Source organism: Danio aesculapii, chromosome 11, assembly GCF_903798145.1.
Source record: "Danio aesculapii chromosome 11, fDanAes4.1, whole genome shotgun sequence".
Taxonomy (NCBI): domain Eukaryota; kingdom Metazoa; phylum Chordata; class Actinopteri; order Cypriniformes; family Danionidae; genus Danio; species Danio aesculapii.
Genome location: NC_079445.1, coordinates 26,104,172 through 26,248,350, shown reverse-complemented (window position 1 = coordinate 26,248,350; position 144,179 = coordinate 26,104,172). Strand labels below are relative to the sequence as shown.

Here is a 144,179-nt window from a genome sequence, read left to right as displayed (position 1 = left end):
AATACTAGTATCTAAACAATATTTCTAGTAAAATATTATGTACTGTCATCATGGAAAAGACAAAAAAGAAATCAGTTATTAGAAATTAGTTATTAAAACTATCATGTTTGGAATTGTGTTGAAAAAATATTAGGGGAAAAATATACAGGAGGGCTAATATTTCTGACTTCAACTGTATATTATATAATGGATATTTTAGTTTTCCATCCACATTCTGTGGTAATGTTAGAAATGTATTTATGACCCTGAAGTGCAATTTTGAAATAGATTTTTTTTTTTTGGGATATTTTTAGAGTCTCATAGTTGCAAAATACCATGTGGAAGTCATATTATCTTTCCTTAAAAACGTGTCACTAGCAATCTTTCTGCATAGCTTGAGACTTGTAATGCATTTTCAGAGCATGCTTGTTGGCGCTGGTTTTATCGTAGTATAGCAGCCTTCACCGCCTACCTTTTAATAATGCCTCTATCACAGCTCTGATTTGGAAATGTCATTTGACATGGGTGCTATTTTTGATATAAGCTCTTGTGTAGGTCTTAAAGGAAACGCTGAGGGTTGATTTTCTTCGCTATATGGGCCGGCATATTTGGGTCATGCTGGGGTTTTATGTGGAGTACGCAAATATTTCATCCGGATTAATAAAACTGTCTTGGAAATCTGCATTTGACTTGATGTATTAGTAACTGGCTCATTTAGCATTTTTGGCAGTGGTTGGAGCTGATATTTAGTGTTTCTGACAAGCTTCTTGTGTGAGACAGTGCTCTGCAGTTATGGCCTGCCTCACTGTTTACAATTTATTCATTTAGCAGATGTTCTTTTTCAAAACAACTTACAAGTAAGCTGGACTTGACTGAATTTTCAAAGTGAAACAGCAGAAAGATAATAGTTAATATCATCTGAAGTAGATGTGTGTTTAGGTTTTAGTTGGAAATATGTAAATTGTGAAGTTTATCGTTGTTACTTTGTTACAGTGTGTTGCTGACATGCTATTTTCCAGGAAAAGATAGTTGTTGGTGTAAGCAGGATGAAGAGATCGATGGATAAAGCTGCTGTTTTTGTGTTGTTTTATGGGCATCATAGATTATTTTAATGCTGAAATGTCTAGTAAAGAAGATAAAGACTCTATTATTATTATAATTAGGTATCATTATACCACATTATACCATGTCACATTATACAACATGATCTATTAATTTAATAATCATTTACATTTGTTTTAATTTATAATAAACCATTTTAAAGCATAAATTATTTTTAGATAATATGTTAAATAAATAAATAAAGTGATGTCAGGAAAAAATTGTAGAATTTTTATCTTGCATTAGCGCTAAAATTGTATTTTATTTATGTATTCTTTTTTTTTTTTTTTTTTTATTGTATATTTATTATTGAAATGTTCTTGCCATAAAATAGCCTTGGTTGCTGACATGGCAATAAATTGAAATAAAAAACATGCATATTTTAAATAAATAATGCATAAATCATTATCTCTATCTCTATGATCCCAAAACCTAAATATGAGTTATATGGACATGTTTTAAATAATAATATGAATAATTAAACTAATATTAATAATAAATATATAAGAACATTTAAAATGAAAACAGAAAGGTAAAAATCAAACAAATTTAAGCTGTTAATGAAAACTTTAATGGTTACTTACTATCTAACTACGAAAAGGAGATTTTAAAACATTGTTAATTTATGATATCTTGTGTAAAATTATAATTACTATTAACTTATTTATTATTTTTAAACTATTGATGCTTGATTTTTCTTTCAATGTATATTCAAAAATGATGAAAACGCATACATTGTAAAACTCAAAAGTTAAGGTAACTCAAATTATTTGAGGAAACCGATTGCAACAAACCATTTGAGTTAAAAAAAAAATTTATGAGTACTGTGAATTTACTCCATTTAAGCTGAAGTAATGAGGTATTTAATTAAAGGTGCAGTATGTAAATTTGAAACCCAGTGGTTATACTAAGTATTGAATTCCTGGATCAAAACAAAAGTTTCCAGATTGAGAACCAACAGTAGTGAGTCTGACTATCGAGCCTAAATGCTGATTTAAATCATGTTCTATATAAAAGCTATGGCACGCGATAGAAGGAATATTTTCCATATTAAAAGGAGTTTTTGTTTCTAACCAACACCTCAAACTATTATAAACAGCATCTATTTTTAACAGCTAAACAACAGAAAACTGACAGTGATCACCTCAGCTACACCTTATGTGCTTCATTCAGTGTTAAATGCTAATAATGTGAGTTTTAATGCCATTTCACATGACATTTATTGCCATACTACTGAAAGCAGCAGCAGATACTTGATCTTGAAAATAAAATAAACCATTCATAATTAAACTTTAGACCTGTGACTAACACATATCAGTGAGTCAGCATGTACATTTAATAATGTTAAAGAGGTTTAATATGTATTAATTAGATTATAACCTTTCCATTTCATGAGTGAGTGCATATTCTGTGCTTCTGAATGGCTGTATTTAAATTTCTCTCATATTTCATATTTCGTCTAGTACAAACAGCCAAATTGCTTATCGCTGCAAATTTCAGCATAGAGCACCTTTAAGCTAGTTTGTGAATGTCAACATCTAAAATACAGCACATACATGTCTTATCCCCCAGCCTGTTGGGTAGTAGAAAGTGTCATATTAATTGAATCAGTGTTTTCAGTGTACCACAGGTGTGTTTTGTCATGCATAGTGATTGACAGGAGTTCAGTGATCCTGAATGGCTGAATTCACTGCTATCAGAGTCTGCCTCTCTCGACCTCTGCTCTCCTCTCAAGCCTCAAACGAGAGCCGTGATTTGTGCTTTTGTAATTTGCTTCTCAGCCTAAGAGGCATTAGCAGCGTGATCCATCAGATGAAGAGTGGCCCTTATCATCAAGGCACCAACCTCTGTGCTCTCCCGCTGCAGCCCACAGAAACGCAGCCTTGGCCTGTGTGTGAATTATATCTATAATCAGAGTCCAACGGCTCACAAGAAGCCAGTTATGGGTCTGCGGGGATGCATATATGCACCAGCAGCTGTCCTGCTTACGCCATCTATGCGTGTCTTGCTGTGAAGACCCTGATTATTTGAGTTCTCAATGGCTAGGATTTTTTATTACTCTGTGTTAACATGCATTTTTAAGTATGGCATTAAAAAAGAGTGATGGAAATGACAAATTCTAAATAAAAATCCTTTAAATCGCAAAAAAAAATGTTATGCTTACTTGAGGTGGTTTTGGGCTTCTGCAAAAAAAAGGGTTAAGGGTTCAGAGTTCAGTAAGAGTTTAGCCATTCAGTCCATCTTTGGTTCTGAAGCATATTTAGCTTAGCTTAGCATAGTTCATTGAATTGAATTAGACCATTTGCATTTCACCGTTTTGACACTTTTCCTATTCAAAGCTTGATTGTTCTGTAGTTACAGAACTCTGACTGCACAATCAATCAGAGGTGATTTTCATGTGCATTTTGTCAGTAAAGCTGACTCTGTAATCGTCAGTATATCTTCAGCAGCTGCTTTCAGATGGAGTAACATTTACTCCATAGAGTCATAGTTCATTGACAAGACACATACGATTTAATCTGTGCAATTCTGAAATTGATAGCTGCAATTTGACAGCTATTTATTGTAGGGCTGTGTGATTTATCAAAATCGAATCGCAATTGCAATTTAAAACCTTGCAATTAGCTAATCGCAAGAGGCTGCAATGCAAAATAAGTATTATTTAATTTCCTCCGCCCCGAGCAATGCGCGCATGATGTCTGTGTGTGACAGTCTTACTAGCCAATTAAGTGAGCAGACTTTCGTTTTGCCCAATCAGAATTGCGTAACCGAACTATCCTGAACACCTACAGAAAAAAGAAAAAACGTAAACAAAGCGTGGACGAGTGAGATGATGTAATCCGCTTTAGAAGCATTAATAGATGAATTAATAGAAAAAAAAATCAGGACATCGGTAATATGGGAATATTTTGATTTCAAAGTCGCAAAAAATTCAAGTTTAATGTTTTGATAACTTCATGTGTATTTCGAGTGCATTCACGGCTCGTGATGCAGGTACATGCGTCATCTGTAGTGATTGACTGTAATGAAATGTACTGTAAAAATATCATTTGTCATTTCATTTTCATAGGACATAAATAGATAGTTGCAGAATTATAAAGCAGTTTAACGATTTAATGCTTCCTATTGGATATTACATCATTCAATGTGACTATACACATGACTTTACTATAATGCGACTATACACATGAAAAAAATGGCTAACTTTGAAAAGATTTGCTTCACGTTTGAATGGAATAAATGAGACTATAAATGAAGTCTACATTCCAAAAATGATGGCTTGATTTAGCCCAAATTTGGGTAAAATAAAGATTTACCCAATGCTTGGATTGAAAATTTAAGTAACTGAACTGTTAGGTTGGTCAATATTTTTCTATTTTGACTAAAGCAATCTTGCATGCACTGTGTACCTTTTCTGGACTTGTTTTTCAGCGTGTTCATGTGTTTAAAAAAAATAAGCTAGCAACATTTAAAGAAAAACACTAAAGATATCTTAGCAATTCTAATTTATGCCAGCACATAGTTTAGTTATCTTCAACAGTCTTGTTTAGAAAACACATGCCTGAAAAAAGATCCCGGTTCAGCAAAGGTTCAATTGACAATAATTGTGGTGTAATGTTGATAAACCGTTTCTCATTTTCTCAATTAAGAGCAATGGAGCCATTTTTGGAGGATAACCTAAAAGCAGAAACATGAAGCTTCTAATTCTGTTAAGGAGCTTGCATTAATTGGACACACTTTATTTGAAGGTGTCCTCATGTAATTACAGATTTAAGTATCTAGTCATATTAATTAACATCATGTACCATATATAGAGTCAGGAATAGGATTTATTTAGCTTTAGCCGGATGTAATTATGCATAATTGACTGCTATAACTACAGCAAGTAAATGTAATGTGTAAAAAGGACACTGTAAAACAAAGCATGATCAATTGTTCTATTAAACCCAGAGTACCATTTGAGCTATAAAGCTTAATTATTTATACATTCAGTTTATGGATTATGTCAATTCATAAAAAGCCCTACTGACTGACCTGCAACATCGAAGGCATGTTTTAAAGCATGTAATAACATCCTGGAATAAAGGTTTACACTAACTGTAACACAACCCTCCTCAAGGACTGCTGCTCTCATACATTATACTGCATGTGTGGGACTGCTTGTGCGCCCCAAAAAATGTGAAATATAATGGATGAAAAAGAAGTATGTGATAAAACATTCCTTTGCATTGATCAAAATGTCTCAAAGGAAAAAGACGAAATCAAAGCAAGCCTTAAGAGCGAGATTGAATAGGGCAGAATCGGAATAATCCGCTTTAATGATATTCTCTTTTGTGTTATCGGTTCACCTTCTGTGACTCACACAGGCTGCAAGCGAGAGTTTTTTTCTGAACTCTCCACAGCATGCGGCTCACTCATGTTAATCAATGATTAAAACCACTGCAGCAACTGAAAGAAGAAAGAAACTCCCAGAATGTAACCTCCGGGTTTTTAGAGCTCCTTAGACGGTCATTTCGGAGTCAGCATCAAAGCTAGTGTGGAAAGGCATTGTGGGAAAATGCCACAGACTCTGCGCCTGTGTCTGGAGGAAATGTTGTGCATTTTTTTTATTAATGGATTATTTGGATCTGCAGTCACAGTAAATCCTCAGCTGATTCATGTTTAATCCATGGTATTAAGCGTTTCTGTAGTACATTGTTTAATTAGTTAAACCTTTGTTATTCACACAGAGGGACTAAAACACTTGGCCACCCTTCCAATGTTTAAGATATGAAATGTTGCTGTTGTTGTTGTTGTTATTAACAATTTTATTACACTGGGTTCCACACAATCAATTTGTGATAGGACAACATGAAGGAATTAGGTTAGCTTATTAGTTTTTTTTTTCAAATATAAGTGGATTGAACATAGTTGAAGTCAGAATTATTAGCCCCCCTGTATGATTAGCACCCCCCTCCCAAATTTCTGTTTAATGGAGAGCAATTTTTTTTCAACACAGTTCGAAACATAATAGTTTTAATAACTCATTTCTAATAACTGATTTATTTTATCTTTGCCATGATGACAGTGAATAATATTTTACTAGCTATTTTTCAAGACACTTCTATACAGCTTAAAGTGACATTTAAAGGCTTAAGTTAATTAGGTTAACTAGGCAGTTCAGGTTAATAAGGCAAGTTATTGTATAACGATAGTTTGTTCTGTAGACTATGGAAAGTATCTAGCTTAAAGGTGCTACTAATTTTGACCTTAAATTGTTTTTTTTTATTAAAATCTGCTTTTATTCTAGCTGAAATAAAACAAATAAGACTTTCTCCAGAGGAAAAAATCAGGAAAATATCCGACATACTGTTAAAATTTCCTTGCTCTGTTAAACATCATTTGGGAAATATTTAAAAAAGAAAAAAATCAAAAGGGGGTTAAATAATTTCAACTGTAAAACAATTAAGTTGTCCCAAAATAACTCAAGAATTGTGTTGTTGAAGCTTATTTTAAATTAAGTACTTTGAACAAACAGCAAACATCTTTTTTTGAGTGTAGTATCAATGTGTTAAAACATATTAGTAATGTGTTGATATATTCTAGCAGCCTGTTTAACGCACTATAGCTGCTAGATTGACGGCTTATTACTCTAATTAAAAATATTTTATCTATTTTTATAATAATTAAAATATGACTAATTATTTTAGGCTTCAAAGGGTTTCATATTTCATTTATTGACCTTATTCTTCAATGCAGAAATGTGCTCATTTTTGCTATTGTTTTAGAACTTCCGATTTAGTTGCCTATGGGAGAAATGACTAGGAATAATTAATGTCAGAAAACAGTCACACTACTTGCTCTACAAACAAGTGTTTGCATGACTATACAGACAAAATAGAATAATCTAATAGGAAAATAAACATTTGCAACATCAAGCAGCATAACAAGCTGTTTTAAATGTCTAACAATGAATGGAAGTGCAGGAGACCGGAAGTCTCGAGCCAAAAAGATTCAAATGGCTGTTATATTATAACAATGGTATAACTTCAGTTTAAGCTATACTTTCAGTTATTATAGGCATATTTATAGAACATTTATATATTAAAGGTGTCATATATTGGATTCATTTAATCAATTAAATTGTTCTCTGATTTCTACATAGTAGATTTATGGCTTCGGTTAGTTAAAAAAATCTCCAGAAATGGTTTTATGTGCTCATTTATTACTCTATAAAATTCCCCTAGAATCAAAAGGTCCATGATTGACCATATTGGGATTGTGTCATGAATATTAATGAGCACTGCATAATATACACTGAACACGGACAAATATAAACCCAATCAGAGTAATGTTAACCTATTTTGCTCACGAGATGTGGATAAAGGCTTAATTATAATTAAACTTTACAAAAGATACAGAAGCTATAATGTCAAAGAAAACGCAGCCAGGACCTAATATAAGCACAGTGATTTGACACGATTCAGCTGTCTACATGTGTGAAACATCCTGACCCGAGTTTTGAAACATGTCTTGTGCAGTTGTTGCCAAGTAACGTAGTAAACAATCTGCGGTTGTATTTTCAAAATAAAAGTCTCACATACTTCATAAATTAAATAAAAGCTTTAAAATAACTAACGGAGAGAAACTATCATTGTTTTCTCACTAGAAAACGTTGCTTATCAAACGCAGCCTGAGACGTGCATATTAATGATCTCAGAGCAACATATGAGTGTGGTCGCTTGATGACGTCAGGTCTGGAAGAACGACTTAAAGTAGTCATACATGCAAATGTGGAGGGCGTGGCCCGTGAGTCTCGTCACAGTTTGTTTTGTTCTCTGATTGGCCCGTTGTCCACTGAGATTTTACACTCGTAAAATTTACATGATAACGAGGACGATAATGTCTGTGGCTCACAATATGTTTATATCCATATGCTGATCTGTTATTTATTCTACTATGCCTTAGTATACCCAGATTTTCATTACAGGGCACCTTTAAAATATTCTTTGTGATTTGATAATTGTTCTAAACCATATCACATTCTCAAGCATTGTTACAAAGGCACTATCCAGCTGGTAACACTGCTTTATATTCTCGCCAACACAGATTTTTAATTGCATTTGGCTGTTGGCAAGTCCTAATCGTAGGCTCTGTCTGCGCATTATTTGATTCTTTTTTTTGTTCATTGTACAAAATGTGTGGCATGAATATCTGGACCATTCCATAAATCCAGCCATCCCTTGAGACCTGAAAAGTGTGCCACAGACGAAAGCACCTTATACACCTGCAGGCTCTCCATCACTGACCTTAAATGACCCACTCTGGGTTTAAGTCGAATCGGGGCCACTGGGGCCCACAGAACTTCATTAAACTCTAACATGCAAAGATGCACTTTGTTTTTTTGCACGACCGACCCAAGAATTGATTTCCCTTCCGCAAGTAAATCTCAGTTTTTCCTCTCCCACTACATTTTCTGTGATGAATTTCCTTTGAGTTTTTTTTCACAGTTGCCTAAGGACCCGGTTGCGTGTACAGGTTGTTTAGCAGTCTCTAGGAGGCGGTTATACATCAGAACGAGTCTAGAGATCCGTCGAAACATGTGTTCTGGAGTTCAGCATTTTACAAAATGGTTTATCACAGAACTGCAGAACCGCAGGCCAAAAACTGTCAGATAAAGACTATCTGCGCAGTAGAAAATATCACTGCTGCTGCTGCAAGTTTATATTGTCATGGTTTTATGTGGCTCCAGACAACGGTGCCAATGTGATTTCCATTTTATTACTCTATTAAATTAAATCATTTTCCCATTTTATGAATGATGTTAAAGCATTTGTTGCTTGAAGCTGGAATAACAGACTTGATGAAAAGGACCAAACATGAAGAATAGGCACTTATGGTCCATCTAAAATAAAAAAAAATTTTTAGATGTTCTATCTGTGTGTTAGTCTTAATGATGTTTCGTGTGCTCCAAAACATTTAGATTTAAACTATCGCATTTAGAAGATATAATGTTTGTCACTTCCGCCTAAATGGATCAGTGATTGTTTTTGACGTCAGCTCATAGTTTAGTTTCTTATTAAATCCTCTCTAGTGTCTGACAGGTCCCATCCCCTTCAAGACATTTCCCAATTGCTTTTCATTTGATGTGCAGCCATTCTTATAGCCTCTCTCAGAGCTATGAAAAAAAAAATAAATGCTACTCTGTCCTGCCCTGTATTCATGTTTCAGTGGAAATTATGCCAGACATCAAACAAAACTGCTCATTCCAAAGCACTTCAAGTGCTATAAAGCAGTGGTCCTTAACCACTGGGCCGTGGAACAGTACAGAAATCATTAATTATTTCTTTTTTATTTATTATCTGAGTCTGAATGATCTGAGTTTCTTTTTTTGAAAAATCATTTTTTATTTTGAAAAAGCACTGTATTTTCTCGCTTACGTCTCGTTCACTTGAGCAAACAGACATTTTTGGAAAGTTTCTTTGCTAAGGGGAAAAGGCATAGTGAAGGACCCGCGAACTACCAAGGAATGGATTCATTTGTGGAGCCATTTGTCAACAAATCAGGTGAATTTACCATGTCTGTGCAAGAAGATTACTGCTGGAGATCACAAATGACGGCCGGCTTTTTGGGGCCGTTCGCATATCGTGTTATTTCTAAAGTTTGTACATGTTATTTTCAATGGAGGTGTGCGCTCGCGCACTCCAGATACATCCAGTTGAATGAATGCTGCAAACGCACAATGACTCACATGACAAGAACTGACAATCAGCTTCTGCTGGTATGGAACATACACATTTCGGTCAACTAGTCATCTCAGACAAACACAGAACACCCAAACACTGCAGTGCTTTATACTTTTCTCCATAAATAAAAGCAGCAACTGCAATGTTCTGACAGCTTGTTATCCTCTGAGAAAACGGTTGATGGTTGCCTAGCAACCTACAAACCTCTGCCTCCGACCAACACAACCCCCCAGTCCATGGGAAAATTGTCATGCTTTGACCGGTCCGGTGTGATAAAAAGGTTGGGGACCACTGCTTTTAAAGGCAATGTTCAACCAAAAATTAAAAATTTTCTCACCATTTACTGCACCTCAAGTTGCTCTTCAATTACTTTTTTCTTTGTTGAACACAAACTAAAGAATGAAAAATGTTGTAAACAATTCCATACCCATCCATAGTACTATAAAAATCAATGGCTACTGGGTTTTTTTTCTTCAAAATATCTGCTTTTGTGTTCAACAGAAGAAAGAAACTTAGTGAAGGGTAAAAACAATCAATGTTGACATGTATTTTTTGGATGAAACACCCTTTAAAAGAACACACAAATCTCAATATGCAGACTCATCTATATACTCCTATGTTTCATTTGTGCTTGATTTATCCACAAATTGAAGCTGTGGAGTGAAAAAGTTCATGGTTAGTTTGGCTTCTGAGATGATAAGTGAGAAAAAGAAATGACTCCAGTGTAAATCGATTGAACAGTCCATTTTGGGTGAGGCCTGTTTAAAGGACTGATTGCTTTTGTGTATTTCAACCTGAGTTCTCTCAGTTAAAAAAAAAAATCCTACTACTTTGTTTACTTTTATAAAGTTCTGATGAGTTTCTTTACTCATTCTGTGTGTGAAGACTTAACAGGCTCTTCAAACACAGACTTGAACTTTTATTTCAACCTGGTCTTGACTAAAGCAGTGTAATTTAATGTTGGCATTTGGATGCTGGATAACACGTCGAATCAAAGGTGTGCAATATTTTACATCTACAGTAATGTTGTAATTGTCGTTTTAATGATGTGAGAGCTGACATTATCAAGTGTGTCAGTCAATTAGCAAAAAATCAAACTAAAAAGATGTCTAGTGAGTCTAAAAGTATTGACTGTTTGATGACACTTATTGGACTTCAGTTAGAATGACAGTGATGTAAAATGAAGAGAAAGCAAAGTTAAGTGAAAACAAATAAGTCCCTGTGTGGATTTTTGTAATTTTTGACAATGTGAAGAAAAAAATGTCTTTGTCAACATCACACACCCCTACTTGGATTTATTTTTAAGCACATAAATATGCTCTGCAATTTGACTGGTTAATTCAGTGGTCAGATATTTTATATCATCCACAGACATCAGTCTGCCCATCTGGCGAACTCAGATTTGTGCCATGGATTTACGTTCTCTCATTTCTTAAAAATCAGCAGGCACCATCTGAACAGTTATCAATATAATAAAAATCACCTCAGAAAACTTCACTATTAATATTACTTTAATGTTGCAGCCTTGTTGGAAGGTTGATTATTTTGTATGTTTATAATAGACTTTTAAATCATTTTTATATCTGTATTATATCTACGAATAAATAATAATTATCTTATTTTCAGCTTTTATTTTAATACTGTCAATATTTGGACATCCTATGCAGAATTACCAGGTAAATTAAATGTTGCATTGATTGATTGAAATGTGACTGTATATCCCTGTGGGGGAATATAGGTGTCCTTGGCTATTACGATAGTCATTGGCCAGGTTACCATCCTAACGTAAAGCAAATCTTTTAACATGGCGGACCAGACCCTCTTGTGTAAATTGATGATTCACTCTCTGTATTCTCAGCCCTAGAGTTTACCAGAGATCCTCCAAACTGATGTTTGAGCACAGACGCTCCGAGTTCTCCTACCGAAACTGGTAGGAATCCAGAACTCTCAATCAGAGCAGGACAACAGCTGGACCCACTGCCCTAAATAACTTCAACAAATGAAGAAGCGGCTCTGGGCTCCAACACCACAGCCTGAAAGATGAAGTTTGCAGAAAAGTACAAAAATCCCAAATGTGATATAGGTGCCCACCAGACACACTAGGGGGCCCTCTACACATCACATCTGCCACTAAAGTGGACTACAAATCCCATCATGGCCTGCAGTCACACACCAAACCCTTGTTTGTTTCACTATTTATGTTTGTTTCGCCACCTACCTTGACCATTCGCCTGTTATATATCGAACACTCTCTGGATTATCTACATGATACCGTCTGTCTCTGTTTGAACCTTGCCTGCCTGACGATTGTAATGAAAGCTGCATTTGTTGTCAACCCCTCTCAGTACAATAGTATTGGTAACCTAGTAACCAACAGTAAACATAATATAGTCATGTGAGTGTAATGTTCGCTACATCAGAGTTTCAGCTCACCTCCTGATTGCATACACACAGCTGTAGATTATCCTCACTGATTACATGGACTGTATACAGACATTCACACACATCCATTGCTGAGTCTTGTTACTGTAGTGTTCAGTATGTAAGTGTTCCTTGTATAGTCTAGCCGTGTTTCTGACCCTTGTTTGTTTCACTAATTATGTTTGCTTCGCCGCCTACCTTGACCATTCGCCTGTTATATCGAACACTCTCTGGATTATATACATGTTACCGTCTGTCCCTGTTTGAACCTTGCCTGCCTGACGATTGCATTTGGATCTGACCCTTGTTGCCAACCCCCCTCATTACGATAAATAGTTCAAAACCATCAATCATTTCTCATGCAGTACCTCAAAATGCACATAAACACAGGATAATGGAAACCCAGCTGAAACTATAATTTGGACATTCAACATTTGATTTCTGACATTTGTTCAATGTGTCTACAACATCGATTTCTTTTCTTCTACCTCTTTTATCTCTTCAAGAAGTGTTTTGATCTGCTCATTTGTTTGCTTCTTGGAGACACTGTGCAAACACACTAAAGCTAAACCGAAAAGTGTCTTGTTTGTGTATTTCAGCACGTCAGAGATCCCTGTTGATTCAATCAATGACTAGTATGTTGTTCTTCTGCAGAGCGAGCCTTTGTTTATCCCACAAACCTACAAACACTGACGCCAATGTGTTTGCAGCAGAAATCTGTGGTTTAACATAGCGGATCAGACCCTCTTGTGTAAATTGATGATTCACTCTCTCTGCGTTCTCAGCCCTAGAGTTTGGCAGAGATCATCCAAACTGCTATTTGAGCACAGACGCTCTGAGTTCTCCTACAGAAATTGGTAGGAATCCAGAACTCTCAATCAGAGCAGGACAACAGCTGGACCCACTGGCCTAAATAACTTCAACAAATGACGAAGCGGCTCTGGGCTCCAACATCACAGCCTGAAAGATGACACTTTCCAGGAAAACCAAGCTTCCTGTGCCATGTTGAAACCTGGTATATAGTGGGCGCAGACGATGACCAATGGTCTGTCCCGGTTTCGGTCTTATCAGTGGAGCTGCAGATTTTCACCTCTTCAGTAGCATCAGAAGAAATGCCCAGAGCACCTGGTAATATCTGCAATCCTCTCTGTCTCGCGTGTTCAGGATCGCTTTCAAACGTCCGCTATCAGGCTGTGGCATTAGCTGGCTGAAGTGATTTAATTGTCAGTTTTATCTGTAAGTGTTCTCATCGAGTGATGTCATGTCACATTAAATTGGAGGTGATGCACCAGCAGTGACTGTGTTCATCAGCTTCGGTGGGCACACACAAACGCACACTTACACACACACCCTCAGCTTGATGCAGTATACAAATTATGATTAAGCTTTGAGTATTGATTTTTTAAATTAAACATTGTTTTTCAAAATGTATGTAGTGTTCTTAGTATATGGTATGTATTTGTGAAAATATTGTGAAATTTTTATTATATATTTTTTTTCAGACTGTACTTAATACATGCATACTATAGAAATATTTGGTATACTAAATTATATAGTACAAGTTTGCTAAAGGTAGAGCTGTCGTGCAGTGAGGGTTTTGCGTCTTTATTAATCTACAACAGTTTGCGGTCATTGAAGAGTATGAATGATTAATAAACACATATGAAACAGTCCCTTAAAAGTCACGTCTCGTCTTCAGTTTCGGGCTCAGGTGTGCTTTGCACTCACACTACAAGCGTACCGTGCCTGAGCCCAAGTGAACCGCTCTCTGGCACACCTATTCCAACCGGGCCAGGGCTGGCCAAGTGAACCGTGCCTGAACCCGATTCAGAACAATCACACTTCTCAAACGATCTGGGAAACAGGCCTGGGCACGGTTCGGATAGCAATAGTGTGAGTACGCCCTTATTTTAGTACCATTGGATTGAATAGAGTTGAATGCCGCAATCAAGTTATATACTTGAGTATACATTCATTCATTTTTTTTCTTTCAGCTTACTCCCTGATTTATCAGGGGTCACCACAGCGGAATGAACCGCCAACTGTTCTGGTATATGTTTTACACAGTGGATGCTTTTCCAGGCACAACCCACAGCTTACCACAAACTTAAATATACAAAATTGTATATATAAATACACTCATCGGCCACTTTATTAGGTACACCTTACTAGTACCGGGTTGGACCCCATTTTGCCTTCAGAACTGCCTTAATCCTTCGTGGCATAAATTCAACAAGGTACTGGAAATATTCCTCAAAGATTTTTGTCCATATTGATATGATTTGATGCAGATTTGTCGGCTGCACATCCATGATGCGAATCTCCCGTTTCCACACATCTTAAAGGTGCTCAATTGGGTCCAGTGAACTCATTGTCATGTTCAAGAAACCAGTCTGAGATGATTCGCACTTTATGACATGGTGCATTATCCTGTTAGAAGTAGCCATCAGAAGATGGGTACACTGTGGTCATAAAGGGATGGACATGGTGATCAACAATATTCAGGTAGGCTGTGGCGTTGACACAATGGTCAATTGGCACTAATGAGCCCAAAGTGTTCCAAGAAAATATCCCCCACACCACTAGACCACCACCATCAGCCTAACCTGTTGAGAAAGACAGGATGGATCCATGCTTTCATGTTGTCGATGCCAAATTCTGACCCCTACCATCTGAATGTCGCAGCAGAAATTGAGACTCATCAGACCAGACCAGGTTTTTCCAAGTTGTCCAATTTTGGTGAGCCTGTGTGAATTGTAGCCTCAGTTTCCTGTTCTTAGCTGATAGAAGTGGCACCCGGTGTGGTCTTCTGCTGCTGTAGACCAGCCGCAAGGCTTAACGTGTTGTGCGTTCAGAGATGATCTTCCGCATACCTCAGTTGTAACGAGTGGTTATTGTTGCCTTTCTATCAGCTGGAGCCAGTCTGGCCATTCTCCTCTGACCTCTGGCATCAACAAGGCATTTGCGCCCACAGAACTGCCGCTTACTGGATATTTTGTCTTTTTCAGAGCATTTTCTGTAAACCCTAAAAATGGTTATGCATGAAAATCCCAGTAGATCAGCAGTTTCTGAAATACTTTTCTTCCCCATTCTGATGCTCGGTTTAAACTGCAGCAGATCGTCTTGACCATGTCTACATGCCTAAATGCATTAAGTTGCTGCCATGTGATTGGCTGATTAGAAATTTGCGTTATAGCGGCCGGCGAGTGTGTGTGTGTATATATATATATATATATATATATATATATATATATATATATATATATATATATATATATATAATAGTTTTTTACTGTTTTATACTTACTTAGGCTATTTATTCAAATTGAATCAACAATTACTACCTACTTAGATGTGATTTGGATGTTTTTAGTGTTAGGGAAATCATTTCTTTTTTTTAATTATGTTTACAAATTGATTGCATAAGAAGTCTTGCGTGTATATAATGAATCTGGTTCAAATATTTTTATATGTTATTTATTTTTTCTTCTTTGGTAATGCCTTATGTATTCAGGCTCCAGCTGCCTAAAAAGTTACAAAAACAATGTTATGCCCTGTGGGATGCATTTCACATTACCATGATTGCACTCGAAGCAAAATAGCTCATTAATTGCATTGATTTCTCTTGATAAGTGCTGTAGATTCATTTTATCCCAGTCGGCCTTTCATTGTCCGGGCTGCGGTGTGGGTGCATTATAGTTTACAGTTAATTGAATCCTATTACTTGATAAGCTCCCTCGTTTCCCCTAAAAAAAGATTGATGTCGCAGCTGTTGCCTGGTAATGCAGAGCCCACCGAGTGAAGGCCTTGCTTCATTTGTTCACTTTCTGCGCATATCAGTACAGGCAGAGCCCACCTGACTGGCAGCTCCGCTAATTCGGTTTACTTTCCCGAATTTACGCCACATTAGACGGACAAGACTGGAAATGTTGACAACAGAAAGTCGCCGCATGAGCTTTTGAAAAGTCCTTCAATCAGCTTTGCTCTGGTTTATAGCCACTCTCTCTGTGCGAGGCGGAGATATGGGTTGCTTTTTTTTGTCATTCAAAGCAAAGTAGGCACCACTCTTCGGCTCATTAAAAGAGGCTCTGGAACATTTTTGTCCTCTCAGCCTCCCGTCTCTCAATGCCTTAACAGTTTGGCTTGTGTATTTGTTGATATATTGCCAATTACCGCTGTTTTGCTGGTAAGTGCGCTCTTGTTGCTGTGCTTTCGCTCTCATTCCTAATGTGTCTGTTCTCTGACTCCCTTGACTCCGTAAAAGAGCCTTGAAAATGCACAGAAATCGTCTCTCACCCCCTCCAGATCTGCCTTTTTATTGTGTGATCTGCTTCTCTGTGATTAAAAAAAGGGATGAAAGATGGCATTGTTTAAAAAATGTGAAATAACAGCCACTCTTTGTTTGTCCTAATTATACTGTTTCCTCTTAGCCTGCCGGCCACATTGAAGATAATGAAAATAAACTGAGAGCTACTTGTTCATAAGTGATTTCTCTGACTCTTGCAGTGTTGCTGCTGTGGGAGGAGATGTCACATTATTTTGCCATTAGTTATATATATATATATATATACATTTATTGCTATATTCCCTGAGAAATGGATAAAAATATTCATTTTCAATAGGGAGTATATTTGAGTTGGCGAGTTTACAGGATAAAACATACTATTTAGAAATTCTGTGAATTAAACTGCACAACCCAAAAGAAACAATGCTAATCAAAAGGATAAAAGTTGGCTCTCTTTTGAACAAACATGATTAATTTTATTTTATTTGACATTTTTTTTGCATTTATGAGGAAAAAGCTTCATTATGGATGTGACATATCTCCGTTGTGGATGTGACAGATGTGAAATTGGCACTTGTGTGCTTGTATATTACATATTTGTTTATTACATTACACCCTTAACTAAAGTAAATCTTTTGTTTAAAATGTATTCAATACTTGTTATAAATGATAAGATATGTTATCTCTCTAAAATATTATGAATATAATGTCATATAAAATCATTGTTTAGGTGTATGTATGTGTTTGTGTGTCTATATAATGTATTTTCATCTAATATATACTTATATTTATATCTATATTTTACATATTAGATAAATAAATACTATATAAATTACTGTAGATGCCTTATGTCATATTCATGCTGGGTTCCACACAATTCCTTCTTGTTGTCCCAACACAAATCGATTAAGTTAACTCAATCATTTTCTTCCAATTTAAGTGGATTGAGCATAAACCAATTAAGTTGTCCCTAAAACCCCTTTAAGAATTGTGTTTTGTCTCTTCTAAAGCAAAAAAAAAATATCATAATATGTTTGCAGATATTTGAGAAACATGCCAAGTGAACATTCTTGTTTGTATTTAAAACAATGCTGAAGTCAGTTATTCTGCTTTGAAAATGTGTTTTCCGTGCCAGAACGCTGTCTTTGTTTTGGTTCTTTTAACCTGCCCAATGCCAGTTTAGCCAATTATATTTCAGCACCCTGGGTTGCCTTTAAGGAAAACCGCATATTTCTATCATTCAGTCAGAAAGGCTCTCAAAGCATGCGTCTGTAACCGAAATGCGACCTCTGGTGGACAGTAGCAGACTCCGGAATGAGATGCAGATTCAGAGTTCCACATGAGGTTATTAATTAGCAAATAATATAAATATTATAAAGGTAAGCATTAGGTGAGCATGGTACATTGTAACCCCGTGTTCTAACAAAAAGCTACATGAAGATATTTGCAGTGATAAGGAATTTAGCTGTTTGCACCAGACGAAACACGACAGAAATGTAAAAACAACCATTCAGAAGCACAGAATATGCACTCACTCATGAAATGGTAAGATTTATAATCTAAATAATACAAATTAAACCTCTTGAACTTTATTAAATGTACATGGTGAATCACTGATATGTGTTAGTTTTGAGTCACAGTTTTAAAGTTCAATTTTTTTACAGTTTACAGTTTTACAGTTTTAGTTTCAAGATCTGAGGTGAACTATCTGCTGCTGCTTTCAGTAGTATGGCAATAAATGTCATGTAAAATGGCAAATTCAAACTTAAATTGTTAGTATTTAACACTAAATAAAGCACATGAGGTGTAGGCTACCTGAGGTGATCACTGGCAGTTTTCTGTTGTTCAGCAGCAAGAAGCAGTTTCTAATATATTAATTCGAGGTGTTGGTTACAACAAAAACTCCTTTTAAAATAGAGAATATTTCTTCTATCGCTTGCCGTTGCTTTTAGAACACGATTTAAATCAGCCTTGTTGGTCCTCAATCTGGCAACCTGCGCTTGTGATTGGTTTGATCTAGGAATGCAATACCTAGTTCAACCACTGGGTGTCAAACTTACATACTGCACCTTTAAATAAGTAGTTTAAACAAGCAGCAAAAGTCCTTTTTTGAGTGTTCTTCAAGAGAAACTCTACATTTACTGGAGATATTGAGAAACTGACAGAATAAATGTTCTGCTGAATCTAAACCGAGAGCTCCATGTTCCTAAGTGTTTTTTTTTGTTTGTTCTCTGTGTGTTTGTGCAGTGTTGCTGAGGGAGGAGGTGGCGCAGTTACAGGAGGAGGTGCATCTCCTGCGGCAGATGAAGGACATGTTGAGTAAAGATCTGGAGGATTCTCACGGCGGCTGTTCGGCCGATACGCTCTCCGCCGCTGAGCTCAAGGTGCAGCTGGGGGAGAAGGAGCAGGAGCTGGAACGTGCCAAGGAGGCCTTACAAGGTCTGAAGCCCAATCACAAAGCCAATATTGCAGGATTACTAGAGAAATCCCTCTTGTGTGCTGTTCAAGCGCTTCAGCCTCCCTAGACGCATCAATACTGCCTGAGTTTACCCAAAATCATTGTTTCAGTAATGGGGATGGGTCACAGCGCTCACCCGAGTCAGCGCTGCCAGTTACAGAAATGTTTTTCCTTGCATACACATCAACGTTTTCAAAACAGTATTAGTTAGTAAACATTATCTATTAAACTTATTCTGCATTGTGCTAGTGTGTGCATTTAATTATGTGACTTTCGGTTAATTTATCTATGGGGGAAATGAGTAGGAATAACAAACACCAATACACAATTGTCTACAAACAAGCATGTTCTGACAACATATAACAATAAAAATAATATAATAACAAAATACCATGGATGTTCTACCAGAAACGAGCATTATCTGTCTCTGAAATAAAACATAAATACAATGAATAAAAAATATTTAATTCCAAACATTTGTAAATCGTATGGATAGTTTATTTCTGAGAGCTGTTCTGTAAAGTAATACGTCATTCATTTGATTCTCAAATTTTTGTTATTTATTAAAAACACTTTACAAATGTACAAACCCTGTCGTTGGCCTTGTCCTCTGCCCAATTGAACCTAGAGCTTTCAGTATTTCATCTAGGATTTTATATCAACTACCTACCTGATGTTATTTCAATGACAAATGTTGTCAGCACAGTATTACAAGTCGAGATCGTATTTGTGTAATACGAGCATGCGAATCTCTTTGCTTGTGCGCGAATTTCCTCTGTTCATGCACAAAACTTCTTACACACCCTCAAATATACGCTGCTCAAGTGCAGATTATCTTGTGCGCTCTCAAATAAACCCTGCTGAAGTGCGATTTAGTGTGTTTATGAAACAAATTTGACTCCAACATTTATTATATTTGCTAGGAATATTTGCGAATGTCTCCAATAGACCTACAGAACGGCATTGATGCGTCCTGAAGTAAAGTGAAATGGCTATAAACTCCAGCAAGATAAAGTCATTGTATGCAAAGTATTATTATGAAAACTGTGTGCATCGTAACTGAAAGCTACGTCGTGTTTGCTAGCCTCACGCATCACGTACCTGTCAGTCAGTCAGTCAACATGTCACCTTAAAGGGTTAAACAAATAATGCAAAAACTACGTTATTTAAAATAATAAATAAATAAATAATAAATAGAGTACTACTACGGTTACAGAAAAGTTAGCGCTGTTATTATTCACTCAACTTTTAATACCTTTAAGTGCGATTTTTATAACCCGCCACAAAAAAAAAAAAACGATTGAATGTTTTGAATGAGAAGCTGTAATGTAGCCGTGGCTGTATAAACTTTGGTGTGGCGCCTAGGGCTGCACGAATAATCGAAAAAAGATCACGATCTCGATTCGACCCTACACACTATCCTAATTCAGCTTTTTCTACGATTCAGCCAATTATATTATAAGGTCAGGAGAGAAGAAAAGGCGGCCGCAGAAGTCTTCACAGCAACATTGACACCTTCAAATGGCGTTAAAAGTGTCCCATACTGTACTTATAAGGTATAATGCACCCAAAATGTCATTTCTGTCTTCATGTAATGATGTATTCACGGTCGCGAAATCGTGTGTACTGCCGAGAATGCGCGCGTGCACGCAAATGACGCCTACTTTAGTGAACACAACCTGCATATGCTGTGAATAACAGGCAATAAAGTTGTAAATAACGTTCAGTTTGTTGCACAGAGCGATCGTTTGAGGGCCGTGCGGGAGGTTTGATTTGCATGTATGTGCTTTTTTTCTCACAGTGACGGCAGCCATAAGCCACACTAGGAAGTGAAAGTGAAACTTGTGTGCACATCATTTAAATGATCATACCGCATTTTAGAGTTATGATTACGACAAATATTTGATCTACACATAGGCCTAATATTATTATTGTTGTTTTACCGTATGTTTGAGAATGAACAATAATAAAAGGCTAATCATATTAACCTTTATTTTACATTCACAGAATCGTGAGAAAGAATCGTGATCTTGATTTTAAGCAAAAAAAATTAATCGTGATTCACATTTTTGCCAGAATCATGCAGCCCTAGTGGCACCCCACCATCGAAGAATGAATGTAGTGGAAACCATGGCTTTATTAGTTTTGTTATGCTAAAAACTGTTTAAGTTGTTATCATTCACAGCAATTGATTAAAAGCATGAAATTATGAATAAATTCGTCAAATAATACAAATAACTTTACAATTGTCCCTATGTTTCTGTCAGTCCTGTCACATTTGCATTAAATTGAACATAAAGTGCTTGCCATACACCTTTAAGGTTAGTGACTGGGAAGTGACATCCTTTAATGGAGGAGAAGCTGACAGTGATCAAGGATGCGCTCTATCATTGAATTGTATGATTTTATGCTTGTTTTGTATGATTTTTCAAGGATGACAAGCTTAAAGGTCAGGTCCTGTCACATTTTTTAATACGTAAAATTGTACATTTCTGGTAGAATGTCTCACAAGTTTACAACATCAAGCAGCATAAGCTGTTTTAGCAGATAAAAAAAACACTAGAAGTGAACAAAACCAAAGTCCCTTTAAGGCAAGTCATTTCACTTGGCGGCCATTTGAAACGCCTCTCGGCAGTATGCTCGGGCATTCTGTCTGGGAAACATCAAATTCTCCAAAACTGCTTGCCAAGCTTACCATTACATTTCATATTAGGAATAATGAATAATATTGAACAACAACTGCGTCTTTATTTTCATTTCTAAACATCTAAATTACACAAAATCTGCAGAAACTCACGTCTGGTCCGAGCCCCTCCCCCTTTACAATTTACACCGTTACACTTGGGCCAATGAGGTTCAAATGGCTGTGATTGTGAAAGCATAAGTGAAAAAATAAGGCCAATGTGGAATTGATGACATACTGTATCTGCAGCCGCTTAGCACTGGTGTGTATGTAGAATTTGCCATGTGGAGCCTATTATGCGTCTCTCCTTTTGGTTGTAATGTGAAGTCAATCCACACTTTGCTGATAAAGCATTAGTTAACTTGAAAACATTTTTTTTGCATTTTTGTTCATGCTTGCCTTTAAATGCTCATCATTCACTTGTGGCAAACTAACGGTAAGATGAGCATGGTTAAGAATATTGTGGCTGAACCTGTCAAACTGACGTCAACAGAGAAAAACCGCCACTCCAAACGTGGAAACAAGGCTAAATAAACATTATTTCACACACTGTAAAAAAGAGAAGTAAAAAGAGAGTAAACTTGTTGTCTCATAATTAACTAAACAAACTACACTGAAAAAAAGGGTTCATAGGATTTACTATATGTTTTAAGGTAAGTGATTGCAAACAATTTAGATGGTCAATAGTGCAGTCTATTTCTGTGCTTTAAAATAGCAACGCACCAACAATGCCCCTTAACACACCTCTATTTTAGACCACAAATGGATTTGCTATTTAAACAACATGGTGCAAAACATGAAAATTAGGTTTTCGCTGGTCTGAAAATAGCAACAAATCATGCCAAGTGTGTCTTGCACCTTATTCCGTCGGGGGTATGATAAGACCCAAAAAGTTTCTCATTTTTGGCCTATAAATGGCCCCTAATGCCAGGTGTTTCTTTTAAAAACATGTAAAAAAAGAAAAAAGTACATTAATTCCAAACCATTATAAGTAGTAGATATTATATTAAATATCCTTATGAATTTGATGTAAAGCGTTTTTTCCATCACCTTTTAATACTGATGTTGTTAGTCAAGAGGATGAAAGACAGCGTAGAGATGAAAGAAATATCATCAGAAGAAAACTGTGAAAAGTATGTGTGAGGCAAGTGTTTCAGTTGAGAGTGTAACACTTACCTTTCCTACCTGTCACTGCAGTGTGTGTGTGTGTGTGTGTGTGTGTGTGTGTGTGTGTGTGTGTGTGTGTGTGTGTGTGTGTGTGTGTGGCTTATCTGCTGTCTGTTATCTGGGCTGTAATGCTCTATTAGTTAAGTTGAGAGAGAGTTGTTTAAACATGTTGATACATAACGTCATTAATTCAAGAGTCTGATCAATGCTTTATTGAAGCCTGAGCTGGATTCAGAAAAAGAAGATTTTCTAAATGTGGTTGATAACAGGAGCTGACATAAAGTGTCTATTAATAAGATAAAAATGTATATTATTTTCAGTATTAAAAATGTGACGGCTGGTACATTTCTTTGAAAATGCTGTTCTTTTGAGCTTTCTGCTCATCAAATAATTCTGGAAAAACATTCTGGAGAAACTGTTTTCAGCATTGATAGTGAGAAAGATTCTTGATCACTAAATCAACAGATTAGACTGATTTCTGAAGGATCATTTGACACTGATGATTGCAGTAAATGCTGAAAATTCAGCTTTGAATCACAGGAATATTTTACAACAGTTTAGTACAATATTTGACTCTATATGTACTCTTTATAACTTGTTACTTTGTTTGTGTCTCAGCGGCCACTTTATCAGGCACACCTGTCCAACTGCTCATTAACACAAATTTCTAATCAGCTAATAACATAGCAGCAACTCAATGCTTTTAGGCATGTAGACATGGTCAAGACGATCTGCTGCAGTTCAAACCGAGCATCAGGATGAGTAAAAAAGGTGATTTAAGAGACTTTGAACGTGGGATGGTTGTTGGTGCCAGACAGGCTGGTCTGAGTGTTTCAGAAACTGCTGATCTACTGGGATTTTCATGCACAACCATCTCTAGGGTTTACAGAGAATGGTCTAAAAAAGAGAAAATATCCAGTAAGCGGCAGTTTTGGGCACAAATGTCGTTGATGCCAGAGGTCAGAGGAGAATGGTCAGACTGGTTTGAGCTGATAAAAAGGCAACAGTAACTCAAATAACCACTCGTTACAACCAAGGTATGCAGAAGAGCATCTCTGAAAGCACAACATGACCAACCTTGAGGCGGATGGGCTATAGCAGCAGAAGACCACACCGGGTGCCACTCCTGTCAGCTCAGAACAGGAAACTGAGGCTACAATTCACACAGGCTCACCAAAATTGGACAACAGAAGATTGGAAAAACATCACCTGGTCCTGATGAGTCTCGAATTTTGCTGCAACATTCAGATGGTATGGTCAGAATTTGGTGTCAACAACATGCAAGTATCGATGCATCCTGCCTTGTATCAACGAATTAGGCTGCTTTTGGTGGTGTAATTGTGTGGGGTATATTTTCTTGGAACACTTTGGGCCCATTAGTACCAATTGAGAATTGTGTCAACCATGTCCATCCCTTTATGACTACAGTGTACCCATCTTCTGATGGCTACTTCCAGCAGGATAACACGTCATGTCATAAAGCGCAAAAAATGAGTTCACTGTACTCAAATGGCCTCCACATTCAGCCGATCTCAGTCCAAAAGAGCACCTTTGGGATGTGGTGGAACGGGAGATTTGCATCATGGATATGCAGGTGATAAATCTGCAGCAACTGCGTAATGCTATCATGTCAATATGGACCAAAATCTCCGAGAAATATTTTCAGTAACTTGTTGAATCTATGCCACGAAGGATTAAGGCAGCTCTAAGAGCAAAAGTGGGTCCAACCTTGTACTAGTAAGGTGTACCTAATAAAGTGGCCAGTGAGTGATTTACATTTTTACAGTTCATAAATGTGGCTTGTTTTTTAGACAAATCAATCAAAATAATTCAGTTTATTCTTTTGTGTCTTGAGGCTAAAGCTGAACTAAATGAACAGCAGCTTGTCAGTATCTACAACAAAACATGACATCATATTTTAGTCAGTACATGTTTCAGTTTTGACACGGTTGAGCAAAGAAACCAACAGAAATGTCTTGAAAATGTCAGCTGAATCCTCACGCTCTGAACACTCAAAACTGTGGCAGACTTTACAGCGGGTCAACTGTGTTACTTGACACTCAGTCATTTAGTGTGTAATGTAACACCTGTAGAATCCAAACAGGAACTGGAGCAAAACTAAACCGGATTCTACTCCTTTTTTTTGGCCCTCTTTGGAGAAAATGGGAGAGAGAGAGATAGTCAAGTGCTTGTGAACGTCAACCTCTTTCATATGAAATGATAAGTGGAAAAACGGGTTTGACGGTTTGAGGGGGGAAAGAGACAGTTGCCTCCAGTAAAATAAATGATTTACTTTTTACAAGTAACAAGATGGCACACTTTAAGTTTTAAATGGAGTGCTAATAAAATATACACCTCACGCATCCTCTCAAATTAAATCCATCAAAAACCAGATGCATTTGTGTGTGTGCTGTTAATTATTTTTTAGCAAACAGCACAAATATCTGTTGCTTTTCCTTTTTTTAGTGGAGCATGATGCCACCTGGAGGCTGTTTTGGGCAGCACAAGGCACCATTTTATAAGAAATTATCCTTTATTATTATATTTTTTTTAGGATGTTTTATTATGAATTGCAATATTTGTTTATTTTATCATAAATATATCTAATTAAAGAAATAAAATGGATTGTGAGTAATTATGTTTCTGCCTACATTTTGAAAAGTGATCTTTTTTCTCAAAAAAACAAGTTAACAAGTTATTATTATGAATTTGAATTCATCATTTATTTCTAAATAATGTAAATATTTGGTTGCACTTTAAAATAAGATTCCATTAGTTAATGTTAGTTCATGTATTTACTAACTTGAGTAAACAATGAACAATACATTTATCACAGTGTTTATTAATCTTTAAAGTTAGTTAATGAAAATAAAGTCCTTTATTGTTAGTTCTTGTTAACTCATAATGCATAACTAATGTTAACTAGAATGCCTTTACATTGTATTAGTGCATTCTTAAATGCTGAACTGTGATTAATTTTCTATTTTATTTTATTATATATATATATATATATATATATATATATATATATATATATATATATATATATATATATATATATATATATATAATTTAAAGTTTGTCATTAAACAGTTTCTCAAAAATACAAATTAGAATAATTTAGCTTGTTTGCTTTTATTTAATCTTTTTTTCTTTAAGATTTCCATTAAATTAAGTTGGTATTTGTATTGCTTTTTGCTTTTATATTATATTTGCTTTTATTTTATTATTTTTTTGTAGCATTACTGACACTGACATCAGTTTTCTTTAAAATTATGTTAATGTAAATAATTGAATGGATTTTTTTTAAATGGATTTATGCCACTGATAATAATAAAACAACTGACATGAATCCAACATCTAAATCCATCTAATAAACCACTGTTTATTGAGTTTAAGACTATTTACGCTGTACACACACTACTTTGTATATCCACAGCTCTTATCTATCAGACAGGGTCACAAACCGTAGACATGTGTCATCGAAGGACACAAAGCCTGTGTTTGTCTTGCAGCCACGCTGAAAATTCCAAATGATGAGTGTTATTATGTCGGAGATGCTCTGAGAGGATATGCTTGTACGACAGCAGTTATGACTGTCTCTGTGTGTTTGTGTGCAGCTATGAAGGGTGACCGGAAGCGGTTGAAGGCAGAGAAAGCAGACCTGGTGAACCAGATGCAGCAGCTTTACACCACACTGGAGAGCCGGGAAGAGCAGCTCCGAGACTTCATCAGAAACTATGACCAGCACAGAAAGGTGACCACACTTCAGTTCAATTATACTGTGTATGCAGTTTATGCATGATCTATCAAAAAGAAAAATTTTATTGTTTAACCTGGGTTTGTTCATTCAATAATACTTATATGTTGACCTGAGTAATTCTACACAAGTGATAAAAGGGAAATGTCAGAGGAAGGGAAAGCAGGGCCAAAGACTGATATTGAACATGCTTCCAGATCTACATACGATCCATTCACCAGTGTCCTGACCTGAAAGTACAGGAGTGTGTTTGACTATGTGTTGTTCTTCAGGAGAGCGAGGACGCGGTGAAGGCTCTGGCTAAAGAGAAGGACATGCTGGAGCGAGAGAAATGGGATCTGCGCCGGCAGACCAAAGAGGCCACAGAACAGGCCACTGTTCTGCGCTCACAGATCGACATGAAGGAGAACAGAGTCAAAGAGCTGGAGGCCGAGCTCACTATGGTGAGATTACATCAGATCATCTCTCTCTCACACATACAGTACATTCACACTTTGCAGAATTCAATTAAATTTAATGTAGATTGTGTCAAAGCAGCTTCACATAGAAGATCATAGTAAATTGAAAAAGTGTCAGTTCAGTTTTCAGTGTTTAAGTTCAGTTTAGCTCAGTTCAGTGTGATTTAATAATCACTACTGAGAGTCCTAACACTGAGGAGCAAATCCATCTATGCGCAGCTCTACAGATCCCGAACCATGCAAGCCAGTGGCGACAGTGGCGAGGAAAAAACTTCACCAATTGATGAAAGTAAAGAATCAAAAAACCTCAAGACAAACCAGGCTCAGTTGAGCACGACCATTTCTCCTATGGCCAAACGTCTTGTGCAGAGCTGCAGTCTAGGTGCTGGAGAAGCTGAATGTCAGCAGAAACACTCACACCTCCTATATAAAGAGGACATATTATGAACAACTTTCATAAGGTGTTTGAACCCAGATGTGTTCCCAGAGTGTGTGTAAACAAACAGCCCCATCCCCTTAAGTCATGAAAAGTCTCTACAAATGCTCAATTGCAGAATTTCACTTAGTCTTAGGCCCTGTGCAAAAAAACATGTTTTTTTTTGTAAAACATGTACATACTTTTTACATGTATTTTGATATTTATATATATAATTTAGTTAGATATACTTGTTATATATTTATTTGTATGTGCATGTGCATTTATATATACATAAATGCATAATAAATATACACTGTATACTAGGGCTGTGCGATTTGGGGAAAATATCTAATTGCGATTATTATTATTATTTTTTAAATTTATTATTATTTTTTTTTATTATTATCATTATTTTTTTTTTACAGATATTGAGATTTCGATTTGTGATTTAATTTTGTAGTCAAGCTTCAGCTCAATCTGTATCGTAGCTTCTTACTGCTAAAATGCAGTGAGCATTATGTAAAAAAAGGAACTTAAAAGATATTAACTTAAAGTAGCATCTCTGAAATTATTGTATCAAAATGTATAAATATATTTATACTTTTATACTATTTGTAATACAATTTTGTCCTTTAATACAAATAGTCAGATATATAAACTCAAGTACATGCACAAAACAACATGAGCATTTATAGCAAATAAACAAATATAAATATCCCACTCACTCACCGATGAGTGACGCTGATAAACAGCCGCGGCGATCACAGCTGATCGATGAGAAAACTCTCTCTGCAGACACGCACTTGTGTCTGTATCCAGAAGTATCGTTGTAACAGCCGAGAGGAGAGGAAACGTCACGCCAGCAGGTCAAATGGGCCACAATGAGAGCGAGAAATGAAGTTTATTTTCATTTTTCCCAATCGCAGTGAAATAGGGGCTTCTGCTGTAAGTGTCAGTGAAAGACTGTCCAGCAAACACAAACGCAGTGGAATTGTGCACCGTTTATATGTTTTTAAGTAGTTGAAGAGTTTTAATTACTTGATTAGCATAGTAAACTACGGCGACATAGCGCATATGAGATAAATGACGTCAGTACGTAATAAATAACCGGCTATGGTTATTACTGAACGATACCGAATTGTCTGCGTCTGCATCATTTTGACACCCCTACTTAGTTCCCCCTTGCATAGTTTGGTTGTGCAATTCTGATTGGGCAGAATGAAAGTGTGCTCACTCAATTGGCTAGTAAGATGGCAGTCGCGCATTTGCTCTGAGCGGGAGAAGTTACATAATATATTTTTCATATGGCAGCCTTTTGCGATTAGATAATCGCAACATTTCAAATAGCAATTCGATTAATCGCACAACCCTACTGTATACCCAAACTGATTATGTGAACATAAACAGCACTAACTGTGTCTGCTAATGTTGGGGGTGAATTGTCGTATTTGAAATTTTATTTATTTTTTAGCTCAAGTCAAATCTTTTTGGCTTGTCAATGCCGTCATTTCCATTGTGTAATGTCAGATTGTGAGCCGCGATTTAAGTTGTAAGACGCTCAATCTGTGCAATGGGCTAATTAACCAATTCACTAATAGCTGTGCAAAAAGCATCCTAGGGCATTTTTGCGCTTTCAAGTGGACAGATTTTTTTTAAACCATGCATCTGTTGTGGGAGAGATTTTTTTTAAACAGAGGTCAAACTGTTTACCAGAAATACCTGTGTACATTCACCATTTCTGTTTACTCGTTGTAACTGCTATTTGCAATAACTTCATATTCAGTTTAAGTCAACTAATACTTTGAAAAGTCTCTGATTTTCATTTCTGAATGTGCTTGTTAGCATGCTAATGTGGCTAAAGTTAGCTTTGTCTCTGACTTCATTCACAGAGACAAGAGCTATTCATGATAGACTCATTTTAAAAATGTTCACCCTTAGTATAATTCATAAACACATATTTATTATAGTCAGAAAACTAAATTAAGTTTTCTGTGAAGTTAACATTAAAGGCCAGTACGTCAAAATAGACCCGTAGAATGCTAGTCAATTATTTTAATCAACTTTTCTCAAGCAATCATTCATTCATAAACCTTTCAGAAACATCCTGGTTCAGTCTTTATTGTCTGACTCTGGTTTAAATGTGAGGCTTTAATCCTCTAACATTTTGGCTGTGTGAGATTGACTTGTTTTGTTTCTGGAGTGTCAGAATAGTGTAAAGGCTCCACCCCCTTTTGGAAAACTGTAGCTCATTTGCATTTAAAGCAGGGGTGTCCTAACTCAGTTCTGGAGGGCCGGTGTCTTGAATAGTTTAGCTCCAACTTCCTTCAACACACCTCCCTGGAGGTTCCTAGTATACCTAAAAAGAGCTTGATTAACTGGTTCAGGTGTGTTTAATTAAGATTGGACCTAAAATATTCAGGACATTGGCCCTCCAGGACTGAGATTGGACACCCCTGTTTTAAAGGGTCACACTCAAAACTAGTATGTTTTTGCTCACACCCAAATAAGGACAAATTTGACAAGCTATAATTAATAATCTGTGGGCTATTTTGAGCTGAAATTTCGCACACATTCTGGGAACACCACATCTTGTAAAATGGTGTATAATATGTCCTTATTAACCCATTCTCCACATGTCTTATCATTGGAGGCTCTCAAATGTCACCTCAGTGGCTTGGACTGCAGATAAATCAGCCTCAACATTCACCAGTTAAGATCCACAGATGGATCATGGGACTCCAGCTGATCTGCATTATGCAATTTTACATTTTGCTGGATTGGCATTGGGATGTGCAAACATGCGTATGGACACACGCAGTCACTCAAAACTCCCCATGAAGAGGCACATGGCTGTCGACAGTGCAGTAATGGCATCATTACTCACTTCATCTGCCTAATCTGTTGTGCCTGTGTGCCCCACCATTACTACACGCACGCACGCAAAGTATCTCAAGCGAACTAATGATTTCACTCCCACTGAGATAGTGAGATCCACTGTTTTTTCCCCCTTGCAATCAGAGGGGCTAGATTTTTTTACTTGTACAACTGGATATTGAGATATGGGCAAAAAGTAAACTTTATTAATGTGCAGGGAGGTCCAATCTTTTCAGTTAAACCTGAGATAATTTGTTTGCTATGCAAATGTTTTGATTTTAACATTATTTTATTATTCAGTTTTAGCTTTATTGCAGTTTTAGATTAGTTTTTGTTTATTTGTGTTTATTTAGAAATTTTTTACTTTTATTTATACTTTTCTTTTAATAACATTTTTTTATTTATATTTATTTACTTTTATTTCAATGTGTTTAAAATCCGCATGAACTGGAAGTTGCTGAGATTTTTATTTTAGTATGTTAATGTACTTCCAAATGAAAATGAATATTGAGTTGGGGGCGTTTTTTTTTTTTTTTTTTGAGCATTACTACTAGGGGTGTGATGAGATGCTTACTTCATGAGATTGGGTTGGGATGAGATGAGACTTATATTCAATTATTAAAAATCACAAAATGCAAAACTATTTAAGTGCAGTTTTAAAATCAACTTGTAATGAATGTTTTTATTTCTATTTTAATGAATTATGCCATAAAGGACATGCAAACACTGCAAATAATTTGCTATAAACTCCACTAACTGGACAAACTCTGATGCGAGTATGGACTGAAAGGAGAGAGCTGATTTAATGGAATTTGATACCGCAAGCCGGTATGTGTGGCTGCAGTTGAAGCAGCCTTTGCTTTTAGACATGGCAACCTTTGAACTCCAGTGAAAAAAACAGTTACGTCACACCCGCCCAAGCAAACAAGTGACGTGCAACACCAAAACAGCTCGGGTTGCCAGGTGTGTGCAAAGCACTTGATTTGGGGTTCAAATACAATCCTGCCTCTAATCTTTAGTGCTAAATTTGTACTCGTGCTCCATCATAACATTACAACTCATGAAACAACTTTTCACCTCAACAAGAAATCCTGTCGCGATTGAGAAATCTCGTCACACCCCTAATTATTACTTCATAGCAAACAAACAGTATATTAGGAGTATGGTTAAGAAAATTGTGCTATCAAACTGACGTCAACAGAAAGAATGCAGAAGAAAATGATCAGACTTTGATTGAAGATTTACTTTAAGGTTAGCAAAACAATTGTTCTTTTTATTGAATTAACAAACAACAATGTGCGCTAGCAGAATGAACAAATTAAGCAACATGAACAATGTTATTTAGTTTATGCACAATAAATGCGGTCCTCCATGCATCATCTTTACATAGTTTTCTATACATTACTAAGCAATGTGATCAGATGCCAAATTGCAGCGCTGGTGTGCATATCCTCATAGAACAATTCTAAGAATTGTTTACAATTTGTTTACAATTCTAAACGATGCGCAGTGACCGGTGTCGACCCCTCCTCTCTTTACTTAACCCGTATGTACTCTTGGGGATGTTTTCATTCATTCTGAGGTGATTTTGTGTCTTAATTTGGCAATAAAGTTTTCTGTGTTTCAGCTAGTAGAATGGTTTTTGGTGACAAATCTTATTTCACACATATTTTGAGAAAATGCTTAGAATTAAAAAAAAAAAAAACTCAACAATACACTCTGGACACATTAACTACCCTTTTGATTTGTTAGGGATGAAAACATCCACTATATTAAACTGCTGTAAAATGCATCAGATTGATATATTTTTTGCATAAATCTGTTAATCAACCTCAGTCCTGATAAAAACTACTAAATTGTTTAGAAAATTACTGAATTTTAACTCTTTAATTGCCAAATTCATAAATGATGTCACTGATTTGATGAAAAGAACACACAAAATGGTGTATTTTCATTATAGAAAGTAATTGTGGACTGGATTTTTTTTTTTACCCTTTGTCAAAGTCTTGGACATGGTGTTGGTGGCTGTTCTTGCCCCATTGACTTCCATTATAACCGCATTTCTTTATTACAAAACCATGACACCATATAATCATGCATTTTGATTGTTGGTGGTTTACCCTGTTGGGAAGAGATTAAATTTGTCATTTATAGGTCTAGTTTCTGGATTTTATATGGAGTAGAACAGTAAATTAAAGTGTGTGTACTCTATGTCTGTCTGTGAGTGTGTGAGTTTGAGAGTGACCTTTGCACATTTACCTTGATGTGTCTTAGAAAATCAAAATATGCATCTCAGCTCTCAGAACTACATGAAGTAAATAAAAACAAAATTACTTTTTATATTGATAATAAATAATTTTGTGTGGTTTTTTTTTTTCACCAAATCAGTGACATAATTTCTGAATTTGGCAATTAAAGAGTTTAAATCCTGTAATTTTCTAAGCAATTTAGTAGTTTTGATCAGGACTGAGATTGATTAACAGATTTATACAAAAGAATTAAAAATATGTATCTAATGCATGATTACAGCAATTTAATTTAGTCAATGTTTTCATTATGAACAACAAAAGGGTAGTAAATTTGAACAGTGCACAAGGGTTAAAAAAATACTTAATTCTAAAAACATTTAAACAATGATCATGTGACTTTATAAGGCTGGTGGACATACTCACTATTTGTTAATGAAACCGATACATTAATAATATGATTTGTAATTTGTAGATCAACGCAACTTAGGTCTCAGAATTTTACATCCAATTGCATAAATCATCTTATGTACTATAACTATTTAACTATAATAACTATAATACATTATGTTGTGTTTGTGTGTCTTTACTGGTTTTTGGTAACAGGCGAAGCAGTCTCTGGCCACCCTCACTAAAGACGTGCCAAAGCGTCACTCTCTTGCAATGCCATCAGAGCCGGTGGTCAACGGCAGTCAGGAGTGGGTGATGCAGGCAGACCTTCCTCTCACTGCGGCCATCAGACAGAGCCAACAAACCCTGTACCACTCGCACCCTGCAGACAGGCAAGGTACTGGCCTTCAAAAAACTCCATACACACTCAATATCACCTTTTAAACAAGTGGTTCTCAACCTACTTGCTACATCTGGACTACTAGGGGAAACCAAATATTTATGGGTTGTTGGTGTTAATATTAAAGCTTGTTGAATTCACTGTAGTTACAATTCAAAAGGTTAAATGTAAATGCTAAGAGGAATTATATAAATTGAAGTATGCATTAATTATATTAATGTGTATATAAAAGAAATTAAAGGACGCCTTTGTCTGCTGTCTGATAAAATGCTTTGTGTACGCTAGTAACGGGGGAAACCGCTTCATATTTTATGTCATTTTATACCACTGTACTGTCAGAAAGTGGACTTATATTTTCATTAAAGGAATATTTCAAAGACACACTTACATTACCTCACCATTTACATTAAACTTTGATTAATTTCTTTCTCCTCTTCAACACGAGAGAAGATATTCTGAAGAATGTTGTAAACCAGCTGCCAGCCACTGACAACCATAGTAGCAACAAAAAATGGATGTCAATGGCTGCTGCTTTCCGGCATTCTTCAAAATATCTACTTTTGTTTTCAACAGAACAAAGAAACTCAAAAATTATTACTTTATTATTGGGTGAGCTATTCCTTTAAGACTGTCTACACATAGATTGGTATTTTAAAATCTTTTATTTTTATTTTTGTTGTATGTGTGCACAAAAGTATTCGCGTAACTGGATAAAATGTATGTTGTTTAAATAAATGCACACACACATACATGAATATATATGTACATATTTTATTTACATATATTTTAGTATTTACATATCATTTTGTTAGATATACACTCACTGGCCACTTTATTAGGTACACTTACTAGTACCGGGTTGGACCCCCTTTTGTCTTCATAACTGCCTTAAACCTTCGTGGCATAGATTCAAGGTTCTGGAAATATTCCTCAGAGATTTTGATCCATATTGACATGATGGCATCATGCAGTTGCTGTGGATTTGTCGGCTGCACATCCATGATGCGAATCTCCCGTTCCACCACATCCCAAAGGTGCCACAATTGGATTGAGATCTGGTGACTATGGAGGCCATGTAACTAGTGGTTATTTGAGTTACTGTTGTCTTTCTATCAGCTCAAACCAGTCTGGCCATTCCCCTCTGACCTCTGTCATCAACAAGACATTTGCGCCCAAAGAACTGCCGCTCACTGGATATTTTCTGTTTTTCGTATCATTCTCTGTTAACCCTAGACATTGTTGTGTGTGAAAATCCCAGTAGATCAGCAGTTTCTGAAATACTAACAACTATGCCATGTTCAAAGTTCAAAGTTTGAACTGCAGAAGATCATCTTGACCATGTCTACATGTCTAAATCCATTGAGTTGCTGCCAGTTCAACAGGTGTAAAGTGGCCGGTGTATATATGTATGTCTGTGTGTATTTACATATACATAATAAATATACACTGTATACCCAGAATTATTATGTGAACATAAACCTCAAATAAATATGCAATTAATTACAATTAACAGTACTAACTGTCTGCTAATGTTGGTTTGGGGGGGGGGGTGTCATTAAGTAATTTAAATATAAAAATAGGGTTATACTGGGAAAAAAATGTTGGGAACCCACTCTCACAGCAGTCTTGTATTGTGCAGCTGCTTTGAGGATCAGCCCCTGTCACTCGCGTCAGCCCTCCATCATCTCGGACGCTTCGGCTGCTGACGGCGACCGCTCGTCCACCCCAAGCGACATCAACTCGCCCCGCCACAGGACTCACTCTCTCTGCAATGTAAGAGCTGCCTGGCACCCCCGACCAAGTAATCAGCCTTCCCAACTTGTTTTTATCTCCACCTTCACTCTTCTCAAATATTCAGTCCCTGCGCTGCTCATTAGCATGGCTTCAGGGGCTTGATGGAGGGTTATGCTGATAAATAAATAAATAACTAAAATACTGTTTGGAGCTTTTGAGGATTGTGTTCATGCTCCATAAGACTGAACCAGATGGGTAGTTTTGAGCACATTTTGGCCTAAAAAAATCGAATGTTATTAAAGTATTGTTTATATACAGGTTTGAAATTGAAATATATTGAAAAATATTTTATTTAATTTTAATTAAGTGTTAAAATTAAAATTGTATTACTTTAGCTCAGTTATTTCCCAAAGCAATGTTTATCTTTTTAAGCAAAATTTTTAAGCTTAACGTGTTCAATGAAAATGTTCTTATTAATTACTCACCCTCGTGTTGTTCCAAACCTCTGAGACCTTTGTTAATCTTCAGAACACAATTTAAAATATTGTAGGTGAAGTCGTAGAGCTCTCTAAACCTCCATAGGCAGCAAGCTTCCCAACTCCTTCAAAGTTCAGAAAAAGAAATATATCCTCAAAACAGACTATTTGCCTTCAGCGGTTCAGTCAGAACATTATAAAGCTACAGGAATACTTTATGAGCACATAAAATGTGAATAATTATTTTATTTAAGTTTCTTCTCCTCAGTGTTAATATGGTGCACATTCACAAGATTGCTGTGGTCTTGTGTCGTGCTTCATCATGCCTCTTTTTAAACAGAGGACGTTGCGCATGGGTATCCGCAATATACATGTAAATCAGTGTACAGTACTCTCTTGAACATGCGCAAAATACTGACACTGAGGGAAAAATTCTTTTTTTTTGTTTTATGTGCGCACTAAAGTATTCTCATAGCTTGATATTATTCCAACTAAACCACTGAAGACACCTTTTAGGATGTTTCGAGTTACTCCCTGGACTTTGAGTTTGAGTTGAGACCATTGCTGTATAAATGAGGGAGCTCTCATATTTCACCCAAAATATCTAAAGTATTCTGAAGACGAACAAAGATCTCAGGGGCTTTTAACAACATGTAATGCAACATTGTAATAACATAACTTTCATTTTTTGAGTGAACTAAATATTGTCATGCCTGAATTAGGCATAAATATTTACATTAGATGTTGCCTACGCTATTGTTGTCTATTGGAAGGAATGCATCAATAAAGCTGCCATTTGAAATGAAATGAATGTGAAACCAAGATGCAGTGGAGGACTAGCCGTCCAGAGCCTGAGATATATACTCATATTTACATATATCTATGATCGGGAGTTTTCCCGGTGGTCAGTATGCAAATATTTTTATAAATTACAAAATCATAATTTTACATCACTTTTCTATATCGATGGATAAGTAACCACACTGACATTGTCGACAAAGAGCGTGTGTTTGTGTGCATGGAAATGTATTATCCCCCCTCCCTGTTAAATTTGGTTTAATCTGTATATCCTGAAACACACCCCCTCTCCTGCTTTCACTTCTCATTCTAATGGAGGGAGTGATTCGTTTGTGAATGAATCTCCGTTATGAACGACTCATTCACTTAGCTGACAATGATACAAGTTTCTAGCACAGCAGCATCTTGCTGTCATATTTCATTTACATTGTTTGTTGATTTTATTCAGCTAGCATAAGCCTAGTATTTAGTGCAAGTTGGTGCTACTTTTCCTAATGGTCAGTGCAGTAAGAGACTAATCAGTATTGTTTAGCACAAAAGTTTGTAACATAAAAAAACATAAAAAACTAGTGCAGCTAATTGACATTTATCCTGGGAGCACTAGTAGACAAATGTGGCGGCTCTATTGATGCATGCTCAGGGTCAGTATGCGATATCTAATGTATATATCTATGTGTATTGGGTATGACTTGCATATTAATAGGTTGTAGTGTCCAGGCTGGTTCAGCTGATCAGTTTGCAATTAGTAAAGGGGTTTTCATAATGGTCTGGCTGAAAGACCAGCTTAAACAAGGCTGGACCAGCAAACTGGTTCAGACTGGTCTCAGCAGAGAGCCTGTAGCAGTTTGCTCCTCTTCCGGCCTGCCTGTGCCAGTTTGTTATGCTCATTGCTGGTTTTATTGGGCTTTGGAGTGCTTAGGCTGAGAGACCAGTTTAAAAACATAGGCAGTTGCCAAAATATCTAGAAGCCTATACTGGCTTCTATGCAAAGGCAAAGCGCAGTACCTACATACTTGGTCAAAACTGAGTTTGGCCTAAAATGAGCTTTGTGACATCTGTTCTGGCATGTGGCAAAGTCTACTGGTTCAGTCGTGTCCTGCTTCAGAAAAGGAAATCACTGATCTACCCACAACATGACTGGCTAGTGTAAAAAAAACAACAACTTTAAAGTGTAATGTGTGTAGTTAATGCATTTTATTTTTGTATGGCAGCATACTTGTTTGCCGGTCTCACAGCCGGGTTGTGCTGGTCTGTTCTGTTGGATAGTTTAAATGGATTTTGGTCCTTCAAATCAGTTAAGACCAACAAATTAGATTGTACTAGTTTTAGCATGAAGCATGTACTGCTTTGCTCCTCTTCCAGCCTGGTTTTGCTGATCTGCCTGTTAGATTTATGTTTTTTGGGGGGCATAAAATACAAAATCATTCTAACACACGCAAAAAAAAAAAAAATCATACTAACCAGAAATGAATCCAGCTCATTGAACAGACCTCAGTCATCATACTGAGCATTATTATTTCTGTCTCTCTTATTTCTGCGAGTGCTCCATTTGTACTTTTTTAATAATACAGTTATAAAGCAGGGACAGCTTTAGTATAGCAAACAAATATGAAAAAGCATAAAGCGTTTGAACCCCTGAAGCGGTGCTAATGAGCGAGAGCAGATATTCCTGAAATTTCTGATGTAACCACACGACTGACCTGCCCCCGTATGTCCACCATTATTTTTCTATTCTCTCTTCTCCTTCCTCTCTCGCTGTCTCTGTTTCTGCCCTTTCTTCTTCTTGCTTCAGTCCATGGAGGACCTCGAGGACCAGAAGCGTAAGAAGAAGAAGGAGAAGATGAGTCTCGGCTCACTTTCTCGAGTGTTTGCCCGGGGAAAATCTCAGCGCAAGTCCTTGGATCCGGGCCTGTTTGATGGTACTTCCACCCCTGATTACTATATAGAGGAGGATGCTGACTGGTGATAATGTTATGGTGTGAGCGTTTAGCTGTGTGCGTGTGCGCGTGCGTGTGGACGTATGCCTGAAAATGTATGAGTTAAAGTGTGTGAGTGTGCACAAGCGTTTGTGTGTGCCTTCAAATGTAATCCCAGTGAAAATACAGGAAAGAGGAAGAACTTCTGCCTCCTTGAAATGTACATAACGACACTTAAAAGAAACATCTATGTAAATGAAATATATATTTATATATGTATGCATATGTACATATGTTTACATTCATATAAATATATACATGGGATCATTTGCGTGTGAATATGTCTATGCTGTTATTATAATGCTTTATTTGTGGTAATATATGTCTCTTTTTTTATAAACTGGAAACTTGAATTACTGCTGAGCATTTGTAAATAGGAACTCTTGTGCACCTTGTGTTTGCTGATGTCTTCATGTGGAATGCTTCTTTTTCATGACTGCTTTTACCATGAACCCAAGAGCTCCAGGCTGTCTCCATACACCACAGTGCGAGGTCCATCTGAAAGATTCAAAGGTGCACTCAGTCATTTGAGGACAACAAACATGATCGCATGTAGGGCGATTTGGAGAAAAAATCTAGTTGCGATTTATCTGATCAAAATTGCGATGTGCGATTTAAAATGTGATTTACTACTGTTGATGTGGTGGTTTTAACAGCACCAAAGAAAGACCAAGCATAATCACAAAGTACGATGCACAGTGCTACTGTTTATTTAAAACCTCTTAAACGGGACCATGAAAGGAACATTCAAAAAGTAACTCATGTAAACACCTTAATCATATTATTGTCTTATTTAGATTAAAGCAAATCATTTGATTACTGAAGTCCATCTTAACATAGTCACTGTTGCAATTTTTTTCCAATAAAGTTGTCAGTTGTTATGACAACTTAAGAAAAGAACCACAGTATTCTAAATTCAATTAAATGAATTAGATATAAAATCTTATATATAAAGACAAATAAAACCTTTAAAATATTTTTCACATTGTTCAGGATAATGTGCTTACGAACTGTCCAAAACAATTTGCATGTTACTATATTTGATAGTGCATTGAAATAATCACAGCTTTTGCGATTTGAAAATTGCACCCTTTCAAATTGAGATTTCGGTTTAGAAATGGTTAATCTTGCAGGCATAACCATATGAAATCCCTGATTTATTTGGGCCATGTTGAAATCACATGACCATATCGGTATCAGCCAATAAATACTCATTTTCAATGCTATCACTATCACAAACTTTCACAAAGTTTCACAAACTAATTTCGAGAGGAGCACGTGATATGATTCATCACTGCTGGTAACTCATCTGATTATTCCAAACTCACTATAAATAGCCCATCTAGCATTACTCCCTTATCTTCATTTTTTTGAAGAATTCCCCCATCACCCCCATCTCCCTCTTTTCCTTCTTTACCAGGGGGAGCTCTTGAGAACTACCTGATCTCGTACCCCCTACATGCTCATTGTCTAGATGGGAACCCTGGCTTAATTATCTCTAAGCTCAGGGTTCTCTGCCAAGACAGTATACCAAACCTGCTATTATTATCAAGCGATATCTAAGTTTGAACGCTTGAAATGATAATTTCCTTCAGTATATTTGCTTTTATCAACATTATTATCGGTTTTCAGCAACCAAATATACAGATTCTCTGTACCAAAAATAGCTTTGTAAGCCTAATCAAATCACAATGTGGACCAGCAGTGATTGTAAACAACTTTCATGATTTCAATTCATTAAACAAACATTTGTAATACTTTTATTTATAAACATTCAAATTTCAAGCCAGGCTCATTCTGAAAACGTACAGCTATATATATTTCTGGAGAGTGCCAAATACGTCCCAGGAGCTACATTTTTTTGCAGTTTTTTTTTCACAAATCCACCAGAGGGCGCTGTGAGCGCTTTTTCAGATCTCCGATTTTTCTCAATTCTTCTCACCTTCTGTTCTCGCATAACTCCACCAGAGGCTGCTGTTGACTGACTGACAGACCAATTGACTGACCCAAACTCCTCCTTCCCTAAACCCAACCAACAGTGTTTTCAAAAGCACCGATTGACCCGAACACCCACTTCCCTAAACCCAATTTAAAAAGCAATCCAGAAAAAAAAGCCCTGATTTTTACCACATTTTTCAGATTTTACCATGTTCACACCCTGTTATTTACTTGTTTATTTTATTTTTTGGCTTTCTGGAACCGTTCTTCGCCAGACTCAAACCCCGTCGGCCTGTTCCACTCCTCTCTGCTTTTCAAGTCTGCCGACGTACACGGTAAACATGTGCATATGACAAACTAGTGTCAGCGGAAAATCCATCGATATGGATGTAAGCAGTCTGCTGGTAAGTGCAAAAAGGAACGGCCTCATACTGCCCCATTACGTTCATTTTAAAAGATGAAATGCAGACATACGTACATCTGGCTACATAATTCGCAATCTCCAGAAATGTATGTAGGGGTATGTTTTCAGAATGAGCCCATGTTGTCAAAATTTCATGCACAAAATTTATGAACGGAATTTAGTGGGAAGAATGTAACTATATGACTAACTAATATTACTTATTTTATTTCGCCAACCTAACATATTTATTATTAAAATATGTTTAGGTTAACAAAAAAAAAAAATGACTGAGTGCACTTTTAATGTTTAACATTAGGATCTGCTTAGTGACATCCAGATCAGATGGTTTTCTAAATGATGTTTGCCTTAGCTGTTTACCGCGGTAATCAAATCACAGAGGAACGTCTGCATGACGGTGCAGTCACATTAGCGGAACTTCTGCCAGATTTTGCGGATCCATCTGCGCTAGTTTAGCGATTTATAAAGCACAACCTACAAAAATATATTTCAAATCAAACAGTTTTCTGTCGTTGAATTTGTGCGACCAACTTTATCACTTCCACTCAAAACTCCTGAACGCATGAATTTCATCCGCTAAATTTGGCAAAGCACTGCTAAATATGGTCGCACGTTAGCTGATGAAATTTTGTATGTTTACCTCAGAGTTACACTCAGCTGCCAAACCAGGACAACGATCATTTGACAGCAGTTTTTTATTACGCATTATAACGCACTTCTTGCAAGGCTGCACCAAGGATCGTTTAATTTTGACAAATGTGAACTGAAAACCTTCCACAAGCTACTTTATAGTCAGGAAAGACGGCATAAATCATATCGTAGGTCATTTAGTTCCATTACGATGATAGATTGCAAAGAAAACATAAAGTAATTCAGTTAAAATTGGACTGAAGTTACAGTACGTATTAGTCTGGCCTTGTCCGAGCTATTATTTTGTGCGGTCCAAAGTGACTGCCCCTATTTGCTAAAAGACATGTAGCATTATTTATTAGACTGTTTCCATTTTGAAAGAATCTTACATTTTATAGCCTCTAAGGAATATGTTTGATTTTTTTAGTGACATCGGTGAAGTTTGTTTCCGCACAGATCTGGAATGTACTCAAACCAGGTGCCGACCTTACATCAACAAAGTGCCAAAAGGTCATAGTGCAGCTTGCAGATCACAAGAAAACACCTAGGAATATTTTCATGAATTATTTTCTCCTTTTTCACAAGTGTGCAAACAGACTGTCTGTAAAAACTCATAACACACCCTGCTTCCATAACATTCTTTTCCATTAATGTTGAACCCAGTGATGTCATGACTCCCGTCTGGCTGCCATATCACATATTTCTTTACGTTTCAAGCTTTCCTTTGCATCTTGGTGGCACTGAATTTATTTTGTTTTTATTTTCTGGATCTTTTAAATTAAACTGAACTTCGTGTCACTCTAATGAGTTTATGTTGTAAGGTTTGTAAAGTAGAATATGTCAGATAAGAGTAAATCTATTAAAGAACTTTATTTAAAGATTAGGAAAGAGGTCATTTCAATATCTTTGAATTTACAAGCAGACTGACATTCAAAAGACAAAAAGCGACAAGTAAATCTTATTTTAAAAATAAAAACACATAACCCAACATCCATGTGCCTTTCTTCTTGACCCTGTGTGTGTGTTTGTGTGCGAGTTTTCCTCTTAACCCTCTTGTTCTGGGGTTTGCCGTGGTTTGGGGCGACCCTGCTGTGCTCTTCATTTGTAATGACCCACCATCTGTGTTAACACGTGTCCTAACATTGTCTTTCCTCAGTGGATGAGAATGCCCCAAACTACTACATTCATAACTCATATGAATATGTCGACTGGAACAAGTCTATCATGTACACTGTTATCCAAAACATGAGCACGGTCATGAGCACCTCTCCCTGAAACATCATCTCATGACCGATTTTTATTTTTTATTTTAGGGGTTAGTTCACATCAGAACCAGAATTCTGTCAACTGCTCACCCTTATGTCCTTATAAATCTGACCATTTGTAGGGGCAAACACTGATTAACCCTTTCTTTCCAGCACAGGTCTTATGTTTTAGCTTTATTTTTAATGCACTGACTTAAGAAAAATCTGATTTGTCATTGTTGAACACTAGTAGTAGACTTCTGTCATTTGAAAATAGCCTTATCGAGTCGTAGCCAATCATGTCATAGTATGTTTTGGAAAAAAGATCATCCAGTTACATTTCTATATTGATCAAGTTGCATTTAGTGATGGTAGGACAGCCAGTTCCAAAAAAAAAAAAACATGAATTATCATGTGTACAGTGTAAACGATAAATTATATATACATATTTCATGATTCACTGGTTTATTTACAGTTATGAATTGTATTATGGGACCTTGATCTCTGCTTGGTTGACTTTTGATATGGAAAATTCAACTGTGCTGTTTAATAAAGTGACTTTTTTTGACGTTTAGTAGTTTTAAACAATATTATATAAAGGTGTAGTAGGTAATCTGTCAAAATGCTATCCGTTAGCATAATATTTTTGAAAACACAGTCCCTCCCCTTGCCGTCCAAAGCCACGCCTCCTGAAATCACATTATAGTACTTAATAATTCAACAATTCTGAACGAAAACTGTATTATATCTAGCACATTTTCAATGCAGTTTCAATGCACAATTTTAAATGCAGATTTTAATTATTCAAAAAACATTTTAAGGTCAAAATTATTAGCCCCTTTAAGCTATATTTTTTGATAGTCTACAGAACAAAACATAATTTAACTATATATATATATATATATATATATATATATATATATATATATATATATATATATATATATATATATATATATAGCCTAATTACCCTAATCTGCCTAGTTAAACTAATTAATCTAGTTAAGCCTTTACATGTCACTTTAAGCTGTATAGAAGTGTCTTGAAAAATATCTAGTCAAATATTACTTACTCTCATCATGGCAAAGATAAAACAAGTCAGTTATTAGAAATGAGTTATTAAAACTATTATGTTTAGAAATGTGTTGAAAAAAAATCTTCTCTCCATTAAACAGAAATTGGGGGAAAAATAAACAGGGCTAATAATTCAGAGCGTCTATTAATTCTGACTTCAACTGTACATTATTGATGCTGTAAAAGGTACCTTACATCAATTTACAGAAGATTTGAGTGGCTGAACAACACCTCTGTGCCCATTTGTAAAGCAACACAATCTACATCAGCTTTGCGTGACTCAATCATTAATATTGGAATGTGAAGAGACTTTCAACCAGCACAACAATAAATGTTTCTGAAAACAGTAACCTACTGCACCTTTAAAAAATATTATATAGAAAATTAAGTCACAAAAAGTACTGGCAATTTATTACCTGGTTTTTGTACAGTAATTTACAACACCAATATAGACAATATATAATGTCAAACTAATAAATTGTCAAAAAAATCACTTTTCAACATCACAGTTTGTTGGAGATTAGATGAAGTTTCCTTAATGCAATTTAAAAGTAGCAATGAAAAAAAATCATGAAACACAAAATGCATATGTATGTACATATACAGTGGCCAGCATAAAGTCAAGGGGACCGGCCCCTCACAACACCTCTTCAAAAATCCAGGACTTTTTATTTTCACAATTATTATTGTAATTTATTTTATTTTTACAGTCTAGTTTAAAAGATTCAAAAATTAACTATTAACATGGCAAATAACAATAATATTATGTCAAAATACTGTATTTGCCACCTGTCCGATGCCCCTAACTATAAAAAAAATGCAAAAATGTATTATCCCAGCCAGTTTATTTTAATGAGGTGAAGATCATCAACTGATATTAATATTTTGAAAACTGAACTACATAGAAAATTTCTAAGTTTCCATTTCAGAAATCAGCCACCTTATCATAAATCAGAAATACATCCATATGAATTAAGCATTTTATTCCAAGTCCTCTGAATACCATGAACAAATTACAGTTTTATTCACATATAAATATTGATCAGCAAACTATAGTATTATGTATTAATATTAATTTATATAAATGTATTAATATGTTTATAGCATTATATCAGTATTAATAGTAAAATGTGGGGAGGGCCAATATTCTTGCTTCAAGCACAAGAACCAATTAGTTTTATTCATCCTCTACACTTTTGAGCCAATAGGGATTCTTCTCACTTGTCAAGTGCATCAGTTTTAATGGGCTAATGGCTAAGCAAACTACAGTATATATATATATATATATATATATATATATATATATATATATATATATATATATATATATATATATATATATATATATATATATATATATATAAACAGTCCTGATATTACTTTAAAGCTATATATTTTTCATCAGAAGACTTGGATTAAACGTTTGATAGATTTTTTTGAATCTCTTCAAGAAGCATGGCCTTGAAGCTTCGAGTGAACAGATTTTCAATGGACTTTCAAAGATCTCTCAGCTTTAATTAAAAATACCTCGATGTGTGTTCTGAAGATGAACTTTAGTCATACGGGTTTGAAACGACATGAGGGTGAGTAAATGATGGCAGAAATGTCATTCTGAGGTGAATAACCCTTCCATTAAGTGTCTATTTAAAAACTGCACATTTATAAGAATTTATATATTTAAATCTTAGAAAAGGCAGGTAATATAGGCCTACTTGAGAGCTTTCTATTTCCAGGATGATGATGATGGTGGGTGCTCGACAGTAAACTCGGATGGATTGGGTTTTTCCTTCTCATTACTTGAAATGGAAACAGATTGCGATCTCCATTAAAATCCATCTTTCGGATGTTTCGCACAAGGTCAAGGCTTTAGACGAGCGTTTCCTCTGAAGGTTGGAAATAGGTGTCCTCTGCCCTGGTCCCCATCAGATAATGAGTTTTATAGAGGTCATTTTTTCAGCTAATTAAAATCTGATGAACCTTTAAGAGGATGGAGATTCGGTCTGAACCCTGTGGGTGACTTTAGTCTTGTTTTAAACGGCCAGGACACACTTTCAGCATTAAAAGAGCTTTATAAGAAACTGAACTGAATGTAAAGTCTAAGAAGCAAATTCAATATTGGTAAAAAGTCATTTAAATGCAGCTGACAATCAAGCTTACTAGAAAAGACGTCACTGCAGCTGTTTAAGCTCGGTTATTGGGCGACACCTGCTGGTGTAGATCTCAAACTACAGATGTGAACTATTGAGCTTAACCAAATCTATCGACTGATTTTATGGTTAAACGTAGGGACTTTCAGTCTTATAAAGTAAAATCTTAAAGACGGCTATATAGCTTGTATAATGGGTCAATTTATAATATGAAACAATAATAGTCCAAATGGGTCTAAATGATTATAGAAATATTTAATTTCTGTTCATTTACATTGTTACATTTATTTATTTACACATTTATTGACTTATTTAGCATTTTTTCATTATTCACTTTAATCTGTTTGGATTGTTTGAGTCGTTAAATAAGTGATTTGTATTTATTGTTCTGTTTTTATCTTTGTTTTTATTATTTAATCATTTTTATTTAACATTACCGTGCAGCCAGTTTTAAAACAGCTGCTGTAATGAAATTTGCAAATATACAGAATGTATGTATGTATATATACTTCAATTGTATATATACTATTTATTTTCATTTGGATTTTAGGATTATTTCAATTGTAGGCTTTTTTTTGTTAAACATAAAATCATTTCACGTGCAAAAAATGCTTGTAGATTTTAGAAATTATTAAGCTGCGACAAGTTAACATAGTTAAAAGAAATTTTCATGGTGAAAGAAAAATTTCATGGTGATATATTATTATTATTATTATTATTATTATTATTATTATTTTATTATTATTTTAAAGTCAACGAGTGACTCATTTTTTGTATTCCTTATCTTTTTCATTAACTCTTTCATTTTATTTTCGGCTTAGTCCCTTTATTAATCTGGGGTCGCCACAGCAGAATGAACCGCCAATTTATCCAGCATGTGTTTTATGCAGCACATGCCCTTCCAGCTGCAACCTATCATTGGGAAACATCCATAAACACTCATTCACACATACACTACGGACACTTAGCTTACCCAATTCACCTATGGCGTATGTCTTTGGACTTGTGGGGGAAATCCGAGCATCCGGAGGAAACCCACACGAACATGGGGAGAACATGCAAACTCCACACAGAAATGCCAACTGAACCAGCCGAGGCTGAAACCAGTGACCTTCTTGCTGTGAGGTGATTGTGCTACCCACTGCGCCACCGCATCACCCCCTTCCTTATCTTTTTATGCTTCATATTTTAATTTTTTTATCTTGTTTATGTTGTTTTGATCATTTTGCTTTATATTTTAATTTCATTATTTATTTTAGCAATAAATACAAATATTTCCTTTTTACTAACATTTTTATTTCCAAATATCTTATTTCAGCTACTTAGGAAATATTTTGCTAAAATATTTTTTTGAAACTAAAATAAATGTTAAAAATACATATTTTTAATAGCCTTTGTTTCAGCTACACTACCGGTCAAAAGTTTGGGGTCAGTAGAGATTTTAAATGTTTTAAAATAAGCTTCTCCTGCTCACCAAGACTGCATTTATTTCATCAAAAATACAGTTCAAACTGTGAAATGTTCTTGCACTACACTCTCAGAAATAAAGGTACGCAAGCAGTCACTGGGGTGGTACCTTTCAAAAGGTACACATTTGTACTTACAGGGTCCACATTGGTACCTCAAAAGTATATATTAGTACCTAAAAAAAATTTAAAGGAACACTTTTGTACTTTTTAGGTACTAATATGTACCCTTGAGATATTAATCTGGACCTTTTAGGTACAAACTTGTATCTTTTGAAAAGGTACCACCGCAGTGACAGCTTGTGTACCTTTATTTCTGAGAGTGTATAAAATAACTGATCAAATGTAGTTTATTATTTAAATTAATGATTTATTCCAGTGATTTTAATGATGAATTTTCAGCTTCATTATTTCAGTCTTTGGTCACATTATCCTTTAAAATCACTCTAAAATTAATTATTATTGTTATTAATATTAATGGTAATAGTAATAAAAGCAATAATGACTAGAGTAATAATTTCATTTGAAACTACATACAATAAGAAAGCAGTTATTTAAAGTTTTAATGAATATTTAACAATTTAACATTGTTTTTTTACACTTAATAAATGCTGCCTTGATGAACAGAATAATTTTCTTTAAAGAAAAAACATGTAAAAAAAGAAACCTGACCCCAAACTTTTGACCTGTAATGTATCTTGTATATAGTGTATCCTTGTAGTCCATTCACTATATAACACAAAAAACCCTAATGTTTTTTTATAGCAAGCAAACAATGCTAGTACATATATAAACATAAAAACATACAATATACTCAATGCAAATTGATCACAGGAAGGGGAAGGAAGTAGAGTGGTTTCAGTATAGTGAAAGTCTGAGGTGGTGAACATGGAAGTGGTTTTGCAAATCAAATCTGCCAATGATGACCACATGACACATGCGGTCATCGCTTCTCACTAAGAGGGAGTGAGTCATTTAAGAAGCATTTTAAAGCAAGACACTACAGTGGAATAGGGTCAAATATGAAAAGTTATCAGCATACTTCCCTCATTGACTCATCACATTAAGAATTGCAGGCTTTATTGTATTACAAATTTTCTAAAATGTTTTTTTGAAATAGGCAAATGATGCATTATTTTATTAAACGCATTAATTTACGTCTAGCAACGAAAAATTGGATGAAGTTTAGTTCAAAATTCTTAATTAAATTTATTTAGTAGTAGAGTTAAGTTTCATTTACAATGAAAATTCACCTTTTTGTCTCCAAAATTGAGATAATACAGCAAGAAAAAGTAGAAATTTTCACAATTTTTGGTAGAATAAAATTTGCATAAAATCAGGCATATTGTATATGAACAAATCCTACTGTAAAAAACACAGATATGAATAAATCTCTTTAAAAAAATGAATTATAATTACATACAAAAATGGATAAGCTGCAACAAAAGAAACCCTCATTAGTGTATTCTGGATGTTTTCTTTACATTAGACTGAAAAAATACACCGAAATGAACAGGTGTATAAAAATATACCAGTTTTTTCATCTGCAGTGTCTTCCCTTAAGAGCAGACAATATATTGAAATAAAACAGGAGCACGTGGAGGTGGGTGCTTTTCCACACGGCAATAAAAAAGCTTGTATGTGCAGGATGGATCATTCAATTCAGTTCAATTAAGGTTCATTTGTATAGCGCTTTTCGCAATAATTACTGTTTCAAAGCAGCTTTACAAAAGGTGCATTACAGTCAAAATCAGAAAAGTTAAGGTTATTAGTTACCATAACTTTATTAGTTTCTCATAACTTTAACTAATTAACTAACTAATTATGAATAGCTTTTAACAGTTAAAGTTATTAAATATAAACATAGTTAAACTGCAGTTACATGTTTATAAGGGATGTCTATGTATAGATGTTCAATGAAGTGGATAAGGCAGTTTTGTTTTGTTCTCGACCCCTGTAAACCTCCTGGTGTTCCTGACCAATCCAGACTCAGACAGCGTCTCCAGTCAGACGCAGCCCAGCCTATCGGACGGCGAGGATCAGCTGGAGCGGCTGCAGCAGGCGGAGCTGACGCGCAGCAGGCCCATGTCTCTGTGGAGAGCCGGCACTGTGCAGGCTTGGCTGGAGGTGGTCATGGCCATGCCCATGTACATGCGTGCCTGCTCTGACAATGTCAAGAGCGGAAAGGTAAATGCTGCTCTGCTCTTCATTTATGACTGTTCTTTAATTGTATTTTATTTTAGACCCTTTTCCACTGATGTTAATGAAGATGCATTCTTTTTATGCTGAAAATTTGGTTGTGCAACAACATAAATCAATTACTGGTAAAGCGATATTTTAATTTGTAGCAGTATTTCACAATATACTGTATTTATTCATTGTTTCCACACACTCTCAAAACACACACTTTTACACTTAAAGGGTCCATATTGGAACCTCAAAAACATTTGTACCCCAAATTTTTAAAAGGTACACTTTTGTACTTTTGGGTACTAATATGTACCCATAAGGTATTCATAACAACTCTCTTACCTTTATTTCTGATAAGGCAGATATTAAAGGTATAATTCACCCAAAAATGCAAAATATTACTTAACCATTTACTACTTGCCATTTACTCACATTCAACACTAAAAAATGATGGGTTGCACAAAATTCCTTCATGTTGTCCCAACACAATTTGATTAAATTAACTGTTTTTACTAATTGAAGTGGATTGAATAAAACAATTGTTGATAAAACAATTAGGTTGTCCTAAAAAAACTCAAGAATTGGGTTTTTTCAGCTGATTTTAAATAAGTAGTTTGAACAAGCAGCAAAAAATATTCTTTTACGTGAAGCGGGTTTAAACTTTAATGGATTTCTTTCTTTCTGCTGAACACAAAACAAGATATTTTGAAAAATGTTTAGAAAAAAATGCAATAATTGACATCCAGACATTGTAAAAAGTGATTAGTTACTTAAATCGAGTAAACCAATTGTCTTAAGAGCGACACGTTGACCTCACCTAAAAACAATATAAGTAAACGCATTGTAGCTTGGAACTGTTAAGTTGACTTAATTTTTATAATTGTGCAATTTTCACTCACTTTTTTAAATAAAGTCAACTTATTACTTTTTACAGTGTACACTGAAAAAAATGATGTCTGCAAAATTGTTGCAAACAATTTATGTGTTGAATTTAAACAACTTAAATTGAGTAATGTTTTACTTTATTTGTTTGATTAAATTCAGCCCAAATAAATTGTTTACAGCCACTTAACTTAAATTTGTAAATCCAATGAATCATCTTCGAATATTTTTTTTTTCCGTGTAGGAACGAAATGCTATTAAAGTCAATGACAACATTCTTCAAAATATCTTTTGTGTTCAGCAGATTAAAAATATTAACTCGAAGCGGTTTGAAACTAGAGTAGCGTGAGTAAATGATCAGTTTTGGGCAAACTATTTCTAGTAATGTTTCAAGTAAAAACTGTTGAAAATATGGTTTTGTATTGAAGGTAATAGTTACATTTTAAAATATGTTAAAATATAAACGTCACTTTAAATTGAGTCTTTCACAATATTATTTCACTGTAAAAATTCTTGCTGCCTTTATTTTTTTAGTTGAATTGAATTGACTTTTCTAGTAATCTCAACTTTCATATCAATCAAACTGACTGAAAATATCAAGTTAAACTTTGCATAACTTAATAATTTTAGTTGAAATCTGATTAACTTATTAAAATAAGTTACAGCAACAAAAACATTTGTAGTCATGTCTTTATGTCTTGGACATATCAATGTTTTTACAGTGTACAATATAATTGTATTTTAGCCCCCTTGTCCTCAGAGAGATACAGTATATATTTCACGCTAATAATAAAACCGATGGCTCAGTGGTTAGCACTGTCGCCTCACAGCAAGAGGGTCACTGGTTTAAGTCCTGGCTGGACCAGTTGGCATTTCTGTGTGGAGTTTGCATGTTCTCCCCATGTTCGTGTTGGTTTTCTTCAGGTGCTCCGGTTTCCCCCACAGTCCAAAGACATGCGCTATAAGTGAAATGGGTAAACAAAATTGGCTGTAAAGTGTGTGTGTGAATGAGTGTATGTGGATGTTTCCCAGTACTAGGTTGTGGCTGGAAGGGCAACCGCTGTGTAAAACATATGCTGGAAAAGTTGGTTCATTCCGCTGTGGCGACTCCTGATGAATAAGGAACTAATCTGAAGGAAAATGAATGATTATAAAACCTTTTGAGCATCAGTAGCTGCTATATTATATGTATTAGCCCTTATCTCACTAATATTATGTTGGAAAACAAGTGTAGCATTGCTAATAAAATAAATGGCAGCAATATTTGACCTTTTTTCCACTATATTTTAATCAAATAAATGCTACAACAAAAAAAGTGAATAAGAGCAATTAATAACCCTCTGCTTTATTCAGGTAACGAGTTCTGTGGCCCCTAAATAGTTCTTTATTTTACAAATATTTACTTTCCTAAAGCCTCGCTGACATGAATCTGGTTAATGATCACTCTCGAGTAATATTTGCTCCACAGCTGCAGTCATGATGTCACCAGCAGCTGTTTCCTGTTGCAGGTGTTGCTGGGATTGAGCGATGAGGACCTGGAGCTGGGTTTGGGCATCAACAGCCCCATGCACCGCAGGAAGCTCCGACTCGCCATTGAGGACTACAGAGAAGCAGAGAATGGACGAGGGTGAGGCCATGACATCATAATAATGATCATTGCAATATCATTCTCTCTCCATAAAATGATAACACATGATTTAATGTTCATGCTTCCAACTGGAGCTAAATAATGCTGCTTGTTTGCACCACACAGACTGTTTGACCATGACATTATTTATATGTGTACTTTAATTTAGTGTTTTTCATACAATTATGAAGCACACAACTACTTTTCAACATGGTGATGAGCAGTGTTGAATGTAATGAGTTGCAAAGTAGCTGGTAACTGCTGATTACTTATAATTTTCCCCAGAAAAAAATAAAGTAAGGGATTACTTAGCATTTTTAGGTCATTTAATTACATCTACCGTATGTATAGTGTACTTGCCTTAAATACTTTATATGTGTTCAGCATTCCTGAATAAATCCATTAAAAAAATCTCATACAAATACACTACGGGTCAAAAGGTTGGGGTCGTTTTTCTTTTTAAGAAAACTATTCTGTTCATCAAGGCGGCATTTATTAAATGTAAAAATAATTGAATATTTATTATTTTTTGTATGTATTTTCAAATGAAATTATTGCAGTCATTGCTTTTATTACTATTACTATATATTACTATATATACTATATGATGAAAATTCATCATTAAAATGACTGCAATAAATGATTAAATTAAATGATAAACTACTTTTCACAATTTTACAGTTTGTACTGTATTTTTAAATGCAGTCTTGGTGAGCAGGAGAAGCTTGTTTTAAAACATTTAAAAACTCTACTGATCCCAAACTTTTGACTGGTGTATGTTTTTAGAATAATTCTATTTTTCAACTGAAGACAATTTCACGCTTATGAAAAATTCATGTGAGAAATTCATTCATAAGTATATGGCATAAATTTAGAGAAGTATTATTTAGATGGAGTATTTTGCATAGTAACTAAAAAAAGTTATATTTGTCTAATCAATGTACTTGCCTAAGCGACAATGAACTGAACTGAATGTCGATGTTTTATATTTGGTATTCATGAAATATTGTTTCATTACTTTGAAGTGTTTTATCTTTTCATTTTGATAAATAAAATATTTCACATTTACCTTTGACATTTTTAAAAAATATAGCTGTAAGGCCCTGTTTGACTTCAATTTAAAGAATTTAAAGTGCTATTTGTATTGTCTATTCTTTGGGATTTTAACCAGTTTTTAACAGGTAAAGTAATTAAATTACTTATTGAGTCATTCTTTTTTTTAAAGATGAAGTTAATTAACCAAAGTAATGTAAACACAATTTTAATGATGCAATTGGTAATTAGGAATTTAATCTTTTTTTGATGTAACGTATTACCAACACCAGTAATGAGGTGCCAATAATTATGATGCTTTAAATCAGAGATGCCCAAACTAGGCCCTGTGAGCCAAAGTTGGTCCATTGTAACCTTTGATTTCGCCCGCCATCCCATCTGAAAAGAAAGGGAGAATGATGGGGAATGCTGGGATGAATGCCTTCAACAGAGATCATCATTTCTTCATCATTGCTGAGCTCCAAAAAAGCTAATTGAAATTAAATGATTCAATTCAGTGCTGTGAATGAATCCGATTTGTGATATGTACTGTCACTTGACAGATCAAGGACAATGCAGAAGACTTTGACGAGCAAATCAGGCAAGGCAAAAGCAGGTGCAGCTTGCCTCGTGTACTATGTATTGAACTCCATTTTGTTATAAATGTAATTGTTTTTATTGTAATAAGTACATTGTAAACTATAAAAATGTACATATAATTATTAATACATAAAGTAAAAATCTTGTTTCTATTTATTTTTATACGTTAATAAATTAGGAGTTTACCAAGCCAACTTCACTGTAATAGTTTGGTATAGTTACCTCCAGCCCACCACCCTCAAACAATTTCAGAAGAAAAAGTTGGGCACCCCTTCTCTAAATGTATCAATTTAATCAATTTAATTTAAATGTTTAATTTAAAAATCTATATATTACTGCATATAAATGTACATCTGTCCTTAAAGTTGCAAAAAACTGCTTCTTTTTTTTATTTTATAAATCACCCGTTAGAACATGCATGCAGTAAATAAAATAAAAAATATTTCTCTGTTAAGATACCTTAAGGGACAAGGCTGTCAAATTATTGTGAGTTTACTCAAGTTTTATAAAAATGAATTATTATGTGACATTTTTCTCATGTTATGGCAATAAAAGCGTAGCTTAAATGAACAAGTAACTGTCTCTGTTTCACTCAGGAATTATGAATTATTAGCTCCCCTGTTTATTTTTTCCACAATTTCTGTTTAACAGAGATTTTTTTCAACACATTTCTAAACATAATAGTTTTAATAACTCATTTCTAATTACTGATTTAACTTATCTTTGACATGATGACAGTAAATAATATTTGACTAGATATTTTTCCAGACACTTCTATACAGCTTAAAATGACATTTAAAGGCTTAACTAGGTTAATTGGGTTAACTAGGCAGGTAATTAGGTATTAGGTAATTAGGCAAGTAATTAGCGGTGGCACAGGCTGGGTCAGTTGGCATTTCTGTGTGGAGTTTGCATGTTCTCCTCGTGTTCATGTGGGTTTGCTCCGGGTGCTCTGGTTTTCTCACAAATCCAAAGACATGCGGTACAGATGAATTGGGTATAAGCTAAATTGGCTGTAGTGTATGTGTGTGAATGAGTGTGTATGGATGTTTCCCAGTAATGGGTTGCAGTTGATAAGTTGGCGGTTCATTCCACTGTGGTGACCCCTGATTAATTAAGGGACTACGCCGAAAAGAAAATGAATGAATGAATGCTGTGAAAATTTCTTTGCTCTGTTAAACATCATTTGGGAAATATTTAAAAAATTAAAAAATAAAAGGGTGGCTAATAATTCTGATTTCAACTGTATTTACTAATATGAAAAATGTTTCAATAGATGTGATCATTTGCTCTTATTATCCAGCCCCTGTGCATGAGCATTGCTATAGTGTTTCTGTGTTGTCCCGCAGACTTTCTAAAGCTGCAGATATGGACCATCACTGGGTGTCTAAGAGCTGGCTGAGTGACGTCGGGCTGCCACAGTATTCACAGGTCTTCCACAATCAGCTGGTGGACGGCAGAGTCCTGAACTCCATCACACGCAGAGACCTGGAGACCATCTTCAACATCACCAATAAATTCCACGTCACCAGCATCCTGTCAGCCATCCAGCTTCTGCAAATGCTCAATTTCGACAAAGAGGCAAGAACTCGTCAATACAGCTTTTCAAGCATTAGGATCATACTGTATATCTTATCAATATTTACAGCACTACACATAAGTCTTAGTCCCCAGTCACATTTATTGTTTTAGTGAGGGTATGATGACATTATGTTTTAATTTTCATTCTCTTAATTAAAATTTAACCTGAAAATACAGTTTTTGGGGGATCAAGACATTTGAAGAAAGAGTTAGAGAAAGAAGGAAGAATGAAGGAAAAATACTGGAGTTTCTGTCTTGGGTTGATATGCATTTCTACAGAACTGTTGTCAATATTGCCTGAATTAATGGGATTGTGAATGCTAAAAAAGTAGACAGGTTTTAATTTGTCGTGTAATTCCTGCTAGAATTCCTAATTCCACTTGAATTCCTAGAAAGCACCTAGTTTGTAATAGTTTTATTTTTCAGCATGATAATGATCCCAAACACACTGCTATTGTGATGATATTTGGAGAAACAGCTGATGAAACATAGAGAGTCATGAAATGGCCTCCACAGAGTCCAGACCTGAATATTATATACAGTATGTACAGTATAAGCAATCTGGCCTATTATGGGCAGTATGAGAAAAAGAAAGATAGAAAAATGCTTGGCTCATAATTTCAGAAAAGACTCAACAAAAAAGTTTAAGCTGTTGCTTGGTCTGTTAAACACAAACTTTTAATGTTAGTCTTTTGAATCCAAAAGTATTTTGTTCTGAATATTGTGTAGATATTTCCCAAATTTTCTGTTTGTATATTAAAGGTATAGTTCACCCAAAAGTAAAGACCCTGCACTTGCTCCACACCTTCTAGATAGATAGATTTGTGCCTCCCAAAGCTGGTGGTGGCCTAGACTTTTGCACAGTTCTGTATAATTATTTTTTACCTACAGTGCTTAGCATATATGAGTACACCTCGTTTGGAATATTAATATTTTTTATCCATTTCTCAGTGAATATAGGTAATATACAGTTGAAGTCATACTTATTAGCCCCCCTTTGATTTTTTTTTTCTTTTTTTAAATATTTCCCAAATGGTGTTTAACAGAGCAAGGAAATTTTCACAGTATGTCTGATAATATTTTTTTCTTCTGAAGTAAGTCTTATTTGTTTTATTTCGGCTAGAATAAAAGCAGATTTAAAAAAATTTAAAAACCATTGTAAAGTCAAAATTATTAGCCCCTTTAAGCTAAATTTTATTTCCATAGTCTACAGAACAAACCATCATTATACAATAACTTGACTAATTACCCTAACCTGCCTATTTAACCCAATTAACCTAGTTAAGCCTTTAAATGTCACTTTAAGCTGTATAGAAGTGTCTTGAAAAATATATAGTCAAATATTATTCACTGTCATCATGGCAAAGATAAAATAAATCAGTTATTAGAAATAAATCATTAACACTATTATGTTTAGAAATGTGTTGAAAAAATCTCTCCGTTGAACAGAAATTGGAGAAAATAAACAGGGGCTAATAATTCTGACTTCAACTGTATATTGGTGCATTTGAACAAAGCAGATTTATTAAACAGACATATTTATTACAATAATATTTTAGTCACAGAACATCTGTAAAGATAATGCTTTTAAATTCATGCAAATTATTTTTAAAATATTTTTTGTTTCTCTTGATTTTTGCTATTTTTTTATTGAATTTTATTTAATATTTTCCCCTAACATATAAATTTGGGCTACTAATTTTTGAACTATTATTGTAAGTTTTTTTGTTAGATGAGCTGCAGATTTGGCTTCAGTACTGACTAATCTAATGTATATGCACACATTTTGTATTGTAAAGCATCCTATAGAAAATATTCATTTATATGAGCGAATTTGGGGAGGAGTGTACTCGTATAGTATATGCTGAGCACTGTAAATATCTCTTACCATAGATGATGACTGAACATTATTTCACGCATTTTGTGACATACATTATAGTAAACACTTTTGCTTGCATTTATTATGAACATTTTTTTGTCCACTTATTTGATATAGACACCATAATGGGATGTTTCATAGTGTATATGTGTACTGTTACATTCACTCTGAAATTCTGAAATGTGAAGGTGAAATTGTAAAATAATCTGACTGGTTTGTGGTATTATTATATTTCTGCAGTCTATACAGGCACGTCGCACTCAGTGTGAGAATCGAGATCTGGATCCTGTAGTCTGGACCAGCCATCGTGTCATTAAATGGATCAGGGATATTGATCTTAAGGTGGGAAAAAATAAAATACAAAGCTCATACAATGTACTTTACTGTCAGAGAATTCAATAATATCTTAAATAAATATTTTCAATGAAGTCTCAACAAGCTAGCATTTATTTGAAAAACAGTAATACTGTGAAAATTCATTACCATTTATAATGTATTCTATTAATATATATTTAATAAATGTACATTTTCAATATCTGACAGCTATAGACCTACAAATTTATCTGTTGTTTATCTAGTAAACAATACTGTAAAATGTTCTTGGTCCTGAACTATAAAAATATTGGTCAGACTTTACAATAAGGTTTCATTAGTTAACTTACTGACATCAACTACTTCAGCGGTTCCCAACAAGGGGGTCCTGGCCTACAAGGGAGCCTCAGCGAGCTCTGTGGAGGGTTGCGTCATACTTTAAAAGATTTTTAGCAGTGGTAAATTAGGAGAACGATCATGTTGCCTTGTTTTTTTTTTTTTTAGTTTCACTGATTCACCTTCAGCAGCTAATAGTAATGACCCAAGCATATTGGACCTAGGTCAGGAAGTGCCAAACATTTAGGGTCTTACTGGAAACATGAATTGCAGGAAATACCAAGATCGTTACCTGAACTAAATGGTTTTATTCCAATTTCTTGAAGCAAAGAGTCCCTGACCCAGCCACAGTGTATTATCTGCGCCAAAGTTCTTTCTAACAAATGCATGAGGCCGTCCAAATTAATAAGACCTTTGCAGACGGCTCATCCCCAATACCGCAAGGTGTACCCAATACAAATGGCCTACTGATGTTTTGCTTTTATATTTTTCATTAAGTTATTATTTGTGCATAAACATATCTAGAAATAGTAATAAACATACCATTTGTTTAAAAACAAACAAAAAAATTTCACACCTACTGCAAATTTATATGAGCGATAGTATCATTAAATGTGGAGGGAGGCCTTACAATATTTTCCATGGAAAATCCTTTTTTTAATCAGGGGTCGCCACAGCGGAATGAACCGCCAACTTATCCCATCACTGGGAAACACACATACACTATGGACAATTTTAGCTTACCCAATTCACCTATAGCACATATCTATGGACTGTGTGAGAAACCGGAGCACCCGGAGGAAACCCACGCAAACACAAGAAAAACATGCAAACTCCATACAGAAATAGCAGCTGATCCAGCCGAGGCTCGAACCAGCAACCTTCTTTCTGTGAGGTGACAGCGCTACCCACTGTGCCACCATGCCACCCGACATCAGCTAATAGTGAACAATATCTATACAGCATTTATTAATCATAGTTTAACGTTTACTAATGCATTATTGAAATACAAATTCATGCTTGTTAGCATTAGCTAATGCACCATGTGTTAACATGAACTTACAATGGACAACTTTATTTCCATTAACTAACGTAAACCAATATAAATAAATACTGTAACAAATGTATTGTTCATTGTTTGTTCATGTTATTAAATACATAAACTAATACAACCTTATTAAATATTATTATTATTATTTTAACCTTAAGTGTTAAAATAGCTTTCCTGACCACAAATATGTACAGTAGTTATTGGGAATATGTTGACTCAAAAATCTGTTGAACACATAAACCACATATCACTATTCCCAAATGGCTCAAAGAACTGAGGAAAAAAGTATCATTATTTACTGCTCAGATAGTAAGACATTTACTGTGGTATATAATAGCTGCTGTGTCTATTCAGGAGTATGCTGATAACCTTCAGAACAGTGGCATCCATGGTGCTGTGATGGTTCTGGATCCCACCTTCAGTGCAGACAGCATGGCCAAAGCTCTCGACATCCCCAACAACAAACACATGATCCACCGTCATCTGTACGAGGAGATGAAAGTGCTTCTCAATCCAGCAAGGTCTGTGCAGCTGCATTTCTTTTGTAGAAATTCAATAATTAAAGTGGCTATAGAAATGTGATTGTGTCTATTTACAGTGCTCATATATGAGTACACCCCTCTCAAATCTATCTTTTAAATTCATATTTTCGATAGGATGCTTTATACTGTTAAACGTGTGCATATACATTAGATAAATCAGTATTAAAGCCACATCTGAAACTAATCTAACATAATAATGTACAATAATAAAAAAATTTGTAGCCCAAATTTGTAGGTTAGGAAAAAATATTAAAGGGCACGTATTTTACCCCTTTTACAAGATGTAAGATGCTTTTTGTGTCTCCAGAACATGTCTGTAAAGTTTCAGCTCAAAAATACCTACCAGATTATTCATTCTAGCCTCCAGTATCCACCCATTTTGGTGTCTGAGTATACTGTAGCTTTTTTGTGGGCTGTGGCTTTAAATGCAAATGAGCTGCTTTTCCCCACCCACTGTTCCCACGTGCGTGTCTGCTTCTCATCATGCGCTAAGTCAGATAAACAGCACAGTGATAGAGACAGACTCGGATGAAGCTGAAATACAGCTCATTAGTCAAAAATACCAAGTTTATTTCATGTATTTGTGGTGGGGTTTATTCAAGCCTTTCTGATATGATGATTCTCACACAAATGCCATTTGCAGTACACGCACATGGACATATTACCGTTTACTGACACCATGCGGCCGTGGTGATTATTGCAGAATTACATAGCGATTTTACTCTCTTTATTACAATTTGTTTTAAAATCTGTTTTAAAAACGTTTTCAACTTATAAAAATCACCAAAAAAATTCTGTTCTGTGGACATGTTAATACGTTATTATGGAGACATGGCTCATGTCAATCAATTCAGTGGTCAGGGAAATCGCACTAGTATCACCAAATCACTGGAATTTGGGTCTTATTTTAACATCTGAAAATAAAAAAAAAGAGACTTGTTGGGTTTATATTGCTCCAGTATGACAGTTGAAACTATACACCTACACACAGTTCTGTCCAAACAGCTTACAAAAGTTGATTTTCGTCATAGGTGCCCTTTAGACAGATTTTTTTTTAAAATGAAACAAAAACATCTTTAAAATAATGGGTTGACATTTTGCTATATTTTGCATTTATTTAAATGTATTCTCTTACCATTTCTACAGATGTTTGGTGACTAAAATATCATTTTAATAAATATATCTGTTTAATAAATCTGCTTTGTTCAAATGCACCAACCGATAATACCCATATTCATTGTGAAATTGATAAAAAAAATTATTTTCAAACAATTGTTTGTAACAAAACATTTAAAACTAGATTTTGAATGATTATTATGTGAAGAAGGACTTTATTATACACATGTGCCTTTCTCTTCTCTGACACAAATGTTTCTAATGTTTATGATAATGCTGAGAAAACCATTCTATACACTACCTGACAAAAGTCTTGTCGTCGATACCAGTTGTAGAGCAACAAATAATAACTTGACTTTTAGTTGATCATTTGGAAAAGTGATATTGAACTGTATTGGACAATCATGTGATGCAGGAGGTGAGGATAGACGTGTTGTAGTAAGCTCCACTGACTAGCAATAATATTCACCGAAAATCCTCAATTAATTTCCCTTACTGATAGAATATCGACTTTATCAAGACATCAGAAAGTCAGTATTGTTTATGCCGAAACACACTATGCGTCGAAAAGGACGTAAATCATGTCCAGTTTCTAGCATTGCATAAACGAGCGACAGGCTAGACAACCTGAGGATGTTGAAGACGAAATATCATTGCAGACTTTGTGGAAGGAAATTATAGGCAGCCCAAAAGAAATCAGCAAACAAATTGACCGGATGGCCAGTGATATCTACAAAACCTGACAAAAGTCTTTTCGTCGATCTCAGTTGTAAGAGCAACAACTAATAACTTGACTTATAGTTGATCATTTGGAAAAGTGGCAGAAGGTAGATTTTTCTAATAAATCATCTGTTGTACAGCATCCCAATCATCACAAATACTGCAGAAGACCTATTGGAACCCGCATGGACCCAAGAATCTCACAGAAATAAGTCAAGTTTGTTGAAGGAAAAATCATGGTTTGGGGTTACATTCAGTATGGGGGCGTGCAAGAGATCTGTAGAGTGGATGGCAACATCAACAGCATGAGGTATCAAGACATTTGTGCTGCCCATTACATTACAAACCACAGGAGAGGGCAAATTCTTCAGCAGGATAGCACTTCTTCTCATAGTTCAGCCTCCACATCAAAGTTCCTGAAAGCAAAGAAGGTTAAGGTGCTCCAGGATTGGCCAGCCCTGTCACCAGACATGAACATTATTGAGCATGTCTAGGGTAAGATGAAGGGGGAGGCATTGAAGATGAATCCAAAGAATCTTGATGAACTCTGGGAGTCCTGCAAAAACACTTTCTTTGCCATTCCAGATCACTTTATTAATAAGTTATTTGAGTCATTGCAGAGACAAGACTTTTGTCAGGTAGTAGTGTATTGTAGTGTCAATGCATCATACAAAGAAAGGTATTAATTCAAACAACAGTCTCACGTAGACACACCTAAACTGTATAGTCTTTAAACTTAAACATACTAATCAAACTTTCATAAGAGTAATTTAATGACCTCATCTGTCAGCATAATGCTGGGGAATTGCAGAGCTTGTGCAAACATATCCACATTGCTGTCATTAGATGCTTTCTAACAGCAAAGTTGGATGTAGCAAGTGTAAGAAACATAAAAGGACCCTTGTAAGAGTGTAAGTAAGTGCTGTTTCTGTCTTCCAGAACTAATCAGGCTCAGGATTACAGGAAAGAGGGCACTCCAAAACATTCTCCTTCTTCAAACTGCCGTAAAACAGAGGAGGGATTTTCTCCCAGGAAAAATGTTGGCAAGGTATGGGCTGTCCTGTTATTGACACAATATAGACAAATTGTGGACTTTCTGTGCACCTACCTGGGTTGGGTAATGAAACCTGCTGCCAAATTGACTGGTAAACAACAGACAATCAGAATGCAGATATCGGTGTCTCACTTCAGTGTCTCTACAATAACAGAGCTGTTGTATTTAATGCAGAAAAGAGAGTAGATGATTGGAAACATGCTTCTTTATGTGAATAAATAAATCGGCTACACTGAAAAAAAAAAAAATCCACAAATTATCAGTTTTCCATGTTTTGTAATTCATGCGTTTATTTTTTACATTTATTTATGATTTTAAATTAGATTATGGGCTTTGCTCTTTCCTCCAAAAACTTTAGATGTTTAAAAGTTTGAAAAGAAGACTCTTTTTGACTTTTTAATAGTTTAAAATGATATATTTCCTGGGTTGGTATTGTAAATTACGGTGAAAAATGGCAATAAACTGCCAGTATTTTTTCTGTATATGCAGTATAAAATCTGTCACTGGGGTGGTACTCTTTCAAAAGGTACATTTTTTTTCTAATAGGTCCTTAAAGGTACATATTAATACTAACATAATAGGAATTTTGCATACAAAAGTGTGTTTTAAAAGTACTAATGTCTACCTGTACGGTACAAAAATGTATCTATTAGAAAGGTACCACCCCAGTGACAGATTTTATACTGCAAATACAGAAAAAATACTGTCAGTTTATTTCCAGTTTTTACCGTAGTTTACAATAACAATCCAGGCAATATATCACTTCAAACTATTAAAGGGTGACAGATTTTGTACCTTTATTTCTGAGTGTGTATAATAGATTGTTTCAAACTCCTAAAATGTCAATAAAAGTCACTCTGTTAAACTGTAGAGTTGAACGTTCAACATCAAAAGTCCACAGAGCAGAGATCAATGTCCCATAATGCAATTCCTAACCATAAATAAGCAGAAAACCTTTGTAAATAAAAAAGTAAGCTGTTAATAAACAGTTTTTTTACAGTGTATATTTTAAAACAATGGCTTCTAAGTAAAACAATTCAAAATATTTATCATACTGTACACACACAGTCTGATTGTTAACTGTAGATGATGTATAAGCAGCTTACACAAGAGCTTTGAATCATTTCTGCTCTACTCATTTTTTTAGATAGATGCCAGCATTTATTAGGTCTGTTAAAGTCCACATGAACCTGAAGCTGCGACTGTTTTTATTTTGTATTGTGATGCAATTTCTAGAGAAAAGGAATATCAAATGAGAAAACAGTGGGTGTGGCTTGTTTTTTCTGCGAGCTGAATGAATGTAGTGAAGTAGGCATTTCATTCAGAAAGATCGAGAAATGGGTTTTAGAATAGTTATTACAACCCAACAGACACCTCCTCCTCACCATTTCTGTTTGTTGTCAAAACTGACAGTTGGAGGGGTGTGGTTAGGCATGTAACTGAAAAAAACAGGAAGTGCATTTTCAGATTTCAATTAAAGATTAAAAGGGCTAACTAATTTTTTTCTTAATCACATGCACAGATGAATTGTTCACCACAAAACTAGCAAGGTGAGCTAACAAAATCATATGGTTAGTTTTGAATTAATTGGTTCTTTAACAACCAATAGAAACCAAGAGTTACTAGGTGAAAACTCAAATGCAAATTAGATGCGTTTTCATCAAGTTATTAGAACTGCTGACTTTATTATTGGTAACCTTGTAGTCAACAGTAAACAAGGTAAGCACAATGGAGTCAGGTGGGTGTGATATTTGCTACGTCAGAGTTTATTTGGCAAATGAGTTTTCATCTCCTTTTTTTGCATTCTAATCCTTTTTCACAAGTCCAAAACCACCTCAAGTGAGCATAAAAAAACCTTTTTTGCAAGTTAAGAACATATTTATTCAAAATTTGCCATTTCCAACACTCATTTCTCATGCGATACTTCAAAATGTGCATTAACACACACTGAAACAAAATATTTATTGGATTAACCTTAGTTTTTTAAGGTAAGTGTTTGAAAACAATTTATATGGGCTGAATTTTAACAAACTATTTAAGTTGAACATTACTAAATTTAAAATTAAAATTAAAACTTTGGTGAAGAAGTGCAAACACAGCAAATCAGCGCTTTATAGACTGTGACTTAGGTACTGTACGACATTAGGTTTATAACTATTCTGTCAAAAACAAACATTTATAATGAAGTATATTGTGACATTTTAAAACAATATAGGTCAGGACAGTGCAGGAAGTATGGAGTTCAGGTGGAAGTACGTCAACAAGCTGAAATAAAAGTCTCAGCAATTTCAGATTCACTCTGACTTTAAAAGTATTAGGCACTGTTTAGATACTGATACTGTATTTAAAGTATCGATTTGGGACTGGTATGATAAAAAAATTACTCAATCCTAGTATCTACACATTGTTGTAAATAACCATTTTTTTCTGTCGTTCCTCAGAGCCCTTTGAGGTTCAATCCTCTGGTGGCTGTTAGCAGAGAGCTGTCGTTTCAGGGCGGTTGTGGATCTCCACCCAGAGAAGAGCGCATCAAGATCCTGCAAAGGACCAAGGGCAGCCCCATGCATGGCTACTCCAGCATAGAGATCACTAATGTCTGAGTAATCAGCCTTTAAAAGGACCAAATGAGCTCAATTAATTGTAAAAGAAATTAGAAAATTGACCTTTTGCACTTTAGAGAATTTTGTATTGGCAACCAATCATAAGTAAGCACTTAATTAAAAAATTTTATAGACATGCTGCATTAAAAAAAGCTAATATTTTGTTACTAATATAATACTTAGATAACCTTATTCCTGTAAATTCCAGTCAGAACTGTAGGTATGCAGCTGAAATCAGTACCAAATGTTCAGACGTCCATTTCCTCCATCAAGGCCATCACAAACACTGTGCTTGTTTAACCCTCATAATGCATTCAGTTTGAAACTGAAGAATCGTTGTTTTATTGTAGTTACAATTTAATATTTTTACCCTTTGTGTATCTGATAAGAAAATTCTCATTATTGAGTGATTGTTATAAAGACATTAGTATTAGTATTACGGCATTTGCACCTTTTTAAATAATTGACAAAAAATAATACATTTTTGGAAGGACATCTGCTGCGTAAAACATATGATGGATAAGTTGGTGGTTCATTCTGCTGTGGCGATCCCAGATTAATAAAGGGACTAAGCCGAAAAGAAAATGAATGAATGAATGAATAGAATGAATGATGGACTGAAAAATATCAGATTCCTCGTAGGCCTACACCTCATGACTGCTTGAAAACAGTCTAGATTTAACAAATTTAGATATTAACTTAAATATTTCTTTCCGTTTTTTGCATTTGCTCAAATGAAAAAAATATCAATGTTACACTGTGCAAATGGTGTGGAATAGATGCACATATTCTTGTTTATCGACAATAATTCAGTCCCAAATGTATTTTAGGTTTTCGAAAAAGTTTTTAACACAGATATAATACAGATAATTTGACAAGATTATTTGTGACACATAAAGGTGCTGCATGTATACATACATAGTCCAAAATGACCCAAAACATAATGGTTAAAAAACCTTAAAGCACCTACAAACACTTAAAAATAACATTTGCTGTTTGTTCAAACTACTTATTAAAATTGAGATGAAACACAAATATTGTATTTTTTGGGGGACAACTAAATTGTTTTATGTTCAATACACTTAAATTTATAACTAATAGTTACTTTCATTTTCCTTCAGCTTAGTCCCTTTATTCATCAGGGGTCGCCACAGCGAATGAACCGTCAACTTATTCAGCATATGTTTTATGCGGCGGAGCCACTGTGTCGCCTAAAAACGAATAACTTAGCTTAATTTTTTATGTTGCCCCAACACAAATCAGTTGTGTGGAACCCAGCCTTTTTTACAGTGAAGTTTTGTTCCAATACTAAAAACAATAGAGGTTTTTAGAGTTCAGAAAATGAAGCTGAATGCATTGTGAGGGTTAAAACTATGGGAAATGCTGGAAAGAGGAATAATGCTGTGAATACATTGTGAAAGTGTTTCAAATCCATCAGCAACATCTTTTCTTTGTTTTAAGAATCTGTAGACATCAGATGTCTAGATGTCTGTGTTTTCAGACTTTCATTTGCATATAAAATTAAAAGCAGCAGCCACTTTAGTAGCAGTGTAGTTTGGGTAATAGATTAGTCTCATAAAAATCACTCCAGTTTGATTGAAATTCGTTTTCCACATTCAAAAAAAATAATTAGGGGAATAAAAGACAAAAAAAGTAGTTTTTTTCTCTTTGATTCCCTTGTTGTGAGTTGCAATGTCTTTGTCTTTTCATGCATGCAATTCAATTTGTTCAATGAAATATATATACAAATGCATTGTATAGTGATCATTCACAGGAGAAATGAAAATGCAAGAGAGATTTTGATCGTGATTGGAAAGACTTTAATCGTGTATTTAAAGGGACAGTTCACCCCAACATTTTTATTCTGCCATTTTTTTAGGCAAGGCAAGGCAAGTTTATTTATATAGCACATTTCATACACAGTGGCAATTCAAAGTGCTTTACATAAACAGGAATAAAAGAGACAAGTATAAATAAAATAGAGACATATTTTATAAAAACAGATGGGAACAGCGTAAAGACGTTTTTCCAAAACACTGATGTATCATATTTTCTCATTTTACTCTGGGACTTCCCCATTCTGGTGATTACAACCCCCCTCAGTGGACTTTTTCGGTACCTATTAATTTATTGGACATCTACAACAGATTCAAATTTTTCACCTAAAATCGAAAAGTTAAGCTTTACAGCTCTAATTATGTGCTCCACAATTTCAACTTCCTTCAGGAAGTAAATCGCACGGCCCCTGATTTCTACACCCTCCCGGGAGTAGATCGCTTTAGCTAGCTATTACTCACTCCCTTTTAGCTTTTTTACTCACTCTTCACTAGTCAAAAACTTTTTTCTGTTGAACAGAAAAGAAGATATTTTGTAAAAAAAAATCTGAAAATCTGTAACTATTGACTTCTATAGTAGGAAAAAAAATACTATGGAAGTCAGTGGTTACAGGTTTTCAGCTTTCTTCAAAATATCTTACAGAAAAAGAACCTCACAAACTTTTGGAACCATTTGAGGGAAATAAATAATGAGCAATTTTCATTTTTGGGTGAACTCTCCCTTTAAGGAGTGAGAAAGTCATGAGCAGGGCCTTCAGATGAGTGTATGGAAAGGCAAAATGCAGTAAAAAAAAAATCACCAGTCCAATGCAACACGTGCGCTGCTCATTTTACAGCTGTGTTTTTACAAGTCATCCACAGCGCAAAGACAGCAAAACAAGTTCTGCTGCTCAGTGTGAAACAGCATCGGGCTTTGATGCAAACTGCGTCTGTCAAGGTTAGACAACATGATTAATGACTGTATTTCACAAATTCAGCCAGTCATTATTTCTACAGTAGATCTTCTTCAAGACCTTGTTGGAAATGCCAGCTATGAATCACAGATTTCCTGTTGCTTTGACTCAGGATGTCTATTGATAGACATTGTGACGTTTGTGGCACAAAATACCAGCGATAAAGGACCAACAGCTTCAAAATATTAAAGTTGTTGTGGCGCATTTTAAGATGGGTTTTGCTATCACACATCATTTTGATATCACTGTACTTTGTGGGATTAGTGAACGTACATTTGAGAAACATATGTATATAGAAATATACCATGTGTCATTGACACAGTAATATGTATAAAAAATAAAACTCTACATGCATATGTCTGAGTGTTGCTGTGTGTTTTTTTAGGATAAAATAGATTTAAACATCAAAAAATAAAAGTGAAACAGATTTTTTTTTCAATGTTTTCTCTTTTCTTTTTTTCTGAGTGAAAATATAGATTTTTTTATTATGTCCTTCAGTGTTGCATTAATTTATATAGCATTAAATCTTGCCAAGTATATTTACAACAATTATTTGACAACTTTTTAACAGACTAACAAATGTTAAATAACTAAAATGATCACGTGCAGCCCCAATTTATGTCTTCAAATTGCAAGGTTTTACTTATTTGTCAGGAAGAGTTTGATCATTAAAAATAATATATAGAGATGATAGCATCACACAGTTGCTGCTAATTTTTCGGCTGCAAATACATGATGCCAAACCTCCCATTCCACCACATCCAAAGGTGCTCTATTGGATTGAGATCTGGTGACTGTGGAGGCCATTTGAGTACAGTGAACTCATTATCTCAGTGAACGCATAGGTTTATGGATATTTTCTCTTTTTCAGACCATTCTCTGTAAACCCTAGAGATGGTTGTGCGTGAAAATCCCAATAGATCAGCTGTTTCTGAAATACTCAGACCAGCCCGTCTGGCACCAACAACTATGCCACATTCAATGTCAATTTAAATCACTTTTCTTCCTCATTCTGATGCTCTGTTTGAACTGCAGCAGATCGTCTTGACCATATCTACATGCCTAAATGCATCGAGTTGCTGCCATGTGATTGGCTGTTTAGAAATTTGCGTTAACAAGAAGTTAGACAGGTCTGCCTAATAAAGTGGCCGGTGATTGTATATATATATTTTTTATTTTATTTTAAAATTTCTCATTTTATTATTATTGAGAATAAGCATGTTGTTTCATTTTAACTTTAATATTTGTTACACAATGATAATGGAACATTATTTAAAATGTTGGCTTGTTATTTTTCCAAAAGTTAATTAAAATATTAAATTAGACACTTTACTTGCAATTAAGTGTGCGTTAAATTGATAAAGGTAACAATAAAATATTATTACAGTGTCACCAAATATTTGTCAAAGAAACTTGTCAAATTTAAAAAATTTTCATTCCGTTAAAAGCATTAGATCTGCAATATTTCTGAAGGACGATTAGAATATAGTTGGCCAAAATGAAAATATATTGTAAATAGAAATAAATGCAAAGAGGAGAATAAAATATATCTTTCTAAAATATATAAGTAAACTTAGCGTTTGTGTAGAGTTGTGTAGCTATATGTAAACATCCATTTAGTAATGTTTAAGTTATTTTGTCTTAAACAACAAATAGGTTTATCAAAAACATTTTTTTACCAGACTTTTACCACAACGATTATTTTTTATTATGTGTGCTGTTTCATAAAAATAAATAAATAAGTAAAATAGGTTCTTCATTGGCATTGATGAATTCATAAAAAACCTTCCGATCAGAGATGCCTAGGGCTCGCGGGTAACCTTTGATCTGCACGCCATCCAATCTGAAGAGGGGGAGGAGGATGGGGACTGTTTATAGATTTTCTTTTCAAATCTAATATAATCTTTTGTGTTTGTTTTAGTGTTAAAAGCTAATTGAAATTAAATGTTTCAATTAAATCTTGTAAATGAATCAGATTTAAATGTACATACCTGATGGATAGAGGACATTGCAGAGACTTTGGTGAGCAAATCAAGGCAAAGGCAGATTCAGCATTGAACTCCACTGTTATGTTTTTGTTGCAATAAGTTATGATTTTAAAAGTTATACTGCACTAGTCAATATGATTAGTAATATTTTTTATTTATTTTTAAATATTATTAAATAAACTAGGAAATTACCCATGGAAACTATAATGTAATATAGTTTCGTATGTTTACCTTCGTCTCATAATGATATTTGGTTTTTGGTCCTTTATATGAAAAAAGGCACCCCTGCTTAGATTATTAACATCTTCTTCACGGTAGAAAACAAAAGCTTATTTCAAGAATGCGTCAATAAAAGGTTGAACTATTTTCAGAGTGACTATATAAAATTTTACCCACATACTTAGACCTACTGATCAATCAAAATCTACCATCATAAAAACCTTTAGGGGATTCCCAAATGAATCCCACGGTCTTTTCCGGGTTGTAGGAATGACGTTTTTTTAAGCTCTGCGAAACACGACTCTCTTTAGGACCGAGCGTCCTGCTTAACTCTTTACAACTGAGCGCTGCAGTCGAGTTGATTTTCAACAAAGTTCCTGTCTCGGTTTAAGACCACCAATAGTAGATGAAGAGTGTATGAGACTGAAGTTAGAGGATTTACAAAGTGTTTCTCTTTCCTCAAGCGAATGAAAGGACCCCGCGGACGCTCGCCTCACCTGCGGCCAGGAGTGACACCTGCCTCAGGTACGTTCACGACACAAGGTGCGAAGGGCGTTGAGCCTCCGCCGAGCTTAATTTAGGCCCTCAACTTTAGTTTTACCTTTGCGGTCACATTTGTGTTGTTATTCGGCGGCGCTGAGATGTTTTGCTCTGCTCACAGAAACTGTCATCGGAGAAGGTTTATTTTGTTCCAAAATGTCTTAAATAACGCCAGAATCTTGGTCTCCATGTTAGTCCTTTAAAATATGATGCTGGTATATCAAGAATCAGTTACAGACTACTTTTTTGGAGTTCCTTTTTTTTTGTAAAACTGCTTTTTTTAAGTGAAACTCGTATTTGGTGTTTTGCTACTAAAGGCTTGATTACAACAGATTAATGTATTCTATACATGTAAACAAAGCATTCGGATTAAAATCTGAAGGTCATTTATTTTCCCAGTGTTCTTGCCACAGAGAGGGAAAGAACTCAGCAGAAATACGATCGGCTCTGGATGCCCTTATAAAACTTTACCATGGTAACCTGCGAATTTGCATAGTACTAATATAGTTCAACCTAGAGGCTCTGGTTCAACCCTAATAAAATTCATGATACGTTAAAGTGACATTTTGTCCAAACAGTGTATGAAACTTGATCAACTGATCGTTTGAATTAGTGGTATTTATAGTTACAGTGGTTTCCATAGAAACATGCTTGTATAAATATGTAGTTTATACAAAAAAGGGACTTTGTTATACACTAAACTCTTAAGTATGTTTAAGTTTTTAACGTTTATCCTAGCATTAGCTGAACATCTAAATTAAACGCTGACAAATCAGCAACAATAGTATAAAAAGAAATCATTCCCTAGTAATACATGGGTCAAAGATGAGACATCTAGTTTTGGTGTGCACGTCTAATTAAATTTACAAAAATTATTTAAAATGTATGGAGAGCATATTAAATGTAATTAAAGTTATATAATGTGGAAAAAGTAATGTAACAAAATATCTGCGAATTAAAGTTTAAATTAAATATATGAAATAAAATTATTTGTACTAAAAATTAAACATACCAATTCTGATCTATACATATTACACACACACACACACACACACACACACACACACACACACACACACACACACACGCACACATGATTAATCAAATCCCCCCCCAAAAATTTTAATTACATGTGTTTGCATATTTATTTTGCATATTTAAATACAAATATACAAAAAACACAAATGTACAAAACTAATTACATTAATATTTACATATAGTGTATATATTTTTATTGGATCTAAATATATAGACATACACAATTTCTCAAAGATATACATACATGCAGTGTGTATACCTGACAATTTTTATACTATTATGCATTATATAGTATATACACACTAGGGTTGCACGGTTGACTGCTACTATGGTATTAATGTGATACTATGTCTCCAAAATACGGGTGGTGCCACTGTAGTTTGTAAACGGTAGTATCGTCATTAACGGTCTATCTACAATACACACTGTTGCATGTGGAAAAGTCACTAAAATGCTCACACGTTTGTGCAACAATAGACCATTTTATTTGAATAGTCTGTTGAGCCCTTTTGGTGGACTTCGTTGGTATAATTTGTATCTTTATTTTAATGTATTTTTTGTCGTTCAGTTATCTACAAAATCATTTAGGTAAAGTGATGTGCAAATACTTTTTTCAATAATATGGGAATTATGAATTCAATTCAGTTTTTCAATTCATATTTTTCAAATATAGTTTTTCTGACAATTTTCTTTATTTCATAGATTTGAGTTATGAATTTCAGTATCGCAGTACAACTTGGTATCACAATACTTCAGCTGGTATAGTATTGTAACGTGAATTAAAGGTATCGTGACAACTCTAATACACGCACACACACACAGTCATAGTTTTTAAATAGAAACCAGTATTCTGGATTAGAAGTTAAAATATTTTCTAACTTGTTAAAGTCTGCATGACATCAAATTATACAATGTTAATTTTGCTATCAAACATTGTTTGTCTTTAGGCGAGCAATTATTTTTTTTTTCCCAAATTTAAAAACATATTAAGTAAAAAAAGGTTTTGGAGATTTTTATTTAAAATCTGACCGTTTGCTTTAGCTCTGGAATGGCAGTCTTTCTCTGATGACAGATCAGATCTTTGGCATTTAAACTATTGTTAAAATAAATTGAAAAAGCTTGCTACTGTAGTCATTATTTTTCAATCCACCCCCTCCTCTCACAGTTCCAATCCATTTAAAAGACCTTTTATATTTCATTCACATTATGAGTGCCATAAAAAAAAAATCTAATTTATTCTAAACAAGATGCAGTGCAGTGCACTGGGTGAGTCATTGTGTGGAAAATCTGCCATGTTTTCTGCAAGAATCTGTTCATTTAAACTCTGATAAGGTCATGGGGTGCATGTTTAGATGGGCATGTAGTGACCTGTGCTTCTGTGTCTGTTTACTTCTAGACAGGGAGCAAGTGTTGCTCTGTGTATTTGGACAGGCCTTCCTGGCCTTTTGTCATATTTCCCCATTTTATGTTTCTTTTGTTTTGACCAGAATTTAATGTTATTTGCTTTCATGAACTCCTAGTAGACCTGTCACGTACTCAGATTGGCAACTGATTAATATATTGCTTTAGTTTAAAGAAGCACTCCATGTTTTTGGAAATAGGCAAATTTTATAGGTAACCTAGAGTTAATAAGTTAAGTAGAGGTAATGAGATTTACCCGTTATTTAATCCATTCAGCCAGTGGCCCGGTCTGGTGGTAGCACTTGTAGCTTAGCATAAACCATTGGATCAGATTGGACCTTTAGCATTTCATTATCAAAATAATTTTTCTAAACTGTCCTATTTAAAGCTTTACCATTCTGTATATACATCTTGTACTAAGATCGACAGCAAGTTCAAAGTTGCTATTTTCTAAGTTGATATGGCTAGGAACTATACTCCCCTTCTGGCACACCATGGCTGCCGTAGGCGTAATAATATTATGCAGCACCTGAAAATAATCCCCAACTAGGTAACAGCACTACATAATTCCTGCTGCAGCCATGGTACAGCAGCAAAATTTCTTGATTATTACGCCAGAATGAGAATATAGTTCCCAGCCATATTGACCTAGAAAATAGCAATTTTTGTTTTTCGTTGGTCTTGATACACGATGTAACTTACTACAGAAGAGTCAAGCTTTAATTATAAAAATTTTCAAGACTTTTTTATTTATTAAGATGCCTATGGTCTAATCCGATTCATTGGTTTATGCTAAGCTAGGCTAAGGGTGCTCCGGCTAGATTTACAGATGGACTGAATGGATTAAAATATGGTGAAACTCAACTGCTCAACTATAGGATGTTGTAAAATGAGCTCTCTGTGATCATCAGTCATCATCAAATGTGATCAAGAATGAGTTTTACCAGTTTAAAGCATTAAAACAATGCATGTTTGGAATGAATAACAGTGATTTTTACCATCTTTATCACCACAGCCGCATGTCAGTACAATTAGAAAAGAAGACGCTTTAATCCTGGTTTGTGGACATTAAAGGGCACCAATGGTGAAAAATCTACTTTTTAAGCTGTTTGGACAGACGTGTGTATGTATAGTGTATAGGCTGTCATATTTGAGTGAAATAAACACACCCAGTCCTTTTTTTTTTTTTCAATTTAACAACATAAAAACGGTGGACCAATTGGAGCGGTTTTCAGACCGAATGCTACTTGACGTAGGCGTGTGGTCCCCCTGGCCACCGAATTGACTGACAGCTGCGCAGATTAACATGTCCCGGTAGTCACGTGTATAATCAAATCAACAAGAGAGGACGAGCGCAAAGCAACCGGGAATAAAAGCTCTGTTCAGTTCGCTAGGATCATCAATCATCATCAAACGTGATCAAGAGTGAGTTTTACAAGTTTAAAATGTTTTAAAACAGAACGTGTGTAATGAATTATAGCGGTTTACTTCAGCTTTACTTCATCAGCACAGCCGCGTGTCAGAACATTTATAAAAGAAAATGCTTCAATCCTGGTTTGTGGATGTTAAATCAGGTTTATTTTGTACCTTAACATAACAGATATCCATACAGCAGTGGAGATTAACCTGTATCCTGTCACAGCACGCGCTATGTGTGTGTGTGTGTGTGTGTGTGTGTGTGTGTGTGTGTGTGTGTGTGTGTGTGTGTGTGTGTGTGTGTGTGTGTGTGTGTGTGTGTGTGTGTGTGTGTGTGTGTGTGTGTGTGTGTGTGTGTGTGTGTGCGCGCGCGCGCGCGCGCATGCGCGTGTTTGTGTGTGTGATTGTGTCTGCTGCACTGTGTGTATCTGTGGTGTGTGCGCGTGAACTTTGTAACGACATTGTGTGTGACTCATCGTTGCAACTTAACACAACAAATGCATCAAATACTAATTGGTAAAGTTCTTACTGTAGTATTTCTCACAAACGCTACGTGAGATCTGCTTCCTTTATGTCTGTCTGTTGTCTGACGCAGCTGAGGGAGAAGATTAAGGCACGCTGAAAGGCACATAGAAACGGTGGGCGGGGAGGACTAGCCTTAAAGGTGCAGTACAACAAAACTGCCTCCTTGTGCAAAAATCTATAAAATAGAATCTTATAAAAGGTATAATAAAAAATCTGATGGGTGTTTTGAGCTGAAACTTTACAGACTCATTCTGGAGACACATAAGACTCATATTAAATCTGAAAAAAGGGGTAACCTAGGTGTCCTTTAAATCAGGTTTATTTGTACATTAACATAACGGATTTCCAAACAGCAGTGGATATTAACATGTATGCTGTCAATTTTGCCATGCAAAAACAGAGCAAAGTAAACGCGGTGTGTGTGTGCGTGAACTTTGTAACAACATTGTGTGTGACTCATCATTGTACAAAGGCTTGAATTAACGCCACAGCAAATACATCAAATAATCATTGGGAAAGTTCTCACAAACGTTATGCGAGATCTGCTTCCATCATGTCTGTCACTGTGCTGTTTATCTGACGCAGTCGGAGACGCACTCTGACAGGCATGTGGGAACGGTGGGTGGGGAGATCTAGCATTAAAGGCACAGGCAACAAAATCAGCTACATTGTGTTGAGAGCAGAAAATCCCAATTTTCTGAAAGGAATAATAAATAATCTGAAGCGTGTTTTAGCTGAAACTTTACAGACACATTCAGAAGACACAAAAGACTAATCTTAAATCTTGAAAAAGGGCCAAATATGTGCGCTTTAAGACTGGAATTATGAAAAAAAGCTGTTTTGTCGCATCATTTCTTATTTACCAACTGATTTTTACAATCACTTTGAATAAGACTCCTGCTAGCAGTCTTGAAAAACAAATGCCAGCTTTTTTTTGTGAACTAGTTCACACATATTACAGTGCTTGTCATGTCTTGTTCTGTGACAAACCTGTTTTATTAGTGATCTAAATGAGTAAGGCTTTCTCAAACTAATCACACTCTTTATTTCAACACAGACCATCACACTCTTTCCATCTGCTTTCTCATCTCTGTTCTTCATTCCTCTAAAAAATATGAAAAAATAATCATTGATTTGTTCTTCATACTTAAGCTACTCGATGTAAATTACACTGCGAACATTATAAAACGTTATTGACCATTTACTCTTCCCCTGAAGTAAATTACACCCACAGGGGGATGAGTCATGCTTAAAGGTCCCACAATGGCTGTGATGGTGATTTCTTCCTTAGTGCTCTACCTGAGAACACACAAATCCACATATTAAGATGAATCTTGAATTAATATACTGAATAATCAGATCATTTTGCTAGATTATAATCATCTTTTTTTTTTGTCTAAATTCAGTTTTGCTAATAGACAAGCTTGTTCGCAGTGTATTATTGTGAATTTAAAGTAGCTTTCCCCTAAAATGACACCCCTTCCCCATTTCCATTCTGAGCAGTGAAGTGCTCGCATTCAGCAGTGAACAATGCTGTGTTGTTATGGCAACAGTTAGTGTACGGCAGCAGCATAACCTCTGTGCACTGGAGGCGTTTTGGGTGATTTTTGTGGTGCTTGCAACTAAACCTTGATTTCAAGGACATTCGTTGAAAGCTGTTGGGAGATTGAGCATAGATGTGGGAAAGATTATAGTATGTTATCTTGAATGCACTTGTTTTTTGACATTAAAATGAGTGTCCCTTTTACTTAAAAGTGTAGTTTACCAAATCCAATCAAGTTTTAAGGGAACGTTCAACTTATTTTTTTTTTTAAATAGGCATTTTACAAGTTAAACAACTCATTCATCCATTCATGTTCTTTTCGGCTTAGTCCCTTTATTAATCTGGGGTCGCCACAGCCGAATGAACCACCAAGCTGCAACCCATCACTGGGAAACAACCATACACACTCGTTCACACACATACACTATGGCGAATTTTAGCTTACCCAATTCACCTATGGCGTATGTCTTTGCACTTGTAGAGGATACCAGAGCAACAGGAGGAAACCCACGCCAACACGGGAAGAACATACAAACTCCACACAGAAATGCTAACTGACCCAGCTGAGGCTTGAACCAGCGACCTTCTTGCTATAAGGTGACAGCGCTACCCATCGCGTCACCGCGTGGCCCAAGTAAAACAACTGAGTTGTATCATTTTAAAATCCATTCAGCTGATATCCAGGTCTGGCAGAAGCCCTTGTAGCTAGGTCTGTCACAATAATCAATATATATCGACTTATCGCACAACACATGAACATCCATGACCTCAATGATTTTTGGTGACGCAACATATATTGCCCATTAAAAACGAATTCTAGCAACATTTTAGCTTATTGCACAACCTCTCTATCTCTATTGAAGGTGTCAGAGTCAGTATGGTTGAAAAACACTGTAGTGCTCTGAAAATAGATCTGGTAGCAGATATCGCAGCCTCGGTTGCTTTTTACCTTGCACTTTTTTTTGATAACATTTATTATTTATTTATTTGTTTAGGATATACGTTTTCACATTCTGATTCCAGTGCCTAATTATTAAATTGTTAAAATGACCAAAATTAAAAGAAATATTCTTAAGAATAAACTATTATGTGTTCTTTGGAAGAGTACTTTTGGAAGAGCATTATTATGCTTTTATACTGTCATTGTGGCATTATATAATGAGTGGCATAAAATGGTCTTGAAATGACATTAATATCATTTATCGCGATATATTTTGGTGCAATATACCGTACAACAAAAAGTAGATATCGTGAGAGGTCTATTTTAACTTAGCATAGATCATTGAATCGGATTAGACCGATAGCATCTCCCTCAAAAAGTCAGCCCCAACTTCAGACACGCCCTCTGTCAAGCGTTGACGTGAATCAGGCGTAATAATCAAGCAGCACCCATTCAATGATAACCAATGTAGCTGCCTGTTTGCACAGGCAGCATGTCTTGCTGTGGAGACATTTTTGAGATGATTCAGAACTATTTAGAACTATTACCAGAATGAGAGGCCATATAGACTTAGAAAATAACTACTTTTAATTTTACGTTAGTCTTAGTACACGTATGTATATGTATATGTGTGTGTATGTAATATATAATATGAGAAGATGACTCCATTTGTTTAGTCATTTTCAGATATCATGCTTTTACGTTGTGCATTTAAACAGGACAATTGCAAAAAAAAACATGCTTTTTAATAGTTTTCAAATAGTTTTCCATTGAGGATTATAGAGTTTATTTTCAAAAAACCTAATTTCTGAAAATGTTTAAATCTGGTGGTTATCTGTTTTTGCAAATGTGTGTGAGTGTATCTTTTTTTCTTAAAATTAGGTCCTGTTCATATTGCAGTATTTTATCATAATACTTGTATGTAAGAACTTTAAAGTGTCATATCACCATATCCTTGCCAGTACACAGCCCCAAATACATGATATAATGCTGCTATTTGAGCAGTTTAGTAATCATAATTATATTTTTGTCTGAAATGTCATATTTGCCTTTCACATTTTATGACTTTCCAACTCAGACCGGAAGCTTTTTGTGTCTTGCTCAACAATATAGGGTCAAAGTGTGCTCATTGGGTGTGTAAGTGATGCTTTATCTTTGTTTTATTATTTTCATAATGCCACACGCGCACAGAATGATGGGAAATGTATTGTTCAGAATCAGAATGAGTTTTATTGCCAAGTGTGCTTCACACACACAAGGAATTTGTTTTGGCTACAGAAGCTTCCAGTTTACATAAAGTGACAAGTGACAACACAAAATAAATATGAAAAAAGGCGATAAACATTAAACAGAGATGCAATTAGTCAAAAAAATCTGAATGTTGAATTGTATGTACAGATTTGTTATAAATATACAGGTTATAAGGTGCTGTGTACAATGTGAATGGAAAAGGTAATGCATTGTATATTGATATAAGGTGCTGTGTATAAGTGCGTATGAGAAGTATTGCGCATGTTTATTGCACAGTAGGGGAATATTTAACTGTTCATGAGGTAGAAAGAAACCTTTCCTGTGTCTGGCTGTTTTTGTACTTGGTGCTCTGAAGCGCCGATCAGACCGTAACAGTTCGAACAGGTAGTGTGCTGGGTGCGAGGTGTCCAGAGTGATTTTGCAAGCCCTTTTACTCACTCTGGAAGAGTACAGTTCTTGAAGTGTAGGAAGGGGTAGTGCCAGTGATTCGTTCAGCAGTCCGGACTATTCGCTGTAGTCTACTGAGGTCTGTTTTGGCAGCTGAACCGAACCAGACGGTGATTGAAGTGCAGAGGATGGATTGGATAACAGCTGAGCGTAACTGTAACTGTACGCTCCTGTGGCAGGTTAAACTTTTTCAGCTGACGAAGGAAGTACAGTCTCTGCTGGGCTTTCTTCACAATAGAGTCTATGTGAATGTCCCACTTCAGATCCTGAGAGATGGTGATGCCCAGGAACCTGAATGACATGATGGTGAGTGTGGGGAGTGCAGGGGGGTTTCTCCTAAAGTCCACTATTATCTCCACTGTTTTGAGCGTGTTCAGCTCCAGGTTGTTGTATCTGCACCATAAAGCCAGCTGCTCCACCTCCTGTCTGTATGCAAACTCGTCACCGTTCCGGATGAGGCCGATAACAGTAGTGTCGTCTGCAAACTTAAGGAGCTTTGTGGAGGGGTCTTTTGCTGTGCAGTCGTTGTTTCTGTCAGAAAGCTGGTGATCCATTGACAGAGAGAGCTGTGATGGGACGATGGTGTTAAAGGCAGAACTGAAGTTCACAAACAGAATCCTGGCGTAGTTCCCTGGTTTGTTGACTCATGGACTAGTGAAATGAGTTGTTCGTATAGGGTTGCATATAAAATGTAGAAATGTGCTCAAAAACATTTTTTTTTTTTTTTACATTCAGTGTTTAAAAGGCAAGTGCTTGTTTTACACCTTGCATTTTTTTACACCCTCCCAAAAAAGTGTTGGGTAACACTTTTTAAAAAAATTAATTCCTTAGGTAAATCATTTGTTAACATTAACTAACTATAAAGATTCTTGTGTAGCATTTATGAACCATAGTCCAACATTTACTAATGTGTTATTAAAATTGTTGTGTTTGTTAACATTAGCTAATGCACATTGAATTAACATGTTATTTAAGTTAGCTAACATTGATAAAGATGAATAAATAGCATAATAAATCTATTATTAATTGTTTGTTCATGTTGGTAAATGCATTCATCAATTATTATTTTTGAAGTGTTACCTAGTTATGTACTCACTTAAATGTGAAACACCGTGCTTCCGGTTAGATCATACCTCAATATCAATGTCATTGTTTATTAAAAATGCTGAAAAATTATTGACCTATATTATTATAATCTTCATTTATGATTTTTAAAAAGAAAAATAGTGCTTTCTTTAGTTTGCTTTGAAAATTCACTTTTTCAAAATGTACTTCCGTTATTTGGTACGATTGCATTCATATCAGAAGTGAACTGTATCAGAGTTCGTATGAACTGTACCCAAGACCACCTCTTTCAGGCAGACTTGGGTACAGTTTACGGGTGCACACCTGAGTTCAAAAAAACAGCGTTCACACTAGCTAAACGTACCGTACTTTGATGTTAAACAAACCCAGGTGCAGACTAAAAGTGCAAGTGTGAAAGCACCCTTAGACTCCAGAGCTTTCTACTCTTTCCAAATATGAAATTTCATTCATTTTTAACATAATTTACAGATGACTTACCAAAATGTCATTGATTGTGATACATTGATCTGCTTTGGAACGATAATTATTGTGAAATATTAACCTTGTTACAATTTTAACTGGAACTGTATTGTAAAATTGTAATTGTAACAACTGTTTATACAAAAAAGTTCAGGTTATTTAGAATAATAATAATTTGATGCCAAATTAAGAGCGCAGCCACTAAATACTAATTAATTTTCCAAAAATATATATCTAAAAATATATATCTATATATCACGTTTTGATCACTTGTCAGCAAGAAAAGTTTTTTAAATCATTTAAAATATAATCAAGTTAAAAATTTTAGTAAGTACAGTAACATAAAATTTTAGTAAGTACAGTTTAGAATATATTCATTTTTACATAAACATGTTTAACGATAATAGAACTTTATTTCACCTATATTTTGATATTTTATTTGAAACACTTGAATTCAAACTTCTTTCTATTTCTATAAAATTGCTTATTTTTATTTGATATAGACTTCAAAATGGGACGTCCCGTCTCAATAAACAGGAAATGAAATCATGACTCTCCAGAAACATTCTCCTCTAATCTAACATAACTTGAAAACTGCTTTTATGAAGAGTTACAGGATCTTCTCCATACATGGCAGTCTTCTCCATCTCCATGTATTTTTCTCCATGTTTCCATTTGACCTCTACAGTGGCATTTTGCCAGAGGGATCTTTTTTGCTGTTGTGTCTGTCTCCAGTGAGCTGAAACACAGAACCTCTTTTCTTTCTTCTGCTTCTTGGCTTCTATTCCCAGTCATTTCCAGGAAGTGTTTCCTCCTTGCTGGAATGTTTATAAAGTTTGTCTCTCTTTTTTTTGCTTTCATGTCGCAGTGCAAGTCTCATCCTCCCTTCTGCTCTGGAATGATTGCATATTTGTGATAGCATTTTTAGCCATGTGCTCCTGCTAAATCAGTTGAGCTGAACATTAAAAACATATATTTAATGTTTTTAATGGAATAATCAGCGTTTAAATTGTTATATTTATTTGTAATAAGCATATGTATATACTGTGTTTTATGTATAAATATTTAATATATAAATATAAATAGACATTTTCTCAAACACGGACATGAATGTGTATTGATATATAAATATACACAGTAGAATGAACAAAAAATGACATTATAATGTTAATAACAAATACATTGCAACATTTTCATTACTTGGTGCTATCAATCAATTTAGTGCATCCAAAATAAGTGTCTATTTTATCTACTGTTTTTTTCTACTACTATACTGCTATACTTTTTCTTATATATGTTTGAATTGCTCTGTTAAGATCTTCAGTTTGTTATGACTATTAAACTGTTTTTTTTTTCTGAAAAATTCAATAAAAAGACTTGTCTACTAAAAGTGTCTATTTAGATATGTGTGTATTGTGTACATTTATTGTGTATATACACGCATACATACAAGATTTTTTAAAAGATTCTGTATAAATATGTTTGTTTATATACATTTTTATATGTAAAAATAAAAGGACATTTTCTCAAATAGGCATGTGACAATGACAGTTTATTTATATAGCACAATTAAAAAAAACACAAGTTGACCCATGTGTTAACAAAAGCAGTCACAAACAAAAGACAAAACCAAGTTAAAACGTACAAAGAATGAAAGAAAATAAAAGCTTTACCGGGTCAGAAATTGGTGAAACATAAAAAAAAATTCTGTTTGACAAAGCATTTAACAAATGAATGGGTTTTATTTTAAGTTGTTTGTATGTATGTATGTATGTATGTATGTATGTATGTATGTATGTATGTATGTATGTATGTATGTATGTATATGTGTGTGTTTCCTCATCACTCAAATATTTATAATGTTTGTCTTTCTTTTTCTTTCATGGCACAGTGCAACTCTCATCCTCCCTTCCGGCCTGAATAAGTGCATGTTGGTGTCTTGAGAAGTGTTTTCAGCCATGTGCTCCACCGGGCAGCCTCTGTGTGCGGGAAACAGACCCAGCAGTCGTGGGGGCTCCAGTTCGGGCTCTCAGTATGCCCTGTGTGCTCTTGGTGTGGGTTTGGTGGCACTCGGGGTGGTCATGATCGTGTGGAGCATCGTCCCTTCTGAAGCCACAAAAGTGCACAATGTTACAGCCGCCAATAATGGAAGTACCAACAGCGATGAGACCAAAACGTCATCCATCGCATTTGTGCTGGTTGGCTCCGGGGCTGCCATGCTCTTGCTTGCTATATGTTTGGGGGTGAGGAACAGGAAGCGGAGGAGACAGGGGGAAACTGCGGGTGCAAACGCTGCTGGTTATGTGGATCATGTGCATAGAGTTCCGGACGAGGAGTGAGTATGAGTATTTTATGTTCAAATTTTTATCGTTAAAAAAATAATATTATAATACAAATTGATACAAATCCGTGTCTTTTTTGTTGTTTTTAAGGAATTAAACAAAGAGGGATTTTTAATTTTTCATTCATTCATTCATTTTCTTTTTGGCTTAGTCCCTTTATTAATCTGGGGTCGCCACAGTGGAATGAACTGCCAACTTATCCAGCATTTGTTTTATGCAGCAGATGCCCTTCCAGCTGCAACCCATCACTGGGAAACATACACACTTATTCACACACTCATATACTACGGACAATTTAGCCTACCCAATTCACCTGTACCGCATGTCTTTGGACTGTGGGGGAAACCGGAGCACCCGAAGGAAACCCACGCGAATGCAGGGAGAACATGCAAACTCCACACAGAAATGCCAACTGACCCAGCCGAGGCTCGAACCAGCGACCTTCTTGCTGTGTTGCGACAGCACTACCTACTGTGCCACTGCATCGCCATTTTTAATTTAGATTGTTTTTTTTTGTTTTTTTTAAATAAGAGAAAGATAAAATTGATAAAATTAAGTTTACAGAAAATGTACTTACAACCAACTGAATGTCACAGTCATTTAACAACCACAATCAAATGTTCAGATACGTTGTCATTAGCTATGTTTCAATCCACCTATTTTTATGTGCATTTTGGATATCCGCATAAAAAAACGGTTGATGGAATCACCAAGATGCGCGATCAATTTTGAAAATGCACATAAACATATGTGCTTAACTGAGTAGGATAAACTTTTTATTCGATTAGAAAAGATGTGCGTAAACTATAATGGAAACACTTTTACCGAACAAATTCCGGTATTCGCATTAAAAAAGTTCATGTGATTTTGTTATAAGAGATAATGTAATGATAAAAATGTGTGCCAATGGACAAACCAGCAGGCTGAGCACACTGTAAAACATCTGAAATGTTGTTTTGGTCATTCTAAAATGCCTTAACCATTTCAGTATTAGTGTTATTATATTATTATCTCCAAAACTGTTGACAGCGTCTGTGCTCTGCGTCTTACGAGTTCAAACGCAGCAGCGTGTTCACTGCGTGTCAGTATTGCCTTCAGAGGCACAAGTCATTTATTAAATGAAGAAAAGATTCACGCAGTTTCTCTTATTGCAGAAAATTCCATTTTTACTGTCGAAATTTGGCGCCAGATAATCAGGAAGTGATGATTTTGTTTGCTTTGACTCATTGGATGGAAACGGTGCTTTATTCGCACATCTTTACGCGATATTCCAGTTGTGGCGTATTAAGTTAATTCGCATTATGGGTTGAAACATAGCTACTGTTGAAAGTAAATATGTGCAATTAAGCAGTATAAGTCGATGACAGTTAAAAACAAATAAATTAAATTACTAAGAAATAAAGAAGGAGAGTGCATCTATTAAATGTAAGGGAAGGTTGGAGGCTTTTTAAAAACCGTTTCAAATATTAAAAGGTTACTCTCAGGTTTGCCATGGAATTTCTGGAATATCATGGAATTTTGCAAGGTCTATCCACTTATCAAAGGTGCAGCATGTAACCTAGTGGTTGAATTTGGTATTGCACTCCTGGATCAAAAGACACGCAAGCACAGGTTGCCAGATTGACATAAGTGTACCTGACAATCGAGCCTGAAGGCTGATTTGAACCCTTTTTAACTAAAAGCAAAGGCACGCGATAGAAGAATAATTTTTTTTTATACTAAAAGGAGATTTTGTCCAAACCAACACCTGAAATTTATATTTTAGAAACAGCTTCTATTTCTTACAGGTGAACAACAGGATGAACTATGATCACCTCAGCTACACCTCATGTGCTTTTTTAGTGTTAAATGCTAATAATGTGAGTTTGAATGCCATTTTACATGACATTTATTGCCATACTACTGAAAGCAGCAGCAGATACTTGATCTCAGATCTTAACAAACTTAAGAACTGTGACTCGGTGCAAGCCAAGTTACAAAACAAATATCATTCAGCATGCACATATAATAATGTTAAAGAGGTTTAACATGTATTAATTAGATTATAAACCTTATCATTTCGTGAGTTAGTGCATGTTCTGTGCTTCTGAATGGCTGTATTTAAATTTCTGTTGTTTCATCTGGTGCAAACAGCCAGATTGCTTATTACTGCAAATCTCGTCACGTAATGTGTTGTTAGGACATGGGGTTACCATGTAACCTGCTCACCTAATGTTTATGTTCATAATATTTAAATTATTTACTAATTAATAACCTCATGTGGAACTCTGAAATAGGGTTTGTCCGATAGGCATAACAATGCTGAGCCGGCATCGCAATCCTCCGCCCCGCCCCCGTCATAGCAGCAACCCGCTCGCGAAAAATACACACTAGAGCAGGTCGCACACCAGAAGCGCCACTTGGTGGTGCGTCGCATAGCCCCACACAGCACCATACATTTCAGAACTCTAAACATAGGTTTCTATCAGGGTACACACACTGTCGCCGCAAGTCGGCGGCGCCCAGCCACGATTCAGGACACTCATTTTTTCTGCCGCGCCACAGAGCGACAGAATAGCATGCGAATGTGTGTGTCTGGTGTGCGATACTTTCAACTGTCATGTGCGCCGTGTCGTGGGGCTGAGCGATGCATCCGGTGTGTGACGGCCTTTAGACCCCATTTTCACTAATATGTCTTAGTTTTAAAATTTTAGAACGAAAACAATCTACGTCCACACTGGCGTTTCACCTAGCTTTTCTGAACAGATCTCCGTCCACACTATACCACTGAAAATGCACATCACGTGACCACGAACACACACACACACACACACACACTGGCATGCCTGCAGCATATGCGCACGTCTGAGCTCCAGGCAGTCAACGGGTGCTTTGAGGACAAAAACCCAGAGAGCAGTCGGACAATTTATCAAATGTACCACTGGATCGCATCTCACTAAAGTTGTTAAATGTGATATTTATTCAATCTTGTCTCTATCTAACAACTCATCAGTCTTTTGAATCTATAAGGTAACGTGTCACAGCATCAGTACACTGCGTCCATTTTTCGCTTTCACTCTAGTAAGTTACTTAGTAAATTTTAGCGAAAACCTCAGATACTGTTGGTTGGTTCCTGTTGGTTGTGCACCTTTTTTACCAACCAAGTTTGTCGATGCCATTATAATGTCACAGATCACTCTGCCCATTCATGCCAGAGTCCTGCGGAAAATGTGATTGACAGGTGGTAATTTGTGTGTAACTTATCTTTATTTATTTATGATTTGGTTATGGGTAAAACAAAGACCATGTGGGTAAGGTAGTTGAAACGGTAGGCTACAATTTCATTTCGGAGTCTGCTACTTTCCACCAGAGGACGCATTTCGTTCATGGACACATACTTTGAGACCCTTCATGACTGAATGAATCAAATACATGGTTTTCCAGCAAGGCAATCTGGGGTGCTGAAATATAATTAGCTAAACTGGCATTGGCGGGTTAAAATAACCAAAACAAAGACAGCGTTCCGGCACGGAAAGCACATTTTCAAAGCAGAATATCTGACTTCAGCATTTTTTTTTCAGGTAAACAAGAATGTTCACTTGACATGTTTCTTAAATATCTGCAAACATATTATGGTATTTATGTTTTAGAAGAGTCAAGTTGCATACAGCACCCTTAAGTGTGACATCATGCAAAGCAGCTTCTGGGTCCTATCGCTATTTCAAACTGTATAGGGAGACTCAACAAATGGTAATAATAAATGTTAACAGAGCGATGTAATACTTTCGAATGCTTTGTATCCGATGGCCAGAAAGTGATTCATTTTTTATAAATTGTTAAAATATTGTTGTCTGTGATGCAGCAAGTCCAGACACTTGTGTACACCATGATTTCATATAAAATTCACTTAAATGTGTGATACGACTAAAAAAAGTGGTCAAAAACAAAAATTTTCTCAATAGAAATAAGTAGCGGCTTGGACCTGGAAACAGTATTAGATATGTCACGACTTAACAAGCGGATTCCAGACTTTCATTTCAGACAGGCATTTTTTATTTTTTTATGTCCAAGTCATGGAATATCATGGATTTTTGTTTGTCAATTAAATTGTACTTTTCATGTATTTTTTTCTCTTTAGCATATTGTCAGACTGCATTCAAATATATTAAAACAATATGATAAGAAAATGTGTGTTAAATTACAACGTTTCACAAGTTGTTTCGTTTTGCTAAAAATGAATGGAAGTGAAAATCTTGGCACATTTAAAGGTCCCCTAAAATTAAAATATTGTTTTACAGATATTACTATCAGTTTGTTAGTGTTAATGATATCTAAAATCTAGTGTGCTCTAAAACATTGACAAAATGGGAATTTGTAAGATATTAACATCCAGAGCTTGCAGTTTGTCATGTCCGCCTAAATGGATTTTTTTTAACATCACCTCATACTTTAGTTTCTCATCAAATCTTCTAACCAATAAAATGCTCTGTAGTATCTGACATGTGCTAACCGCTTAATGAGGCCTCTCATTGCTTTGTATTTGATGCGCTTGAGCTCAACCACTCTCACTGGTAGAGCTGTGATAAAAATGTATGCTATTGGCAGTTTTGTTTTAAACAGGAGGAGTTACTCTTTTCCGCTCTCTCTTCATGTTTCATTTGAGATTACGTCAAACATTTAATAGAAAACGTACATTTCAAAGCACTTCCCGCCACCTTTAAATTACAATGGCCATGCTGCTCTTATATGAAACAGATGGTGGATAGGTCATGGAAAATGAGCTTTTTAGTCTGTAAAATCAGGGAAAAGTCAGGGAATTTGACATTTGACTTAAAGTGGGAACCCTGTGCTCGCCTTCAAGTGATTTCAAAACATTGAATTTGTTTTTGAGTTTGACGATATTTTGACAAATGTTTGTGACCTGTAGTCTGTTGGTGGCCGACTTCAATAGAAACAAAAACATTTGTAAGACAATGGCTGCTAGTTTCAGCATTCTTCAGAATATTCTGTTGTGTGTGAAAAGTAAACAAACTGATGAGACAAGTGGAGAGGAACTAAACGATGACAGGATGTTTATTTCTGAGTGAACTGTTGCCTTTAATGTCCATGTTTAGGTTATGAATGAGTGAGAATTGGTAAAAAATTAAATATAAAATACTAAATTATATATAAAATGCACTTTCATATACAGAAAATAATATTTTACTGGATATTTTTCAAGACACTTCTATACAGCTTAAAGTGACCTTTAAAGGCTTAACTAGGTTAATTAGGTTAACTAGGCAATTTAGGGTAATTGGGCAAGTTACTGTATAATGATGGTTTGTTCTGTAGGCTATCGAAAAAAAAAAATACTGCTTAAAGGGGCTAATAGTTTTGACCTTAAAATGGTTGATTAAAAATATTAAACTGCTTTTATTCTAGCCGAAATACAACAAATTTGAAAAAATATTATCAGACATACCGTGAAAATGTCCTTGCTCTGTTAAACATAATTTGGTAAATATTTAAAAAAGAAAAAAAAAAAAATCAAACGGCGTATGTTATTTATAAAACCTGGTATACTTGATCTTTTCTTTGCCATGACATAGCTAGAAAAGCTGATATGGCAATAAGCTCAAAATTCTCTTTCTCTCTCTCTCACTCGCCATGTCTACATTAGCTCAGCTGATGAAGCAGCACCAACCTACGACGTCCCGACTTATGAGGAGGCAGTGACCAGCGGCCAGTACCCCATTCGCCAGAGCAACTTGCGCCAAAGCTACCAGCTCCCCTCCTACGAAGATCTGATCGGTGCCGTTGAAAACGAAGGCCAGCCACCGAAAGAAGGTAACATCCAAGAAGCCCCTCAGCCTCCTCCAGGCCCTGGACCCCAGCCTGCAGCCCCAGCTCGCAGCACCAGCAGAGCCAGCCGAATCCTTAGACCCCTGCGGGTGCGCAGGATCAAGTCTGAGAAGCTCCACGTCAAGGATATTCGTCTGAACATCCAGACCCCTGCGCAGGGTGGAGTGGTGACCATTGAACCACTGACTCCACCACCGCAGTATGAGGACAAACCCCCTCAGCTGCCCACCGGAGCAGTGTAACGAGCTCTGTGCACGAGCTGAAAGTTTTCCATTGGTTTCAGAATATGCCAACTGATGAAATAGGTTATGTTTGTGCATGTGCGCTGTCTCAGCGCTGCTTTTACAAAACACTAAAGCCTACTTGAATGTGTTTTTTTATAGAGAGCAGACCTTTTCTTGTTTGAAGAGCAGTGTGTTATTGTTGTTTTTTTATTTAAATCCACATGAGGAAGGATATGAATGCCACAGAGAAGCTCCTGTGAGAGAGAGAGATTCATAGTTTACTTCCAAAGAACTACAATGTACGTTGCTAAAGCTAATAACAACAGGAATTATTATTAGATGATGACTTAGTGTTGACATTTGCCAAATGTCATTTACTTACTGTTGAAAATACTTTTTTGAAAACAAAAAACTCAAACATTTCAAAAACATTGGGAAGGCTTTGTGAAAATCTGAATGTTCTGGTTGTCCAGCTTCATTTTTACTCTAAATATTTAATGCAATGCTCTTAAACTGGATTCCTGGAGGGCAGCAGCTCTGCACAGTTTTGCTCCAACCCTAACCAAACACAGCTGATCCAACTAATCAAGGTGTTAAAGACTACTAGAGACTATTAAGCAGGTGTGAGTTGGCAGTGGTTTGATCTAAAACTATGCAGAGCAGTGGCCCTCCAGGAATTGAGTTTGAGACCATTGATTTAATGCATATGGACCAGATGGCCAATTTATGTAAATGCTAAATTAATTTGTACTAATAACTAATTTGCTAAACTAATTTATTAGGTTTCACTCTGATTAATCCAATTCTAACATAATTAAGTGTTCTGTATGTCTTTTAAATGAGCATCACTGCCTGATCTGTTTGGAGTAAACTGTTTTAACTTTTTTATATATTGCTTACTGTTTATAAAGGGTGAAAAATTTCTCTAAACTAATTGGAATATAACCTCACCCCAATCATGTTAATGTGCATTACTTTAAATATATATTATGTGTTATTAAAAAGAATGTCTGGCGACAACAAATGAAATTGCACCTTGAGGGACTTTAGTTTCTTGCAGAACTAAAGACTGAATTACAGAAGTTTGAAAGATTTGGCTACCGTTACACCTACAGTTTGGAAATACAAACCATTGTACAGCAGATGAAGTGGTTTCAGTCAAAAAAAAAATGTTTTTGTGTACATGAGCTAAATTGCCCTTTCAGTCAGCACCTTTTAGGAAATGTACTTTTGTTTTGTTTTTTTGTTTACAATTGTTGTCTAGTTTTAATTCAGTTTAGTTTTTTTGATTGGGGTGATCAATCTTGGAAACTTCATGGCGTTACTGTAGATTTGCTTGTAAAAAAAAAAAAAAAAGGAAAAGGATTGTGGTAATTGTGACTAATAATATTTTAAAGCATAAGTGCTGTATGTTATTTATTTCTTGTGGGATTGAATAAAACTGTCTGAATCAATGTTTTTGGTTTGCCTCTACAGTTCACTGTATACGTTTAGAAATAATGTATGGGGGTTTGTAACGCCCCCTAGTGGCTGACAATTATACAACCAGCATTGCGTTATTGTAAATCAGAGATGCCCAAACTGACTCGCGATTTGGCCCACCATCCCATTTGAGAAAAGAGGGAGAATTTTTGTGGAACGTTGCGGTATATGCTTTTAATACACCTTGTCATTTCTAATTTAACGTAAGCTTTCATTTGTTAGTTTTATTTTTAAACAACAAAAACACTAGCTTGAATTAAATGTATTAATTACATGTTGTAAATGAATCCATTGTTTTTTTAAATGAGCATACTGTTGCTCAGCGGATAGAGCACAATTTCTCACAAGTCCTCCGTGAGCAAATCAAGGCGTGTATTCAGCAATAAACTAGTGTTACAAATGGAATCCTTATTTTTTTATTATAATGGGTTCATTATAAAATGTAAAAATATATAATGGATTAGTTAATATGATTAAAGTAATGTTTTCTATTTATTTTTAAATGAACAAGGAAATTATTTATAGAAACTTTGTAATACAGCTTGATATATTTACTTTTATCCCATTGCGCTTAATCAAGTTTGGTTTTTGGCCCTTCATAAGAAAAAGTTGGTCGCCCCTGCTGTAAATTCACACAAATATGATTGCATTTTTTCCAGTCTTAATTTTTTTTTAGATGTTGTTTGACAATCTGAATAATGATTTCAATATGATGATGCTTATTTGACTCTGTGACTAGTCTAACAGACTGGATAAAGGTGAGTAAATGAGTTTTTATTGAATTATTTCTTTGAACAAATAAACAACATTGTTTCTTTTGCCATTATCCATGTTATTATCCTTACCACAGCCCACTCACTGTATTAATTTCCTCTTTTTTTTCATTTATTTAACATGTTATTGTCCCATTTTTGTCTCACTTACTGTGTATTTTTTTCTCATTTCAGACATCAGCCTGTGTGTGGACTTAAACCTGACAGGTATTTGAAGCCAAATCAAACTGTACTGATGAGTCGCCTGTGAGAGCTTAACACTCATAATCAATCACTACATGAACAAGATTTCATAGGAAATTGATTGAACCTAGTGTTAAATTTCACGCCACCCCTCTCGAGGCCTGTGTGCCAAAATGAACCATTAGACAAATGCCTGCGATTTTCTAAGTTCCATGAAAAACAAATTAAGCTGTTACAGTTTCACCCAATCTAAACAGCAGTTTGAGTTATGCCTTCACTAAACTCTGCTCTTGCAGTTTACAACATGGCTCATAACGGCACTTTGAGATAAAAGTGCATTTTTATTGTTGAGTCGGTTTTGTCCAAATATTTTCAGCACTGTAAAGTTGTTCTCAAGAAATCAACACTGGATAACCTAAAGCAATCCAAATGTTTCAGATTTTTGGGTTTTAAACTGCATAACACTTTAAACAACTTTAGTTGTGGCTTCAAACAGTAGTATATCAGCATATTATATGGTGAGCTTGAATGTTTTATTCTCATTAGTCAACCGTGCGGTTTATTTTAGCTTTATGACATAGTAATAACTAGTGCAGAGTTTTTAGTCTTCTTTAAGTTTCGAGATGTTTTGTTTTATTCATTTTAATTAAGTATTTTAGTGAAAACGTCCAATTATTAATATGTTATGTCAGCTTATTTTTATCTTAGAGCCAACAAATGTTTTTGATAGTTTATTTCCAGTACATATTGGATAAAGTATTAATAATGTATTGTAATGTAATGTATTGCAATGTATTGATTTTATTGAATAAGTGTATTATATTTTTAAATACAAAAAATATATATTATCTACATTAATTGTTAACTTGTTTTATTTAAAAAATATGTATATGTGTATGTGTGTGTATGCATGTATATGTATGTATGCATGTATATATGTGTGTTTATTTGTGTGTTAACATTATATTTGTGTGTTAACAGATGTTTTAACATCTCTCAATGTGTGTTTATAAAATCAGTTAAATATGTAAATAAGACAGCATTTGTTATATTTCCTTTACCTAAAATTTAAATGTAAGGTATTAATGCAAAAATAGTAATTTTATTGCTATGTTTAATAGTAACATTTTAATTTAAAATCTAAAATGATTTAAAACAAAAATAAAAATAGTTATTATTTTTAAATTCATAAAAATATGTAACATTATTCCATAAGATTTTTTTATGTATTTATCAAGAAACAGCATTAATGTTCACTGCGTAAACATGCGAAACTATACTTAGACGGTCAAAATAAAAGATTAGCTGACATGAATAGTTAATTGATTTATAGGCCATTTCACTAAATGGTATAATCCGCTGCTGTTCATATTCATGAGCTTTAAAGTTTGTTAATGAAAGTTACTATAGCCCGTCTAAGTAAACTCCTCCTCCTGCTGCAGCAGCGCCTCTACGTGTGGTTTGTGTTCCCGCTTTTGCAGCTGCTCGGGCCGCGGGGGGAGGCGGCGCGTCTCCTGGAACAGCCAGCCCGGGGAGTCAGTCACATTCTTGGCCGGGATTCAATGACTGAACCAGACACAAACAAACACTGAGGGAGAGAGAGAGAGAGACTCGCACACACTCTCATAGTAAAGCGGAGGCAACTGCGCTTTTACACCAGCCACGCATTTTGCGCGAGAGTACTGTGATTTACACAGATTGAAGAATTACATTTCGACCAAAACTTTACACTTTTTTTGTGGGGGAGGATTTTCGCCTCGCTCGGAACTCCGGTTCTTTCTGGTACGACTTACAGAATCGGACATGAAGCAGTTGAATGGATTACGAGGCGGTGTTTTACGCTTTCCGAACTGACACGGACTGTCGCGACTCACATTTATGAATCTGTTGTGATTAAACTGCCCAGGTTTAAACATGGAGGCTCCTTCCAGCTTTCAGCCGCATCCCGGACTTCAGCAAACTCTCAAGCAGTTTCACTTGAGCTCCATGAGCTCCCTCGGCGGACCGGCAGCCTTCTCGGCCCGGTGGCAGCAGGACATGCTGTTCAAAAAGGACGGTAAGAGCGCCGAGGTGCTTGTGAACCTCCCCGCGCAGACGCCCCCGGTCATGCCGGGGCCCCTGTTCATCCCGTCCGACCGCTCCACCGAGAGGTGCGAGACGGTCCTGGAGCGGGAGACTATTTCGTGCTTCGTGGTGGGCGGCGAGAAGCGCCTGTGCCTGCCGCAGATTCTCAACAGCGTCCTACGAGACTTTTCCCTCCAGCAGATCAACTCTGTGTGCGACGACCTGCACATCTACTGCTCCAGGTGCACAGCGGACCAGCTGGAGATCCTTAAAGTTATGGGCATCCTGCCCTTTTCGGCCCCCTCGTGCGGACTCATCACCCAAACAGACGCCGAGCGCCTCTGCAATGCCCTCATCTACGGCGGCACGTTCCCCCCGCACGCCGACAAAGAGTTGTCCTGCTCCATCGAGCTGGAGCGCACGGAGAAGAGCTTCAAAGTTTACCACGAATGCTTTGGGAAGTGCAAGGGCCTCTTCGTACCCGAGCTCTACACCAGCCCCAACGCGGCGTGCATTCAGTGCCTGGACTGCAGGCTCATGTTCCCGACCCACAAGTTCGTGGTGCACAGTCATAAAAGGCTAGAGAACAGAACCTGTCACTGGGGCTTCGACTCGTCCAACTGGAGGGCTTATATTCTTCTGGATCAAGACTATAGCGAGAAAGAGGAGAACAGCACACTGCAGCAGCTCCTCACTGAGTTAAAGGGAAAATTTGAAATGGGGAACAAGCACAAGACATCTTACAAGGTGAGCTCAGCCCTTCAACATGAAAATCTGGTGCTCCAGAGTTATTGTGTAATATTTTACTCCCATATATTTATGAATGGTGTGTAATTTTACTTTATTGATTCTAATACTTTTGTATTGATCATTTTCACTGTCTTGTGCGCAATTTGATCACACAACACCTATTATGCTTGTCATCAACTAAAAATGTCCTACATCTGTGGTGAGTAATTAGTTCTTCTTCAAGACCTACATTTCGCATTAAATATACACAGTAGTGATCACACTAAATTGGTTGTGTGAAGGCAAAAATGTTTTGTGGCCATCCGTGTGGCCCTTAGTTCTCCAACAATTTATTAATTGAAAAAAAAAGACTTAAAATGAATTAAGACAAGTTGACCTCAGCCCTTGAAAATGCGTAATAATATGGCCTCTAGTGCTCAACATATTATTGTGTAATTTTTTACTCCCATATATTTATTACTGCTGTGTAATTTTACTTTATTGATTTTCATATATTGATCTTTTTTGCTGTCTCTGGTGCAATATGATCACACAACACCTATTACACTTGGTGTCACATCAAAAAACTGTCCTATAGCTGCGGTTTTCCTTGCTGTTCAGATTTAAAGTAGCGACCACACTAAAATAGCTATTCAAGCAAGTAAAAATGTTTCACGTCAAATAGTTTCACTGCACAAACACACTGTACAATGCAAACCTAGCCATTTCTTTAGTCTATATTCTTTGTTCCACTTAAACATAAAGGTAATGGTTATTTTGAGTTACCCATAGACCCTTTCACTGAACAAATCTTTAAAAAAACACTTAATTTGTTTGTATGAAGAACATTTACAATATTCTTAAGGATGTTTTTCTAGGTTATAGTATGTTAAAGATTGGATGGATGTTAAAGGTTCCAATTAGGAGCACAGATGCCGATACAAAACCTTTATATTTAAGAATATGTTATTGAATACATCACAAGCTCTCCTCTGTCAGAAACATGGGAAGTTTCATCCACCCTTTGAAGCATTTCACATCATTCTTTACCTACTTTTCATGATCATAACAGATCAGCTGAGAACCACTGACCTATTGGTGACTTCTGTTGCTATCTTTTGGGGGAAAAAGTGCACAGTCGGACCATCAACCAACCTCCCCATTGTCTTGTGCCTCTGGATGCACCCAGGGCCATCTGCATATGATAAATGGAGCCTCAATTATGTATTTTATAGGAGCCAGAGATAGATGGGAAAGCTTGGGGAAGCCAGCCAAGGAGGAGGATAAGAGTGCTGTGTAGGACATTGTTTTGTGTGTGTGTGTGTGTTTTGGGTGGGGGGCAGGTTGGGGTTGAGGTCAATCTCCAAAAAGCAGTTGTTGTGGGGTCAGCGATGCCCTTGGTCTGATCAGGCTCCACTCCAGGGTCAGAGACACAGCGAGCGGACAAAAGCATGGCAGTCTCGGGCTGGCTGCTCCTTCCACGCAGCAGCTGTTGAGTGTGATTGTGCTAATGGGTCTACACACATATATGTATGTGTTACCATGGTGTCACTTCGTCGGGCTTGGGATGCATGGTGTGGCGAATGCAGTTTTGTTAATGTGGGAAATGTGAGAGACATGGCACATTTTAGAAATGCAGTGTCATGTATATTTAATAAAAATCTCTATAGGAAAATGCTGGCTGATGTTTTGGTGCACCTTGCATCTGGTTATTACAGTTATGATTAGAAGATTTGACGTAACCTTGCATGCATAGCCTATATTTGTTGAAATTGTGCAGCAAGCATATTCAGGATATATCCGAATGTTCGCACAGTACAGTAGCCGTAATGTATCCAGCAGGGTGGATTTTGTACAGTTTCTATGGTTCATTGTCAGAAGTGTCCCAGTTAGCAAGCTGGCTGAGTCTGTGGGGAACGGTGTACCAGTCAACCTGTATATTAGCCATAACCGCATGAGGTTGCTTGCAAAAAATTCAAGAAACAAAACAACTTGGCACTTTTCATCAAACCTCAGTTCAATTGACGGTTCATATTTATTTGTTTTTGTAATTAAAACATTTAACTCTTAAGCTCTTTTCCTGTCTTGCAGAGAATATTTGCTTCATTTTGTATCTTGCAGAGAGTGTATTTTAGAGAATTACTGCTTCCAAATATTACTTTGATGGGAGGCTGGTCGCCATGGTTATAAGGTTTCTGAATCCTCAGGTTTTTTATGTAATATACTTGTTCGCTGGAGTCAGTGCATACTGAGTTTGCTTTATTTTTAATCATGGGGGAAGATCTGAATTACGGTTGGGCCGATAAACGATATTATATCGAATCACAATAAAATTTGTCAATAACAACGTTAAGCTCTGGACTTTTTTACTCTATATTGATAAGAGTCAATCACACAGCAGAAATATGCAACAATAAGAATCTTAAAGTGTGTTGATATTAGAGACTTACCAAATTTTTGGCCACCAAAAATTTATCGTCCGAAAATGTTATGCCATTTAATGGGTCCTCTAATTTTGTGGCTTCAGTCAATGTTTGGGTACTCTTTTAAATCTGGAAGTAGGGCTGGCCGATTAATCGAAAAGTAGTCAAAATTGACATCCATAACCAATAATTAATTAATTTTTTCCCAAGATGATTTTTTCAGTTACTTTCCCTACTATGTGTGGAGTCACGTGACCCTGCTCTGTTAAGGCTGATTTATAGTTATTACATTATAATTTATACTTATTATACTATTCTGATATTATACTTCTGCCAAGGGCACGTGTACGGTCTGGCGCAGCCTTCGTATACCCGTGCACCTAACTACACGTCAACGACACATAGCACAAGCTTTGTCATTGGTCGGTTTGGTCTTGGTGATGAGGGTGGGCGGCGGAGAGAGCTGCGTTTTAGGCAATGTGTGTTTTAATTTCAGTTGTTCAGCGTGGATGTTCAATAAATTATAGATAATAGATAGTGTGTGTTTACTTCAATTATTTTAAACTCAAGTAATGCACCCTTCATTCAAAAATCTCTCACTTGTAACTTGTGAGCATATTTACTGTACAAAACTCGTCAGTGGATTATGAGGGCAAAAACATAAAATAAATGCATAAATAAAATAATTGTTCATTAATCGTGATCCAGTTAAAATGTTCAATTAATTGAGATTTTAATTTTAGGCCAAATCGCCCAGCCCTATCTGGAAGCAACTTGTATGTAAACATATATTGTTATCGTTCAATATGAAAAATAATTATCGAGCTTACATTTTTGCCATATCACCCAGCCATAATCTGAATTCATTTAAAACTGCATTCAGACTTTGTCTGGACTGGCTGAAATAATGGGGTAGATGGCTGGTAGAGGGTGGTGAGTTTCTCATTAAGAATCTGTCGCCTCTGTCCGCCAGGGCCTTGACGTGCCGTCAAAGGGCCGTGACATGTGACCTCTCTCCAAAGCCAGTCAGCCAACAACCCCACCCCCTCTCCTTTCAGACAGTCCGGCCATTCGTGCGGCCCATGATTCTCCTACTGGACAGATGGTTGTTTGATAAAAGACAGAAAAATACATAAAAAATAAAAAGATAATCAAAGATCACACCAGATTATATTTTGCGTTTGTCATTTGTGGGTTTTTAAATGTACTGTTTTTTTACCCAGTGTTGTCCTCTTCTATTTTTTATTATTTTCATATTCTAAAATTAACCTACTTAAATATTTGATATGAATTTTATTTCATTACATAATTTTAAAGTACTTATTTTTAACAGTTTTTCACATTTATTGTGTTTAATATCCAAGACTGAATATTATTCTGAATTTTGTCAAATGTTATGCCAATTAATTCTTCGATTTAGTTATAATTTTCATATTTTAATATTAAATTGTGTATACTAATGTTTTGTCTTGAATGAACCGATGCACCTTGTGTTGTTTTATTTGGGTTCCAGCTTTCACTTTAACTGCATATTTCAAGTGCATGTGTATTGTCCTGCCAGAAATGAAGTAAGACTCCAGCGAGAATAGTGCTGTGTAATAAATTGGACGCAGTGGGGCTGCGAAGCTTGGGGTGGGGGGATATCAAACTCCCCTTTGTTCTGCTCTCTCACTTTATCAAATTACAGATGACTCCCAACCTGAGACCAAACCAATCAACTGAGTGTCCGACCCAAGGTGGCTGCGGCCAAAATAAATGCACACGGCCTGGGGGATGGAGGTCACAATGTGCGTGCGAGTTTGCATTTATAATGCCAGGATCAGCTGTGGGGAAAGGATTAAAATGAACGCACGGCCTACTCATTTCCATTCCCATCTGTCTGCTGACCTCGCCGTTGCAACCTGCGCTGACCAGCCATGCTCTGCTTCCAGACTGCCAGCAATTCCATCCCATTTCCCCAGCCTCCTCCCCACCCAAACATTGCAAGTGCTACTTATTCATCCATTGCAGTCAGGCAGGCCTATTCATCCAGAGTCCATAGCACATCACGTCAGCCCTCAGCCGGCACACAACCCCCGCTGCTCTGAATCAGATGCTCAAACAACACTGGCTGCCTGGGGTTTGACTTAGCTGAGTCAAATCTACTTTCAGACGCCTATTCTCTGAATTTTAAAAGGGCCGCTTGATGGCTTAACAGTCCCCAAGAGATGCTGTCTCATCCCCTCCCTGGAGGGATGGAGGTGAGGGGGTGGTCAGGGGCTCTCAGAGGTTGTGCCCTCTATTCTCTGCTGTGTGACCTCTTGTTTAAAGGGCGTCAGCTGGAGCTCTCCACTGGCTGATGCTGAGGTGAAGACCTGCCACCTCTTTTGTTCACAACAGCTTTGTTACTCAAGCCGTCATCTCTTATTGTGTCTCTGGCTTGATTTTGGTGCCCGCTGCACGACCGATGGTTCCCTGATAATGAGTTTGTAGTAGGACCCACAATACTGGATGACTTGAAAAGCTCTGTTTGGGAAGAGTTGATCATAATTGTAGGATTCATCAACAAAGGGAATAAAAAGGACATTTTTATCTCGTTCTTTTGACGATTTTTAGTTCTGTAGGATATTAGAAGAAACCTTTTGGCCCATTTCCACTGAGGGGTAGTGAATTGTTTCCGTTTCCAGTGTCAAAAGTTGTGAATGGTACCAAATTAGTGAACTGTACCATGCCACTTTTTAAAACCCTTTCATAAGGGAACTGAGCATAATTAGTAGAACACTGATTGGTTTACAGAGAATAGTCACTTCTGCATTGTATGCAATTTGACGATTTTTGATCAAAATGCATTTAAAGAAATATTGTAGTATCATGCTACAGCACACACTGTACCCTGCAATTTTGGCACCTCTGTCTCAATAGGCTGTACAACGCAACGTACATTCACATCATAATAACTCAGTGAAAGGGCTGGGCGATTTGGCATAAAATCAAAATCTTGATTAATTGAACATTTTTACTCGGTTACCAATAATGAACGATTATTATTTATTTAACAAGTTTTGTTATTTAAAGTTTTGTACAGTAAATATGCACATATTTTTGAGTGAAGGGTGCATTACTTGATTTTAAAATAAAGGAAACACATATTATCTGCTATCTACGGTTATTTATTGAAGATCAACGTTAAACAAATGAAATTAAAACACACTTTGCCTAAAACCAACAGTCACGTTTTTCTTATATAAAAGTGAAAATTAATAACTTGCACTTTTGGAAACAAAATTATTTTCAGTGTTACATTTTTAATAGTAAAAGTAGAAGATAAGCAGTAAATAATATTTTAAACAGTGCGTTTCTTGAGTCTTCTGTAAACAAATAGTTTAATGTAAATAATCATTTTATTGTAATGCAAAATATGCCGTTTCTGGTGCAGCTTCCAATCATCTTCAATGTAGTGCAAACTTGTGACGTGTAGTTACATTTTTTGAGAGATGCACAGATATGTGACCGTATGAAGGCTGCGCCAGACCATACCCGTGCGTTCGATGCAGAAGTATACAGTAGCCAGGGTCATGTGACTCCACACGCGGTAGGGAAAGTAATTGAAAAAATTGACCTGATCGATTACAGGTTATGAATGTCAAGTTCGATTACTTTTCGATTAATTGCCCAGCCCTAGTCAGTGGCAGAGTTACACTCACAGGACACTAAACTTAAACTTTTCATCAGTAAGCTGTCTTTCATGTCAAAAAATGTCAAAACCACTAATGATTAACCTATATAGTAGGATAATTAAAAGGAATACGGAAGAGAGTCAATGACAACGTTTACATGGACTTCAGTAATCAAATTATTTGCCTTAATCTGAATAAGACAGTATTAAGATTAAGGTATTTACATGAGTTATTTTTTTAATGTCCCTGTCATGATCCCGTTTTACATGTTGATCAACGTCATTACGTCACCGCGATATCCACATTTCCTCCGGAGTGTCATGTTATTTCAGGTGTCTCTTTTTTAACTTGTTGACTTTAACTGCAGTTTGGCTCTTTCACTTTCATTCAGAAACATGTCATGCATGCCCCCTATGACAAACGAGATATTCGATGTGAGTATGAACTGCTGGAAGAGTGTTGTGTTAATGGAATTTGATCAGCACGCCATATGAGGAAAAAACCTTCACATATTACGATGCATGTGTCTGTGGTCCTTCACTGACTCTGTAAGTGCAGAGAATAGTGTCAAACAGCCGTGTGTGTACAGACTATCCTGTCACAAAATGCGATAAAAAACCTACACGATAGTAATAGTTTGATTGCAGTGTTTACATGTCTGTACCACATTTCAATAATGCGACTAAAATCGGCATACTCCACATGTATTAATCCGATTTCTGTTTAGTTCGATTATGACCTTAATCAGATTAAGTTAATCAAAATTTTCTGTTTACATGGTCAACCCTTAATCAGAGTATTGTCTTAATCATATTAAAATCATTTATTATTGATGTCCATATAAACATACTCATTGAGAGGAATTTCTGCCACTAAACGATGGCCGAATATTTATTTTTGAGTGAACTATCCCTTTAGTATTAATTAAACAACATTTAGTTTTATATTTGCTCATTCAATTTCTTAAATGCTACGGCTAAACTAACCATCTGTACCTGAAATTTTTTTTTTTTAGTATATCGTGTAGTTGTAATAAGAATCTTTGTTTTATCTTTGTCATTAAGAAATATAACAAAGATTTTTATCTTCACTCACTTTGTCCTAAGTGTTTACCCTTCTTTTTATTTTATAATTTGTTGCCTTTTAATGCTTTGCTTTTGTACTACTCAGACATCTTGCAGAGTAGTTAAACCAGCATCACAAGTCGAGTTTTCATACTTTTTGCAAGAACCAACTCAAACCATAAGGTGAGGAGAGTTTTTAAAACAGCTAACAAATCTTATAGGCGACTATTAATTAAGACTAAAAATTAGTAAGGACTGTGATTTTTTTTTTTTTTTTTAATTTTTTTAATTTATTTATTTTTTATTTTAATTTATTTGTTTATTTTTGTAATTATTATTAAACAAATGATTCCATGCTAAAAAAAGAAGAAACAGCAAAGGGTGCCAATGTGCGGTAAGGATTTACATTGCAAAAGCAATTCAGTCACGGATGTTTATTCTAAGTGAAATTGGGGCTGTTTTAATTTAAAAATTGTTTTTATTAGACTATATTTATATGTAGTGCAACCCAAATATGTACATTTTTGTTTCTGTCTGCTGCCAACATGAAATGCTCCTCTTTGGTGTAGTGTTGATTTGGTACCACAGTAATATTGATCTTTAATCTGTAGTAATTAGCAATGAGTGTCACCAAATCAGGCGTCTGCTTTGCGAGTAAATCTGTATGAAGTCTGATGACGGCATCAGTTAAGGTTTAGAGTTGCACAGGCTGGCACTGCCACCAGTCTGTGGGAACAGATGGCAGAATGATGGTGGTGTTGTTTTATGATCAGTTTCTCAGATCAGGCCCCTTAGTCGATAGCGATCATCAGCTTCATGATTAATATGGCAACCCATCTGCTCTGGAGATGGAAAATCCTGGAGTACACAGCTGTCACTGTGCAACAAACCCAGTGTCTTAATTGAGCCCCTTGCAAGTCCGCTAATCCGCTATTGCTTGGCGAAGTCCAACTTTCATTCCGATGGAAATGGCTTAAATGTAGCTTTAATTTAGTGTCGCTCTTCCTCATTATATACATGTCCTTGTATGACTTGCTATATTCCCTCCCTGATTCATGAGCTGGAGGATTCATTTCTATTTAATCTGTTTGGAATTTCAATAATTTCTTGGCCAGCTCAAGCAAATTTGGACTATTAAAAAGCCTGATCTGAATGTGCTCAAATTACTGATACGCACCAATTTTTATTTCATTCAAAAGAAGTAGCGAGGAATCCAAACAAACCATTGCATATTATGGCATTGTGTCACAGTGCCCACAGTGATTCTTTTAAAATTACAATTTAGTCCAATAATGCCAAACTAAACCGCTGCTGAAGGAATCCGAGATGTACTTGAGCGCATTTACTTCCTACAGATGTCGGCTTTTGTTAGAGCTGCTCGGGGAAGGGTGAGGACTGTGTGGTGAAGATGTTTCCTCAGGGTCTGTCAGTGGGATGATGTAGCTTCGGTCTGTGTGCGTGTGCCATATGACAAGCTGGCATGTTGCTCTCGCCTACGAACCTCCCACTGACCACCCCCAAAGCTACCATGAGGATAAGCTCATGAATCTCAAATGAAGCTGATTTTGCAATCTTCAGATATCGTATGGACGCACACTTATCACTGTTGCTTGGTCGCATCTCACGAATTGGTGCTGGCATCGTGATATTTGTCCTCTGGCAATTACCTAGTAGGCATCGGACAATAACCAGTTTCAAGGAATACCACAGTTTGGAAAAGTCAAGGTTTTAAAACCACCTAAATTTTCTGTTATACCATTCCTATGGTGTATGAAAGGTTTTTTTGTGTGTGTGTTTTGGACAACAGTGTTTCCATCAGAAAAGATATCCAAAGATGCCATTTTAAATTGTAACAGTTTTTGTTTTTGAAACTAATGAAGACAGCAGAAGTCCATTTAAGATCTATTTAAATTATTTAGCCTGACATGTTTACTGCTCCAAAATATTATAAATATTTGTCAAAATAAAATACATTGTGTTCAATAGGGAAAACGTTTTAGTTTTTTACCCAGACATTTAAAAAGAATATATTTTAGAGCAGTAATCCCAATACAGTGAAACCAATACTTTTTATCCAAGGTTATCATACTGTCAAAATCTTATACTGGTCCAAGCATAATTATAATACGTTTTGTTATAAAATTGTTGTACTATTAGGAGTGGCTTTATAGAAGTCAGAACCGTTGTGTAGTTAGCGCATTGTGTTGTACTACTATGTAGGTGAAGTGAGTTCAAATCCATCCGCTTGCTCTGTTTCCCAAACTTGCTCCCCCCTCATCGTTTCCTGTCAAATCTTGGCTTTCCTCTAAGACCTTAAAGTGGAAAAAAAGTTTCTCCATTACTTGCTTGCTCTTGTGTCTTTTTTTAGTGTCATGAGCCTAACTTAGTAGAAAATAAAATAAAACAAGCACTGCAAAAGTGAAAGTGGATTTTTTGCACTATAATGCACTCTAAATATGAAAAACTGAAAGAAATGTAAGTTTAAATTCACTGAAAATCTTCCTTCCTGGTTCACTAGAAAAGTAGATCCTGTTTCATGAATATTATTAACATGCATTTTCAGTGATCAGATCAGGAGTGGTCAATTCATTTGGTGCATAAGCGTCCACTTGTGTTCAGACTTTGAGATGGAAAAGCAAATGAATTTTAAAAAAGTGTTTAAATGCAGAGAATAATAAGTAGCTTGTTTTGGTCTGCTTACACATAACATTTCACATAATCATTACGTTTGGTTAGTATTAGATGTTTTTGTTCAAATGTATTCAACTACATGAGTGTTTAGGGCTCATTTATAAAGGAGCTCCAGATGAAAACTTTTGTTTTGTGTTTACCTTATGATTAAAGTTGTTGCACGTCTGCCAGTTCCAGCCTCTAAATTAGCGAGTTTTAGCTACTTGTACATTAAGGTAACATTCAGAAAAAACAAAACACCCATGAAGAAACATGACACAGAGGAACATAACCTACTGCCAGTTAGCGTTTCAGAAGTGTTATTGCAGAGCAAAACAAACTACACGCAGAAGTATAAATGCACGACTACACGCAAGGCACACGCTGTGGGTCACACTGATCATACGCAGAAGTATAAACCAGGCTATACACTACAGGAGCAATCCGATTATTCTGAAATTGATCAAAAGATCAATACTTTTAAGACTTTGTTTACCCCTGTGTTTAGTGCCATTCAATTGCAGTCGAATTGACAACAGTGCTTTTAATACAAGGTGCAAATGGGCCTATTGTGAATTTAAAATTTCACCAAACCAGTTTGAACTGCTGTGTTTTCTTACTTATCTGCCTCTTTAATTTAACCAACCATCTAAAAGTGTCATTGAGTAGCCCACTGAAGTGAACAGTAATCAGTAAGCATGACACAAGTTTTGGTTTGTCATGTGAATGCAAAAGACTTTGAATGTAGTGCAAGAGTTGAATGGACCAAATTCATGCTTTTATGGTGGTTTTAAGCTTGAAAGCTCTGGCCCTCATTCATGTAATTGCACATTATTCACATTTGTTTTTGTGGATCCATGGAAGCAAGAAGCACGTCCTAAGGCATCAGAGTGAGTGAATAATGAATTTTCATTTTAAGGTGAGCGGCTCCTTATGTATATAAAATGGCAGCAGTTTAATTAAATTACGAGCAAACTGGGTTTTGCACATTTGATTCTTTACTGGGCTTAGGGGGGAAAAGCTCCAGTTTTTTTATGTGAGCTGTCTGGGCCTTTATGAAAAGAGGGATTTTGTGTTTTTAAGCAGCCCGTGGCCTCTCGTTCACTCCTCCAAGGCACGCAGACGGCTCTCGCTCCACGCCCAAGCAGCATTATTCAGAAAACTTCTGTGATTGGAGAGTCAGCGTAGTTGCTAAGCAAAGCTGCTCTTCCTTTGCTAAATAAGAACTTGATGCTTCCTGGCTGGTGGGCTGAGGGGAGCGTGCCAGCTCTCTCATGCTCGCTCACTCACTGCTCACTCCGCCTGTCTTTCTCTCGCTCACACGCACACATGCACTTTCTCTCTTTAACACATACACAAACAAGTCTCTGCAACACTCGTATTCAGGCCTTCTTGTGGCGATTGTGTTACCGTGGAATACAAGGCTCCAGCCTAGCCTTGCAAAAAAGGGAGAAGAAATGATGATGTCAGGATGACCCGATCCATAACCTCCATTTCCCTATGCCTCTCGGCTTCGGATGAGTGCGAGTCTGTCTCTCTCTCTCTCTCTCTCTCTCTCTCTCTCTGCTCTCTGGGTGGTGCAAGGATGGAGGTTTTCCTGCGTTTGCCCTCCCTGTGTTTGAGGCTTTGGGTTATGAGGCACATTCAGATTTTTCCAGAAAGGCTGATTCACTCCTCCAGCCCTCAGACAGCTGGCAAGGCCTCCATTTTCCACTCACTGCGATGGTCCACCACAACATGGTGTTTCAGAAATGCTTCTGGAACGCTCTCCAAGATGGCGTTCACAAAAACGGAAAGTTTTGTGGCCGGAGAGGTTGCACCGAGTGCTCTAGCTTTCTAAGGCTAATGCTATCAAGTATCATGTCTAGTCAGTGAAAATCTACTGTTTAAAAATGTTCCCTATTCCACGCTTCAGCAAGTCAAATGCATAATACATGCCGCGGAACTGCAGTTGCTTAAAGAGGAGGTTCTCCCAAAAAGTAATGCTCATTTGCTCACTCTTGTGTGGTCTAAATTTTTCATGTAGTGACAGAAAGTTTTAAGCTTTATAAACTCAATGTTTCTACTGAGCATTTTGGTTAAGTTCAATAAAGTACAGTATGGTTTGGGAAGGTCACTTTGAGTTCCACTGCACATGGTACCATTTCAGTAGATGTGGTGTATGGCGAAGTTGCGATCAATGCCATTCATGATCAGAAGAATAAAGCCACTCAAGTTCATTATTTTAAATATAGATGCGCTGCATGTACACGCAGTTAGAGAGGGGAAGCGGCACCACTCATTAGCTATGTTTCCGTCCATCTATTTTTACGTTGATGTTGATGGAAGCGCCAAGATGTGCATAAGTTTTGAAAATGCGCAGAAAAAATTTATGCGCATAACTGAGTAGGATAAACGTTTTATCCAATAAGAAAAGATGCGCATAGGCTAGGATCGAAACACTTTAACTGAACAAATTCCCGTTTACAGATTAAAAATGTGATTTTGTATATATAGATCATGTGATGATAAAAATCATGTATGAATGGACAAACCAGCAGGCTGAGCACATTGTAAAACATTTGATATGTTGTTTTGGTCATTCTAAAACGCCTTAACCATTTCAGTATTAGTGTTATTATACTATTAATTACCTCCAGAATCAAGAGCACCTGTCCCCCGCGTCTCATGCCTTTAAACACCAAAGCACGTTCATTGCATGTCAGCATTTGTCTTCCGAGGCGCAAATAATTTATTAAAGAAAAAGATTCACGCAGCTTCTCCTAACACAGGAAATTTCATTTTTTACTGTTGATATTTATGCAATATTCCTGTTTTGTGCATAAATTTAATTCATGTCTTTGGATAGCAACATAACTATTGTTTACGCACATTTTAGACACCCTTATATATATATATAATATATAATATAGGTTAGATATTGGTTGGATTTTGTTATTGCCTCCTGGCAAGATAGCATTTTTTTTATTGTTGCAGTTATGCTTTTTCAAAGTGCTACAGGTTACGTTTTTATATTTCTTTGACACTGGTATATACATGTGAAAATGGTAATATCAAGTCATTCCAACAATATCATTATTGTCTATATAAATGTGGTGTGAACAGTTGTTCTCATAGAGTTACAATAATTGTTAAAGCATTCTAAGCATAATTAGGCCTGTCACAATATCTTTTTTTTGTTTTATGGTATATTGCACCCCAATATATATTGCAATTAAACAATATTATTGCCATTTTAAAACCATTTTATGCCTTTTATTATATAATGCCAGAATGACAATATAATAGCATCACAATGTGCAAAGTACACTCTTCCAAAGAACACATAATATTTTATTCTTCAGAATATTTCATTTAATTATTGTCATTTTAACAATTTAATAATTAGGCACTGGAATCAGAATGTGAAAACGTATATCCTAAACAAATAAATAATAATAAATGTTATCAAAAAAGTGCATGGTAAAAAGTAACAGAGGCTGCATCGTTTATTCATTATTCTGTCATTTTGTTTTTAGTGTAAAACTATTACTCATGTTTAAAATCAAGAATTTATTTTAAGTCCAAATAGGTTTTATTATTATTTTGTGCTTTATTATTTGGTTACTGAGCAGTAATAACACTTAAACTTTAAAATTAGTTTTCATGTAAATTTCTAAACTAGTAGTGTTTTGAAATGAATGAATGCATAATAACCGTGATTATTTCTCAGACTATAATCGTACAACCAAAATCTATAATCATTGTGTCCTTACTCCATTCAATATTTCTCCCTTGGTGTTGCACAAAAAGATTTTGGTTGAATGATCTTGTAATGTAATTTAAGCATTGTAACATAAAAAAGCTTCAGATTTTTTAGTTGAATCCTCCTTTCTTGTTACACTTCACTTTTCTGCGAGTTAAACTTGGTCTTTTATGCTTCTCCTGTGGCACCAACAAGCAGACCTCTTGTAAGCCATCTCCCCCAGTGGCTTGAGTGTATGCCAGATTTCTGCTTGGCACTGGAGATCAGGTATTAAATGTTAGCGAAGCACAATGAAATGTGGTGTGCTGTTAAACACGTACTAAATTTCTGCTATTGGAGCCTTTAGCAATGCGACGCCGAGGCCTGGAGCGAGAGCCCATATCAAACGCATTCAGCACGGCTGCCTCCTCGCTCTATACAGCACAGCGAGGTTTGTGTGGGACTATTTATCCAGTACCAAAACTGCTGCCACTTTCTCCTTTTTTTTGCGGATGACACCCCCTCACTGGCTACTCTAATTCCAAGCATCTGTTCCATCGCTTCTCTCTCTTTCTCTATTCTCTCCATTTCTCTTAGAAGGAGCTTTATTCAAACAGCCTGATGTGTTGTTACAGACATGTCACCCTCAATTACTCAGTTGTGCTCTGCATTGGCTTCTTTCTCGCTCCTAATCCGTCCATTCTCTCTCTCTCTGTCTGTCTGTTTCTCTCTGTCTCTGCAGTGAGCAGGACATTCAGGAGAGAGACAGTCAGCTCAGCATATTCTGCTTATTAAAACTATAGAATTTTTGATCCTGGTGCCAATGTGAAATATACTGCACCAACGTTTTAAGTATGTTTGCGTCTGTTGTTCATTCTGTCTGTCTGTAGTTTGGTTTCAAGAAAATAATACTTTAATTTGAGTGAAAATGCATTATTAAAACGACAAATAAACAGCAAAGACGTTTAATAATACAGAGGAAATTGTATTTCTAATAGGGCTGCATAATTAATCCAAAAAAGATCGCGATCTTGATTTGACCCTACACATGATCTTAATTGTGCTTTTCGATGATTCAGCCAATTATATTTTCAAGGTCAGGAGAGAAGCGTAAAAAAAGTCCCTTTAAGGCAAGTCAACAACTGCGTCTTTAGTTTCATTTCTAAACATCTAAATCACTCAAAATCTGCAGAAACTCACGTCTGGTCCAATCCCCTCCCCTGGAGAATCGTCAGTCTATTGCGATCTATGATTGGCTCCTGTGCTAGAAGGCGGGATTTATTTGCTATATAGCGATTGATGATTGCTTTATTCACCATATTGACCGTTACACTTTTCCCTATTCAAAAAGATACGAGTGACAGGTCTTGTGTGTTCTATTGTCTTTGGCGTAAAGGCGGTCGCACAAGTCTTCACATTGTTTTTTATACATTGCTTAGCAACAGGGACACCTCCAAATGGTGTTAAAAGTGTCACATACTGTATGTATAAGGTTTAATTTACCCCAAAATATAATTTCTCTTTTAATGTAATGACCCATCATAGGACATCATTGTGCCCAACAGTGATGTCCACTTTAGTGAACAGAACCTGCATAAGCTGTGAATAATACAGTAATAAAGTTGTAAAAAAACGTTCAGAGCGATTGTTTGGTAGCAGCAGGGAAAGTATGATTTGCATGTATGTTTTTTATTTGTCAAAGTGACTGCAGCCATGACATGAGCGCACTCAGAAGTGAAAGTAAAACCGAAAGCACACACATCATTTTATGTTTTTTCTTTCACAGTGGACACAAAGTGTTGTGCATGAAAATAAATGTTTACTGGCTCAGTATAACTACTCCAGCCTATATAATATTGAATATAGTGCAAGAGGGAATCTGATAATGACCAATGTCTAATTTTACCATTGGAAAAAATTATCTAATAATGTTGTCAATGACAAGTGACAAGCATATGTCTCAAATATAATAATTCAACTTCAGAATTATGAATAGTTGTATTTTAATGTCATCACTTTACTGTGAACTAACAACCAGGACATATGTAAAGTATATTCAAGTCCACCATTCCAAGTCTATACCAAATTTAGCATTTTAACCAACAGTAGAGCTACACCTGGGCCTAATATTATGCCTGTTTTTTATCTTATGTTTGAGAAGTAACAATAAAAATAATATACTCGTATTAAACTTTATTTTACATCTACAGAATCGTAAGAAAACGGTGATCTTGATTTTAAGCAACAAAAAAATCGTGAATCTTATTTTAGCCAGAATCATGCAGCCCTAATCTGCACCAACATTTTAAGTATGATTACATCTGTTGTTAATTCTGTCTGTCTGTAGTTTGTTTTCAAGAAAATAATACTTTATTTGAGTGAATATCCATTATTAGAAGGACAAATAAACTGCAAGACGTGTGTTACAGAAGAAACTGTATTTCTAACTTTTCATTCATTGAAGAATCCCCATGAATTGTAGCACTTTCCACAAGTACTCTAGTACTCTTTAGGGTCACTGTACTTCTAGATCACGCTTATTTTGAGCCCTGGTTGAGTTTTTCTGGCTGGGGTGTCATTCCTCCCTCTCTTTCTGGCTCGTAGGGCAATGTGATAGCATGCCTGTACCCAGTGTCTGCTTTTATTTATAGTCCACCAGTGACCACAGACATGGGCAGCCCGAGCCCGGGCAGACCAGAGCTGAGCAGCTTGAAATAGAGAGCTTTTGATGCCATAATGACCCAGCTATTATCAGGTCTGTGTCTTAAAATGGGGACCAGCTATAGTGGTCAAGGAGGACGGAAAGCTAGCTGCTAGCTTACACCCTCTCTTACAAAAAACCAAGCTGCTTTGCGGATTATCATTATAAACAGGGTAATCACTGCTCCTTCAGGCAGCAACAGCTTAATTGGCTTCGCTATACAGCGGTCTAGGCTTGCTCATCTGTGACTGTCTCCAGGTAGACTCATAAGCTCACCTGGGCGACGGACCACTCAATAGGGCCCTTTTGATTGTCTGGGCCTTTGGTTTGGAGGAGGTGGTGCTGAGGAGTGCATGCAAAAGCTGAAGAGGTTGAGTGTGAATGAAGTGAGGAATGTGTGATTATGGTGTGACTGGACTGACGCACAGAGCTTTGATGTGTGGTAGACGTGAAGTCAGCTTGTAAAAGATTCACTCGGTATGCATATGGGAGGTGAGAGATTCATGACCATTTGCCAGATGAGATTTCCAAGGGTCTTTTTTCTCTAGATTTCTTTTTAAATTATTGTTTGTTTATAAATCGTACATGCATTTATTTGGTCGGTAAAAATTAAAGATAGTGTTAATATTTTGGTAATATAAATGGTGATATTTTGAAGTAATTGCATTGTTAAAAAAGAATTATTTGAGCAAATAAGATTGTAAAAAAAAATTGTTGTACTCTCCCATTCACTGTTCACCAAGTTATCTAACTTTGACGACTTCCGCTACTGAGAAACCTGGAAATATGAAAAGGGTCTATTGAATGTGTCCACATTAAGGCTACATGATATAGGAAAGAACTTGGATTGCAATATTTTTATTTTCTGCAATTTTTCTATTGTGATATTTCACCAAATAGCTTGAACAGCTCTATTTTGAAGTAATTAATACATTTAATTGAATGGGAAGAGTTTGTAGAGAAGTGCATCCAGCAATTACCAGCATAGATAAATAGAATGAGTATAACAATATTCATGTACAGAAACAAAATAATCAAATAAACAATGAAGTTGTAAAGTCTTCATTATATAGATTATTAGATAAAATTAATATTTGTTTATTTTATTTAGAAAGCTACAAAATGCAATAATTCCTTGTTTTTAAATGCTTTAAACTCATTAACTAATAAACTTTAGAACCTAATAACTAAAAAACTTTCTTTTTTTTGACTCCATATTTTATCTGACAAACCAACTCCACATTACAGATCATGCTATGTGAATATTGCTCGTTCACACATTGTGATATTGACGCTAAAACGATATATTGAGCTGCCCTAGTACATACATGTACATACAGTTTAGTTTATGGCCATTTTTAGCATTTTGTGTTATTATTTTTCCTGCAGGGCCTGTCTACAAACCCTTATGGGCAAAAACATGTTCAGTTCTTTCTGGAGTCTTATGTAAGCGCATACCGCAGGACATACAAATAAAAACCTAGATGGATATGATAGAAAAGGAATGTCTGGGTCAAACCCTGCAAGCCTGAGTTACAAACGCAGTAAAACAGCCGCCGAGGCATTTCTGTCACTTTGAGAAATCTGTGGGTTAGGCATGCTGCTCAATTCACACATTTTATCGAGTCCTAACTGTACGGGCCACTGATAGAATTAGTCTTTCCAAAAGGATTAGTCACCCTATCATCAAGCCTTCTTCCTAATTTATCTCCCTTTGTTGTGGTGCAGGCTGCATTAAATGGGATCAGGGGCCTTGGCCAGAGACAGTGGGAGGAAGTGGCCCTTTGTGTGCCTGGCAGGTGCACAGGGGTGTGGAATGACACTGGCATTTGCCTACAGGGGGGTTGGGAGGGGGCTTCTGCATGTATGAGGCCAAACCTGTTGGTCTTATATCAAGCTTCCATGGTGTTTCTTCGTCTCTTTCTTTCCTTAACCATCTCCACCGCTGGATAAGTGCTCCTGAGATATCCCAGAAACCCCTGCAACTCCACTTGAACCCTTAATCAAAGGACTCCTCTGGGGTTGGCAGTAAATTCTTCAGGCAAATGTTTTTTGCACTCTCTCTGTCTCCCTTTCTCTCACTCTCTCTTTCTTCTGCACTCCCTCCTCTCCGTTTTCTCCACTCACATCTGGTGCACAGTCCTTGTCTGCTTTTACTGTGCTGAGGTCATTTTCATCCTATGAGGAAAGTGAAACCTTATGAGGGGAACTGCCAGGGACATGCACAGCGAGGAGGGGTTGTTACAGGCCACTTTAGCAGGGCTCCGTTTTTAATGCTGTTTTACCAATGGTTGTTAACAAGGCCATTTTTGGCTATTCCTATATGCAAGTTGTTTTCATACAAAATCTCACACATGTGGCGTAGAAGAAAGAACAACAACTTATGAAACAATTCATGAAAGAAACCCACCGGTGCAGATTTCGAAGTTTTCGCTTCCCCGCCATCATTATTTATTTTTTTTCTCTTATGAGAGCCAATTTTTCAAGGTCATTTGCAGCACTGTATTTTCATTGAAATTCCTGACAAGCTTTGGCTGTGCTTTGCTTGCAGAAGGCCTCACTGCAAAAACCTGAGACAGCTGTGGCCGCTGCTGAAGTGTTCTGCATTCAGCAAGGAAACCCAAGTGCTGCATATGCAGAAAGTGGGAGACGTTTCCTGGAATGCAAACAACCTCCCTGTCTGATTTTTGCTGAAAATGGGCCAAAGAGGTGTCTTTTTGGAAGGATTGCATCTTTATTGAGATTCAGACTGGCCTTTATGTGTGATTTTCGCTCGTCTTAGCACCACCGGTGCAGTGCCTATAATCTCTCTCTTCTTTCTTCCTCTCTTCCTTTCATCTCACTCTCCTTCTTTCCACTAGAGAATATGAAGAAAATGTGCTGAAGCTGCATTTGTCCCTGCTGGCTGACACAAAAAGCAAATTTAGAAATCCCCTCCCTTTTTTTCAATTAAAGCTTCTCATGAATATGGAGTTTTTCTGACCGTGCCGGAGTGAGGCACAAAATGAGAGCTAGCCTGTGAAAATATGAAAGTGACTTAAGCTCAAACAGTTGAAGAATTTAGAAAGAAGATTAGGGATCAGGCTGAGGGCACATGGTGTTGGTAATCATATTTCTGCATATTAAAGCCCAAGGGGCTTTTCGAGAATGCACGGAAATGCATGGATAATGAGTCTCCTTGGTTGCCTTCAGTCAGATGTTGCTGATTAAACTGGTCAAATGCTTGTTAGATCAGAGGGAATTCTGCCCTTCTGTTGTCGTGCTTAGGAAGGGTTCAGTCTCTTCCCTTATATTTTGCTTTTTTAAACATCTGATTTGCATTAAAGATTGACAAGAGGTCACCTCGAGGTGTTTTAGCTAATACGCATAGCTTCAAAATAGACCCATCTGATACCATTTGATGTTGTTGGGACAGTGTGAAAGGGAGTGGTCTGGTCCAATCTGTGTTTTACAACAGCCCTGTCAGCTTAATGAGGAGAGTGTTAACCTCTATCACTTCAATTGCTCACAGTCCCAGCACCCCTAATGACCCAGGAAGCCCTGGCCGGGGTTGTAGGGAGGTCAGGTTGAATTACAGGACATAAACAACAACACAAGCCTCTCATCAGCAAAGAAAATAAAAGCAAAGGCAGCTGAGGTAAGAGGGTGGAGCTGATGGCGGTTGTTGTTTTTTGGGGGGGTGGGAGGCCAGCTAATCTTTTGAATTGATAACTAGCAGAGGAAAGTATTGATTGATTGATTGTTTAGAGTTTTTTTATGGTGATCTTGCACTTGTAAACTCCATTTGACCTGAAAGGGGACCGTGAAGAAATAATTTGAAGATGGATATAGATGCTGAAAATGGACACTGAAAACTAGGATAGATGGATGGACAAAAAATTGGATTAAGATGGATAGATAATCATAACAAGATTCAGAACAATATTTAAAATAGTGATAGAAGCTGAAAATAGGAATGGATGGATGAATAGGTAGGAAATGTGGATAAATATTCCGATAGATATTAAACGGCTATGTAGATTGATAATGTGGATGAATAAGATGCACAGAATGAGATTTAGATGGATATTAAAAACAGGTGTACATACAGAAAATAGATATGCATGGATGGATAGATCCTTAGAATGAGATTCAGATTGAAAGACTGAAAATGAAATTCAATTCAATATCCAAAAAGATATTGGTAGATGTGTATAGACTGAAATAGATATATAGCTGGATAGGGAGTGAATGTCAGTTCACCGAGGTCAACTGGTTTTACTGGAGTTGGAGACAAGTCCAGAGACAAGGGGTCCTGGGGCACACAGACTCCCCCACCATCTGGCAGCCATAAAAGGGTTGGAAGTTTGAGTTTTAGGGGCTTTTTTACAGCCTTCCAGTGTGAGACATGGCAAGGCACTCTGGATGCCCCCGAGCTCCTCTGCTTCCTCCACAGCCCTCTGTTGCAGGTCAGAAGTTCATTGCCTTTCTCCCCTTTAAAATACCTTGGAGCTTTATTTGGTGGGAAGTGGGTTTTATGCAGGGATCTTTTGCATTTGTCTGGCCACAGAGAGAATTTTACAAGGCAGGACAGCAGACGTGATTCACGCAGATGGCGAGAAGTTGGACCCTGGTGATTCAACCAATGAGTTTTGTGTTGATATGCGTCATCATGTGCCTCATCAGTTCGTTTTGAAACTTCAAACAGCCTCACTGACACGGAACGGAATAATAATGAGACCATTTAAAAACCTTTTTGTTGGTCATGATGAATCAAAATGGCATTCAGATTCATGTTTATTATGTTTGTACATTTTATACAAAAGGAGAGAAATAAAAGAATAAATAAAAACCATTGTGGAATTTAGCCTAAATTCCAGTCGGATATTTTACAGACATACAATCTTATCTCGCGTGCATGCTTTGCTCATTGGGCTTTTCAGGTCTGATCAAGTCCAGATTCCTTCAGAAATTATATCCTCCGCAGAGGCTGAACCAACTTTAACACCTTCTGCAGCTCAAGTAACAATGCCCTCTTGTAAATATCAGTTAACAGAGAGGGACTAAATCAAGCCGAGGGCGCAAAGACAAATTTGATCTTGTTTTGTTTTTCATTAAGAAATTCGGTCGGAAGCACGATGACCTTCTTTCAACTTCTTGGCCGTGTTTTTGTTTCCTGTCAGAATTCCATCTAGTATATCTGAGCGTGGTTGAGTTTCCAGTCTCTTTATGGCCCCCACTGGTTTCAGCATCCTCTTCGGAGGATAAAAAATGCTGACAGTGGAAGAGTAAAAACTGTGTTTGGCAGGCACGCCCTTGAAGGTTTCTGTGTCACTCAAGCCCATTGAATTTTTAATTATTTCCTGGCTGTGGTATTCTGCTCTACTTCACTAGGGCGCCTGGCTCCATGCTGTCTCACAGCTCAGATGGTAGACACTGTGTTAGACATTTGCGGTTAAATCTGCTCAAATCCTTAGACGCCTACTGCAAGGCAGGTGAGACTTTGGTTCAGTGGAGTTCTTTTTTTAAAGACCAAGAAAATTCATTCACTCTGCAGAACAGAGTAGAAGATATGGCAGATTTTGGCATTGTCCATAAAAGAAAAGTCTACAAATCTGCTTAAACTGCACTAGAAAAGCACAGTTTTCTCAAAATATTTCATAACGCACCAAACAAAAACCATGGGTCATTTTGATTGGCTTTATTAAAATATTCTGTATAAAATGATATTTATTGCACATGATCCCTGCATTATCAACATGTACAAAACAAGCCATTCAACATTAGTATTTAATAATAAGATTAAAAATGAGATGTCTGATACGTGGAATCACAGATATGGGGTGATTAAAAACTGATCCTCAAACAATGTTTGGAAAATTTTCTGCAGTTCACCATTGAAGTCAAGTAAAGTCATGTTTATTTATATAGCACAATATACACTACCTGACAAAAGTCTTGTCGCCTATGCAAGTTTTAGGAACAACAAATAATAACTTGACTTCTATTGATCATTTAGTATCAGAAGTGGCTTATATGAGAGGCAAAGGCCTCTAGATTATGCTAATTTTACCTAAATTAAATATGATCATGCCTTGATTTTTTTAAATTATATAATTAGAACAGTAAGGTCTGACTTTGCTTAGACAAAAGTCTTGTCACTTAACAGAAATAATGTACAGTATAGAATATAAAGTCATGATTCAGTGAAAAAGAATTAATATTGTGTAAGACTCCCATAGGCTTGGAGAACTGTATCCATACATCTCTGCAGTGACTCAACTAACTTATTAATAAAGTCATCTGGAATGGGAAAGGAAGCGTTCTTGCAGGACTCCCAGAGTTCATCGAGATTTTTGGGATTTATCTTCAATGCCTCTTCCTTCATCTTACCCCAATCATACTCAATAATGTTCATGTCTGGTGATTGGGCTGGCCAATCCTGGAGCACCTTGACCTTTGTTTTCAGGAACTTTAATGTGCAGGCTGAAGTAAGAGAAGGAGCGCTATCCTGCTGAAGAATTTGCCTTCTGTGGTTTGTAATGTAATGGGCAGCACAAATGTCTTGATACCTCAGGCTGTTGATGCAGCCTGTTGATCTCCCCTCTGCAGATCTCTTGCACGCCCCCATACCGAATGTAACTCCAAACCATGATTTTTCCTTCACCAAACCTGACTGATTTCTGTCAGAATCTTGGGTCCAAGCTGGTTCCAATAGGTCTTCTGTAGTATTTGTGATGATTGGGATGCAGTTCAACAGATGGTTTATTGGAAAAATCAACCTTCTGCCACTTTTCCAAATGATCAACTAGAAGTCAAATTATTTGTTGCTCTTACAACTGGGATAGACGACAAGGCTTTTGTCAGGTAGTGTATTATATTAATTGGTATATATGAGATTTTTATGTCAAAGAAGGCAGAGCCTCAGAGCCACACCCACCTAATGCATCATTGTAATGGATCAGTAGTAGCTTAAAGGTGTTTTCCAGGTTTTTACACTCTGGTAAGATGTTTCAAACACCTAAAAAACATTCCAAGAGTTTAGATTTTGGCTGATTTTGATCTAAATGATGTCACAGCAGTTTTCCAATATCACAACCTACACTGTAAGCTACCGCAACACACAATCCTTAATTTTTTTTGTTTTTCATCAGTGCACATGCAAAACTAACCCCCCCATTTACAGCGCCAACGTTTCTTGAAAGAGGGTTTGCTGGAGACAGACGGCACTTCCCACTTCACTGCGAATCCCGCACGCAGCTTTTGTCTCTGACTGATGCATTTAGCATTCAGATCCATCATTATCCCCTGCCCGGCAGACAACAGTAATGTAATCTCTGTTGATTTACGGGCAGAAGTGTACATCCTAACTCCCAACAGCTGGATCTGCTCTGTTCCAGCGCTGTCTGATCATGCCTATTGGATTTGCCCCTTATAATTATCATAATAATGACTTCAAATGCGTTTGACGCCAGGACCTCTGATTGCACTTGACAAGAGCTTCTCCAGGCCGGTGAGCTGCACATCAAAGACGCATTCGGAGGGTCCTGCGCTTCCAGAATTTGGCCCCAGATTTATTGAGAGGCTCTTAACATATTTCAGGCCGTCTCTTTCCTTTACTTTTCCTGTGTCATGTAGAGGTCTCCTGACGTTCAGAAGAGGAAAAGAGTAATAAGAAACAGAGCGGGAGATTTCGAATGAACGGCTGGAAATAATGATCACTGTTCTGAGTTAGTGGTTACATCAACAGCAGTGATTCAGGGAGGAAAAATGTGGTTTATGTCTCTTTAAGTCTCTAGGCTGTCTGCAAAATGCATTAGTCCTGTGGAGCAGACACAGGCCAGGGCAGAGGGAGGAGCCCAGGGCTGCGGAGGGAGGGCCGTCTGGAGGATGGAACAGCCGCAGTCTGGGCCTCCAGCCTCCTGGCTAGACTGCTGAAAGTTATTATTGAGTTCCTGAGCAGAGCAGAGCCTCCCCTCCCTGCTGCCATACTGGTGTCTGTTCGCCCTGTGTGTGTGTGTGTGTGTGTGTGTGTGTGTGTGTGTGTGTGTGTGTGTGTGTGTGTGCGCTCGTTTACTGGCTGCCAGTTCAGCTTGGCCTTATACAGTAACACAGAACACAATTTAGCATTTTTAAGAGAAGTCTACTCCTCTCGTTTGAAATGGTGACATTTTAAGTTCAGTTGGAATGATGCACTGACAGTTTGAAGATTGTTACATTCTAAATGTACAGCATTTCTATTAATCAAGCTTTGTTTATAATATATTATTTAAGTTTATTATAGATAAGTGATAGTATGTGCTTAAATAATTAATAAATGATTTTAAAATTGTTATTCATTGTTAACAGGCTCTTCTTATTTTTACAACAATAATAATAATATATGCACACTACCGGTCAAAAGTTTAAATGTTTTAAAATAAGCTTATCCTGCTTACCAAGGCATTTATTTCATAACAAATACAGTACAAATTGTAAAATTGTGCAATGTTATTGCACTATAAAATAACTGTTCAAAAGTAGTTTATAATTTAATTTAATAATTTATTCCAGTGATTTTAATTTTGAGCTTAATCACTCTAGTCTTCAGAGTCACATGACCCTTCAGAAATCACTCCAATATTAATTCTTCTTATTATTAATAACATTATTATTAATGGTAATAGTAATAAAAGCAATAATGACTGGAGTAAAAATTTCATTTGAAAATACTTACAAATATTTATAAGTGATAAATAAATATTTAATAAATAAGTATTTAACAATATAATTTTTTTACATTATTACATTTAATAAATGCAGCCTTGAGCGGAATAATTTTATTTAAATTCTTAAATAGAATTAATAATTAACAAAAATTATTTATTTATATATATTTTTGAACAATCTCTTTATTGGGATGTAAGAAAAATATGACAATATAACACCACAATCATATTTACATCTTTGTTTTCAATTTAGAAGAGAAACAGTGTATTGGTTATTATATTATGCAGTGTATGGTTGTGTGCTAAATTTGCCTGAATTAAATCTGCGAATATCAGACATTTGATATGTTGCTTTGTTTACTGCAGTAACCAAGGCAACGTTGTTATTTCTGCAGTTCTATGTGCCAACCTGCTGAATTAGCTACATTTAATAGATTGTTATTCTGTATATAAATAATGTTTTAGTCTTGGATTAATTTCTTACATTAATATTTAGTAAATATACTGTAAGTTAAAATCTCACCAGTGTTTCCGGTTGATTAAGTGATTATAAGGTCTTAAAATGTATGAAAAGTGTTTTTAAAAAGGTCTTAAAAGGTATTGCATTTCATTCTCTGATTCCTGTATATAATCTGGCTTATATTGTCAATACAGAAACAATTACTATGAAGTCAGTTATCTACCATTATTGTTTTTTTTTAATTTTATTCATCATTTTTTTTATTTATATTTAGTATTCAATTGTGCATTCTCATTTTCTGTGTTTTTTATTTTGATTACTTTTGCATTCATTTAATTCCCATGAAAAGCTCTTAATTATAAAAGAACTTTTAATTAATATCAATATCATTTTTGGGATGCCTAAATTCACTTTCACATTTAACATATTTAAAACTGATTAATTAATTAATAATTTTCAATTATGTTTAGTTAAATGGGACCTCATCAAATATAGTGTTAACATAGTACACGTGCATGTTAAAGGTTGTAGCAGTTGGTCTTATAAGGTATAGAATGCCGTCCAGACGTAAGAGCGAACGCAGATGGTCATATGTCCCTCAGCTGTTAGTGGACAGGCCACATGGGTCAGTGTGGATTGGTTGCTGGGAAAGCTGGGAGATTACATGCTAACCCTAGGCCATTTTTTTGAGGCAGGGCTCAGAACAGGAGCACCGGGCCCTAATCCCTCTGACCGGATCAGACTGAACAAATTAACACAGAGCAGTGTGTCCTCGAAACACCGGGAACGTACACACACAGCACACTCATGAGACATTTATATAACACACTGGCCTGTATCTTCGTCTCTCCTGTGTTTCAGACATGAGCTGGCACTGACTCACAAGTAATCTACTCTAACCTTCAGCCATTTTGGCACATGTTTCGAAATGCCAGATTTTCTGCAATTCTGGGTAAAATGACGGTACTTCACAGGCTTCATGGAAGCAGGGCTCTGGCAAAAGTACATGTTTAATGGTTGTCAGGTGTAGAGTTCCTTTTAACAATTGTCCAGAAGATTGCCTGGCTAATGTTAGCTGCAGGAGCAAAACTCGGAGAGGGTCTGGTCTGCGAACGCCCTGGAGTGGAGATGGCGAATTCAGTATTTTGTTGTGCTCTGCTGGTTGAGTCAGAGCTGAGCTCAAGATGTTATGCGGTTGCTATGGAGAAAAACATTGGCCCTTTCAGATTCAGAGGAGCACTGTAAAATGAAAATGGTCCAGGAAAAAAAGAAGTTTCCAGGAATTTTCAGACTAACAAAGCACGTCAAGTGAGCTGAATAATGTAATTCCTGCTGACTAGCATTAGCTGGTACACCAGATTAGGTTGTGATTTAGATTTTGAACTTGTCCCGAGCAGCTAAACTTCCAAACCAATGCAGAAAATCAAAACTGGTCTTTTTGGTACCTTTGTGAAGTTGTGAAACGGATTTTACTCAAAAATGAAAGCTCTATTCAAGCCTCGGCTGGGTCAGTTGGCATTTCTGTGTGGAGTTTGAATGTTTTCTCCCTGTTGGCGTGGGTTTCTTCCGGGTGCTCCGATTTCCCTCACAGTCCAAAAAGACATTTGGTATTGGTGAATTGGGCTAAATTGTCCATAGTGTATGTGTGTGAATGAGTGTGTATGGATGTTTCCCAGTGATGAGTTGCAGCTGGAAGGGCATCCACTGCGTAAAACATATGCTGGATAAGTTGGCGGTTCTTTCCGCTGTGGCGACCCCTGATTAATAAAGGGACTAAGCCGAAAAGAAAATGAATGAATGAATGCTCTATCATCATTTGACTCACCCTTATGTCATTGACATTCTTCTGTAAACTTTACTTTTCGATAGTAATCATAATATTGTAGTTACCAGGATCCTTTAAAATATCTTTAGTCTTGCTCAGATGAAAGAAACTCATCCTGGCTTGGAATGATATGAGGATGAGTAAATGATGACAGATTTGCTTTTGGGTGAGCTGTCTTTTCTTTTTAGGTTTAATCAATCAACCAAGCATCCCAGCTTTTGTTTGGAGGTTTTTCACCATTTGGTTACTTGCACTAAAAGTTTGAGCATGCGTCTTTATTGCTTTAAGAAAGAATGAGCCTCTTTGTTTTGCGATTAATCTTTTTATGTAATCATCTGCTTTATTAAGCTGAGCTTTAATGGCTGAGTGTTCTATGTGGATGTAGATACTACCTAATGGAAAAGGGATTTTTCCAAAATGCAGAGCTTATGTTTAGAGACTTGTAGGCATGGGACGGTAACCGTTTTCAAGGTATGCCACAGTTTGGAAAAGCCAAGCTTTTAAAACCGCCAAAATGTTCTGCTCTACCATTTCTACGGTATATGGAAGGTTTTTTATGTTAGTATCTCCAGCAGAAAAGATATCCAAAGAAATCTATCTAACTAGTGAAGACAGATGTCAATGATCCATTTGAGCTATTTAGCCTGACATGTTTACTGCTCCAAAATATTTTAAATGTCTCTTAAAATAAAATATATTGTTTAAAGGGGAAAAAAGTTTGTTTAAAAAGATTATATTTTAGAGCAGTTATCACAATATTGTGAACCTGTGATATTCTTATCCAAGCTTATCATACCATCAGAATCTTATATCGGCCCATGCCTAGAGACTTCACAGCTCTTCATATTTTCCTGTTATAATACAGATCCAAACTTGTATTTCTTGTACTTTTTTTTCTTGATCTCTTTTTTTCAGTTTTTTTGGTTTTCCTTCTAGCACTCAATCCACTGTTTTCCTCTCCTGTTGTTTATAATGCTTCCTGTCATTCTACGACATCCATTAGCACTTCCACTTCCATTCTGCTGCACTTATATTTGTTTTGACGAATGCTGGGGGAACATTGGGCTTTCAAAATGACTGTAAAAAGCAGAACAAACTAAAATAATCCATCCCCAGCCTTGGCCGTATCAAACCTTAATTATAGGGCCCACTCCCCTCTCTGCCTTCCTCGCAAATGCGCTGAGAGCATTTCACAGAAACTGGCATGTTTTCCATTACTGTAGGGCCGCTTGCTGTGATTAGCCTCAGTCTCAAATGGACATGCTGCGAAAGGTCAAGCGATGGTCTCCGTCCTGGATTGGTGCACGCTCTTGTGCTTTTGCGCATGGAGTTGCACGAAGGATGTCTGCGCTGTCTTTACAGCACCTTTGTGTTGTCGATCGTCAGCGTTTAGATGGCGTCAGGGGTTGGGAATGCCGAAGGGTGGTTGGAAGCAGTAAAATTTCAGACAGATTTATAGCCTCACTTGAGCCAATTACCACCACAGCACCCCTCCCCATCTCAGAGCAGACACAGTGAAGGTGCTGTGACATCGCTGAGACCCTAAACACTGACCCTAACTTCACCCTACCGTTTCACAGCAGGAGTTTTACAGCTTCAGCAGCCTCTCCGTACCCTGAAACCTTCTGACCTCCCCTTGGCATTCACTCCCCGATCACCCTCCCAAATAAACATGACGCCACACCTTATTTGGTGGAGAAATCGCCACTAATGCTCTCAGTCCAACACAACAAAGTATAAATACCAAGTGTACAACAGATTGTGTACAGTCGAACGATTGCGCATTAGAAATATTCTTCCTTGTCCAGTGTCTGCGCTTCCTCTCTCCAGAATTTTTGAAAAATAAGAATGTCTTTTATATTGGTTTTAAAAAGAGTTGAAGATATCTTTTTAATTAAAAAGTTCCCCTGTTCTTTTCTGACTTTGAAACAATGGCCAGACATTTTGTGGACAAACCAAGGTGTGCAAAAACAAATGAATGTGCAGGTCTGTGGGCCGTGTTTACATTGTATACACAGTTACTACAATCCGACGGTGCATGTACAGGATACGCTTACTGTTCTGGTGACAAAATTTGCGTCACACGCGTTGTACGTGCACCCTGGCATACTTGTAAAGCGTGAAGTATACTTTAGGCTTAATCTTTTTCATGTTCCTCCAGCCACATTCTGGAGTGCCTAGGTGTGCGAGGTTAGGCGTTGCTGTTGGTGATTGTGTATTCAGTGTCTGACGGACCAAAGCAGCTCCCTGACAGAACACACATCCTGTATGTCCTGCCCTATTTAGCTGTCATGACTGATTGATCGCTGGCTGGAGAATTACATACAAGTGAGTGCAAAAAATAACATTGGTTGCGTTCCATGTATGTGGCAAATATTTCTTTGATGCATGTGCCTTTTAAACATTATAAAACATAAAAACCTCACTGCATGCCAGGGTCCATTTATTTAAATTTTGTTTCCCTTTTTCTTCAGGTAAGTAAAGAATTGGTAGAAATCAGCTGGAAAGATATTGGGGAAATAGAACGGAACTCAAACTACACTAGAGAGTATGTCATACTAATGTTGCCTGCATTAGTAGGTCTAGTGGCTTCCTCGTCTTGATTTACCATCAATATTTTTGCTCCATTTCTGTAATTTCTTTGCATTAGGCAGGAGGTTTAGCTTGCTGTTAGCAGAGTCGGGAGGGGCGCACAGCTGCTAACAGAAGTCCACACTCTCACTAGAGGAACTAAAGCCCCATCTGCTCAGTCAATCACTCAGGCACGAGAGGCAAAGCCAGCCAGCCATTCCACCCTCTGCGCACGGGGACGGCTAAAAGCTGCAGAGAGAAAGGGCGGGAATATCACCCTTTTATTTAGTGTAGGGTCAGAGGCTTGTGGCCTTCTTGAAGCGCTTCTAGCTGATATGTGATATTATGGTCGTCTTTATTTTGAGGCTCTTGTGTTGGTGTGTTGAAGAGGTAGGCAGTGAGGCTTTAATCGTCTTTCTGCACTTAACTGCTTGCGCATTAGCATTAGAACTAAAGCACACAGATTAAAATTTAGGCAGGCCCACTACTCAAGACCCAGGCGAACATGAGCAGTTTTTTTGGGAACTTTGTGTGACAATTATATTTATATCCAGTTAGCACTAAAAGTCTGAAACCACTCAATTTGATTAGAAATCATATTATTAGTATAACAAATAAAAGTAGAAATTTAATTAAAATGTTTCTTAGGTAGCTTAATATTTCAGCCATTTCCAACCTCATAATTTAAGAATGGTGCAAGCAACTTTTGCTTCATGATAATGACAAGAATGTCTTACTATCTGTAAAAATGAGCAAATCATCAGTCTCAAAATGTATGGCATAAAACTAAATTTTATTGTATTACAATTGTCCTCTTTTCCTCTCTTTGGTTAATGTTATATATCAAACAATGGATATCAAATATAAATCATTGAGCCTAATGAGAGAGGTATATGAGCCAAAGTTGGTCAGTATATCACTTTTTCCCACTTGAATTTTAGTCCCACAGCCTATACCACAAACAAACTCAAAACGTACTGATGGATGCAGATTAGCAGCACTAAGTAATAATCTTTAGTGTTTAGAGTTTTTGCAGATGTTTACAGTAATGGCTTTTCTTTTTCCCATCATCCCCTCGGGGTTTCCAGTTTGCATGTTCCTGCATTGTTAGTGTTCTAAATGTGAAGAGAAGCAGAAAGACATTGTGTGTATGTGTACGTGCCTTGTGGGATGCTTCGTCTCCACCTCAGTGTAAACATTACGCATCAAAACATGTGAAGATTGATTCATTTAATTACAAAATGAAAACTGATATCAAATCAAACTTGAGTAAACCTTCCAAAAAGTGACACTGGCCCACTAAGATTGATGGCTCGTCAACCCAAACAAACAAGACACTTTTAAAATAAAAAAGAAGAAAAAGCCTGCACAGTAACAAGGAAGAATTGGTATGTTGGAGTCTTCCAGTTGTTTCTATTATAATGTCGAACAGTAAGTCAAGACCTGTCAATCTCAGCAGTAAATATCATCCATTTGCTCTCGCTGTACAAAAAGGTTTTTATTAGTCTTTACACCTGCTACAATAACCTATATCTGAGATCCAGTTTCTATAAACATTCCACCATTTTCAAATGGCGTTGAAAACAATGTGTCAGTGTAGTGCGAAAAGATTCTGAATTTTCCATTGTTAAAATTTGTTAGTCTTTTTTGGTTTTAAATCAATGTAGTTTGAGGGTAGGCACTGAAGTTCATTCTATGTTACAAAGGTCCACTCACTTAAAAACAAATGGCCTTGACACAGGGTTGTCATGATACTGCAATTTGGTACTAATCGAAACTAAAATTTAAAAAAACGTCCATTTCCTCCTAACATTTGAGCACAACAGAAATGACTGTGATTGGCCATAAAAGTCATCAGTTCACCGAACTCACCGCTGTTTACTGAGTGTAAACACAGATACAAGGACACTGGAGCGTTTTAAAGTCGCGATTCATTAGCGAATCACCCATATGTCAGCTTATAGACAAACCCAGCTGATCGACGTGACTTTGAAATGCTGATGTTAAAATTCTGTTGATCATGTGAACACAATAGCAAGTCAACGCTGTTTAAGAACATGCTCAAATGTTAGCGGGAAATGGACGTTTTAAAAATTTCAGTATCGATTGGTACAGAATTCCAGTATCGTGCAACCCTACTATACACTGGGAAGAACTGTATGTGTGAGTTTTGTAGGATCCGTTTTATTTGTGCTATAGCAATGGACTACTTTTTGGAGGACTTATTAACAGTCCAATGAGACCATACCCTTATGTGCCTGCTGGAATACGCCATATTGAAGCAGATGGATTCCTCCATCAGTCTCAGAGCAGGATTACGCATTACGCCCCTCCTCTGCCTCAAAAGTCTGTTCACTGTTCAGCTCAAACAGCAGCAAAACTCCCGTCCAAAGACTATTAGCACAATCCAATCAAGATTGGTTTTCCCTAAGGCTCCATATCTGACTTCTTGGAGAGGAAGGACTTGAGGGGAAACGTGATGGCACGGTTTTTCTCTGCAAGAAATGATCTGCCAGCTGACACCTGGTGACAACAGGGCTTAATATAAAATTGCGGGACCCTCCAAAGCACTCGCACTTGCGCGAGGACAGCTGGCATTACCTTCTCCTTTCTCTCTCACATACTCTTATTTACACACTTTCATCCTGCATGGTCTTCCAGAAGCCCCCTTAATCAGAGAGCCCATCTCCAGCGCGTCTTAGCAAAGCTCCTACTCAAGTGTGTTTCACCAGTTTTGCCCTTGACTTTGGCAGAGCACGGCGCAGCACAACCAGATCTGGGGATTACATGCAGGATTTCCGTGGGGGGAAAGAAAAGCTGTAATAGGAAACTTGTTGTGCCTGGTTGCTGTGCACCACCACCGCTACAGCTCTTTCAGGCAGTGTGGCGCATTATTGTGAGGATGTTTGTTGCTCAAACAAGTTCAACAGAGCAGACTATTTTTGTTTTACGGCAAATGAAACTCCACTTGTTTGGCTTCCAAGTGATATCAGCAGAGATTTGAAGCACACACCATGTCCCTGAACGAGCTGGATGGTGTAACGCGAAGGTCGATATTTGCTTCATTAGTCATTCGAAATCAGAAGCAAAAGTGGTCAGATGATATCCAATCCATTTTATGACAACATGCACCCATGGTTCTTGGATGGAGCCGTGCATTCCTAACTGTTTTACTCAATATTTGTTTGGGACGTCTGCACACGTTGGATCATTGGCAAAAATGCAATTTTTCAATCCTTTTCAAATCGGTATCAGCTCCAGTCATGTTTAATAATGTCCATGCATTGAAAAAACTAGGAATGCATGCTATATCGGGATGTTATCAGCTATTACATTTGGCCTGTTAAGATAGAATAGTATGTTCTTTTAATATTTCTGTGTATCCACCATGGGATAATTTAATTCATGAACAGATTTCATGCAAAAAAAAGCATTGGTTATGTTGGCACGAACATGCATATTTCGTCCGTGTATGTTCAGCCTCACGTTTGCCATAAAGCGCTCCTTTATAACATGCCTTCAAAGAAATCTTGCACAATAGGCAGTTGAAAGGGCATAGGATTGAATGGCCACTTTAAGAGTAAGCCGTACTTGGCCTTCAAGTATACATTCCTGCTGCTTTGTGTTTCCTCTGTGGTCCTGCTCCTCGAACCCGCCCACTCACATTCAGGAACCAGACGCTCTGGGTTCCCACAGGGCCATCAGCCAAAGCAAACTACAGAGAGGAAATGTGGCCCTCACTCACTCAATCACTCGCTCACTCACTCTTTCAATCACTCGCTCATGTGCTCCAGCAGTAATAGAGGCCTTGTTATATTTTCTCAGTCATGATTAACAATATAGAGCATGCTATATTTTATCCAACATGAATATTTCAGCTGTATTTATAGTCTAGTGCAATGCATAGTGCTTTGCAATAACCTCATTTAGAGTTCTTCAAAATTGTATCATAAATCCAGATGGCCACAAGCTTGCTTGAAGGTTTATATAAGGCTCCAGGTTTGCACCCAGATGTTGTGCATGTCCTAATCTGGATCAATTGTGTGGTTTTGATACAGTCTGCCCTGCATGTGTGTCACGAGGCCACGCGTTTGATGTGGTGATGAGTGAGGCCCGTGTCACGGCTGCCCTGATTTCAGATCAGCGGACGTTGCATCAGCGGCTCCCTTGTGGTGTCTGGGAGGGTGCACAGTCAAAGACTATTATGTCTGGGACGCCCTGGACTTCCTGGAACTCCAGACCTCAGGGAAGGAACAAACACAGACAGACGTTCTTTGTTGGGTGTGCAGTGGTTGTTCATCGCTTGAGTCATGTTTTGACTTACCCATCCGCATTTTTGGAAGGGAAAAAAACAACAAATTTCCCTTTGCGCAAGGCAGGCAGGTGTTCAGACTTCTAACAAAACATAGGTAGTGAGCCAGAGGCTTGGCCGATTGTAAATTTTGTTGCTTTGTTTGACCCTCCGAACGAAGTAAAATATTGTCTGTCAATGGTGATTACCTAAAACTAATTATATTGTACAATGTTTTCCGCCATGTTGTTTATTATTTGTTTTTAATTTTATTTTATGACTTTTTTTGTTTCAGTGTGGTCAATCTGGGCAGTATAATTGATTTATAATTGATTTTGCACTAAATTGATTTTGGTATTTTTTGCTTCGAAAAAGTTGGGGAAAATGTCAGATATTTGTCTGATTATGATTATTTACCAAAGTCACCCACCCTAAAATTATTTAAGGTTTCCTAACAATTCAACATAATAATTGAAAAAAACTTTGCTCAACAATATTCAATGATACTTTTGTGTAAAGTATATATAAGGCCATTTATATATGTATTTAGTGATGTAACGGATGACAAATCTCACAGTTCGAATCATGTTATGGTTTTTTAGTCACAGATCAGACCATTTGTCGGATCAGCCAAAAAGGAAAGGAGACAAATGTCATTTACTTTTCATTTATTACAAAAACAGTACTGCAAGAAACTTTTGGTTTTAACAAACAGAACTTAGAAAATGTGATTTTATTGAAAATAAAATGAAGAAATAATCAGATGTGAAAAATTCACTGTTACTACTGCTACTGTTGCTGATGACGCTAAATGTTGAAATCTAACGTTATAATTTGTACAACCCATATTTATTTTTAATCTCATTTTCAATAAATGATTCAGTTATTCACTCATAAAACTTCATGTTTCATTGCTAGAAGTATAATTTTTGAAGAATTATTCACTGGCATATTTTTGATGGCTGGTTATCGCCACCTATTGGTTAAATAATATAATTGCTGCCTACAACTCAAGTTAATGAGCGTCAAGTAAAATGCATATGACGTGATTTTAATCTTTACCATAAACATCAGTGGTTTTATCTAAACTATAAACTATTATCCAGTACTTCTGTGTTATTTTACGGTTTCTAACTTCATAACTAACTCAAAAGACTAAAGACTAAATCTCTTTCTTGATTTTTGCATTTTTCAAACACAGATTTGAACGCAGAGATTAGAAGAATTAATAAACATATGCAAATCACCATCATTTATAATTTATGTTGCGTGGGTGTTGAGATCCCGAAATTTTAATGATTAATAGTGCAGCTTACACTGAATGCATTAATGCAGGCTAAACAAGTAGAGACAGAAAACACCTTTAATAACCTAAGAAACCCACCACATCCCAAATAACCTATAACAACTTCTGTAATTATTATATTCTTGAGGAAAGCCTAAATGCTTTCATACATGTGATTTGAAAGAAGTGAGAGGCGAACTCTCTGTAATCGTTACAAATTTAGGATTAATCTACCAGTAAAAAATGTATTAATCCGCCGGTCACGTGTGCCGACCCGTGGTTTATGATCCGTACGGATCCTTGATCAACCATGATCTGTTACACCCCTATATATAATACAATTTTTTAAAATGTCTTCATTTACTAACAGTCATGAGGTATGTTCAAATTCAAATGTAGTACCTACTAAGATTATCCTTTTTAGACTGCTTGCTTGTAGCATTTCTTTACTAAATGGAATTGACAAACACTGGTGATTGGTAATTGAGTTCAGTTCAACAACATTGTCATCTGTGTGTGATACATGAAAGAATTTTAGCATTTTTATATACATCATCACATGAATGCATTCTTAAACTGTTAATATTTTGTGACTTGTTTTAACAGACTAATAAAATGAATTGTCCCTGATGAATGATTTGCCCTTGAATCCAACTGTTTATTTTTTATGACATACAATTAATCTTGGGCGACGCGGTGGCGCTGTAGGTAGTGCCTTGGCTGGGTCAGTTGGCGTTTCTGTGAGGAGTTTGCATGTTCTCCCTGCGTTCGCGTGGGTTTCCTCCGGGTGCTCCAGTTTCCCCCACTGTCCAAAGACATGTGGTACAGGTGAATTGGGAAGGCTAAATTGTCCGTAGTGTGTGAGTGTGAATGGATGTTTCCCAGAGATGGGTTGTGGCTGGAAGGGCATGTGCTGCCTAAAACATGTGTTAGATAAGTTGGCGGTACATTCCGCTGTGGCGACCCCGGATTAATAAAGGGACTAAGCTGAAAAGAAAATGAATGAATTAATTAATTAATCTTCTAATTTGCGAACTAAAGGCATTTTTCCTTTCACCTCTGGACATTTAACACCATTTTAGCTCTATTTAAAGCCCTAGCAGATGGAAAAGAAATCAAAAAGCAGTTCTACAGTATTCCATGCGATAAGAAAAGGATTAATTAATATTTATTTCTTCCCACTCATGAGGTATATGTATTCTATACCTTGTCAGTATCAGAATATTACATATTCTATGCCTATTTAGTTATTCAGAAAGTGCGCTGAATAGTTAAGAGGCTGCTCTCAAAGCCACTACTCTCAGCCTGAAGAGTTCTTGATCATGAATTGGTCCGCGCTACTCCATTTGCAGCGTTGCAAAGTAAGTGTGTGCTTTGCATGTGTGTTTCTCGGCTTCAAGGACCATGTTACCCGACCGTAAACTTGTCACTGATGCAGAGCGTGGAGGCAAGTGTGTATTAGGCGTTTGTGAGTCAGATCCGCGTTGAAAGAATGGGCTTCAAACAGCCTCGGTCACATACCGCGCAACCCACGCCTTGTGATAACAGTAAGGGCTTATTATTGTAGTTAAGACTGGCACAGAGAGCCAGTGCTAAATAATGTGGTCTAAAGATTCCTGACAGCAAGACTTCTGTGGCAGGTGTCAGACTAAAATAAAGCACCACATCTCCCCCTTGTGTTGTGTTATAGTCAATAACTCTTCTCTATCCAGTTCTAATTCTCACCCATATGCTGTTTTTCACCCAAAAACACCACATTTGCTCATTTGTGGTGGTTTATTTTAGTTTCAGCACACCTTCTTGACTTTCTAACTTTCACATTGACTCTGGATGCTCGGGTTACGGGGGTGTTTCAATTCTTGAACTTGAGTCAGAAGGCGCAGGTTTAGACAGGTTGATGGTAAGACAAATGTAAACACATTCAGGACATGACATGCTGAAACCTGAGGGCAAAGAGGAGGGTTTACTGACTGTCTTCCTTTTTTAAGGAAACCTTTTAAGTTGTATGAATACCTGTAGTGTTTGGGTTTTATTTGTGCCGATGCTAAATTTGCCCAGATTTTTTTTTTCTCAGATATTTGCTGAGAGCTGTAAGTCGGTTTGACACCTAGGTGGTCAAAGTTCTACCCCAGTCTTGCCTTCAGTGTGTTATTTCATCTCATAAAGTGTTTTTTGTGATTTGTTTTGCAGGCATACAGTCCCATTCCCTCCAAAAAGGCCAAGCATGATCGATCCAGATCTCCATCAGCAGATAGAGAGAAGCAAGCTGATTGGCTACAGTCTCTGGCGGCTTCTGCTAATAAGGTTGGTTTCTAAAATATTATTTATAAGGACAGTGCCTATTTTAAATATTCATAATCTCGGAGATTCAGCATGTCTGCGGCAATTAGCTTGTCATTGAGCAGAGCAAAGACAGTTAATGTTTAAATTACAGCTGATCAAATCATTATAAAACTGGTAAGTGACACTCCAAGTTGATCCCTTGCTTTTGTATTTTGTAGTGCTGCATTCATACCAAAGTAATCTGGTAATGTTAACGGGGTTAAATATTGTGATCTCCCTATTGCAACAGAGAAATACTGGGAAATATCTGTAGACTGATGGCATTTCATGCCGTTCAGCCTTGTAATCTTAAAATGTCAGCAAAATCACCTGTTTTGTCATCAATTTAGAACAGTTATTTTAAGTGAATTTATGAGTAAATCTCATTACGCATCCCATCATTATAACATACTATATGAAAATGCATAATATTTTTGAGATTTGCTAAAGATTCGATACAACTGTGCAATTAAAGTTAATTAGTGTGATGGCATCAAAGCTCATTCTAATTTAAAAATAGAGGAATTTCATTTGCTCACTTCAATACATCCAAAGTACAAAAAAAAACATCATTTTGATTATTATATCATCGCATCCCTAATTAAACACTCTTATTTTTCCTTTTATAGGACCTTAAGCAGCTCCAGTTCAAGCAGAGACCTTCAGCCTTCAGGCCCTGGTCTCCCAGAGTTCCCTCTGCTGAGCGAGAGACTCCCAATCACAAGTATGAGAGGTACGCCAACTGTTTCACTAATACAGTGATTATAAGCCATTAGTCCTTAATTTATCATCTCCATTGTGTAGTGCATAAATATATTTCTTTGACGAAGACGTGTAATTAATGTCTCCTGTTTCACTGACATTCAGATCGCTCGCTAAAACGCAAGACAATCTGGCAGTTCCAAATGTGTCTCTGCCCATTGCTGCCTTCAAAAATAATGAGCAGCCAGCACACTGTTTCTCTCAACCCACTGAGAGCCACAATACAGGCAAGACGGAGAGCTCCAGGCCAAGAAAGAGATGGCCGTCAGCAGAGAGACAATCACAGCCAGCCACCAAAACCTCTCTGTGCACTCCAGTCAAACAGCGGCCACAGGAGAACCATGACTCAGATGAGGAAATCCAGGTGGACAACTGTGCTGAAGGTCAGAAAAACAGGATTAGCATTATGTTATGTAAAATAATAATGGATACATTCATATGACTTAGATAAAGTTAGCAACAAAGAATGCAATTTTGCAGCTAGGCATGCGCCGGTATAAGATTCTGACGGTATGATAACCTTGTATTACAATATCACGGTATCACTGTATTGTGATTACAGTGGCAGTAAACATGTCAGGCTTAATAATTCAAATGAATCATTGACGTCTGCTGTCTTCATTAGTTTCAAAAACACAGATTTATTTATATTTTAAAATAGCATCTTTGTATATCTTTTCTGATGAAGATACTGTTGTACTAAAGAACAAAAAAAATGTCAATTAAAAATCTTACACATACCTTAGGACTGGTAGAGCTGAAAATTTTGGTGGTTTTAAAACCTTGACTTTTCCAAACCGCGATATTCCTAGAAAACGGTTATCACCCCATGCCTATTTGCAACAGTAGGTGCATTTCCATTACCCTTCAAGTTGCGCAAAATTAATTAAATATTTAAAGATAATTTCAAAACAAACATTCCTGGACCCTAAGCTATTTTTTGCTGGGCTTATATCCCGAGAATGCAAATTAGAGTAGATCCGAACAAGTATTTATAGACCTCAGCTTGCTCCATGCCAAAAAATGTGTAGCTTTGCTTTGGACAAAGATGCAAAGACCAAACAATACTCGATGGATTCCATTAGAAATGATTACTTGTATACTAAAAGCCAAACAGCATGTATGATGCTGTTGTATGATATGAAAATATATGGAGGCCTTTTTATCAGTTATATCAAAGATGTGGATTTAACACAGGAAGATGTGGATGAATACTTTTTTGTGGACAATGGAGTTCCTGTCTGGCAGTTACATATTGATTAACCCAATACATGTTTCCAGTACTTTGTGTACAGTATGATGATAAAAGTCTATTTTGAATAGATTACCTCTAACCTGAAAAGAAGGAGCATTTTTTGTTTGTTTTTAGTATTGTTTTTGGTTTGTTTTGTGTTTATTTATATAAAATATAATATATTAATTTGTTTATTTAGTAAAGCAGTAATGTTGATCTTGTTGAGAATTTTGAAAAAACTGGAAAACAAGTAAAATAAAAACATTGTGGAAGAAATTAAACATTTTAAATTTGCCTAATGTGAACTGTCTGTTTTTCACTTACATGAGATGATATTGAACCGAATTTATTAAAGAATATTTAGCAAAACTGCAACAAAATCACAGTCATTCTTTGTTTATTAATAGAAACTAGCCTACTTTACTAAATTGCATAACTCAAATGTCATTGATCTGTTCTTATGCAAATTCAGAATCCATAATTTCTCTTCGAAATAGTGTTTTATAAACTCCCCGAACAAATATTCTGGGGCATTATTGTTTGTCTGGTGCACATGTGTCTCATTTTATTAAAAGTAATGTCAAGTGTGTTGGCTGCAGTATAGTAAACATACTTATGATATACAAGCTACTGGTCAAAAGTTTGGGGTCAGAAGGATTTTTAAATGTTTTAAAATAAGCTTATCCTGCTTACCAAAGCATTTATTTAATCAAAAATACAGTAAAAACTGTGAAATGTTATTGCACTGTAAAATAACTGTACAAAAATAGTTTATAATTTAATTTAATAATTTATTCAAGTGATTTTAATGATGAATTTCAGCTTCATTACTCCAGTCTCAGAGTCACAGGATCCTTCAGAAATCACTCACCTTCAATATTAATTGTTATTATAATAACAATTATTACTATTTATTATTATTAATGGTTATAGTAATAAAAGCAATAATGACTAGAGTAAAAAATTCTTTTAAAACTACACACTATAAGAAAGCAGTCTGAAAATTTCATAAACTTTTTGTGCATACTTGTAACGTAATCACGTCTACTGTTTAGATTGAGAGTAAAATAAATTGTGCGCTTTTACTTTACCACCTGTATTGTTTATTTTCTGATTGCAGTTGCTGTCTCTCGTTCGCTGATGTCTCCTCCCTTCACCAACGGTGTCGGGGTGATGACCCTCAGCCCTCACAGCTCTGCAGAGGTGCATGAGGGGAGGGCGAGACTGGCAGCGGGTCATTGTTCAGAGCTGGAGCTCCTCAAGCAGACGCTCAGCAGTGACCTGAGCTCCAAAGAGGCCAGAGAGAAGTTCCTGCAGGAGATCATCCGCATGAGGGTGAAGCAGGAGGAGAAACTGGCAGCCGCTCTGCAAGCCAAACGCAGCCTGCAGCAGGTGTGGACTGATGAATATTCATAAATAGTTTTCATGAATAGTTTTGAATTTCAAATATTCTGCAGAACAAACAATAAATAAATCAATATTGTATGAATCATTATACCCAAGTCAGTGATTTCTGAACTACTTATTAGTGTTGGGCAAAGATTGGGCACGATTGATCGCATCCAAAACAAAAGTTTCTTTTGAATATATATATATATATATATATATATATATATATATATATATATATATATATATATATATATATATATATATATATATAGACACACACATATACATAAACAGAGTCCCCATGGGGGCTTAAAAAGTCTTAAATCTCAAAAACAAACTTAGTTTTAGGCTTTAAAAGTCTTCAATCTACTGAGATATTGTGTTGTAGGTTTTAAATCTTTTTTAACAGGTCTTAATTTTCATTGGTTCATGTATAGCTGCCCACTCTGGCCAACACCTATACAATCCATCTCAAATCTTTTGACCTTTTTATTTAAAAATAGAATTTTTAACTCTATTTAACATAATGGTTTAATTATTTTCCTTACAATAACATTTGTTTAAATGTTCTCCATGTATTTACCTCTGAGAAAGCTGACCTGACCTACTGTATATTTGTTAAAAATTATTCATTCATTCATTCATTCATTCATTCATTCATTCATTCATTCATGTTCTTTTCACTTCTATACAGCCTAAAGTGAAATTTAAAGGCTTAACTAGGTTAATTAGGTTAACTAGGCAGGTTAAGGTAATTAGCCAAGTTATTGTATAACCATGGTTTGTTCTGTAGACAATTGAAAAAAAAATAGCTTAAAGGGGCTAAAAATGATTATTTTTTTTAATTAAAAACTGCTTTTATTCTAGCCGAAATAAAACAAATAAGACTTTCTCCAGAAGAAAAAATATTATCAGACATACTGTTAAAGTTTCCTCGCTCTGTTAAACATTCATTCATTCATTTTCGACTTAGTCCCTTTATTAATCCGGGGTCGCCACAGCAGAATGAACCGCCAACTTATCCAGCACATGTTTTCCTTCCAGCCGCTACCCATTTCTGGGAAACATCCATATACTACGGACAATTTAGCCTTCCCAATTCACCTATACCACATGACTTTGGGTGAAACCGGAGCACCTGGAGGAAATCCACGGGAACACAGGGTGAACATGCAAACTCCACACAGAAACACCAACTGACCCAGCCAAGGCTCGAACTAGCGACCCTCTTGCTGTGAGGCGATAGCACTACCTTCTGCTCCACTGCGTCGCCTCTGTTAAACATAATTTGAGAAATATAAAAAAAAAGAAAATACAATTCAAAGTGGGGCTAATAATTCTGACTTCAACTGTACATAATATACATACACAGTACATACACATTATGTCAAAACAAACTTTTATTTTGGATGCGATTAAATTTTTCCCAGCACTACTTATTATATCTTTTCCATTCATAATCGACCAAATTAGGCATAAGCAGTGGTATATACATAAACCTGTAAAAGTTCAATATTTCATTTACAATTTAAATGTACTTGTGAAAAAAAAATGTTACGAATCTATTTAAATGCTAAAAATAGAGTAGATCAGTTTCTAGATATAGACATAGGAATTGTTTTCGATTAATATACAGTTAAAGTCAGAATTAATAGCCCCCCTGTTTATTTTTTCCACCAATTTCTGTTTAACGAAGAGATTTTTTCAACACATTTATAAACATAATAGTTTTAATAACTCATTTCTAATAACTGATTTATTTTATCTTTGCCATGACAGTAAATAATATTTTACAAGATATTTTTCAAGACACATCTATACAATTTAAAGCGACTTTTAAAGGCTTAACTAGGTTAATTAGGTAGGTTAGGGTAATTAGTCGTTATTGTATAACGATGGTTTGTTCTGTAGACGGGTTGCAGCTAGAAGGGCATCCGCTGCGTAAAACATATGTTGGATAATTTGGCGGTTCATTCCACTGTGGCGACCCCTGACTAATAAAGGAACTAAAGCCGCCTTTCCACTGCACACGACATTTGGACACGACTCTCGGAATACGCCCCCTTGTGGCAGTCCGACAGTATTTTCAGTTCTGACGTGCACCATGGAAGAGAAGCAGTTCTCGCAGCGTCCGAAATAAAGGAGTGCAAAAGCAAGAGCCATCATTCTCTGTGCGTTCACAGTGGTTGAATGAATGTATGAATACTAGAAACTCATAGACTGTTAAAAATATTGCAGGGAATGTGGAGACAACATAAAAAAAAAATATTTTTTATTACTTTTTTAATTACATTTATGAACAGAAGTGTTTTTGTTAATATAGACTTTCTATTTCAAAAAATAACCAAAAAAACACCTAGTATTTGTCATCTCGCGCGCACGGACCTGCTTTTACAGCACTGGAATACGTCACATCCGGTCGGCCGGTCGCATACGGTCTAGTCGTAGGAGTTCAAATATTTCAACGGATCCGCAGCTCAGTTCGGATCCGAATTTTCCGCATACGGAGATGATTGGAACTCCACGCAGCTCCCGGACTACGCTCCATTGGAAATGAATAACTTCCGGTCTGTCACTTGTCGTGTGCAGTGGAAAGGAGGCTTTAAGCCGAAAAGATAATGAATGAATGAATGAATTAATTAATTAATTAATAATATTAGAATAGTTGGTAAATGTAATCTCCAGATTGCTTTGTCGGCTTTCACATGTTATCCTTGATCAATAACACTGATTGTCTCTGACAGGAGCTGGAGTTTGTGAGGGTGACTAAGAAGGGTCGTCTGAGGGAGGCCATCGAAGCCAAGCGGAACCTGAGGAAGGAGATCGAGCGCCTCCGTGTGGAGTGTGAGAAGAAGGTGCGGGACGCCAGCGAGTCCTGCGACAGGCTGAAGAGAGATCTGGACAGAGAGAGACGGACCCGTGTCTGTGACAAGAGCTGTGAAGCAGGACGTCTGAGGGCCAAATATTCCTCACAGGTGAGATCCGGCTCCTGCATTTGATCAGATTTGAACTTCACTTTATATTTAATAAAGTAAAATGTCAAGAACATTAGATTTCTAATCACAAGCTTTTAGTTCCATAATGCTTTTGAATAAATACCAAGTACAGATAATGTCACTAATGATCACTAAAAACTAATGTTATCATTAATGTATCAATCACCAATAATATAATATAATATAATATAATATAAAATAAAATAATATATAATATAATATAATATAATAAAATGTAATAAAATGTAATATGTATGTAATATAATATAAAATAATAATATAATATAATAATGGCCCGATGAATGTTAAATGGATCAAATAAGTAAGCTATAAACTAGTTCATATTTCTTAATAAAAGTGTTTGAGCTTTTCTAATTTAAAACATGATTAAAACAGTGATTTTTCTTTTTTTGAGTTTAAAAAACTCAAACAAGTGACAAATTGGAACAGCGAATAGTTGTTTATTAAAATTAATATCTTTTTTTATTGCATTAAAGAATGCATTTGCTTGTTGGTACAATAAAAAGTATTTAATAATTGAATTCATATAATAATATTAATGTTAGTTAATTATTTATTTGTTTTACATAAAACAGTAAAAATACAAAACTAATAATTATGGTTGTTGTTTTGTTGTTGTTTTTTTTGCTTTTCAAACATTATTTTATTTTGGTTAAAAAAACTCTCCTATGAGTTACTGGGGGAAAATGACCAGAGATTAATACTTCAGTAAATGTAATTACATATATTTCGATAACTAATTTGATGTTCATGCTAAACCATATAATATTTCATTGTTCAAATTAATGTAAAAAGTAATCAAATAACATTGTTTTACACTTACCAACAAAGCTTGAGTGTTAGATTAAGGCTCTGGATTTGTATTATATTATATTATATTATATTATATTATATTATATTATATTATATTATATTATATTATATTATATTATATTATATTATATTTGTATTCTAATACAGACAGAATTTAAAAGCTGACACTTTTTTCATTTCAAAAGTAACAATGCAGGAAGATTAGCATCCATTTATTTTATCAAACATCAATTGAAAACAGACTTCGAGATAATTGCTTGTAATATAGAATTCAAAATGACAATTAATTATGAAATCAGCCTCTTCCTAATTCTTCCAGTGATGTCTAAAAGATCATCTGTGATTCTCTCCATCAGATTGAGGATCTGCAGATGAAGCTCCAGCAGGCAGAAGTGGACCGCGAGCAGCTGAGAGAAGACCTGCTAAAGGAACGGGACGCCCGACAAAACCTGGAGCGGGTTGTCAAAGAGCTTCAGGAACAACTGGGCCACAAAGCAGAGACGGAGGCCAACACACAGCCCACCGAAGGAGATCAAGACGTATCTTAAACATCCACACTAATGAGTTCAGACTTTGATTTGAGGATGAGTAGAGGAGGCCTCTGAAGCCTCATGAAAAAAAAACTAAACGTACTGCAGCACAGAAGAATGGTAAAGAAACGAATTCACAGCGTAAGTTTACCAAAATGAACTGAATCATGAACTCAAGAAACTGGAAATGCGTGAAACGGACTCGCCTTTGGTTAGCTTCTCAAAGCTAATCGAAGGAAATTATTTTGTTATAAGCTATTTAAAAAAATTTCGCAAAGATACTTGAAGAATATTTGGAAAGCGAGCGTGTTTTCTATTCACTTTGCGCTGACAGTAGCAGGCCAACGATCTGCTAGTGCCACCGAGACTCTGTAAACTAGAAAGTGTTACAAGCCAGAATTCTACATAGCACACCGGTGTTGTCATTATCATTTTTGCTCGCTTTCATTTGACCTTTTATGGTTTGTTTTGGCTGTTGTATTGAAATAGTTTGCATGTGCAACCGTGCTATGGTGCAGCAAAGCTTTATTATAAACCTACGTTCATTTTTATTATGGTATTTTTAATTATCATGTACTTAAAACCCTATAGTATTGACGTCAATCAATATGAGATGAATCCTTACCCTCTCTCCTAAACTTTAGTATCAAGTATTAATTGCTTTAATTATCGCTATTTTGAACAGTCTAAGCGAACGGCATCACTCCACGCTCCATTTCGAGGGTAAAATGAATGTTTTGTTGGTTCAGAATCGGAATTAAGTGACAGAAATCAATTATTAGTCACTCCTTTTAGAGCTTGTTTAAGGTATAAAAAAGAAGCTGTTAAAGAAAATGACATTTCTACTTATATAGAAAATAATGATATATATTTTTTTACTTTCTACCAAAAAAAAAAAGAATTGCACTTTTAAGAAAAGATAGTTGTATTGTGTATTTGAAGCCCTCTGTTTTTTCAGATCTCAAACACCGAGTATTGAATAAAACCGTTTTCGTACATTTGTTACAGATGTGAATACCACTGAAACGTTAAAAATTAAAAATGTAAATATGATAGCTTGCTTTACATTTCACTCTAAAGGCTTTTTTTGTTGTTGTTGTTGCTCCAAACCAATAGACTGTATGTATGAAATAATGTAACACGAAAATTAATTTCTCCTATCATATTTTCAACTAGAGGGCATTTACTGTATAAAATCCTTATATTAACAAGAAAAAAAGTTGTAGATCATTATATTTCTGAATAATTTCAGTCCCTTTGGAAATCACTTTATATATAATTACCAAAGCAAAGAGTTTGGCTTTCAGAAATGTGACTGACGAACTGTAAAGAGTATTTCTGATGATCTTTTATCTCCCCTGTCTTGAATAAACCTGCAGTAATACATATGCTAACCTCTCCATCGCTCTATTTATTCTGGGTACATTTTTCCTTCAGCCTTCTCTATAAGGAGATCCGTCTGCTTGCCTGTGTCACTTTTTAACCCCTCTCGATGTTCTCATGCGTCAACACTAGAGATGTGCATTGTGTTCAGGGTCTTGTCATAGTTTTGGTTTTGATGTGGGTCATTCTCATCACTTGTTTTAATGTCCCCCCCCACCACCTATAATAACATCATTAAACAGAATCAACCATTCTTGTGTTTTCTGACATTTTTTGCTATATGGTGTTCAGGATTAAATAAATGGAAGGCTTTAGGTATTTTATATATTCTTTCTGTGATAAATACTGAATCATTAACCTTGATCGAGAAAATATTTTTTATAGGAACAGTTAACCTTTATTTATAAGCCAAGATCACAGCCATATCACCCTGCAGCCCAAGACTGGTTACTCACTGAAACTAAGCAAGGCTGAGCCTGGTCAGTACCTGGATGGGAGACCACATGGGGAAACTAGGTTGCTGTTGGAAGTGGTGTTAGTGAAGCCAGCCTACTATCAGTGTGGGCCATCTTTCGGATGAGACGCTAACTGAGGTCCTCTTTGATGTTAGTCTAGGGTAAAAGGAATAACATTTAAAAGGTGTGGTAATTTCACAAAATTGTGATGATGTAAGCCAGGAATTTCCAAACTCGGCCCCGGAAGGCCGGTGTCCTGCAGATTTTAGCTTCAACTTGCCTAAACACACCTGCATGGATGTTTCTAGAAAGCCTAGTAAGAGATTGATTAGCTAGCCCAGGTGTGTCTGATTAGAGTTAGAACTAAACTTTGCAGGACACCGGCCCTCCAGGAACGAGTTTGGGCACCACTGGTTTAAGCAAAAGACACTGACAATAGAACTGCCAACAAAAGTGATTTAATGTACAAAAGTGAAAACCAGAAGAATGCCCAAATATATATATATATATATATATATATATATATATATATATATATATATATATATATATATATATATATATATATATATATATATATATATACATACAAAAAAATATTTACAATAATAAAAATAATGTAATAAAGTAGCAAGTTCAAACTAAGTATCAAAAAAAAAATAGTTTAACTCAGGAGTAAGGGGACGCTAGTCAAGCCAAACAAAAGAAATAGAACAAAACAATTCTAACTCTTGAATAACCCCTTACCTTGCTAGAAACATGCAAATAAAAGAAAAAGTTTTCAGTGCCATGTGCTGTATTCTTCCCTATACTCAACTGTAGACTAAAATAAACACAAAGATAGCATTCAACTTGATGTCTTTAACAATACATTTCCTATGTGTTTGCAGAATGGAAGTTGTACGACATCTTCCCTATCCACCTTACTCTGAGAAAAGAGTGAACTTGAGGAGGTATAGCTCTGTATAGACGGAAAGAGCTGGGCCAAAAGTAACAAGCAAATCAAACCAAATAAAATGTACAAAAATCTAAGTTCTCAAAGTGGGCAAAAGTAATGCAAAATAATTTACCCAAATGAAAAATGAGCAAAAACAACAAAAATCATAATCATGTCAGCAAAACACACAAAAACCGATATGATAGACCAGTCTCCTGACCAATCAGCTGTCCTGAAGGCGGACCTAACAGAAATGACAGACACGGAGAAAGCGAGAGAGAAGGAATGAGAAAACGGGAGGTAAATATACAGCTACAGCCTTAAAAAAAAAAATAGCAAGAGATGCTATTTACACTGTTCAAATAACATCAGATGCTATTTACACATAGCAACAAAAAGTATGGTAGATGCTATGTGCACTCAGTGCTTATAGAAAGTATATGCCATTTACACTGTTTATAGACGCTATTGCAGTGTTACTAAAAGTATGATGCTGTTTACACTAAAAAGTAATCATACACGGTTTATTTAGCAGGTCTTTATGTAAACAATTTTAATAATTGTTTTTTTGTCAATTATGCTTAAAAGGTGGTATTTACACTACATATTAATAAACAGTACACTTAAGTGTAAATATATGGTAGATGCTATTTACACTAAGTATTAGCAGTAAATGCCATTTAAACAAAATTAGCAGGAGGTACATGTGTGATATTTATACTTTATTAATAAAAGGGATATATATTTACACTAAGAGCTGAAAGAAGGTACACCTAAATGTTGCACTACACCAATCTAATAAACAAACAAAATATATTAATTAGTGAAAAAGGAGTAGGATCAATTACTGTAGTATAATTTTCAATCCTTGAAGACATCTCTAGAAATAACAATGTTAGGATTATAGGATTTGTTCTAAATGTGTTGAAACATTCTAAATTAAATCTATATAGAAACAGCCATGACAGTTTAAAATGAACACTATTTATTTTATTTTTGTCATTCGTGCCATGAAAAGCATCATTGTCTGCTGCAGGGCCTCTCCATTCTGGAAAACAAACAAAAACAATAATAAACACATGAATGGCTAACTTGTAGTTGTCTCTGCAAATTAGGCTAAAACAACATTAACTCATCTAAAACTCACTTATGCACTTTCCAATCTTCCAGTAAGTTTGTGTATAATGTATATTACCACATCTAAGTCTTTCTGCTGAGTGAATTCATTTATTTTCTTCTGCTACAAGTGCTCTGCATTCTGGGAAAAACAATGGATTTATTTGTCATTTAGTTGTCTCTACAAAAATTGCATTCAAACTACCAACAACACTGTAACATGTTCCTGCTTCTGTTTCAGTGGAAAGCTGGGAATTTCCAACACAAGCAACAGTGATCTTTGATGACAAGATGAAGGCTTGCCTAATGATGTGACAAGTTGAAAAATGTTTGTACACTAGTACTACAATAGATTATACAACAACATAAGTTACTTTAACAAGAAAAGAGTCAAATTATAATATCAAGTTGTATAATATTAAGCATATTATAAAGTTCACATCAATTCACAGGTGCATCTCAATGAATTACAATGTCATCAAAACAGTTGTAATAATTGTTGTAATTTCAGTAATTCAATTAAAGAAGTGAAACTCATATACAGATTCGTTACATATAGACTGATATATTTCTGTTTTTTTCTTTTTATTTTGACGATTGTTGCTTACAGCTAGTGAAATCTCAGAAAACTGCAATATTACTTAAGACCAATAAAAGAAATAAGGATTTAACATAGAAATCTTGGACTATGAATATGTACAGCACTCAATACTTCTTCAGGGCTATTTTGCATGAATTTCTCCAGCAATGTGACGGTTGGTGGCAACGCTGATGAAGCCCAGGTTTCATTAATAGCGGCCTTCAGCTC

At 36.1% G+C, this 144,179-nt stretch overlaps 3 protein-coding genes across 7 annotated transcripts in view; all 3 read left to right on the top strand.

Moving 5' to 3' along the window:
• Window positions 1-65,265, top strand: part of kaznb (kazrin, periplakin interacting protein b) — a 370,845-nt gene extending 305,580 nt beyond the window's left edge. For 3 of the 5 annotated variants that reach the window (XM_056468005.1, XM_056468006.1, XM_056468007.1), the window contains 13 exons: window positions 18,760-18,951; window positions 26,441-26,577; window positions 26,853-27,023; window positions 33,183-33,363; window positions 35,006-35,139; window positions 38,167-38,293; window positions 49,258-49,457; window positions 51,851-51,969; window positions 54,951-55,182; window positions 57,302-57,403; window positions 59,115-59,281; window positions 62,078-62,186; window positions 64,634-65,265. In XM_056468005.1, coding sequence (XP_056323980.1) covers window positions 18,760-18,951; window positions 26,441-26,577; window positions 26,853-27,023; window positions 33,183-33,363; window positions 35,006-35,139; window positions 38,167-38,293; window positions 49,258-49,457; window positions 51,851-51,969; window positions 54,951-55,182; window positions 57,302-57,403; window positions 59,115-59,281; window positions 62,078-62,186; window positions 64,634-64,792 — 2,030 coding nt within the window. In that variant the 3' untranslated portion in view covers window positions 64,793-65,265. Of the gene's footprint in view, window positions 1-18,759; window positions 18,952-26,440; window positions 26,578-26,852; window positions 27,024-33,182; window positions 33,364-35,005; window positions 35,168-38,166; window positions 38,704-49,257; window positions 49,458-51,850; window positions 51,970-54,950; window positions 55,183-57,301; window positions 57,404-59,114; window positions 59,282-62,077; window positions 62,187-64,633 lie in introns of those variants that run through there. The other 2 variants (XM_056468008.1, XM_056468009.1) reach the window with 2 other exon arrangements.
• Window positions 65,266-70,089: 4,824 nt separating this feature from the next.
• Window positions 70,090-90,276, top strand: tmem51b (transmembrane protein 51b). The gene is made up of 3 exons (XM_056468691.1): window positions 70,090-70,312; window positions 82,325-82,768; window positions 88,417-90,276. Exons 2-3 carry the CDS (start codon window positions 82,392-82,394, stop codon window positions 88,838-88,840), a joined length of 801 nt encoding a protein of 266 aa, XP_056324666.1. The 5' UTR covers window positions 70,090-70,312; window positions 82,325-82,391; the 3' UTR covers window positions 88,841-90,276.
• Window positions 90,277-92,852: 2,576 nt separating this feature from the next.
• On the top strand, window positions 92,853-141,116 carry skib (v-ski avian sarcoma viral oncogene homolog b). The gene is made up of 7 exons (XM_056468084.1): window positions 92,853-94,071; window positions 131,601-131,714; window positions 132,362-132,465; window positions 132,600-132,877; window positions 134,849-135,120; window positions 137,865-138,095; window positions 139,307-141,116. Exons 1-7 carry the CDS (start codon window positions 93,175-93,177, stop codon window positions 139,496-139,498), a joined length of 2,088 nt encoding a protein of 695 aa, XP_056324059.1. The 5' UTR covers window positions 92,853-93,174; the 3' UTR covers window positions 139,499-141,116.
• Window positions 141,117-144,179: the final 3,063 nt, after the last annotated feature.

Excerpts from the sequence above, each read along its gene's own strand:
- tmem51b (XM_056468691.1), top strand. The coding sequence starts at position 82,392 with ATGTGCTCCACCGGGCAGCCTCTGTGTGCGGGAAACAGACCCAGCAGT. Across the intron at positions 82,769-88,416 it reads CATAGAGTTCCGGACGAGGA|CTCAGCTGATGAAGCAGCAC; the intron begins GTGAGTATGAGT and ends TGTCTACATTAG.
- skib (XM_056468084.1), top strand. The coding sequence starts at position 93,175 with ATGGAGGCTCCTTCCAGCTTTCAGCCGCATCCCGGACTTCAGCAAACT. Across the intron at positions 94,072-131,600 it reads AGCACAAGACATCTTACAAG|GCATACAGTCCCATTCCCTC; the intron begins GTGAGCTCAGCC and ends TTTGTTTTGCAG. Across the intron at positions 132,878-134,848 it reads GGTGGACAACTGTGCTGAAG|TTGCTGTCTCTCGTTCGCTG; the intron begins GTCAGAAAAACA and ends TTCTGATTGCAG.